Raw genomic sequence first — 144179 nt, 5'->3', positions numbered from 1 at the left:
TACAGCGTGCCAGGCTGGGCCATGTCTGTGTATAATATACAGCGTGCCAGGCTGGGCCATGTCTGTGTATAATATACAGCGTGCCTGGCTGGGCCATGTCTGTGTATAATATACAGCGTGCCAGGCTGGGCCATGTCTGTGTATAATATACAGCGTGCCAGGCTGGGCCATGTCTGTGTATAATATACAGCGTGCCAGGCTGGGCCATGTCTGTGTATAATATACAGCGTGCCAGGCAGTGCCATGTCTGTGTATAATATACAGCGTGCCAGGCTGGGCCATGTCTGTGTATAATATACAGCGTGCCAGGCAGTGCCATGTCTGTGTATAATATATAGCGTGCCAGGCAGGGCCATGTCTGTGTATAATATACAGCGTGCCAGGCAGTGCCATGTCTGTGTATAATATACAGCGTGCCAGGCAGTGCCATGTCTGTGTATAATGTACAGCGTGCCAGGCAGTGCCATGTCTGTGTATAATATACAGCGTGCCAGGCTGGGCCATGTCTGTGTATAATGTACAGAGTGCCAGGCAGTGCCATGTCTGTGTATAATATACAGCGTGCCAGGCAGTGCCATGTCTGTGTATAATATACAGCGTGCCAGGCTGGGCCATGTCTGTGTATAATATACAGCGTGCCAGGCAGTGCCATGTCTGTGTATAACATACAGCGTGCCAGGCAGTGCCATGTCTGTGTATAACATACAGCGTGCCAGGCTGGGCCATGTCTGTGTATAACATACAGCGTGCCAGGCAGTGCCATGTCTGTGTATAATATACAGCGTGCCAGGCAGTGCCATGTCTGTGTATAATATACAGCGTGCCAGGCTGGGCCATGTCTGTGTATAATATTCAGCGTGCCAGGCTGGGCCATGTCTGTGTATAATATACAGCGTGCCAGGCTGGGCCATGTCTGTGTATAATAAACAGCGTGCCAGGCTGGGCCATGTCTGTGTATAATATTCAGCGTGCCAGGCTGGGCCATGTCTGTGTATAATATACAGCGTGCCAGGCTGGGCCATGTCTGTGTATAATATACAGCGTGCCAGGCTGGGCCATGTCTGTGTATAATATACAGCGTGCCAGGCAGGGCCATGTCTGTGTATAATATACAGCGTGCCAGGCTGGGCCATGTCTGTGTATAATATACAGCGTGCCAGGCTGGGCCATGTCTGTGTATAATATACAGCGTGCCAGGCTGGGCCATGTCTGTGTATAATATACAGCGTGCCAGGCTGGGCCATGTCTGTGTATAATATACAGCGTGCCATGCTGGGCCATGTCTGTGTATAATATACAGCGTGCCAGGCAGTGCCATGTCTGTGTATAATATACTGCGTGCCAGGCTGGGCCATGTCTGTGTATAATATACAGCGTGCCAGGCTGGGTCATGTCTGTGTATAATATACAGCGTGCCAGGCAGTGCCATGTCTGTGTATAATATACAGCGTGCCAGGCAGTGCCATGTCTGTGTATAATATACAGCGTGCCAGGCTGGGCCATGTCTGTGTATAATATACAGCGTGCCAGGCAGTGCCATGTCTGTGTATAATATACAGCGTGCCAGGCAGGGCCATGTCTGTGTATAATATACAGCGTGCCAGGCAGTGCCATGTCTGTGTATAATATACAGCGTGCCAGGCTGGGCCATGTCTGTGTATAATATACAGCGTGCCAGGCAGTGCCATGTCTGTGTATAACATACAGCGTGCCAGGCAGTGCCATGTCTGTGTATAATATACAGCGTGCCAGGCTGGGCCATGTCTGTGTATAATATACAGCGTGCCAGGCAGTGCCATGTCTGTGTATAATATACAGCGTGCCAGGCTGGGCCATGTCTGTGTATAATATACAGCGTGCCAGGCTGGGCCATGTCTGTGTAAAATATACAGCGTGCCAGGCTGGGCCATGTCTGTGTATAATATACAGCGTGCCAGGCAGTGCCATGTCTGTGTATAATATACAGCGTGCCAGGCTGGGCCATGTCTGTGTATAATATACAGCGTGCCAGGCTGGGCCATGTCTGTGTATAATATACAGCGTGCCAGGCAGTGCCATGTCTGTGTATAATATACAGCGTGCCAGGCTGGGCCATGTCTGTGTATAATATACAGCGTGCCAGGCTGGGCCATGTCTGTGTATAATATACAGCGTGCCAGGCAGTGCCATGTCTGTGTATAATATACAGCGTGCCAGGCTGGGCCATGTCTGTGTATAATATACAGAGTGCCAGGCTGGTCCATGTCTGTGTATAATATACAGCGTGCCAGGCAGTGCCATGTCTGTGTATAATATACAGCGTGCCAGGCAGTGCCATGTCTGTGTATAATATACAGCGTGCCAGGCTGGGCCATGTCTGTGTATAATATACAGCGTGCCAGGCAGTGCCATGTCTGTGTATAATATACAGCGTGCCAGGCTGGGCCATGTCTGTGTATAATATACAGCGTGCCAGGCAGTGCCATGTCTGTGTATAATATACAGCGCGCCAGGCAGTGCCATGTCTGTGTATAACATACAGCGCGCCAGGCTGGGCCATGTCTGTGTATAACATACAGCGCGCCAGGCTGGGCCATGTCTGTGTATAACATACAGCGTGCCAGGCTGGGCCATGTCTGTGTATAACATACAGCGTGCCAGGCAGGGCCATGTCTGTGTATAATATACAGCGTGCCAGGCAGTGCCATGTCTGTGTATAATATACAGCGTGCCAGGCAGTGCCATGTCTGTGTATAATATAAAGCGTGCCAGGCAGTGCCATGTCTGTGTATAATATACAGCGTGCCAGGCAGTGCCATGTCTGTGTATAATATACAGCGTGCCAGGCTGGGCCATGCCTGTGTATAATATACAGCGTGCCAGGCTGGGCCATGCCTGTGTATAATATACAGCGTGCCAGGCAGTGCCATGTCTGTGTATAATATACAGCGTGCCAGGCAGTGCCATGTCTGTGTATAATATACAGCGTGCCAGGCTGGGCCATGTCTGTGTATAATATACAGCGTGCCAGGCAGTGCCATGTCTGTGTATAATATACAGCGTGCCAGGCTGGGCCATGTCTGTGTATAATATACAGCGTGCCAGGCTGGGCCATGTCTGTGTATAATATACAGCGTGCCAGGCTGGGCCATGTCTGTGTATAATATACAGCGTGCCAGGCTGGGTCATGTCTGTGTATAATATACAGCGTGCCAGGCTGGGCCATGTCTGCGTATAATATACAGCGTGCCAGGCTGGGCCATGTCTGCGTATAATATACAGCGTGCCAGGCTGGGCCATGTCTGCGTATAATATACAGCGTGCCAGGCAGTGCCATGTCTGCGTATAATATACAGCGTGCCAGGCTGGGCCATGTCTGTGTATAATATACAGCGTGCCAGGCTGGGCCATGTCTGTGTATAATATACAGCGTGCCAGGCAGTGCCATGTCTGTGTATAATATACAGCGTGCCAGGCTGGGCCATGTCTGTGTATAATATACAGCGTGCCAGGCTGGGCCATGTCTGTGTATAATATACAGCGTGCCAGGCAGTGCCATGTCTGTGTATAATATACAGCGTGCCAGGCTGGGCCATGTCTGTGTATAATATACAGCGTGCCAGGCAGTGCCATGTCTGTGTATAATATACAGCGTGCCAGGCAGGGCCATGTCTGTGTATAATATACAGCGTGCCAGGCAGTGCCATGTCTGTGTATAATATACAGCGTGCCAGGCAGTGCCATGTCTGTGTATAATATACAGCGTGCCAGGCAGTGCCATGTCTGTGTATAATATACAGCGTGCCAGGCTGGGCCATGTCTGTGTATAATGTACAGAGTGCCAGGCAGTGCCATGTCTGTGTATAATATACAGCGTGCCAGGCTGGGCCATGTCTGTGTATAATATACAGCGTGCCAGGCAGTGCCATGTCTGTGTATAATATACAGCGTGCCAGGCAGTGCCATGTCTGTGTATAACATACAGCGTGCCAGGCTGGGCCATGTCTGTGTATAACATACAGCGTGCCAGGCAGTGCCATGTCTGTGTATAATATACAGCGTGCCAGGCAGTGCCATGTCTGTGTATAATATACAGCGTGCCAGGCTGGGCCATGTCTGTGTATAATATTCAGCGTGCCAGGCTGGGCCATGTCTGTGTATAATATACAGCGTGCCAGGCTGGGCCATGTCTGTGTATAATATACAGCGTGCCAGGCTGGGCCATGTCTGTGTATAATATTCAGCGTGCCAGGCTGGGCCATGTCTGTGTATAATATACAGCGTGCCAGGCTGGGCCATGTCTGTGTATAATATACAGCGTGCCAGGCTGGGCCATGTCTGTGTATAATATACAGCGTGCCAGGCTGGGCCATGTCTGTGTATAATATACAGCGTGCCAGGCTGGGCCATGTCTGTGTATAATATACAGCGTGCCAGGCAGGGCCATGTCTGTGTATAATATACAGCGTGCCAGGCTGGGCCATGTCTGTGTATAATATACAGCGTGCCAGGCTGGGCCATGTCTGTGTATAATATACAGCGTGCCAGGCTGGGCCATGTCTGTGTATAATATACAGCGTGCCAGGCAGTGCCATGTCTGTGTATAATATACAGCGTGCCAGGCTGGGCCATGTCTGTGTATAATATACAGCGTGCCAGGCTGGGTCATGTCTGTGTATAATATACAGCGTGCCAGGCAGTGCCATGTCTGTGTATAATATACAGCGTGCCAGGCAGTGCCATGTCTGTGTATAATATACAGCGTGCCAGGCTGGGCCATGTCTGTGTATAATATACAGCGTGCCAGGCAGTGCCATGTCTGTGTATAATATACAGCGTGCCAGGCAGGGCCATGTCTGTGTATAATATACAGCGTGCCAGGCAGTACCATGTCTGTGTATAATATACAGCGTGCCAGGCTGGGCCATGTCTGTGTATAATATACAGCGTGCCAGGCAGTGCCATGTCTGTGTATAACATACAGCGTGCCAGGCAGTGCCATGTCTGTGTATAATATACAGCGTGCCAGGCAGTGCCATGTCTGTGTATAATATACAGCGTGCCAGGCAGTGCCATGTCTGTGTATAATATACAGCGTGCCAGGCTGGGCCATGTCTGTGTATAATATACAGCGTGCCAGGCTGGGCCATGTCTGTGTATAATATACAGCGTGCCAGGCAGTGCCATGTCTGTGTATAATATACAGCGTGCCAGGCTGGGCCATGTCTGTGTATAATATACAGCGTGCCAGGCAGTGCCATGTCTGTGTATAATATACAGCGTGCCAGGCTGGGCCATGTCTGTGTATAACATACAGCGTGCCAGGCAGTGCCATGTCTGTGTATAATATACAGCGTGCCAGGCAGTGCCATGTCTGTGTATAACATACAGCGTGCCAGGCAGTGCCATGTCTGTGTATAATATACAGCGTGCCAGGCAGTGCCATGTCTGTGTATAATATACAGCGTGCCAGGCAGGGCCATGTCTGTGTATAATATACAGCGTGCCAGGCAGTGCCATGTCTGTGTATAATATACAGCGTGCCAGGCAGTGCCATGTCTGTGTATAATGTACAGCGTGCCAGGCAGTGCCATGTCTGTGTATAATATACAGCGTGCCAGGCTGGGCCATGTCTGTGTATAATGTACAGAGTGCCAGGCAGTGCCATGTCTGTGTATAATATACAGCGTGCCAGGCTGGGCCATGTCTGTGTATAATATACAGCGTGCCAGGCAGTGCCATGTCTGTGTATAATATACAGCGTGCCAGGCAGTGCCATGTCTGTGTATAACATACAGCGTGCCAGGCTGGGCCATGTCTGTGTATAACATACAGCGTGCCAGGCAGTGCCATGTCTGTGTATAATATACAGCGTGCCAGGCAGTGCCATGTCTGTGTATAATATACAGCGTGCCAGGCTGGGCCATGTCTGTGTATAATATTCAGCGTGCCAGGCTGGGCCATGTCTGTGTATAATATACAGCGTGCCAGGCTGGGCCATGTCTGTGTATAATATACAGCGTGCCAGGCTGGGCCATGTCTGTGTATAATATTCAGCGTGCCAGGCTGGGCCATGTCTGTGTATAATATACAGCGTGCCAGGCTGGGCCATGTCTGTGTATAATATACAGCGTGCCAGGCTGGGCCATGTCTGTGTATAATATACAGCGTGCCAGGCAGGGCCATGTCTGTGTATAATATACAGCGTGCCAGGCTGGGCCATGTCTGTGTATAATATACAGCGTGCCAGGCTGGGCCATGTCTGTGTATAATATACAGCGTGCCAGGCTGGGCCATGTCTGTGTATAATATACAGCGTGCCAGGCTGGGCCATGTCTGTGTATAATATACAGCGTGCCATGCTGGGCCATGTCTGTGTATAATATACAGCGTGCCAGGCTGGGCCATGTCTGTGTATAATATACAGCGTGCCAGGCTGGGCCATGTCTGTGTATAATATACAGCGTGCCAGGCTGGGTCATGTCTGTGTATAATATACAGCGTGCCAGGCAGTGCCATGTCTGTGTATAATATACAGCGTGCCAGGCAGTGCCATGTCTGTGTATACTATACAGCGTGCCAGGCTGGGCCATGTCTGTGTATAATATACAGCGTGCCAGGCAGTGCCATGTCTGTGTATAATATACAGCGTGCCAGGAAAGCCATGTCTGTGTATAATATACAGCGTGCCAGGCAGTGCCATGTCTGTGTATAATATACAGCGTGCCAGGCTGGGCCATGTCTGTGTATAATATACAGCGTGCCAGGCAGTGCCATGTCTGTGTATAACATACAGCGTGCCAGGCAGTGCCATGTCTGTGTATAATATACAGCGTGCCAGGCTGGGCCATGTCTGTGTATAATATACAGCGTGCCAGGCAGTGCCATGTCTGTGTATAATATACAGCGTGCCAGGCTGGGCCATGTCTGTGTATAATATACAGCGTGCCAGGCAGTGCCATGTCTGTGTATAATATACAGCGTGCCAGGCTGGGCCATGTCTGTGTATAATATACAGCGTGCCAGGCAGTGCCATGTCTGTGTATAATATACAGCGTGCCAGGCTGGGCCATGTCTGTGTATAATATACAGCGTGCCAGGCTGGGCCATGTCTGTGTATAATATACAGCGTGCCAGGCAGTGCCATGTCTGTGTATAATATACAGCGTGCCAGGCTGGGCCATGTCTGTGTATAATATACAGCGTGCCAGGCTGGGCCATGTCTGTGTATAATATACAGCGTGCCAGGCAGTGCCATGTTTGTGTATAATATACAGCGTGCCAGGCTGGGCCATGTCTGTGTATAATATACAGAGTGCCAGGCTGGTCCATGTCTGTGTATAATATACAGCGTGCCAGGCAGTGCCATGTCTGTGTATAATATACAGCGTGCCAGGCAGTGCCATGTCTGTGTATAATATACAGCGTGCCAGGCTGGGCCATGTCTGTGTATAATATACAGCGTGCCAGGCAGTGCCATGTCTGTGTATAATATACAGCGTGCCAGGCTGGGCCATGTCTGTGTATAATATACAGCGTGCCAGGCAGTGCCATGTCTGTGTATAATATACAGCGCGCCAGGCAGTGCCATGTCTGTGTATAACATACAGCGTGCCAGGCTGGGCCATGTCTGTGTATAATATACAGCGCGCCAGGCTGGGCCATGTCTGTGTATAACATACAGCGTGCCAGGCTGGGCCATGTCTGTGTATAATATACAGCGTGCCAGGCAGGGCCATGTCTGTGTATAATATACAGCGTGCCAGGCAGTGCCATGTCTGTGTATAATATACAGCGTGCCAGGCAGTGCCATGTCTGTGTATAATATAAAGCGTGCCAGGCAGTGCCATGTCTGTGTATAATATACAGTGTGCCAGGCAGTGCCATGTCTGTGTATAATATACAGCGTGCCAGGCTGGGCCATGTCTGTGTATAATATACAGCGTGCCAGGCTGGGCCATGTCTGTGTATAATATACAGCGTGCCAGGCAGTGCCATGTCTGTGTATAATATACAGCGTGCCAGGCAGTGCCATGTCTGTGTATAATATACAGCGTGCCAGGCTGGGCCATGTCTGTGTATAATATACAGCGTGCCAGGCAGTGCCATGTCTGTGTATAATATACAGCGTGCCAGGCTGGGCCATGTCTGTGTATAATATACAGCGTGCCAGGCTGGGCCATGTCTGTATATAATATACAGCGTGCCAGGCTGGGCCATGTCTGTGTATAATATACAGCGTGCCAGGCTGGGCCATGTCTGTGTATAATATACAGCGTGCCAGGCTGGGCCATGTCTGCGTATAATATACAGCGTGCCAGGCTGGGCCATGTCTGTGTATAATATACAGCGTGCCAGGCTGGGCCATGTCTGCGTATAATATACAGCGTGCCAGGCAGTGCCATGTCTGTGTATAATATACAGCGTGCCAGGCTGGGCCATGTCTGTGTATAATATACAGCGTGCCAGGCTGGGCAATGTCTGTGTATAATATACAGCGTGCCAGGCAGTGCCATGTCTGTGTATAATATACAGCGTGCCAGGCAGTGCCATGTCTGTGTATAATATACAGCGTGCCAGGCTGGGCCATGTCTGTGTATAATATACAGCGTGCCAGGCAGTGCCATGTCTGTGTATAATATACAGCGTGCCAGGCTGGGCCATGTCTGTGTATAATATACAGCGTGCCAGGCTGGGCCATGTCTGTGTATAATATACAGCGTGCCAGGCTGGGCCATGTCTGTGTATAATATACAGCGTGCCAGGCTGGGCCATGTCTGTGTATAATATACAGCGTGCCAGGCTGGGCCATGTCTGCGTATAATATACAGCGTGCCAGGCAGTGCCATGTCTGCGTATAATATACAGCGTGCCAGGCAGTGCCATGTCTGCGTATAATATACAGCGTGCCAGGCAGTGCCATGTCTGCGTATAATATACAGCGTGCCAGGCAGTGCCATGTCTGCGTATAATATACAGCGTGCCAGGCAGTGCCATGTCTGCGTATAATATACAGCGTGCCAGGCAGTGCCATGACTGTGTATAATATACAGCGTGCCAGGCAGTGCCATGTCTGTGTATAATATACAGCGTGCCAGGCTGGGCCATGTCTGTGTATAATATACAGCGTGCCAGGCTGGGCCATGTCTGTGTATAATATACAGCGTGCCAGGCAGTGCCATGTCTGTGTATAATATACAGCGTGCCAGGCTGGGTCATGTCTGTGTATAATATACAGCGTGCCAGGCTGGGCCATGTCTGTGTATAATATACAGCGTGCCAGGCAGTGCCATGTCTGTGTATAATATACAGCGTGCCAGGCTGGGTCACGTCTGTGTATAATATACAGCGTGCCAGGCTGGGCCATGTCTGTGTATAATATACAGCGTGCCAGGCAGTGCCATGTCTGTGTATAATATACAGCGTGCCAGGCTGGGCCATGTCTGTGTATAATATACAGCGTGCCAGGCAGTGCCATGTCTGTGTATAATATACAGCGTGCCAGGCAGTGCCATGTCTGTGTATAATATACAGCGTGCCAGGCTGGGCCATGTCTGTGTATAATATACAGCGTGCCAGGCAGGGCCATGTCTGTGTATAATATACAGCGTGCCAGGCTGGGCCATGTCTGTGTATAATATACAGCGTGCCAGGCTGGGCCATGTCTGTGTATAATATACAGCGTGCCAGGCTGGGCCATGTCTGTGTATAATATACAGCGTGCCAGGCTGGGCCATGTCTGTGTATAATATACAGCGTGCCAGGCAGTGCCATGTCTGTGTATAATATACAGCGTGCCAGGCTGGGCCATGTCTGTGTATAATATACAGCGTGCCAGGCTGGGCCATGTCTGTGTATAATATACAGCGTGCCAGGCTGGGCCATGTCTGTGTATAATATACAGCGTGCCAGGCAGTGCCATGTCTGTGTATAATATACAGCGTGCCAGGCTGGGCCATGTCTGTGTATAATATACAGCGTGCCAGGCTGGGCCATGTCTGTGTATAATATACAGCGTGCCAGGCTGGGCCATGTCTGTGTATAATATACAGCGTGCCAGGCAGTGCCATGTCTGTGTATAATATACAGCGTGCCAGGCTGGGCCATGTCTGTGTATAATATACAGCGTGCCAGGCAGTGCCATGTCTGTGTATAATATACAGCGTGCCAGGCAGTGCCATGTCTGTGTATAATATACAGCGTGCCAGGCTGGACCATGTCTGTGTATAATATACAGCGTGCCAGGCTGGGCCATGTCTGTGTATAATATACAGCGTGCCAGGCAGTGCCATGTCTGTGTATAATATACAGCGTGCCAGGCTGGGCCATGTCTGTGTATAATATACAGCGTGCCAGGCAGTGCCATGTCTGTGTATAATATACAGCGTGCCAGGCTGGGCCATGTCTGTGTATAACATACAGCGTGCCAGGCTGTGCCATGTCTGTGTATAATATACAGCGTGCCAGGCAGTGCCATGTCTGTGTATAATATACAGCGTGCCAGGCAGTGCCATGTCTGTGTATAACATACAGCGTGCCAGGCTGTGCCATGTCTGTGTATAATATACAGCGTGCCAGGCAGTGCCATGTCTGCGTATAATATACAGCGTGCCAGGCAGTGCCATGTCTGCGTATAATATACAGCGTGCCAGGCAGTGCCATGTCTGCGTATAATATACAGCGTGCCAGGCAGTGCCATGTCTGCGTATAATATACAGCGTGCCAGGCAGTGCCATGACGGTGTATAATATACAGCGTGCCAGGCAGTGCCATGTCTGTGTATAATATACAGCGTGCCAGGCTGGGCCATGTCTGTGTATAATATACAGCGTGCCAGGCTGGGCCATGTCTGTGTATAATATACAGCGTGCCAGGCAGTGCCATGTCTGTGTATAATATACAGCGTGCCAGGCTGGGTCATGTCTGTGTATAATATACAGCGTGCCAGGCTGGGCCATGTCTGTGTATAATATACAGCGTGCCAGGCAGTGCCATGTCTGTGTATAATATACAGCGTGCCAGGCTGGGTCACGTCTGTGTATAATATACAGCGTGCCAGGCTGGGCCATGTCTGTGTATAATATACAGCGTGCCAGGCAGTGCCATGTCTGTGTATAATATACAGCGTGCCAGGCTGGGCCATGTCTGTGTATAATATACAGCGTGCCAGGCAGTGCCATGTCTGTGTATAATATACAGCGTGCCAGGCAGTGCCATGTCTGTGTATAATATACAGCGTGCCAGGCTGGGCCATGTCTGTGTATAATATACAGCGTGCCAGGCAGTGCCATGTCTGTGTATAATATACAGCGTGCCAGGCTGGGCCATGTCTGTGTATAATATACAGCGTGCCAGGCTGGGCCATGTCTGTGTATAATATACAGCGTGCCAGGCTGGGCCATGTCTGTGTATAATATACAGCGTGCCAGGCTGGGCCATGTCTGTGTATAATATACAGCGTGCCAGGCAGTGCCATGTCTGTGTATAATATACAGCGTGCCAGGCTGGGCCATGTCTGTGTATAATATACAGCGTGCCAGGCTGGGCCATGTCTGTGTATAATATACAGCGTGCCAGGCTGGGCCATGTCTGTGTATAATATACAGCGTGCCAGGCAGTGCCATGTCTGTGTATAATATACAGCGTGCCAGGCTGGGCCATGTCTGTGTATAATATACAGCGTGCCAGGCTGGGCCATGTCTGTGTATAATATACAGCGTGCCAGGCTGGGCCATGTCTGTGTATAATATACAGCGTGCCAGGCAGTGCCATGTCTGTGTATAATATACAGCGTGGCAGGCTGGGCCATGTCTGTGTATAATATACAGCGTGCCAGGCAGTGCCATGTCTGTGTATAATATACAGCGTGCCAGGCAGTGCCATGTCTGTGTATAATATACAGCGTGCCAGGCTGGACCATGTCTGTGTATAATATACAGCGTGCCAGGCTGGGCCATGTCTGTGTATAATATACAGCGTGCCAGGCAGTGCCATGTCTGTGTATAATATACAGCGTGCCAGGCTGGGCCATGTCTGTGTATAATATACAGCGTGCCAGGCAGTGCCATGTCTGTGTATAATATACAGCGTGCCAGGCTGGGCCATGTTTGTGTATAACATACAGCGTGCCAGGCTGTGCCATGTCTGTGTATAATATACAGCGTGCCAGGCAGTGCCATGTCTGTGTATAATATACAGCGTGCCAGGCAGTGCCATGTCTGTGTATAATATACAGCGTGCCAGGCAGTGCCATGTCTGTGTATAATATACAGCGTGCCAGGCAGTGCCATGTCTGTGTATAATATACAGCGTGCCAGGCTGGGCCATGTCTGTGTATAATATACAGCGTGCCAGGCTGGGCCATGTCTGTGTATAATATACAGCGTGCCAGGCTGGGTCATGTCTGTGTATAATATACAGCGTGCCAGGCTGGGCCATGTCTGTGTATAATATACAGCGTGCCAGGCAGTGCCATGTCTGTGTATAATATACAGCGTGCCAGGCTGGGCCATGTCTGTGTATAATATACAGCGTGCCAGGCTGGGCCATGTCTGTGTATAATATACAGCGTGCCAGGCAGTGCCATGTCTGTGTATAATATACAGCGTGCCAGGCAGTGCCATGTCTGTGTATAATATACAGCGTGCCAGGCAGTGCCATGTCTGTGTATAATATACAGCGTGCCAGGCAGTGCCATGTCTGTGTATAATATACAGCGTGCCAGGCTGGGCCATGTCTGTGTATAATATACAGCGTGCCAGGCAGTGCCATGTCTGTGTATAATATACAGCGTGCCAGGCTGGGCCATGTCTGTGTATAATATACAGCGTGCCAGGCTGGGCCATGTCTGTGTATAATATACAGCGTGCCAGGCTGGGCCATGTCTGTGTATAATATACAGCGTGCCAGGCTGGGCCATGTCTGTGTATAATATACAGCGTGCCAGGCTGGGCCATGTCTGCGTATAATATACAGCGTGCCAGGCTGGGCCATGTCTGTGTATAATATACAGCGTGCCAGGCTGGGCCATGTCTGTGTATAATATACAGCGTGCCAGGCAGTGCCATGTCTGTGTATAATATACAGCGTGCCAGGCTGGGCCATGTCTGTGTATAATATACAGCGTGCCAGGCTGGGCCATGTCTGTGTATAATATACAGCGTGCCAGGCAGTGCCATGTCTGTGTATAATATACAGCGTGCCAGGCAGTGCCATGTCTGTGTATAATTTACAGCGTGCCAGGCTGGGCCATGTCTGTGTATAATATACAGCGTGCCAGGCAGTGCCATGTCTGTGTATAATATACAGCGTGCCAGGCTGGGCCATGTCTGTGTATAATATACAGCGTGCCAGGCTGGGCCATGTCTGTGTATAATATACAGCGTGCCAGGCTGGGCCATGTCTGTGTATAATATACAGCGTGCCAGGCAGTGCCATGTCTGTGTATAATATACAGCGTGCCAGGCAGTGCCATGTCTGTGTATAATATACAGCGTGCCAGGCAGTGCCATGTCTGTGTATAATATACAGCGTGCCAGGCAGTGCCATGTCTGTGTATAATATACAGCGTGCCAGGCTGGGCCATGTCTGTGTATAATATACAGCGTGCCAGGCTGGGCCATGTCTGTGTATAATATACAGCGTGCCAGGCTGGGTCATGTCTGTGTATAATATACAGCGTGCCAGGCTGGGCCATGTCTGTGTATAATATACAGCGTGCCAGGCAGTGCCATGTCTATGTATAATATACAGCGTGCCAGGCTGGGCCATGTCTGTGTATAATATACAGCGTGCCAGGCTGGGCCATGTCTGTGTATAATATACAGCGTGCCAGGCAGTGCCATGTCTGTGTATAATATACAGCGTGCCAGGCAGTGCCATGTCTGTGTATAATATACAGCGTGCCAGGCAGTGCCATGTCTGTGTATAATATACAGCGTGCCAGGCAGTGCCATGTCTGTGTATAATATACAGCGTGCCAGGCTGGGCCATGTCTGTGTATAATATACAGCGTGCCAGGCAGTGCCATGTCTGTGTATAATATACAGCGTGCCAGGCTGGGCCATGTCTGTGTATAATATACAGCGTGCCAGGCTGGGCCATGTCTGTGTATAATATACAGCGTGCCAGGCTGGGCCATGTCTGTGTATAATATACAGCGTGCCAGGCTGGGCCATGTCTGTGTATAATATACAGCGTGCCAGGCTGGGCCATGTCTGCGTATAATATACAGCGTGCCAGGCTGGGCCATGTCTGTGTATAATATACAGCGTGCCAGGCTGGGCCATGTCTGTGTATAATATACAGCGTGCCAGGCAGTGCCATGTCTGCGTATAATATACAGCGTGCCAGGCTGGGCCATGTCTGTGTATAATATACAGCGTGCCAGGCTGGGCCATGTCTGTGTATAATATACAGCGTGCCAGGCAGTGCCATGTCTGTGTATAATATACAGCGTGCCAGGCAGTGCCATGTCTGTGTATAATTTACAGCGTGCCAGGCTGGGCCATGTCTGTGTATAATATACAGCGTGCCAGGCAGTGCCATGTCTGTGTATAATATACAGCGTGCCAGGCTGGGCCATGTCTGTGTATAATATACAGCGTGCCAGGCTGGGCCATGTCTGTGTATAATATACAGCGTGCCAGGCTGGGCCATGTCTGTGTATAATATACAGCGTGCCAGGCTGGGCCATGTCTGTGTATAATATACAGCGTGCCAGGCTGGGCCATGTCTGCGTATAATATACAGCGTGCCAGGCAGTGCCATGTCTGCGTATAATATACAGCGTGCCAGGCAGTGCCATGTCTGCGTATAATATACAGCGTGCCAGGCAGTGCCATGTCTGCGTATAATATACAGCGTGCCAGGCAGTGCCATGTCTGCGTATAATATACAGCGTGCCAGGCAGTGCCATGTCTGCGTATAATATACAGCGTGCCAGGCAGTGCCATGTCTGTGTATAATATACAGCGTGCCAGGCAGTGCCATGTCTGTGTATAATATACAGCGTGCCAGGCTGGGCCATGTCTGTGTATAATATACAGCGTGCCAGGCTGGGCCATGTCTGTGTATAATATACAGCGTGCCAGGCAGTGCCATGTCTGTGTATAATATACAGCGTGCCAGGCTGGGTCATGTCTGTGTATAATATACAGCGTGCCAGGCTGGGCCATGTCTGTGTATAATATACAGCGTGCCAGGCAGTGCCATGTCTGTGTATAATATACAGCGTGCCAGGCTGGGTCACGTCTGTGTATAATATACAGCGTGCCAGGCTGGGCCATGTCTGTGTATAATATACAGCGTGCCAGGCAGTGCCATGTCTGTGTATAATATACAGCGTGCCAGGCTGGGCCATGTCTGTGTATAATATACAGCGTGCCAGGCAGTGCCATGTCTGTGTATAATATACAGCGTGCCATGCTGGGCCATGTCTGTGTATAATATACAGCGTGCCAGGCTGGGCCATGTCTGTGTATAATATAGAGCGTGCTAGGCAGTGCCATGTCTGTGTATAATATACAGCGTGCCAGGCTGGGCCATGTCTGTGTATAATATACAGCGTGCCAGGCTGGGCCATGTCTGTCTATAATATACAGCGTGCCAGGCAGTGCCATGTCTGTGTATAATATACAGCGTGCCAGGCTGGGCCATGTCTGTGTATAATATACAGCGTGCCAGGCAGTGCCATGTCTGTGTATAATATACAGCGTGCCAGGCTGGGCCATGTCTGTGTATAACATACAGCGTGCCAGGCAGTGCCATGTCTGTGTATAATATACAGCGTGCCAGGCAGTGCCATGTCTGTGTATAACATACAGCGTGCCAGGCAGGGCCATGTCTGTGTATAATATACAGCGTGCCAGGCAGTGCCATGTCTGTGTATAATATACAGCGTGCCAGGCTGGGCCATGTCTGTGTATAATATACAGCGTGCCAGGCTGGGCCATGTCTGTGTATAATATACAGCGTGCCAGGCAGTGCCATGTCTGTGTATAATATACAGCGTGCCAGGCAGTGCCATGTCTGTGTATAATATACAGCGTGCCAGGCTGGGCCATGTCTGTGTATAATATACAGCGTGCCAGGCTGGGCCATGTCTGTGTATAATATACAGCGTGCCAGGCAGTGCCATGTCTGTGTATAATACACAGCGTGCCAGGCAGTGCCATGTCTGTGTATAATACACAGCGTGCCAGGCAGTGCCATGTCTGTGTATAATATACAGCGTGCCAGGCAGTGCCATGTCTGTGTATAATATACAGCGTGCCAGGCAGTGCCATGTCTGTGTATAATATACAGCGTGCCAGGCTGGGCCATGTCTGTGTATAATATACAGCGTGCCAGGCTGGGCCATGTCTGTGTATAATATACAGCGTGCCAGGCTGGGCCATGTCTGTGTATAATATACAGCGTGCCAGGCTGGGCCATGTCTGTGTATAATATACAGCGTGCCAGGCTGGGCCATGTCTGTGTATAATATACAGCGTGCCAGGCAGTGCCATGTCTGTGTATAATATACAGCGTGCCAGGCAGTGCCATGTCTGTGTATAATATACAGCGTGCCAGGCTGGGCCATGTCTGTGTATAATATACAGCGTGCCAGGCTGGGCCATGTCTGTGTATAATATACAGCGTGCCAGGCAGTGCCATGTCTGTGTATAATACACAGCGTGCCAGGCAGTGCCATGTCTGTGTATAATATACAGCGTGCCAGGCAGTGCCATGTCTGTGTATAATATACAGCGTGCCAGGCAGTGCCATGTCTGTGTATAATATACAGCGTGCCAGGCAGTGCCATGTCTGTGTATAATATACAGCGTGCCAGGCTGGGCCATGTCTGTGTATAATATACAGCGTGCCAGGCTGGGCCATGTCTGTGTATAATATACAGCGTGCCAGGCAGTGCCATGTCTGTGTATAATACACAGCGTGCCAGGCAGTGCCATGTCTGTGTATAATACACAGCGTGCCAGGCAGTGCCATGTCTGTGTATAATATACAGCGTGCCAGGCAGTGCCATGTCTGTGTATAATATACAGCGTGCCAGGCAGTGCCATGTCTGTGTATAATATACAGCGTGCCAGGCAGTGCCATGTCTGTGTATAATATACAGCGTGCCAGGCTGGGCCATGTCTGTGTATAATATACAGCGTGCCATGCTGGGCCATGTCTGTGTATAATATACAGCGTGCCAGGCTGGGCCATGTCTGCGTATAATATACAGCGTGCCAGGCTGGGCCATGTCTGCGTATAATATACAGCGTGCCAGGCAGTGCCATGTCTGTGTATAATATACAGCGTGCCAGGCAGTGCCATGTCTGCGTATAATATACAGCGTGCCAGGCTGGGCCATGTCTGCGTATAATATACAGCGTGCCAGGCAGTGCCATGTCTGCGTATAATATACAGCGTGCCAGGCAGTGCCATGTCTGTGTATAATATACAGCGTGCCAGGCAGTGCCATGTCTGTGTATAATATACAGCGTGCCAGGCAGTTCCATGTCTGCGTATAATATACAGCGTGCCAGGCAGTGCCATGTCTGCGTATAATATACAGCGTGCCAGGCTGGGCCATGTCTGTGTATAATATACAGCGTGCCAGGCAGTGCCATGTCTGCGTATAATATACAGCGTGCCAGGCAGTGCCATGTCTGCGTATAATATACAGCGTGCCAGGCAGTGCCATGTCTGTGTATAATATACAGCGTGCCTGGCTGGGCCATGTCTGTGTATAATATACAGCGTGCCAGGCTGGGCCATGTCTGTGTATAATATACAGCGTGCCAGGCAGTGCCATGTCTGTGTATAATATACAGCGTGCCAGGCTGGGCCATGTCTGTGTATAATATACAGCGTGCCATGCAGTGCCATGTCTGCGTATAATATACAGCGTGCCAGGCTGGGCCATGTCTGTGTATAATATACAGCGTGCCAGGCTGGGCCATGTCTGTGTATAATATACAGCGTGCCAGGCAGAGCCATGTCTGTGTATAATATACAGCGTGCCAGGCTGGGCCATGTCTGTGTATAATATACAGCGTGCCAGGCTGGGCCATGTCTGTGTATAATATACAGCGTGCCAGGCTGGGCCATGTCTGTGTATAATATACAGCGTGCCAGGCAGTGCCATGTCTGTGTATAATATACAGCGTGCCAGGCTGGGCCATGTCTGTGTATAATATACAGCGTGCCAGGCTGGGCCATGTCTGTGTATAATATACAGCGTGCCAGGCTGGGCCATGTCTGTGTATAATATACAGCGTGCCAGGCAGTGCCATGTCTGTGTATAATATACAGCGTGCCAGGCTGGGCCATGTCTGTGTATAATATACAGCGTGCCAGGCAGTGCCATGTCTGTGTATAATATACAGCGTGCCAGGCAGTGCCATGTCTGTGTATAATATACAGCGTGCCAGGCTGGGCCATGTCTGTGTATAATATACAGCGTGCCAGGCTGGGCCATGTCTGTGTATAATATACAGCGTGCCAGGCAGTGCCATGTCTGTGTATAATATACAGCGTGCCAGGCTGGGCCATGTCTGTGTATAATATACAGCGTGCCAGGCAGTGCCATGTCTGTGTATAATATACAGCGTGCCAGGCTGGGCCATGTCTGTGTATAACATACAGCGTGCCAGGCAGTGCCATGTCTGTGTATAATATACAGCGTGCCAGGCAGTGCCATGTCTGTGTATAATATACAGCGTGCCAGGCAGTGCCATGTCTGTGTATAATATACAGCGTGCCATGCTGGGCCATGTCTGTGTATAATATACAGCGTGCCAGGCTGGGCCATGTCTGTGTATAATATACAGCGTGCCAGGCAGTGCCATGTCTGTGTATAATATACAGCGTGCCAGGCTGGGCCATGTCTGTGTATAATATACAGCGTGCCAGGCAGAGCCATGTCTGTGTGTAATATACAGCGTGCCAGGCAGTGCCATGTCTGTGTATAATATACAGCGTGCCAGGCAGTGCCATGTCTGTGTGTAATATACAGCGTGCCAGGCTGGGCCATGTCTGTGTATAATATACAGCGTGCCAGGCTGGGCCATGTCTGTGTATAATATACAGCGTGCCAGGCAGTGCCATGTCTGTGTATAATATACAGCGTGCCAGGCTGGGCCATGTCTGTGTATAATATACAGCGTGCCAGGCAGTGCCATGTCTGTGTATAATATACAGCGTGCCAGGCTGGGCCATGTCTGTGTATAATATACAGCGTGCCAGGCAGTGCCATGTCTGTGTATAATATACAGCGTGCCAGGCAGTGCCATGTCTGTGTATAATATACAGCGTGCCAGGCTGGGCCATGTCTGTGTATAATATACAGCGTGCCAGGCTGGGCCATGTCTGTGTATAATATACAGCGTGCCAGGCAGTGCCATGTCTGTGTATAATATACAGCGTGCCAGGCTGGGCCATGTCTGTGTATAATATACAGCGTGCCAGGCAGTGCCATGTCTGTGTATAATATACAGCGTGCCAGGCTGGGCCATGTCTGTGTATAACATACAGCGTGCCAGGCAGTGCCATGTCTGTGTATAATATACAGCGTGCCAGGCAGTGCCATGTCTGTGTATAACATACAGCGTGCCAGGCAGTGCCATGTCTGTGTATAATATACAGCGTGCCAGGCAGTGCCATGTCTGTGTATAATATACAGCGTGCCAGGCTGGGCCATGTCTGTGTATAATATACAGCGTGCCAGGCTGGGCCATGTCTGTGTATAATATACAGCGTGCCAGGCAGTGCCATGTCTGTGTATAATATACAGCGTGCCAGGCAGTGCCATGTCTGTGTATAATATACAGCGTGCCAGGCTGGGCCATGTCTGTGTATAATATACAGCGTGCCAGGCTGGGCCATGTCTGTGTATAATATACAGCGTGCCAGGCAGTGCCATGTCTGTGTATAATACACAGCGTGCCAGGCAGTGCCATGTCTGTGTATAATATACAGCGTGCCAGGCAGTGCCATGTCTGTGTATAATACACAGCGTGCCAGTCAGTGCCATGTCTGTGTATAATATACAGCGTGCCAGGCAGTGCCATGTCTGTGTATAATATACAGCGTGCCAGGCTGGGCCATGTCTGTGTATAATATACAGCGTGCCAGGCTGGGCCATGTCTGTGTATAATATACAGCGTGCCAGGCTGGGCCATGTCTGTGTATAATATACAGCGTGCCAGGCTGGGCCATGTCTGTGTATAATATACAGCGTGCCAGGCTGGGCCATGTCTGTGTATAATATACAGCGTGCCAGGCAGTGCCATGTCTGTGTATAATATACAGCGTGCCAGGCTGGGCCATGTCTGTGTATAATATACAGCGTGCCAGGCTGGGCCATGTCTGTGTATAATATACAGCGTGCCAGGCAGTGCCATGTCTGCGTATAATATACAGCGTGCCAGGCAGTGCCATGTCTGCGTATAATATACAGCGTGCCAGGCAGTGCCATGTCTGCGTATATTATACAGCGTGCCAGGCAGTGCCATGTCTGTGTATAATATACAGCGTGCCAGGCAGTGCCATGTCTGTGTATAATATACAGCGTGCCAGGCAGTGCCATGTCTGTGTATAATATACAGCGTGCCAGGCAGTGCCATGTCTGTGTATAATATACAGCGTGCCAGGCTGGGCCATGTCTGTGTATAATATACAGCGTGCCAGGCTGGGCCATGTCTGTGTATAATATACAGCGTGCCAGGCAGTGCCATGTCTGTGTATAATATACAGCGTGCCAGGCTGGGTCATGTCTGTGTATAATATACAGCGTGCCAGGCTGGGCCATGTCTGTGTATAATATACAGCGTGCCAGGCAGTGCCATGTCTGTGTATAATATACAGCGTGCCAGGCTGGGTCACGTCTGTGTATAATATACAGCGTGCCAGGCTGGGCCATGTCTGTGTATAATATACAGCGTGCCAGGCAGTGCCATGTCTGTGTATAATATACAGCGTGCCAGGCTGGGCCATGTCTGTGTATAATATACAGCGTGCCAGGCAGTGCCATGTCTGTGTATAATATACAGCGTGCCATGCTGGGCCATGTCTGTGTATAATATACAGCGTGCCAGGCTGGGCCATGTCTGTGTATAATATACAGCGTGCCAGGCAGTGCCATGTCTGTGTATAATATACAGCGTGCCAGGCTGGGCCATGTCTGTGTATAATATACAGCGTGCCAGGCTGGGCCATGTCTGTGTATAATATACAGCGTGCCAGGCTGGGCCATGTCTGTGTATAATATACAGCGTGCCAGGCTGGGCCATGTCTGTGTATAATATACAGCGTGCCAGGCAGTGCCATGTCTGTGTATAATATACAGCGTGCCAGGCTGGGCCATGTCTGTGTATAATATACAGCGTGCCAGGCTGGGCCATGTCTGTGTATAATATACAGCGTGCCAGGCTGGGCCATGTCTGTGTATAATATACAGCGTGCCAGGCAGTGCCATGTCTGTGTATAATATACAGCGTGCCAGGCTGGGCCATGTCTGTGTATAATATACAGCGTGCCAGGCTGGGCCATGTCTGTGTATAATATACAGCGTGCCAGGCTGGGCCATGTCTGTGTATAATATACAGCGTGCCAGGCAGTGCCATGTCTGTGTATAATATACAGCGTGCCAGGCTGGGCCATGTCTGTGTATAATATACAGCGTGCCAGGCAGTGCCATGTCTGTGTATAATATACAGCGTGCCAGGCAGTGCCATGTCTGTGTATAATATACAGCGTGCCAGGCTGGGCCATGTCTGTGTATAATATACAGCGTGCCAGGCTGGGCCATGTCTGTGTATAATATACAGCGTGCCAGGCAGTGCCATGTCTGTGTATAATATACAGCGTGCCAGGCTGGGCCATGTCTGTGTATAATATACAGCGTGCCAGGCAGTGCCATGTCTGTGTATAATATACAGCGTGCCAGGCTGGGCCATGTCTGTGTATAACATACAGCGTGCCAGGCAGTGCCATGTCTGTGTATAATATACAGCGTGCCAGGCAGTGCCATGTCTGTGTATAATATACAGCGTGCCAGGCAGTGCCATGTCTGTGTATAATATACAGCGTGCCAGGCTGGGCCATGTCTGTGTATAATATACAGCGTGCCAGGCTGGGCCATGTCTGTGTATAATATACAGCGTGCCAGGCTGGGTCATGTCTGTGTATAATATACAGCGTGCCAGGCTGGGCCATGTCTGTGTATAATATACAGCGTGCCAGGCAGTGCCATGTCTGTGTGTAATATACAGCGTGCCAGGCTGGGCCATGTCTGTGTATAATATACAGCGTGCCAGGCAGAGCCATGTCTGTGTGTAATATACAGCGTGCCAGGCAGTGCCATGTCTGTGTATAATATACAGCGTGCCAGGCAGTGCCATGTCTGTGTGTAATATACAGCGTGCCAGGCTGGGCCATGTCTGTGTATAATATACAGCGTGCCAGGCAGTGCCATGTCTGTGTGTAATATACAGCGTGCCAGGCTGGGCCATGTCTGTGTATAATATACAGCGTGCCAGGCTGGGCCATGTCTGTGTATAATATACAGCGTGCCAGGCAGTGCCATGTCTGTGTATAATATACAGCGTGCCAGGCTGGGCCATGTCTGTGTATAATATACAGCGTGCCAGGCAGTGCCATGTCTGTGTATAATATACAGCGTGCCAGGCAGTGCCATGTCTGTGTATAATATACAGCGTGCCAGGCTGGGCCATGTCTGTGTATAATATACAGCGTGCCAGGCTGGGCCATGTCTGTCTATAATATACAGCGTGCCAGGCAGTGCCATGTCTGTGTATAATATACAGCGTGCCAGGCTGGGCCATGTCTGTGTATAATATACAGCGTGCCAGGCAGTGCCATGTCTGTGTATAATATACAGCGTGCCAGGCTGGGCCATGTCTGTGTATAACATACAGCGTGCCAGGCAGTGCCATGTCTGTGTATAATATACAGCGTGCCAGGCAGTGCCATGTCTGTGTATAATATACAGCGTGCCAGGCAGGGCCATGTCTGTGTATAATATACAGCGTGCCAGGCAGTGCCATGTCTGTGTATAATATACAGCGTGCCAGGCTGGGCCATGTCTGTGTATAATATACAGCGTGCCAGGCTGGGCCATGTCTGTGTATAATATACAGCGTGCCAGGCAGTGCCATGTCTGTGTATAATATACAGCGTGCCAGGCAGTGCCATGTCTGTGTATAATATACAGCGTGCCAGGCTGGGCCATGTCTGTGTATAATATACAGCGTGCCAGGCTGGGCCATGTCTGTGTATAATATACAGCGTGCCAGGCAGTGCCATGTCTGTGTATAATACACAGCGTGCCAGGCAGTGCCATGTCTGTGTATAATATACAGCGTGCCAGGCAGTGCCATGTCTGTGTATAATATACAGCGTGCCAGGCAGTGCCATGTCTGTGTATAATATACAGCGTGCCAGGCAGTGCCATGTCTGTGTATAATATACAGCGTGCCAGGCTGGGCCATGTCTGTGTATAATATACAGCGTGCCAGGCTGGGCCATGTCTGTGTATAATATACAGCGTGCCAGGCTGGGCCATGTCTGTGTATAATATACAGCGTGCCAGGCTGGGCCATGTCTGTGTATAATATACAGCGTGCCAGGCTGGGCCATGTCTGTGTATAATATACAGCGTGCCAGGCAGTGCCATGTCTGTGTATAATATACAGCGTGCCAGGCAGTGCCATGTCTGTGTATAATATACAGCGTGCCAGGCTGGGCCATGTCTGTGTATAATATACAGCGTGCCAGGCTGGGCCATGTCTGTGTATAATATACAGCGTGCCAGGCAGTGCCATGTCTGTGTATAATACACAGCGTGCCAGGCAGTGCCATGTCTGTGTATAATATACAGCGTGCCAGGCAGTGCCATGTCTGTGTATAATATACAGCGTGCCAGGCAGTGCCATGTCTGTGTATAATATACAGCGTGCCAGGCAGTGCCATGTCTGTGTATAATATACAGCGTGCCATGCTGGGCCATGTCTGTGTATAATATACAGCGTGCCAGGCTGGGCCATGTCTGTGTATAATATACAGCGTGCCAGGCAGTGCCATGTCTGTGTATAATACACAGCGTGCCAGGCAGTGCCATGTCTGTGTATAATACACAGCGTGCCAGGCAGTGCCATGTCTGTGTATAATATACAGCGTGCCAGGCAGTGCCATGTCTGTGTATAATATACAGCGTGCCAGGCAGTGCCATGTCTGTGTATAATATACAGCGTGCCAGGCAGTGCCATGTCTGTGTATAATATACAGCGTGCCAGGCTGGGCCATGTCTGTGTATAATATACAGCGTGCCATGCTGGGCCATGTCTGTGTATAATATACAGCGTGCCAGGCTGGGCCATGTCTGCGTATAATATACAGCGTGCCAGGCTGGGCCATGTCTGCGTATAATATACAGTGTGCCAGGCAGTGCCATGTCTGCGTATAATATACAGCGTGCCAGGCAGTGCCATGTCTGCGTATAATATACAGCGTGCCAGGCTGGGCCATGTCTGCGTATAATATACAGCGTGCCAGGCAGTGCCATGTCTGCGTATAATATACAGCGTGCCAGGCAGTGCCATGTCTGTGTATAATATACAGCGTGCCAGGCAGTGCCATGTCTGTGTATAATATACAGCGTGCCTGGCTGGGCCATGTCTGTGTATAATATACAGCGTGCCAGGCTGGGCCATGTCTGTGTATAATATACAGCGTGCCAGGCAGTGCCATGTCTGTGTATAATATACAGCGTGCCAGGCTGGGCCATGTCTGTGTATAATATACAGCGTGCCAGGCAGTGCCATGTCTGCGTATAATATACAGCGTGCCAGGCTGGGCCATGTCTGTGTATAATATACAGCGTGCCAGGTAGTGCCATGTCTGCGTATAATATACAGCGTGCCAGGCTGGGCCATGTCTGTGTATAATATACAGCGTGCCAGGCTGGGCCATGTCTGTGTATAATATACAGCGTGCCAGGCAGTGCCATGTCTGTGTATAATATACAGCGTGCCAGGCAGTGCCATGTCTGTGTATAATATACAGCGTGCCAGGCTGGGCCATGTCTGTGTATAATATACAGCGTGCCAGGCTGGGCCATGTCTGTGTATAATATACAGCGTGCCAGGCAGTGCCATGTCTGTGTATAATATACAGCGTGCCAGGCTGGGCCATGTCTGTGTATAATATACAGAGTGCCAGGCTGGGCCATGTCTGTGTATAATATACAGCGTGCCAGGCTGGGCCATGTCTGTGTATAATATACAGCGTGCCAGGCTGGGCCATGTCTGTGTATAATATACAGCGTGCCAGGCTGGGCCATGTCTGTGTATAATATACAGCGTGCCAGGCTGGGCCATGTCTGTGTATAATATACAGCGTGCCAGGCTGGGCCATGTCTGTGTATAATATACAGCGTGCCAGGCTGGGCCATGTCTGTGTATAATATACAGCGTGCCAGGCAGTGCCATGTCTGTGTATAATATACAGAGTGCCAGGCTGGGCCATGTCTGTGTATAATATACAGCGTGCCAGGCTGGGCCATGTCTGCGTATAATATACAGCGTGCCAGGCAGTGCCATGTCTGTGTATAATATACAGCGTGCCAGGCTGGGCTATGTCTGTGTATAATATACAGCGTGCCAGGCAGTGCCATGTCTGTGTATAATATACAGCGTGCCAGGCTGGGCCATGTCTGTGTATAATATACAGCGTGCCAGGCTGGGCCATGTCTGTGTATAATATACAGCGTGCCAGGCTGGGCCATGTCTGTGTATAATATACAGCGTGCCAGGCTGGGCCATGTCTGTGTATAATATACAGCGTGCCAGGCAGTGCCATGTCTGTGTATAATATACAGAGTGCCAGGCTGGGCCATGTCTGTGTATAATATACAGCGTGCCAGGCTGGGCCATGTCTGCGTATAATATACAGCGTGCCAGGCAGTGCCATGTCTGTGTATAATATACAGCGTGCCAGGCTGGGCCATGTCTGTGTATAATATACAGCGTGCCAGGCAGTGCCATGTCTGTGTATAATATACAGCGTGCCAGGCAGTGCCATGGAGTGGGGCAGGGGAAGGTGAGCTGTCACGCCACTGAATATGGAATATACCAAGGGATGGGACCCTGGGAATATATACACTGGTATATATATATATACCAGGAAGGCCTAAAGCGTCTGTCTGCAAAGGGTTAATCCCTCTGTGTATTCATCTGCCCCATACAAGGTTGAATTTGCCCCCCAGTCCCTGAGGTGGCGCCCCCCTGTTGGAGACCCAGGGCAGGCAGTGGGTAGCGCAGGGATGGGGGATGGAGCTGGCGGGACGGGGGACTCATTAACCCAGCAGTTAGATGGCGCTGCTAATTACATGCTGATGAGAGGGGTGAGATGGGAGATTACAGCTCCTGCCCCCGGGGAGGGCACGTTCTCCCGCGCCCCATACACGCAGGAATGTGCCCAGGATTAACCCTTCACCGCCAGAGGGGCCTGGGTGTTGTTATACTGAGCTGCGTGGCACAGGAGGCCCCTGCAGCAGCCAAGAGGTTAACCCATCCCGGTCACTGCTGGAGGCATTGCCCTTTCTACATTAACTCTTTCATTGCTGGGGACCTGCACTCCCCGCAACCCGCTCCCTGCTGCAGAGCTGCAGAAGGCGGCTCTGCTATCCCCTCATTGCAACTTGGTTGCCTGAGCTGCATAATGCTCTGCAGGTCACTCTGATGCGCTCTGCAATGTTCTGCAGGAAACTGATGCGCTCTGCAATGCTCTGCATATCGCCCTGATGGGCTCTGCAATGCTCTGCATATCGCCCTGATGGGCTCTGCAATTATATGCAGGTCATTCTGACAGGCACTGCAATGCTCTGCAGGTCACTCTGATGCGCTCAGCAATGTTCTGCAGGAAACTGATGCGCTCTGCAATGTTCTGCAGGTCACTCTGATGGGCTCTGCAATTTTCTGCAGGTCACTCTGATGGGCTCTGCAATGTTCTGCAGAAAACTGATGCGCTTTGCAATGCTCTGCAGGTCGCTCTGACAGTCTCTGCAATGCTTTGCAGGTCGCTCTGCCAGGCTCTGCAATGCTCCGCAGGTTGCTCAGACAGTCTCTGCAATGCTCCGCAGGTTGCTCTGCCAGGCTCTGCAATGCTCTGCAGGTCGCTCTGACAGTCTCTGCAATGCTCCGCAGGTTGCTCTGCCAGGCTCTGCAATGCTCCGCAGGTCGCTTTGACAGTCTCTGCAATGCTCCGCAGATTGCTCTGCCAGGCTCTGCAATGCTCCGCAGGTCGCTCTGACAGTCTCTGCAATGCTCCGCAGGTTGCTCTGCCAGGCTCTGCAATGCTCCGCAGGTCGCTCTGCCAGGCTCTGCAATGCTCCGCAGGTTGCTCTGCCAGGCTCTGCAATGCTCCGCAGGTTGCTCTGCCAGGCTCTGCAATGCTCCGCAGGTTGCTCTGCCAGGCTCTGCATTGCTCCGCAGGTTGCTCTGCCAGGCTCTGCATTGCTCTGCAGGTTGCTCTGCCAGGCTCTGCATTGCTCCGCAGGTTGCTCTGCCAGGCTCTGCATTGCTCCGCAGGTTGCTCTGCCAGGCTCTGCATTGCTCCGCAGGTTGCTCTGCCAGGCTCTGCATTGCTCCGCAGGTTGCTCTGCCAGGCTCTGCATTGCTCTGCAGGTTGCTCTGCCAGGCTCTGCAATGCTCCGCCGGTTGCTCTGCCAGGCTCTGCAATGCTCCGCAGGTTGCTCTGCCAGGCTCTGCATTGCTCCGCAGGTTGCTCTGCCATGCTCTGCATTGCTCTGCAGGTTGCTCTGCCAGGCTCTGCATTGCTCCGCAGGTTGCTCTGCCAGGCTCTGCAATGCTCCGCAGGTTGCTCTGCCAGGCTCTGCAGATTGAGCCCGTTATGCTGATTTTTCTGCCTCTTTAGGGCAGTTAATGTATTTCCCCACGGGGAACATTCCCAGGAGGGATTACATCCCCCAGAGCTGCCCTGCGGCCTCCTGCCATTAACTTTAGAAAGGCAGATTTTAATAAACTGAGGACTAATCTACAAGTACTACACTGGGATAATGTTTTTGCAAGGAAAATGTACAAGATAAATGGGCAGTCTTTAAAACATTGTTAGAAAAGCACACTTATCAGTGTATACCCCTGGGTAATAAGTATAACAGAAATAAGTCAAAACCAATGTGGCTAAATAAACAAATAGGGGAGGAAATGGACAAGAAGAGGAAGGCGTTCAGATTCTTTAAGTCAGAAGGGACGGAGACATTGGGCCTCATGCAGAGAGCAGCGTTATTTGAAATCTCGCCATTTTCCGTAGAAAATCGCGCTAAAAACAGCTGAAAATGGCGAGCTAGGGAAAACGCGCCATTTTTTTTTTGTATTTCAAAATCTCGCCGCGTGGCTGGCGAGAAACTACATCTCGCCAGTCTGAAAAATATCCGAATTCAGAAAGGCGCGCTCGCCATCTAGCGGCTGTTTTTGGCGCGATTTTCGTCAATTTTCTCTGCCAACTAAAGTTGGCAAGAAGCAGGAGCTCGCCGGCTATAGGGGGGAAAAAAAATGCGCGATTTTTTTTTTCCCCTTTCAGCTGCGCGCATCTCCTCATTTACAATTCTCCACATGCAGTAATGCTAAAAATAGCGGATTTCGCCCATTTCTGCATATGGAGAATAAAACTCTCCATTAAACCTCCTTTTTATTCCCCTCTCCAATTTTAAAAAACGCTGCTCTCTGCATAGGCCCCATTGTATCAGAATTATAAGGAATGTAATAAAACTTGCAAAAGTGCAATCAAATTAGCAAAAATGGATAATGAAAAAAGGATTGCAATAGAAAGTAAGGTCAACCCTAAAAAGTTCTTTAAGTTCCTTAATAACAAAAAATGAGAAAAGAAAATATAGGACCCTTTCAGTGCGAGATGGGTAGGCAGATAATTGGAGATAAGGAAAAAGCTGAGGTATTAAACAAATTCTTTGCCTCTGTGTTTACCAGGGAAGAATCAAGTTCAACAGTAGTGCCGCATGAGGAAGCCACAACCTCCATATTAATGAACAATTGGTTAACTGAGGAAGAAGTTCATAAGCGACTTGAAAAAAATTAAAGTAAATAAGGCACCTGGCCCTGATGGCATACATCCAAGAGTTCTCAATGAGTTAAGCTCAGTTATATCAAAACCATTATATTTAATATTCAAGGACTCCATTTCCGCAGGCTCAGTACCACAAGATTGGCGTAAAGCAAATGTGGTGCCTATATTTAAAAAGGGAGCTACATCACAACCGGGGAATTACAGACTTGTAAGCCTGACTTCAATAGTGGGAAAGCTTCTTGAAGGTTTAATACAGGATAATATTCAGGAATACCTAAAGGAAAACAAAATTATTAGTAATTGTCAGCATGGATTTATGATGGATACTGTAGGTCATGCCAAACTAACCTTATTTGTTTCTTTGAAGAGGTAAGTAGGAATTTAGACCAGGGTAATGCAGTTGATGTGATCTACTTAGATTTTGCAAAGGCTTTTGATCCGGTCCCACACAAGGTTGGTGTACAAAATAAAGCAAATTGGACTCAGTAATAATATATGCACTTGGATTTAAAACTGGTTGAAGGACAGACAACAGAGGGTTGTCATAAATGGAACTTTTTCAGGTTGGGCTAAAGTCGTGAGTGGGGTACCTCAGGGATCGGTACTGGGACCCCTGCTTTTTAACTTGTTTATTAATGACCTTGAGGTTGGCATCAAGAGCAAAGTCTCCATATTTGCTGCTGATACTAAATTGTATGATAACTATATACAAATATATTTGGGGACAGTACAAGGAGCTTTTAAAATAACTATTTATTTCACGGGCAGTACAAAGGACTCGGGGGCATCCCTTATGGTTGGAGGAAATGAGATTTCACCAGCAACAAAGGAAAGGGTTCTTTACAGTAAGGGCAGTCAAAAAGTGGAATTCATTACCCATCTTTTTAGAAAGGAAAGGTATACAGGGATGTAACAAATAAGTATACATGGGAAGGATGTTGAACCAGGGAGTAATCCGATCTTTTCCAATTCTTGGAGTCTTTATTTCCCCTTATGAGACATCATTGGATGGTATGTCACTGGGGTTTTTTGTTTGCCTTCCTCTGGATCAATAAGTAAGTATAGATATAGGATAAAGTATCTGTTGTCTAAATTTAGCATAGGTTGAACTTGATGGACGCATGTCTTTTTTCAACCTCATCTACTATGTAACTATGTAACTCCCTGAGTGTGGAAAGATTAAACACAAAGGGGCCTATGCAGAGAGCAGCGCAAACGTAAATATTGCCATTTTTTAGCAAAATTTGCCTATAGAAAAGCAGGTAATGGCGAGTTAAAAAAAAAGCGCCATTTTTTTTTTATTTGTAAATCTTGCCGCGCGGGTGGCGAGAACCTAAATCTCGCCAGTTTTAAAAAGGTCCGTATTCAGAAAGGCACGATCGCCATCTAGCGGCTGTTCGCGCCAATAAAATGGCGAGATATTCTACAATTATCTCCGCCAACAAAAGTTGGCAAGAAGCTGGAGCTCGGCGGCCATAGGGGAAAAAAAAAAAAACGCGATTTTTTTCTAACACATTTCAGCAGCGCGCATCTCTCCCTTTTAAACTCGCCACACGCATTCATGATATAAATTGCAGATTTCGCACCTTTCTGCATATAGAGAAAAAAACTCGCCATTTCAGGTACATTTTATTACCCTCGCCAATTATTTACAGCGCTGCTCTCTGCATAGGCCCCAAAGGGGCTTATGCAGAGAGGTCCGGTAAGGTATAATTAGGCAGGTTTGCGCCAAAACTGTCCGCTTTCAAACAGATAGTGGCGAGAACTTGGCGGGGCAATTTAAATTCGGCAAACGTGTGGCGAGAAGCGTGATCTCGCCACTGCGAAATAACGCAAGATTCCAGTAGCTCCGATGCGCATGAACGTGCCAATCGGAGCTACTAAATGGCGCGTTTAGTTGAAATTTTGCCCGCCAACAAAAGTTGGCTGTATTGTGGGCTAATACCGTGCGGCTCAGAATGGCGAGTTTCACGCCAAGTGAAACTCGCCTAATTAGCCATTTCCTGCACACCGCGCTACGGAGTTCCCTGCATACCACACCAATAAATTGCAATCCTGTGGCGAATTTAAGCAGTACCTCTCTGCATAAGCCCCAAAGACAACAAACTACACAAGATCTGATTTAACAAGAGCCGGATGCCAGATGTTCTGCAGCACAGCAGAGGTTGGGTTACCATGAGATAATCCCAATTTTAATCAAACTAAAGAGGAACATTGGGGTGATTTGAGTTCTCGGTGCTGCTCAGCGCATGTGAAAGCAGCAAACTGGGACTAAAAACCTATTTCCCCCAACGCTTTTGTTCCTGCTTTCTACGGTGATTCTATAGAGCAGTGGTGCCCAACCCCAGTCCTTAAGCCCCCCCAGCAGGTCAGGTTTTCAGGATACCCCAGCTTCAGCACAGGTGGCTGAACTAGTCCCTGCTTCAGTGCAGGTGACTCAATCAGTCCTTGCTTCAGCGCAGGTGGCTCTTTGACTGAGCCTCTGATTAGCCACCTGTGCTGAAGCTGGGATATCCTGAAAACCTGACCTGTGGGGCTGGGTGGGGGGGGGGACGGGGGCATGAAGACTGGGGTTGAGCCCGCCTGCTATAGAGAATAATCATTTGAAGGTTTTGATATTGAATCTGATTCCCCAGAAACTCATTATAGAGTATTCCCAGATTACACACATTCAGGTGAAGGAGAGGTAAGGCGTGCCAACGCGTAGCACCGTTTAGTGGACCTGGGCCATATAAATGGACATCCTTTATAAAACATGTCTCCGCACTTCTGAAATGAACCACACGAGGGCGCTGCTAGCTGGGAGACGGCAGAGTGGGGACCGGAGGGGAACATGTGACAATGACGTGAAGCTGCCCATATCTATTGTTCTTGTTTATACTTTAAAATCTCCAACTTATTACTGGTGATAAATGGGGTGAAAAATGTGTAAAAAAAAAAAAATATATATATACAATTACATTTTTATTTATATATAAATATTACTTGTGAACACATTCACATGTCTTAGACAGGTCTGCAACCCTGCTTTTCGCCATTATCACCTAGCATACAGTGCTTCCGTTGCAGCAAGGGATTCTGGGAAATGACATGCAAATGAGCACACTGTGCCACCTGTTGTCTCAAGACCACATTACATGGAAAACCCTTAAGCCAATGCATGCTGCTTTAAACACAGCTTTTAAACATAGCCTGGGATGAGATGCAAAGCCAATAAACCCACTCACAGACAGACTGTTTCGATAAAACATCTGTTGTCTAAATTTAGCATAGGTTGAACTTGATGGACACATGTCTTTTTTCAACCTCATCTACTATGTAACTCCCTGAGTGTGGAAAGATTAAACACAAAGACAACAAACTACACAAGATCTGATTTACCAAGAGCCGGAAGCCAGATGTCCTGCAGCACAGCAGGGGTTGGGTTACCATGAGATAATCCCAATTTTAATCAAACTAAAGAGGAACATTGGGGTGATTTGAGTTCTCGGTGCTGCTCAGCGCATGTGAAAGCAGCAAACTGGGACTAAAAACCTATTTCCCCCAACGCTTTTGTTCCTGCTTTCTACGGTGATTCTATAGAGGAGGGGTGCCCAACCCCAGTCCTTAAGCCCCCCCAGCAGGTCAGGTTTTCAGGATACCCCAGCTTCAGCACAGGTGGCTGAACTAGTCCCTGCTTCAGTGCAGGTGACTCAATCAGTCCTTGCTTCAGCGCAGGTGGCTCTTTGACTGAGCCTCTGATTAGCCACCTGTGCTGAAGCTGGGATATCCTGAAAACCTGACCTGTGGGGCTGGGTGGGGGGGGGGAACGGGGGCATGAAGACTGGGGTTGAGCCCGCCTGCTATAGAGAATAATCATTTGAAGGTTTTGATATTGAATCTGATTCCCCAGAAACTCATTATAGAGTATTCCCAGATTACACACATTCAGGTGAAGGAGAGGTAAGGCGTGCCAACGCGTAGCACCGTTTAGTGGACCTGGGCCATATGAACGGACATCCTTTATAAAACATGTCTCCGCACTTCTGAAATGAACCACACGAGGACGCTGCTAGCTGGGAGACGGCAGAGTGGGGACCGGAGGGGAACATGTGACAATGACGTGAAGCTGCCCATATCTATTGTTCTTGTTTATACTTTAAAATCTCCAACTTATTACTGGTGATAAATGGGGTGAAAAATGTGTAAAAAAAAAAAAATATATATATACAATTACATTTTTATTTATATATAAATATTACTTGTGAGCACATTCACATGTCTTAGACAGGTCTGCAACCCTGCTTTTCGCCATTATCACCTAGCATACAGTGCTTCCGCTGCAGCAAGGGATTCTGGGAAATGACATGCAAATGAGCACACTGTGCCACCTTTTGTCTCAAGACCACATTACATGGAAAACCCTTAAGCCAATGCATGCTGCTTTAAACACGCTTTTAAACATAGCCTGGGATGAGATGCAAAGCCAATAAACCCACTCACAGACAGGCTGTTTCGATAAAACATCTGTTGTCTAAATTTAGCATAGGTTGAACTTGATGGACACATGTCTTTTTTCAACCTCATCTACTATGTAACTCCCTGAGTGTGGAAAGATTAAACACAAAGACAACAAACTACACAAGATCTGATTTACAAAGAGCCGGAAGCCAGATGTCCTGCAGCACAGCAGGGGTTGGGTTACCATGAGATAATCCCAATTTTAATCAAACTAAAGAGGAACATTGGGGTGATTTGAGTTCTCGGTGCTGCTCAGCGCATGTGAAAGCAGCAAACTGGGACTAAAAACCTATTTCCCCCAACGCTTTTGTTCCTGCTTTCTACGGTGATTCTATAGAGCAGGGGTGCCCAACCCCAGTCCTTAAGCCCCCCCAGCAGGTCAGGTTTTCAGGATACCCCAGCTTCAGCACAGGTGGCTGAACTAGTCCCTGCTTCAGTGCAGGTGACTCAATCAGTCCTTGCTTCAGCGCAGGTGGCTCTTTGACTGAGCCTCTGATTAGCCACCTGTGCTGAAGCTGGGATATCCTGAAAACCTGACCTGTGGGGCTGGGTGGGGGGGGAACGTGGGCATGAAGACTGGGGTTGAGCCCGCCTGCTATAGAGAATAATCATTTGAAGGTTTTGATATTGAATCTGATTCCCCAGAAACTCATTATAGAGTATTCCCAGATTACACACATTCAGGTGAAGGAGAGGTAAGGCGTGCCAACGCGTAGCACCGTTTAGTGGACCTGGGCCATATGAACGGACATCCTTTATAAAACATGTCTCCGCACTTCTGAAATGAACCACACGAGGACGCTGCTAGCTGGGAGACGGCAGAGTGGGGACCGGAGGGGAACATGTGACAATGACGTGAAGCTGCCCATATCTATTGTTCTTGTTTATACTTTAAAATCTCCAACTTATTACTGGTGATAAATGGGGTGAAAATGTGTAAAAAAAATAAATAAATATATACAATTACATTTTTATTTATATATAAATATTACTTGTGAACACATTCACATGTCTTAGGCAGGTCTGCAACCCTGCTTTTCGCCATTATCACCTAGCATACAGTGCTTCTGCTGCAGCAAGGGATTCTGGGAAATGACATGCAAATGAGCACACTGTGCCACCTGTTGTCTCAAGACCACATTACATGGAAAACCCTTAAGCCAATGCATGCTGCTTTAAACACAGCTTTTAAACATAGCCTGGGATGAGATGCAAAGCCAATAAACCCACTCACAGACAGACTGTGGCTCTTCGACTGAGCCACTGATTGAGCCACCTGTGCTGAAGCAGGGATATCCTGAAAACCTGACCTGTTGGGGTCCCTTAAGGACTAAAGTTGCCCACCATTGCTCTAAATAAACAGCAAATAAGTGCTATAACGCTCGGGATTCATCTGGCGCCGAGCAATGTCAGGAATACGACAGGAAAAGGTGGAAGTCGATGGACTTTTGCATTTTTCAACCTTATCTTCTATGTCCCTGTGACTGTCAGCTCTGCAGCCCACAGCAGCTTTGCTCAGAAGATCCACCCCCCCCAGATTCGAACCTACGTGTCACTTCCTGATAATGTGATTTTTCTAAATGCGATTATATTAATTAAAAGAAGCAGCTGCCACCGTGTGTCTCGGAGGGGGGGGGGGGGGGGTTTCGTTATGCTGAAGCTGCTTTGAATAACCAGGTGGGGGGCCCGGTATAGATTCTCGCCGTCTCTTTTCATAGTGAGAACGGTTTTGGTTCCCCTTCCTGCGCTTGTTTGCGCGGAAACATCGCAGCTTCTCATTAGCTCTCGGGGAGAGGGGGCGATAATTTTAGCAGGGAGGGGGTTCCCAGTGCGGTCACAGCTGCACGGGGATGGGGGTTGAACGCCTCCACCTGCGGAGCATTGGTGCATGTGGAACATGTCTCATCACGCAGCACTAATTCCCTAATCACGTGCCAGTAAACGTAGTCAGTGCCATGGTAGCAAATGGTATGGAGTACCAGTACTTCACTCACCAGTCCACAGTATCGCTGCTTTTTACTGATAGATGTTCCCCCTGTTAACGTGCGTTAACACCCAGAATAACACGTTCATTAGCACGTCTGTAATCTCCTTACCCTAGGGGGGGCTCAAACTCCAGTCCTGAAGGACCCCCCCTCCAACAGGACAGGTTATCAAGATATCCCTGCTTCAGCACAGGTGGCTCAATCAGTGGCTCCATCGACTGAGCCACAGGTGCTGAGCAGGCTCTTCGACCGAGCCACTGATTGAGACAACTGTGCTGAAGCAGGGATATCCTGAAAACCTGACCTGTTGGGGGTGAGGGGGTGAGGTTGAGGACTGGAGTTGAGCCCCCCCTGTCTTCACCGCTGTGACAATGTCAGAATAATTAACCCCCGAGGGAGCAGAGACGGGGCGGTAGGTGCTTTATTTAATCAATATATCACATTGAGAATAATCTTATTATCATTATCAGGGAGTGACGCGCACACAGTCCCGCGCTACTGTTAAAAAAATAGTCCCTTGCTCCAATGTTACTAGATGTGTCAGCCTTTTGTAAAAATAAAAAATAAACATTTAGGGAGATATTGACTAAGTGCTGCTATGTCGTACGTCACTTGTGCTTTGAGGTGCCATATGGGATAGCAGCACTTAGTAAACATGGACCCTCCCCCGTCTCCGTGAGGTGCCTGAGCGTTCTGCACTTCACTGAAGGGATTAATGAACGGTGCAAGGTTCCATATACAAATATAAACACCATAATACAGAGAACTCCAATATAAAAGTGTCAAATATATTGTTTGATTATGAATGAGAGTCAATTCTGAAAGTATTTGACTTCTATGTAAGTGAAGTGTGTCCTGTATATAGCTGCACACACATCTGTGTGTATGTGTGTGTGTGTGTGTGTGTGTGTGTGTGTGTGTGTGTGTGTGTGTGTGTGTGTGTGTGTGTGTGTGTGTGTGTGTGTGTGTGTGTGTGTGTGTGTGTGTGTGTGTGTGTGTGTGTGTGTATATATATGTATGTATATACAGTTAGGTCCGGAAATAATTGGACACCGATATAAGTTTTGTTCTTTTGGCTGTGTACCAAAATAAATTCAAGTTACAGTTAAATAATTAATATGGGATTAAAGTGCAGTCTATTAGCTTTAATTTGAGGGTATTCGCATCCAAATTGGAGGAATGGTTTAGGAATTACATCTCTTTAATATGTAGCCCCCTCTTTTTCAAGGGACCAAAAGTAATTGGACAATTGACTCAAAAGCTGTTTCATGGACAGGTGTGGGCTATTCCTTCGTTATTTCATCATCAATTAAGCAGGTAAAAGGTCTGGAGTTGATTCCAGGTGTGGCATTTCGCATTTAGAAGCAGTTGCTGTGAACCCACAACATGCGGTCAAAGAAGCTCTCAATGCAAGTGAAACATGGCATCCTTAGGCTGCAGGAAAAAAAAGAAAATCTATCAGAGAGATAGCAGGAACATTAGGAGCGGCCAAATCAACAGTTTGGTACATTCTGAGAAAAAAAGAATGCGCTGGTGAACACAAAAAGGCTTGGACGTCCATGGAAGATAACCGTGGTGGATGATCGTAGGATCCTTTCCATGGTAAAGAAAAGAAATAGTAGGGGAACCCCTGCTGCAGCCTCTTGCGGTGAAAAAATTATATGAACGGTGCTTGGGTGTAAACTGTAGAATATGAAGGAGAGAAGGAACCCAATATAGCACTCAGGTTCACACTCTGGTGGTGAGTGAATGATTTAAAAACATAATCTTTATTAAACAACAAATATAAAATATTGGTCGAACGACGTACTAAGGGTGGGTTGATCCTAAATAAAGAACACCATATTGGCTCTGGATCAAAATAATTAGTGTGTGCCAGATGATTTTAATAAACCACTGGTACTGAGTTCACACAGTATTCCTGATGCGGACCTGTGTGGTAGGTGATTATTCCAGGTGTGTCCGGGTAAGTACTGAGATTGCAGGTCACAGAGGTATAATATATAAGGTACTTAATGGTATGCGTGACCTAACTGATAGACATAAAAAACAAATACACTATGTATATCAGTGGTAGTATAGTGCAATCAGCTAAGCTCCTCAATGGAGAAGTGTGTGTGCCCCTATCGGTGTCAGAATGACCTAAGGTTAACCCTCTGCGTGCTATACTTCAGGGGTGTGTGGACCTATATATACCAGCGTGGTAGGAGTCAGAGGTAAGTATCCTGACTAAGGTCATAAGGGTCAGTATCCCAATCTGGGAGACGCTGATGATGGGGGGCAGGCTGGTGACTCACAATAAACAGAGTGATTTTTATTGAAGCTGAAGGAACCTCACGGATGGTATGCAGCACCCCAACACTGCAGGGCAGCTGCAGTATGCTGAGGGTACGTTCCCTCAGTACTGTTATGCCGGAACACTATCCCTATAAACACCTTCAGGAGGCTAAGAGTGACCGTCGGGGCACTTTTGTCCTGTATTAAAACGCACTCGCAGACTACCGCATTAACTCGCGGTCTCTGAGAATCATGAGGAGGCAGTCCTGATCTGCGCGTGCACGTGTATACTGAGTGCCGGCGCGCGCGTTTCGCGAAGGGCTTTTTCAAGGCAAGTAGTTAGTATCATGTATCATGAATGATACTAACTACTCGCCTTGAAAAAGCCCTTCGCGAAACGCGCGCGCCGGCACTCAGTATACACGTGCACGCGCAGATCAGGACTGCCTCCTCATGATTCTCAGAGACCGCGAGTTAATGCGGTAGTCTGCGAGTGCGTTTTAATACAGGACAAAAGTGCCCCGACGGTCACTCTTAGCCTCCTGAAGGTGTTTATAGGGATAGTGTTCCGGCATAACAGTACTGAGGGAACGTACCCTCAGCATACTGCAGCTGCCCTGCAGTGTTGGGGTGCTGCATACCATCCGTGAGGTTCCTTCAGCTTCAATAAAAATCACTCTGTTTATTGTGAGTCACCAGCCTGCCCCCCATCATCAGCGTCTCCCAGATTGGGATACTGACCCTTATGACCTTAGTCAGGATACTTACCTCTGACTCCTACCACGCTGGTATATATAGGTCCACACACCCCTGAAGTATAGCACGCAGAGGGTTAACCTTAGGTCATTCTGACACTGATAGGGGCACACACACTTCTCCATTGAGGAGCTTAGCTGATTGCACTATACTACCACTGATATACATAGTGTATTTGTTTTTTATGTCTATCAGTTAGGTCACGCTTACCATTAAGTACCTTATACATTATATCTCTGTGACCTGCAATCTCAGTACTTACCCGGACACACCTGGAATAATCACCTACCACACAGGTCCGCATCAGGAATACTGTGTGAACTCAGTACCAGTGGTTTATTAAAATCATCTGGCACACACTAATTATTTTGATCCAGAGCCAATATGGTGTTCTTTATTTAGGATCAACCCACCCTTAGTACGTCGTTCGACCAATATTTTATATTTGTTGTTTAATAAAGATTATGTTTTTAAATCATTCACTCACCACCAGAGTGTGAACCTGAGTGCTATATTGGGTTCCTTCTCTCCTTCATATTCTACATGGTAAAGAAAAACCATTTCACAACATCCAGCCAAGTGAAGAACACTCTCCAGGAGGTTGGCATATCATTATCCAAGTCTACCATAAAGAGAAGACTTCACGAGAGCAAATACAGAGGGTTCACCACAAGGTGCAAACCATTCATAAGGCTCAAGAATAGAAAGGCCAGATTAGACTTTGCCAAACAATATCTAAAAATGCCAGCCCAGTTCTGGAACAGCATTCTTTGGACAGATGAAACTAAGATCAACCTGTACCAGAATGATGGGAAGAAAAAAGTATGGAGAAGGTTGGGAACGGCTCATGATCCGAAGCATACCACATCATCTGTAAAACACGGAGGAGGCAGTGTGATGGCATGGGCATGCATGGCTTACAATGGCACTGGGTCACTAGTGTTTATTGATGATGTGACAGAAGACAGAAGTAGCCGGATGAATTCTGAAGTGTATAGGGATATTTTGTCTGCTCAGATTAAGCCAAATTCAGCAAAGTTGATTGGACGGCGCTTCACTTTACAGATGGACAATGACCCAAAACATACTGTGATAGCAACCCAGGAGTTTTTTAAGGCAAAGAAGTGGAATATTCTGCAATGGCCGAGTCAATCACCTGATCTCAACCCGATCGAGCATGCATTTCACTTGCTGAAGACAAAACTTAAGGCAGAAAGACCCACGAACAAACAACAACCGAAGACAGCTGCAGTAAAGGCCTGGCAAAGCATCACAAAGGAGGAAACCCAGCGTTTGGTGATGTCTATGCATTCCAGACTTCAAGCAGTCATTGCCTGCAAAGGATTCTCGACAAAGTATTAAAAATGAACATTTTAGTTATGATTGTGTTCATTTGTCCAATTACATTTGAGCCCCTGAAATAAGGGGACTGTGTATGAAAATGGTTGCAATTCCTAAACGTTTCATACGATATTTTTGTTCAACCCCTTGAATTAAAGCTGAAAGTCTTCACTTCTATTGCATCTCGGTTGTTTCATTTCAAATCCATTATGGTGGCGTACAGAGCCAAAATTATGAAAATTGTGTCAGTGTCCAATTATTTCCGGACCTAACTATATATATATATATATATATATAAATAAAAACAAAAGTTCTTACCCTTCTTGCGTCAGGCAAAAAAAGAGACAGCACTCACTTCAAGGTATGAAAAGTGTATTAGGCATGTGAAGACAGACAACCAGTCCCGATGTTTTGGCTCCGGAATGGAACCTTTCTCAAGGGGGGTGCAACATACAAATGACAGACAAGACATATATATACAAAAACCATCCACCACAATCACCTGTGTCAAATTACCTAATTGAGGTTTGCCCACGAACTTTAAAATTACCTGCTGTCAAAACGTAACCGCCATCTTGGAGGAGGCAGCATACTGCGCATGTGTACATGACTAATGGCCGATCGAGGGTGCCATCTTGAATGTGGCACTTCAATTGCGCATGCGCAATTCCCACATGCGCCGTTAGGCCTGGATGGCGGTTCCGTTTTGACACACATCAACTGCATTACCCTGGTCTAAATTCTTACATACCTCCTCAAATAAACAAATAAGGTTCGTTTGGCATGATCTATCCTTCATAAATCCCTGCTGACTATAACTAATAATTTTGTTTTCCATTAGAATAGAATAGAATATTATCCCGTATTAAACCTTCAAGTAGTTTCCCCACTATTGAAGTCGGACTTACAGGTCTGTAATTCCCTGGTTGTGATCTAGCTCCCTTTTTAAATACAGGCACCACATTTGCTTTACGCCAATCTTGTGGTACTGAGCCTGTGGAAATGGAGTCCCTGAATATTAAATGTAATGGTTTGGCTATTACTGAGCTTAACTCCTTGAGAACTCTTGGATGTATGCCATCGGGCCCAGGTGCCTTATTTAGTTACATTTTTTCATGCAGCCTATGAACTTCTTCCTCAGTTAACCAATTTTTCATTAATATGGAGGTTGTGGCTTCTTCCTGCGGCATTACTATTGAAATTGATTCTTCCCTGGTAAACACAGAGGCAAAGAATTTGTTTAATACCTCAGCTTTTTCCTTATCTCCAATTATCTGCCTACCCATCTCACACTGAAAGGGTCCTATATTTTCTTTTCTCGTTTTTTGTTATTAAGGTACTTAAAGAACTTTTTAGGGTTGATCTTACTTTCTATTGCAATCCTTTTTTCATTATCCATTTTTGCTAATTTGATTGTCCTTTTGCAAATTTTGTTACATTCCTTATAATTCTGATACGATGTCTCCGTCGCTTCGGATTTAAAGAATCTAAACGCCTTCCTCTTCTTGTCCATTTCCTCCCCTACCTTTTTATTTAGCCACATTGGTTTTGACTTATTTATTTTATACTTATTTGCCAAGGGTATACACTGATAAGTGTGCTTTTCTAACAATGTTTTAAAGACTGCCCATTTATCTTCTACATTTTTCCTGCAATAACATAATCCCAATGTATCACTTGTAGATTAGTCCTCAGTTTATTAAAATGGGATTTTCTAAAGTTTGAAGTCTTTGTTGAACCCAAGTAATCTGTTTTTTGATCATTTATTTCAAATGAGACCATGTTATGATCACTGTTACCCAAATGTTCCAGGACTTGAATATTTGTTATTACTTCTACATTATTTGATATTACCAAATACTGTATTGCCCCTCTCCTTGTTGGTTCCTCAATAATTTGGGTCATATAATTGTCTTTAAGCACCCCCAAAAACCTGTTTCCTTTTGTTGTAATGCTAATCCCATTGCCCCAGTCTATGTCTGGATAATTAAAATCTCCCATTATGCAAACATGACCCAGTTTTGATGCCTTCTCCATTTGCAAAAGTATTTTAGCTTCCTCAATGTCACAGATATTTGGTAGTTTATAGCATTTTCCCACAAACATTTTCTTTATACTTTTACTTCCACTGCTAATTTCTATCCACAAGGTCTCTACATTTTCATCATTCCCTTCATAAACATCTTTCCTTATATTAGGTTTTAGATCCGGTTTAACATATAAACATACTCCACCTCCTCTTCTATTTGTTCGATCCTTCCGAAAAAGGGAATAACCCTCTAAATTAACTGTCCAGGCATGAGTTTCATCCCACCATGTTTCAGTAATGCCTATGATATCATACTGCTCCCTTGCAGCTATTAGTTCAAGCTCCCCCATTTCATCTGTCAGGCTTCTTGCATTAGCAAGCATGCATTTCAGTTTTTTTTCAGCCTGTACTATTATCTTATCTGCTCCTTCCTTTCTGCTCCCACTTGGTTTAGTCTTTAGAAGTTTTCTAGTATTATCTGTATTTACTATGGGTATCTCACTGCTTGTCAAACTCGGACTATAAGATGTCACGTTGTACCCCTCCCCAACTTTATTCTGTAACCCTTCACCCGCCTCTCCTTTTCTGTACCCCCATAAAATGCATTTTGATGGGGCAGGTAATTGGGGTCAGTTGTTGCAAGGCTCTTAACCCCTTCATAGTCAGTGGGGACTAGAACGAATTGCAAGGCAATGCCTTGCAGGCCACACTGGCTTTGAAGGGGTTAAACCAAGGGTCTCAAAATCAGTACTCAAAGGCCACCAACAGGTCAGGTTTTATGGATATCCCTGCTTCAGCACAGGTGGCTCAATGGAACTGATTGAGCCACCAGTGCTGTAGCAGGGATATCCATAAAACCTGGCCTGTTTGGAGGCCTTTGAGGACTGAGTTTGAGACCCCTGAGTTAAACCCTAGAATTAGCTTCACAAAGTGGAATGTGTGAGCAGCGGGAAGCGGTGCCGGGATAGTCCTAGAAGCCACGTCTGCGATTCTCTGTGCTTGATCAGTAGGACACGGGGGAGAGGGGAGGGGGGAGGAGGGAGAGGAGGGGGGAGACCGGGGGAGGAGGGAGGGGGGGGGGGTAATGGTATCTGTAACTGAACAAACGGTTTGTACTTTCCAAAGAGAGCTGAACCGAGAGACGAGAGAGAGAAGGAAACGCCCAGAGATAAGTGACAGCCACGTCAAGGGAACGACATTCAATATGCACCTGGGACGTGGGTTAGCCACAGCTGCGGCCCCAGCAGCAGCATCACCCACAGGTCCCGGGGGGGCGCCCACAGCATCCCCCCTCACAGACCTATCTAACCCCTTCACTCAGTGCCAGAGGAGACGGCAACGTATTGTGGGACATATAGTGAATATACTGTATACCCGTCCCCCAGTTACAGATACATTGCTTCATTTGTTCGAGATATATATTGTCTTGAGTTGCAGGTCCCCCGGCAGTGAAGGGGTTAAGTAATAACACACCTGTTTGCAAGAATTATGTGCTAGGTGAGGGTATATCCAGCTGGCCTGTGGGCTGCGGTTCTGTGCTGTGCTAAGTGAGGGTATATCCAGCTGACCCGTGGGCTGCGGTTCTGTTCTGTGCTAGGTGAGGGCATATCCAGCTGACCCGTGGGCTGCGGTTCTGTTCTGTGCTAGGTGAGGGCATATCCAGCTGACCCGTGGGCTGCAGTTCTGTTCTGTGCCAGGTGAGGGTATATTTCATTACAGCTTCGGATAAAGAAGTGTAGAGCCAGTAATCCTATTCACAGACAGCTATTTCCACCGTTTAGATCTCATTATTGCGAGGCTGGTTATAATGTATGCATAAAATGCCAACACACTGCAGAGTAGCACAATGTGATCTGGAGAACATTGTAGCAGATCATTTAGATTTGTTGCAGGTTGTGATACTATTTAGTGGACCAACGTTAGAGTTCTTCATAGAGAATATGTATAGTGTGCAGAGCTTTCCAAACCTCACAGGCTTCCTCTTCTAGTTATACCATACACGTGCAGAAGAAACCTAGGAGATATGGAAACTTGAAGTCTGCACCAGTCTTTACCATCATCAATATTGTATTTACAAGAAGGTGTGTGTGTGTGTGTGTGTGTGTGTATGTACACACTCAAGGAACTATTGATCTACAGTATCTATCATTCTCTCTCTCTCTGTACATTTTTTCATTGATCTGTCTCGTACATTACATCCTGTGGACATGAGTACAATAGTTACAGTTTGTGACATCCGAATGTACACTTAAAGAAGAGACCTATGAGGTTTTGAAAGATCTGTACACAACAGTCGTACCTATCTGTACAATGTCTGTGTCTGTCTGTGCATCTTCTCATATCGATGGCAGAGGGCAACGTTCTAATTGTTCCAAGTCCCTGCATGGCAGTGACCCACCTGAGGTCTTGAGGAGAGACACCGCTATACGACACCTGGCAAAAACCACCTCAACTACAGTAGGTGGGCAGGACCAGAGGAGGGACACATGTCCTGGGGAATAGGGGACATCTCCCTACCCATGGAACCAGCCCAATTCACCAAGGGAAATGTATGTTTTGGGCTCTCTGAGGAAGGGTATTTAGAACCATAGAAACACAGACCTGGGCCGCAGATAAGGACCATTTCTCTCGTCCCACTCCGTGTTCCCATTGGTGGCCTATGTATAAAGGACATTTTGTCCAACATTGTAATTGGAGGAGTTACAAGACACCAACAGTAATGGGATGTATCAAACGTTGCAGCATATTACACCCTTTATTCTGCATCATCGCCTCTGTGGCCGATGATGTCTCCAACGTTGAGTTTGATGCACCTGTGTGACAGGAAACTTCTCCTAACCTTGTAACCAGTCTCTAATTTCCCACATTCATAACACGTGGGACCCTCGGCTTAATTACTTATAATTGAGACAACACTTGTGGCTGACGTATATATATGTAACCCCTCTTATTTACCTCAGACTAACACCTACTGCTGAGGCGGGGGCCTAAGTCCTCCTTCTATATACCTTACCCCCACACGGAGCTGCAGGTCAGACAAAGGGAGGCAGGCAGTAATGTTTATAACACAAGGGTATTTATAAGGTAATTATCGCTAGGCACCAATATAACAATATGAGCCCCAAACGTGAGGATCAGTCAGTGCATACACAATGTCATTAGATATAAACACTTCACATAAGACGCTGTGCAGGTGTGTACCCGTGTCTCTCACCATGACCATCCGACCCTGCGTGTAGGGGCCTGGGTAAAGGTGCCGAAACACCGTTGGAGCTTTCAGATTGTGTATGAACGTAGCAGGCCTGTACTTAGCAAATGCTTTAGTACTCTGCTACTTGACTAGCTTTGAGGATCTCCCCTGTCGCTAAGCGTGCCTCCTGCTGATGTCAGATGGATGCTGCGCTGGGCTCTACTCCCTTTATGGATTGTAGGTAAGGTTTGAGCAATGCAGAACAGTTGGGCTGGAGGCGGGTAAAAAAATAATTATTTAATAGGCATAGAGCCAAACCGCAAACATACAGGTAATAGTCCTCCGACGCGTTTCCTGCCTCGACGGCACTTTATCAAAGAGTAACTACATGGTCAGAAGCAGGTCCTTAAATAGGTGCCACCCTGCTTCTACAGCAACACCCATGCCGCCCCAGATCAGAACCAATCATCTGAAACCAGGTGTAAATCATAGGAGCTGTCTTTAGCCAGCGCCTGCCAACTCAGGTGGATCGCTGGCTGGGTACCTGGTGAACCCCAAGTTCTCTCAGGGTTCTGCAGCTTTTCAACTATGGGCTCTGCCAGGGACTCCTCGCTAACACTTGTACGTTGATAAATTATCCTAATAGGAATAGTTACAGTGGAACTGGATCAGATGTTAAAGCAAAAGGACATAAGCAGGTTCAGGACCCAGTGTTGAGGTTCAGTCAAGTATATATCAGAACATTTGCTAACCTGGGGCCACCTAGGACATTGCTCGGACTGATAGGTTCTAGGGGTGCTGGAGCAGAGGACCTCTGAGACATTCCGTGTGTTCTTTGTCTGTTCTTATTTTACATGGATGAGCAGCAATGTTTTTATTAAACAATATTTGGGTTCATTACACAAGACTTCCCTGAAATCCCTCTCTTGGTTAGTGTTTAAATGCAGGGACACATTCTAAATAATTACAATGAGGTTATTACCTATTTATATAAAAGTTCTAGTCTCTGTGTTGCCCTGGGGAAGTGTAGATGTACCATAGGATTTGTGATAACTTGTAATATGGATCAAGGACATATAGGTTATTAATAGAGTATACAAAGATTTGGGGAAATCCCCGGCCTATTCTTAATGTGCAACAATGAAGAAGAGACTTGTGAGGTTTAAAACACTCTGTACACACAGCTCAACACTGGATCTGACCCGGGATACAGGCCCTGGATGGTAATTACACTGAGATAATTAAGGGTTGTTGGGGTCCCATCACTACATCTCTCTTGGAAATAATTTTGCCCACTTAGCACAATGAACATCCTCATCAGACCGGACACTGGACACACCTGGCTAATACCCCTGGCTTTTACCTTCATACCTTGGGGTGGCCCTGACCTCTGACCTCTCACATGTCCCGCGCCCGCAGCCTCCACTGCTGCTAGTACTTCAGCTCTGATGCCAGCAGCCAACATCATGGTCCATCTCCAGACTCCTAGAGCATCTCTCAGCTACAAGCCGATTGTCACTAGTATTAATCACAGCGCGTGTAACGTGAAGGCTCAGAGCACAATTAACCCATTCTCTGCCAGAGGGGCCTGCAATGCATTGCCTTCTAAAGAGTTTCTGGCAGCAAAATGGTTAATGTGTCCAACTGTTTGTTGGTGTCAGTGACTTCATGTTACCATGACGTGTGTGCTGTTTGTTACATGTGACATGTCCCATGCTACGTCCCCTCATTCCATGTCTTGGGGGTCAGTGATTGTCACAGATCTCCCCCTCCTTACTGTCAGTATAATGTCCCAGCGCAGTGTCCATGCGTACGTGAGGCCGCACGCAGCGTCTGTCCCTACACCGACCTGTCACTGGTCACTTCCCCCACTATACATCTCTGTCATAACAAGGACATTTCTCAGCTCGGGTCCCAGACCCCGGGGGCGGCAGGTTGGGGCTGATTTGGGATTTCATATGTTACAGAACGTAACCACTGCCAGAAAGGGCAACACACGTGTGTATGTAACATACATGTATGTCCCACAGCACCGATGGGTTTATATTGTTATATAGTGCAGTTTATACCAAGTATTACCGTGGGACTGCGTATAAAGACTGCTTTATTTGGTGAGTGAGTAGCCATGGATCCCATGTGATTATATAAGTAATATAGCATTGGGCGGAGTGTGGGTTAGGAGTTACTGTGGGAGGTTCTGTATCTGCAGCACGTGAAGCAGAGAACTGCAGGTCCATTTGGGCCATGAAATGATAAGAAAAGATTCTTATCCATAAGCTGGATTCTGATTGGCTGGTTACATTTTGTATTATTTGTTCCTGTTTATATGTTGGTCCGCACATATTCGTGGCCCAGAGGAGTGACAGGGTTAATAAGGCATCTTGCTGTGCGCTCTCTTCCCATGTGACACTTTATATCATTACAGGACTGGGGATAAGAAATGACAGAGACCGATAAAGATACAATTGTTTTATTGAATGATTCAGGCAGACAAAGTGACACAAGGAACAGGAGGTGACCTCCACATAGTGACATCACAAAGCCGTGTAACCTCTTAGGTGCTGGAAACCCCTCACGTCAGGCTAGTTCAGCACTGCAGGGGTTAAGACCACAGATGGAGAGGACAGTAAGAAGACGGGGGATATATTAGAAGGAGCAATAGGTAATACTAGGTCATTAACCCCTTATATAGAGGATAATGTGTAACTGCAAAGCACAGAATCCCTGAATACAGGAACTAGGTGTAGAACAAGCATTAACCCCATCACTGCCTCAGGAGCCTGAAACACATTGTCCCACAATGCACTGCAAGCCCCTGTGGCAGTGAAGGGGTTATAGCTTCAGCGTTGACCAGTCAGGCACTAGAGGAATAGACAGGGGAGCGGGGTGAAAGGGTTAAACACACTCGGATCTCTTCAGCGTCTGGACGATGTCCTTGCCCTGATGTGTCACTTTGCAGGCGAAGCTGTCGTGCTTGAGCCAGTCGGAGACGGGCATGGTGTAGAAACTGTTCTGCATGTACGCGTTGTCACTCTGTTTACTGACTACCGAGGTCTGCACCCCGTCACTCTGATCCTTCCCGTCCACCGTCCACTTCACCGACGCAGACTTGGGCGTGAAGTCGGTCAGCGAGCAGACCAGGGTGGCCTTATTGGTGGCTATCTCCTCCGCAGAGGGAGGGAAGAGGGACACTGAGGGAGCCTTCACGTCACCGGCTGTTGGGGACAGGAGAGGGACACAGTGAGAAACAAGGCAGTGACCACAGATAAGTCATTTATTAGAGAGGACATGCAGTGAGAAAAGTCCTGTATTAGGGTTAGTGTCACCGTCCTCCTGCCATAAGGGCGTCTCATGATACATGAGGTCCCCTCTCAAATTATCACATAAACCTAACTCCCCCCATGAATTGGGTATGAATAGAACGTTCCAAAGACCTGGTTATACAGATTGGAGCAAATAGGTTGACTGTATCTATGACAACAGTCTGAGCCAATCACAAATCTCCATGTGTGAAAGTTCCATTGTTAGGGAACAATAATAATGACAAATCATCCAAGATCTTTAGAAAGTTCCATTGATAAAACCAACCTGGGGGGGGGGGGGGGGGGGGGAGGGGCTGACACACAGTAATTTCCCCCAAACTTATTTTAACTATACATATTTGTTATAAGATGTGACACCTTTTATTGGTACCACAAGATAATAATGTATATACATAACAGTGTGTATAAAGCTTTCCATACCTCACAGGCCATCTCTTTACATTACACATAAAGAAGGGAGCTGTGAGATTTGGAAAGTTCTGCACATATTATTATATCTATGAATAATTATCTTATACAAATCTAACACTTTCATTCAGAACCAATACAGCTAGAACTTTCCATAACAGTTAACCTCAGTAACATATTACCCCTCCCTGTAACAAACAGTGAGCATCAAATGAGAGAACAATACAATGAAACACACAATCACACACATATTGTTTCTATATTTAGGATATTTCGCCAGGAAACGCACATTGAGAAAATGATTTTAATTTATATGAATGTCCTGGGAAGACACGAGAGATAAAGGTAATTTGCCCCAGATCAGACATAATGTAAGCGGCATCGATCCCATTCATTAAAATATGGATCAGCAGAAACACGAAACAGACAAAGTTTTCATTCAGTCCCAAACTTTGCAGAACATTTTGCAGAGAATTGTAGTTATCGGCGGTAACACCGGGCTGGCGATGTTCCTTCTGTTTGTAATGAGACACTTTGGGAATTATTTACTAAAGTCTCTCGGCTGCAAAACAAGTGGAAAAAACAGCACCAGATTTATTAGGGGAAAGTCTCCAATTACTTACAATAAATTCCTTTTCTTTGATAAATCTGCTGCTGTTTGTGCTCCAATTTTGCAGCCGAGAAACTTTAGTGAATAGATTGTCTGTCTTTGTACCAAAAATAAGTTTACTTGGACGAGGAAAAAGAATAAACACATGAATATTGGTTGAAGAGGAAAATGTTACAGAGATGAAATATTTTAGCCTCTGGGAGAATCCTGCATCTTTATAACTAATTCCCTGGGACATTTATTCTTTAGGTAAAATAGATCAAGTGTTTTGTAGATTTAAAGTCTTTGTACAAATCTATTGTTTCAAATGGGGAAAACACAGACACAAAGCGTCTTCTCGTGGGAAGGAGAGAAACTGTGTGAGAGATAACAGTGACAGCAAGGAGAGACACAGCTATGTCACAGGTATAGAGGAGCAGGGTGACACATAGCTGTTTGCACCTACAGAGAAAGTTATAGAATAAGAAAAGACATCTAGTTACAGATTCAATCGTTTAGGACAATTTACACATTTTTATAAAGTAAACATAAACTTACCTTATGTGCTGTGGGATCAGATGGAGAAAGAAAGCGAGCAGATGAAAAATAAAACACGTATAAGACCCTATAATGAATGATGAGGGTACTTACTGAGGACGTCGACTTGGGTTCCACCACCGAAAAGCCACCACAGTGCTTCAGAGCTGTACAAAAACCCTACAAGGTTTGCTAACCTGGGGCCACCTAGGACATTGCTCGGACTGATAGGATCTAGGGGTGCTGGAGCTCAGGACCTCTGAGACATTCCGTGTGTTCTTTGTCTGTTCTTATTTCACGTGGATGAGCAGCAATGTTTTTATTAAACAATATTTGGGTTCATTACACAAGACTTCCCTGAAATCCCTCTCTTGGTTAGTGTCTAAATGCAGGGACACATTCTAAATAATTACAATGAGGTTATTACCTATTTATATAAAAGTTCTAGTCTCTGTGTTGCCCTGGGGAAGTGCAGATTTACCATAGGATTTGTGATAACTTGTAATCTGGATAAAGGATATATAGTTTAATTACAGAGTGTACAAAGCTGTGGGAAAATCCCCGGCCTATTCTTAATGTGTAACAATGAAGAAGAGACTTGTGAGGTTTAAAACGCTCTGCACACACAGCTCAACACTGGATCTGACCCGGGAGACAGGCCCTGGATGGTAATTACACTGAGATAATTCAGGGTTGTTGGTGTCCCATCACTACATCTCTCTTGGAAATAATTTTGCCCACTTAGCACAATGAACATCCTCATCAGACCGGACACTGGACACACCTGGCTATTATCCCTGGCTTTTACCTTCATATCTTGGGGTGGCCCTGACCTCTGACCTCTCACACGTCCCGCGCCCGCAGCCTCCACTGCTGCTAGTACTTCAGCTCTGATGCCAGCAGCCCACATCATGGTCCATCTCCAGACTCCTAGAGCATCTCTCAGCTACAAGCCGATTGTCACTAGTATTTATCACAGCCCGTGTAACGTGAAGGCTCAGAGCACAATTAACCCATTCTCTGCCAGAGGGGCCTGCAATGCATTGCCTTCTAAAGAGTTTCTGGCAGCAAAACGGTTAATGTGTCCCCCTGTTTGTTGGTGTCAGTGACTTCATGTTACCATGACGTGTGTGCTGTTTGTTACATGTGACATGTCCCATGCTACGTCCCCTCATTCCATGTCTTGGGGGTCAGTGTTTGTCACAGATCTCCCCCTCCTTACTGTCAGTATAATGTCCCAGTGCAGGGTCCATGCGTACGTGAGGCCGCACGCAGCGTCTGTCCCTACACCGACCTGTCACTGGTCACTTCCCCCACTATACATCTCTGTCATAACAAGGACATTTCTCAGCTCGGGTCCCAGACCCTGGGGGCGGCAGGTTGGGGCTGATTTGGGATTTCATATGTTACAGAACGTAACCACTGTCAGAAAGGGCAACACACGTGTGTATGTAACATACATGTAAGTCTCACAGCACCGATGGGTTTATATTGTTATATGGTGCAATTTATACCAAGTATTACCGTGGGACTGCGTATAAAGACTGCTTTATTTGGTGAGTGAGTAGCCATGGATCCCATGTGATTATATAAGTAATATAGCATTGGGCGGAGTGTGGGTTAGGAGTTACTGTGGGAGGTTCTGTATCTGCAGCACGTGAAGCAGAGAACTGCAGGTCCATTTGGGCCATGAAATGATAAGAAAAGATTCTTATCCATAAGCTGGATTCTGATTGGCTGGTTACATTTTGTATTGTTTGTTCCTGTTTATATGTTGGTCCGCACATATTCGTGGCGCTGAGGAGTGACAGGGTTAATAAGGCATCTTGCTGTGCGCTCTCTTCCCATGTGACACTTTATATCAATCCAGGACTGGGGATAAGAACCGACAGAGACCCGATAAAGATACAATTGTTTTATTGAATGATTCAGGCAGACAAAGTGACACAAGGAACAGGAGGTGACCTCCACATAGTGACATCACAAAGCCGTGTAACCTCTTAGGTGCTGGAAACCTCTCACGTCAGGCTAGTTCAGCACTGCAGGGGTTAAGACCACAGATGGAGAGGACAGTAAGAAGACGGGGGATATATTAGAAGGAGCAATAGGTAATACTAGGTCATTAACCCCTTATATAGAGGATAATGTGTAACTGCAAAGCACAGAATCCCTGAATACAGGATCTAGGTGTAGAACAAGCATTAACCCCATCATTGCCCAGGAGCCTGAAACACATTGTCCCACAATGCATTGCAAGCCCCTGTGGCAGTGAAGGGGTTATAGCTTCGGCGTTGACCAGTCAGGCACTAGAGGAATAGACAGGGGAGGGCGGTGAAAGGGTTAAACACACTCGGATCTCTTCAGCGTCTGGACGATGTCCTTGCCCTGATGTGTCACTTTGCAGGCGAAGCTGTCGTGCTTGAGCCAGTCGGAGACGGGCATGGTGTAGAAACTGTTCTGCATGTACGTGTTGTCACTCTGTTTACTGACTAGCGAGGTCTGCACCCCGTCACTCTGATCCTTCCCGTCCACCGTCCACTTCACCGACGCAGACTTGGGCGTGAAGTCGGTCAGCGAGCAGACCAGGGTGGCCTTATTGGTGGCTATCTCCTCCGCAGAGGGAGGGAAGAGGGACACTGAGGGAGCCTTCACGTCACCGGCTGTTGGGACAGGAGAGGGACACAGTGAGAAACAAGGCAGTGACCACAGATAAGTCATTTATTAGAGAGGACATGCAGTGAGAAAAGTCCTGTATTAGGGTCAGTGTCACCGTCCTCCTGCCATAAGGGCATCTCATGCACAGGAATCCTACGTGAGATCACCTCCCCCATGTCACATAAACCCAACTCCCCCATGAATTGGTTATGAATAGAACATTCCAAAGACCTGGTTATACAGATTGGAGCCAATAAGTTGACTGTATCTATGACAACAGTCTGAGCCAATCACAAAGCTCCATGTGTGACAGTTATATTGTTAGGGCCTTAGTGATAATGACAAGTCATCCAAGATCTTTAGAATGTTCCATTGACAAAACCAACCTGGGGGGTGAGGGGCTGGGTTATACACAGTCATTTCCCCCAAACTTATTTTAACTACAAAGATTTATTATAAGATGTGACACCTTTTATTGGTACCACAAGATAATTATTTATATACATAACAGTGTGTACAGAGCTTTCCATACCTCACAAGTCTACTCTTTTCATTACACATAAAGAAGGGAGCTGTGAGATTTGGAAAGTTCTGCACATATTATTATATCTATGAATAATTATCTTATACAAATCTAACACTTTCAGTCAGACCCAATACAGCTAGAACTTTCCATAACAGTTAACCTCAGTAACATATTACCCATCTCTGTAACAAACAGTGAGCATCAAATGAGAGAACAATACAATGAAACACACAATCACACACATATTGTTTCTATATTTAGGATATTTCGCCAGGAAACGCACATTGAGATAATGATCTTAATTTATATGAATGTGCTGGGAAGACACCGAGAGATAAAGGTAATTTGCCCCAGATCAGACATAATGTAAGCGGCAACGATCCCATTCATTAAAATACGGATCAGCAGAAACACGAAACAGACAAAGTTTTCATTCAGTCCCAAACTTTGCGAAACATTTGCAGAGAATTGCAGTTATCAGCGGTAACACCGGGCTGGTGATGGTCCTTCTGTTTGTAATGAGAGATTTTGGGAAATATTTACTAAAGTCTCTCGGCTGCAAAACCAGTGAAAAAACAGCACCAGATTTATTAGGGGAAAGTCTCCAATTACTTACAATAAATTAGTTTTCTTTGCTAAATCTGGTGCTGTTTGTGCTCCGATTTTGCAGCCAAGAGACTTTAGTGAATAGATTGTCTGTCTTTGTACCAAAAAAACGTTTACTTGGACGAGGAAAAAGAATAAACAAGTGAATATTGGTTGAAGAGGAAAATGTTACAGAGATGAAATATTTTAGCCTCTGGGAGAATCCTGCATCTTTATAACTAATTCCCTGGGACATTTATTCTTTAGGTAAAATAGATCAAGTGTTTTTTTATCTAGATTTAAAGTCCTTGTACAAATCTATTGTTTTAAATGTGGAAAACACAGACACAAAGCGTCTTCTCGTGGGAAGGAGAGAAACTGTGTGAGAGATAACAGTGACAGCAAGGAGAGACACAGCTATGTCACAGGTATAGAGGAGCAGGGTGACACATAGCTGTTTGCACCTACAGAGAGAGTTATAGAATAAGAAAAGACATCTAGTTACAGATTCAATCGTTTAGGACAATTTACACATTTTTATAAAGTAAACATAAACTTACCTTATGTGCTGTGGGATCAGATGGAGAAAGAAAGCGGGCAGATGAAGAATAAAACACGTATAAGACCCTATACTGAATGATGAGGGTACTTACTGGGGACGTCGACTTGGGTTCCACCACCGAAAATCCACCACAGTGCTTCAGAGCTGTACAAAAACCCTACAAGGTTTGCTAACCTGGGGCCACCTAGGACATTGCTCGGACTGATAGGTTCTAGGGGTGCTGGAGCTCAGGACCTCTGAGACATTCCGTGTGTTCTTTGTCTGTTCTTATTTCACATGGATGAGCAGCAATGTTTTTATTAAACAATATTTGGGTTCATTACACAAGACTTCCCTGAAATCCCTCTCCTGGTTAGTGTCTAAAGGCAGGGACACATTCTAAATAATTACAATGAGGTTATTACCTATTTATATAAAAGTTCTAGTCTCTGTGTTGCCCTGGGGAAGTGTAGATTTACCATAGGATTTGTGATAACTTGCAATCTGGATAAAGGATATATAGTTTAATTACAGAGTGTACAAAGCTGTGGGAAAATCCCCGGCCTATTCTTAATGTGTAACAATGAAGAAGAGACTTGTGAGGTTTAAAACGCTCTGCACACACAGCTCAACACTGGATCTGACCCGGGAGACAGGCCCTGGATGGTAATTACACTGAGATAATTCAGGGTTGTTGGGGTCCCATCACTACATCTCTCTTGGAAATAACTTTCCCAACTTAGTACAATTAAAATCCTCATCAGACCGGACACTGGACACACCTGGCTATTATCCCTGGCTATTACCTTCATATCTTGGGGTGGCCCTGACCTCTGACCTCTCACACGTCCCGCGCCCGCAGCCTCCACTGCTGCTAGTACTTCAGCTCTGATGCCAGCAGCCCACATCATGGTCCATCTCCAGACTCCTAGGGCATCTCTCAGCTACAAGCCGATTGTCACTAGTATTTATCACAGCGCGTGTAACGTGAAGGCTCAGAGCACAATTAACCCATTCTCTGCCAGAGGGGCCTGCAATGCATTGCCTTCTAAAGAGTTTCTGGCAGCAAAACAGTTAATGTGTCCCCCTGTTTGTTGGTGTCAGTGACTTCATGTTACCATGACGTGTGTGCTGTTTGTTACATGTGACATGTCCCATGCTACGTCCCCTCATTCCATGTCTTGGGGGTCAGTGTTTGTCACAGATCTCCCCCTCCTTACTGTCAGTATAATGTCCCAGCGCAGGGTCCATGCGTACGTGAGGTCGCACGCAGCGTCTGTCCCTACACCGACCTGTCACTGGTCACTTCCCCCACTATACATCTCTGTCATAACAAGGACATTTCTCAGCTCGGGTCCCAGACCCTGGGGGCGGCAGGCTGGGGCTGATTTGGGATTTCATATGTTACAGAATGTAACCACTGCCAGAAAGGGCAACACACGTGTGTATGTAACATACATGTAAGTCCCACAGCACCGATGGGTTTATATTGTTATATAGTGCAGTTTATACCAAGTATTACCGTGGGACTGCGTATAAAGACTGTTTTATTTGGTGAGTGAGTAGCCATGGATCCCATGTGATTATATAAGTAATATAGCATTGGGCGGAGTGTGGGTTAGGAGTTACTGTGGGAGGTTCTGTATCTGCAGCACGTGAAGCAGAGAACTGCAGGTCCATTTGGGCCATGAAATGATAAGAAAAGATTCTTATCCATAAGCGAGATTCTGATTGGCTGGTTACATTTTGTATTATTTGTTCCTGTTTATATGTTGGTCCGCACATATTCGTGGCCCTGAGGAGTGACAGGGTTAATAAGGCATCTTGCTGTGCGCTCTCTTCCCATGTGACACTTTATATCAATCCAGGACTGGGGATAAGAACCGACAGAGACCGATAAAGATACAATTGTTTTATTGAATGATTCAGGCAGACAAAGTGACACAAGGAACAGGAGGTGACCTCCACATAGTGACATCACAAAGCCGTGTAACCTCTTAGGTGCTGGAAACCCCTCACGTCAGGCTAGTTCAGCACTGCAGGGGTTAAGACCACAGATGGAGAGGAAAGTAAGAAGACGGGGGATATATTAGAAGGAGCAATAGGTAATACTAGGTCATTAACCCCTTATATAGAGGATAATGTGTAACTGCAAAGCACAGAATCCCTGAATACATTAACTAGGTGTAGAACAAGCATTAACCCCATCACTGCCTCAGGAGCCTGAAACACATTGTCCCACAATGCACTGCAAGTCCCTGTGGCAGTGAAGGCGTTATAGCTTCGGCGTTGACCAGTCAGGCACTAGAGGAATAGACAGGGGAGGGCGGTGAAAGGGTTAAACACACTCGGATCTCTTCAGCGTCTGGACGATGTCCTTGCCCTGATGTGTCACTTTGCAGGCGAAGCTGTCGTGCTTGAGCCAGTCGGAGACGGGCATGGTGTAGAAACTGTTCTGCATGTACGTGTTGTCACTCTGTTTACTGACTACCGAGGTCTGCACCCCGTCACTCTGATCATTCCCGTCCACCGTCCATTTCACCGACGCAGACTTGGGCGTGAAGTCGGTCAGCGAGCAGACCAGGGTGGCCTTATTGGTGGCTATCTCCTCCGCAGAGGGAGGGAAGAGGGACACGGAGGGAGCCTTCACGTCACCGGCTGTTGGGGACAGGAGAGGGACACAGTGAGAAACAAGGCAGTGACCACAGATAAGTCATTTATTAGAGAGGACATGCAGTGAGAAAAGTCCTGTATTAGGGTTAGTGTCACCGTCCTCCTGCCATAAGGGCATCTCATGCACAGGAATCCTACGTGAGGTCCCCTCCCCCATGTCACATAAAAGGGACACCCCCATGAATTGGGTATGAATAGAACATTCCAAAGACCTGGTTATACAGATTGGAGCCAATAGGTTGACTGTATCTATGACAACAGTCTGAGCCAATCACAAAGCTCCATGTGTGACAGTTATATTGTTAGGGCCTTAGTGATAATGACAAGTCATTCAAGATCTTTAGAATGTTCCATTGACAAAACCAACCTGGGGGGTGAGGGGCTGGGTTACACACAGTCATTTCCCCCAAACTTATTTTAACTACAAAGATTTATTATAAAATGTGACACCTTTTATTGGTACCACAAGATAATTATTTATATACATAACAGTGTGTATAAATATTTCCATACCTCACAGGCCATCTAATTACATTACACATAAAGAAGGGAGCTGTGAGATTTGGAAAGTTCTGCACATATTATATCTATGAAGAATTATCTTATACAAATCGAACACTTTCATTCAGAACCAATACAGCTAGAACTTTCCATAACAGTTAAACTCAGTAACATATTAACCCTCCCTGTAACAAACAGTGAGCATCAAATGAAAGAACAATACAATGAAACACACAATCACACATATATTGTTTCTATATTTAGGATATTTCACCAGGAAACACACATTAAGAAAATGATCTTAATTTATATGGATGTCCTGGGAAGACACCGAGAGATAAAGTTAATTTGCCCCAGATCAGACACAATGTAAGCGGCATCGAACCCATTCATTAAAATATGGATCAGCAGAAACACGAAACAAAGTTTTCATTCAGTCCCAAACTTTGCGGAACATTTGCAGAGAATTGCAGTTATCGGCGGTAACACTGGGCTGGCGATGTTCCTTCTGTTTGTAATGAGACATTTTGGGAAATATTTTCTAAAGTCTCTCGGCTACAAAACCGGTGAAAAAACAGCACCAGATTTATTGGGGGTAAGTCTCCAAATACTTACAATAAATTCCTTTTCTTTGATAAATCTGGTGCTGTTTGTGCTCCAATTTCGCAGCCGAGAGACTTTAGTGAATAGATTGTCTGTCTTTGTACCAAAAATACGTTTACTTGGACGAGGAAAAAGAATAAACAAGTGAATATTGGTTGAAGAGGAAAATGTTACAGAGATGAAATATTTTAGCCTCTGGGAGAATCCTGCATCTTTATAACTAATTCCCTGGGACATTTATTCTTTAGGTAAAATAGATCAAGTGTTTTTTTATCTAGATTTAAAGTCCTTGTACAAATCTATTGTTTTAAATGTGGAAAACACAGGCACAAAGCGTCTTCTCGTGGGAAGGAGAGAAACTGTGTGAGAGATAACAGTGACAGCAAGGAGAGACACAGCTATGTCACAGGTATAGAGGAGCAGGGTGACACAGCTGTTTGCACCTACAGAGAGAGTTATAGAATAAGAAAAGACATCTAGTTACAGATTCAATCGTTTAGGACAATTTACACATTTTTATAAAGTAGACATGAACTTACCTTATGTGCTGTGGAATCAGATGGAGAAAGAAAGCGGGCAGATGAAGAATAAAACACGTATAAAACCCTATAATGAATGATGAGGGTACTTACTGGGGACGTCGAGTTGGGTTCCACCACCGAAAATCCACCACAGTGCTTCAGAGCTGTACAAAAACCCTACAAGGTTTGCTAACCTGGGGCCACCTAGGACATTGCTCGGACTGATAGGTTCTAGGGGTGCTGGAGCTCAGGACCTCTGAGACATTCCGTGTGTTCTTTGTCTGTTCTTATTTCACATGGATGAGCAGCAATGTTTTTATTAAACAATATTTGGGTTCATTACACAAGACTGCCCTGAAATCCCTCTCTTGGTTAGTGTCTAAATGCAGGGACACATTCTAAATAATTACAATGAGGTTATTACCTATTTATATAAAAGTTCTAGTCTCTGTGTTGCACTGGGGAAGTGCAGATTTACCATAGGATTTGTGATAACTTGTAATCTGGATAAAAGATATATAGTTTAATTACAGAGTGTACAAAGCTGTGGGAAAATCCCCGGCCTATTCTTAATGTGCAACAATGAAGAAGAGACTTGTGAGGTTTAAAACGCTCTGCACACACAGCTCAACACTGGATCTGACCCGGGAGACAGGCCCTGGATGGTAATTACACTGAGATAATTCAGGGTTGTTGGGGTCCCATCACTACATCTCTCTTGGAAATAATTTTGCCCACTTAGCAAAATGAACATCCTCATCAGACCGGACACTGGACACACCTGGCTATTATCCCTGGCTTTTACCTTCATATCTTGGGGTGGCCCTGACCTCTGACCTCTCACACGTCCCGCGCCCGCAGCCTCCACTGCTGCTAGTACTTCAGCTCTGATGCCAGCAGCCCACATCATGGTCCATCTCCAGACTCCTAGAGCATCTCTCAGCTACAAGCCGATTGTCACTAGTATTTATCACAGCGCGTGTAACGTGAAGGCTCAGAGCACAACTAACCCATTCTCTGCCAGAGGGGCCTGCAATGCATTGCCTTCTAAAGAGTTTCTGGCAGCAAAACGGTTAATGTGTCCCCCTGTTTGTTGGTGTCAGTGACTTCATGTTACCATGACGTGTGTGCTGTTTGTTACATGTGACATGTCCCATGCTACGTCCCCTCATTCCATGTCTTGGGGGTCAGTGATTGTCACAGATCTCCCCCTCCTTACTGTCAGTATAATGTCCCAGCGCAGTGTCCATGCGTACGTGAGGCCGCACACAGCATCTGTCCCTACACCGACCTGTCACTGGTCACTTCCCCCACTATACATCTCTGTCATAACAAGGACATTTCTCAGCTCGGGTCCCAGACCCTGGGGGCGGCAGGTTGGGGCTGATTTGGGATTTCATATGTTACAGAACGTAACCACTGTCAGAAAGGGCAACACACGTGTGTATGTAACATACATGTATGTCCCACAGCACCGATGGGTTTATATTGTTATATAGTGCAGTTTATACCAAGTATTACCGTGGGACTGCGTATAAAGACTGCTTTATTTGGTGAGTGAGTAGCTATGGATCCCATGTGATTATATAAGTAATATAGCATTGGGCGGAGTGTGGGTTAGGAGTTACTGTGGGAGGTTCTGTATCTGCAGCATGTGAAGCAGAGAACTGCAGGTCCATTTGGGCCATGAAATTATAAGAAAAGATTCTTATCCATAAGCGAGATTCTGATTGACTGGTTACATTTTGTATTATTTCTCCTATTTATATGTTGGTCCGCACATATTCGTGGCCCTGAGGAGTGACAGGGTTAATAAGGCATCTTGCTGTGCGCTCTCTTCCCATGTGACACTTTATATCAATCCAGGATTGGGGATAAGAAACAACAGAGACCCGATAAAGATACAATTGTTTTATTGAATGATTCAGGCAGACAAAGTGACACAAGGAACAGGAGGTGACCTCCACATAGTGACATCACAAAGCCGTGTAACCTCTTAGGTGCTGGAAAACCCTCACGTCAGGCTAGCTCAGCACTGCAGGGGTTAAGACCACAGATGGAGAGGACAGTAAGAAGACGGGGAATATATTAGAAGGAGCAATAGGTAATACTAGGTCATTAACCCCTTATATAGAGGATAATGTGTAACTGCAAAGCACAGAATCCCTGAATACAGGAACTAGGTGTAGAACAAGCATTAACCCCATCATTGCCCAGGAGCCTGAAACACATTGTCCCACAATGCACTGCAAGCCCCTGTGGCAGTGAAGGGGTTATAGCTTCGGCGTTGACCAGTCAGGCACTAGAGGAATAGACAGGGGAGCGGGGTGAGAGGGTTAAACACACTCGGATCTCTTCAGCGTCTGGACGATGTCCTTGCCCTGATGTGTCACTTTGCAGGCGAAGCTGTCGTGCTTGAGCCAGTCGGAGACGGGCATGGTGTAGAAACTGTTCTGCATGTACGTGTGGTCACTCTGCTTACTGACTACCGAGGTCTGCACCCCGTCACTCTGATCCTTCCCGTCCACCGTCCACTTCACCGACGCAGACTTGGGCGTGAAGTCGGTCAGCGAGCAGACCAGGGTGGCCTTATTGGTGGCTATCTCCTCCGCAGAGGGAGGGAAGAGGGACACTGAGGGAGCCTTCACGTCACCGGCTGTTGGGGACAGGAGAGGGACACAGTGAGAAACAAGGCAGTGACCACAGATAAGTCATTTATTAGAGAGGACATGCAGTGAGAAAAGTCCTGTATTAGGGTTAGTGTCACCGTCCTCCTGCCATAAGGGCGTCTCATGATACATGAGGTCCCCTCTCAAATTATCACATAAACCTAACTCCCCCCATGAATTGGGTATGAATAGAACGTTCCAAAGACCTGGTTATACAGATTGGAGCAAATAGGTTGACTGTATCTATGACAACAGTCTGATCCAATCACAAAGCTCCATGTGTGAAAGTTCCATTGTTAGGGCACAATAATAATGACAAGTCATCCAAGATCTTTAGAAAGTTCCATTGATAAAACCAACCTGGGGGGGGGGGAGGGGCTGACACACAGTAATTTCCCCCAAACTTATTTTAACTATACAGATTTGTTATAAGATGTGACACCTTTTATTGGTACCACAAGATAATAATGTATATACATAACAGTGTGTATAAAGCTTTCCATACCTCACAGGCCATCTCTTTACATTACACATAAAGAAGGGAGCTGTGAGATTTGGAAAGTTCTGCACATATTATTATATCTATGAATAATTATCTTATACAAATCTAACACTTTCATTCAGAACCAATAGAGCTAGAACTTCCCATAACAGTTAACCTCAGTAACATATTACCCCTCCCTGTAACAAACAGTGAGCATCAAATGAGAGAACAATACAATGAAACACACAATCACACACATATTGTTTCTATATTTAGGATATTTCGCCAGGAAACGCACATTGAGAAAATGATTTTAATTTATATGAATGTCCTGGGAAGACACGAGAGATAAAGGTAATTTGCCCCAGATCAGACATAATGTAAGCGGCATCGATCCCATTCATTAAAATATGGATCAGCAGAAACACGAAACAGACAAAGTTTTCATTCAGTCCCAAACTTTGCGGAACATTTGCAGAGAATTGTAGTTATCGGCTGTAACAGCGGGCTGGCGATGTTCCTTCTGTTTGTAATGAGACACTTTGGGAATTATTTACTGAAGTCTCTCGGCTGCAAAACAAGTGGAAAAAACAGCACCAGATTTATTAGGGGAAAGTCTCCAATTACTTACAATAAATTCCTTTTCTTTGATAAATCTGCTGCTGTTTGTGCTCCAATTTTGCAGCCGAGAAACTTTAGTGAATAGATTGTCTGTCTTTGTACCAAAAATAAGTTTACTTGGACGAGGAAAAAGAATAAACACATGAATATTGGTTGAAGAGGAAAATGTTACAGAGATGAAATATTTTAGCCTCTGGGAGAATCCTGCATCTTTATAACTAATTCCCTGGGACATTTATTCTTTAGGTAAAATAGATCAAGTGTTTTGTAGATTTAAAGTCTTTGTACAAATCTATTGTTTCAAATGGGGAAAACACAGACACAAAGCGTCTTCTCGTGGGAAGGAGAGAAACTGTGTGAGAGATAACAGTGACAGCAAGGAGAGACACAGCTATGTCACAGGTATAGAGGAGCAGGGTGACACATAGCTGTTTGCACCTACAGAGAGAGTTATAGAATAAGAAAAGACATCTAGTTACAGATTCAATCGTTTAGGACAATTTACACATTTTTATAAAGTAAACATAAACTTACCTTATGTGCTGTGAGATCAGATGGAGAAAGAAAGCGGGCAGATGAAAAATAAAACACGTATAAGACCCTATAATGAATGATGAGGGTACTTACTGAGGACGTCGACTTGGGTTCCACCACCGAAAATCCACCACAGTGCTTCAGAGCTGTACAAAAACCCTACAAGGTTTGCTAACCTGGGGCCACCTAGGACATTGCTCGGACTGATAGGATCTAGGGGTGCTGGAGCTCAGGACCTCTGAGACATTCCGTGTGTTCTTTGTCTGTTCTTATTTCACATGGATGAGCAGCAATGTTTTTATTAAACAATATTTGGGTTCATTACACAAGACTTCCCTGAAATCCCTCTCTTGGTTAGTGTCTAAATGCAGGGACACATTCTAAATAATTACAATGAGGTTATTACCTATTTATATAAAAGTTCTAGTCTCTGTGTTGCCCTGGGGAAGTGCAGATTTACCATAGGATTTGTGATAACTTGTAATCTGGATAAAGGATATATAGTTTAATTACAGAGTGTACAAAGCTGTGGGAAAATCCCCGGCCTATTCTTAATGTGTAACAATGAAGAAGAGACTTGTGAGGTTTAAAACGCTCTGCACACACAGCTCAACACTGGATCTGACCCGGGAGACAGGCCCTGGATGGTAATTACACTGAGATAATTAAGGGTTGTTGGGGTCCCATCACTACATCTCTCTTGGAAATAATTTTGCCCACTTAGCACAATGAACATCCTCATCAGACCGGACACTGGACACACCTGGCTATTATCCCTGGCTTTTACCTTCATATCTTGGGGTGGCCCTGACCTCTGACCTCTCACACGTCCCGCGCCCGCAGCCTCCACTGCTGCTAGTACTTCAGCTCTGATGCCAGCAGCCCACATCATGGTCCATCTCCAGACTCCTAGAGCATCTCTCAGCTACAAGCCGATTGTCACTAGTATTTATCACAGCCCGTGTAACGTGAAGGCTCAGAGCACAATTAACCCATTCTCTGCCAGCGGGCCTGCAATGCATTGCCTTCTAAAGAGTTTCTGGAAGCAAAACGGTTAATGTGTCCCCCTGTTTGTTGGTGTCAGTGACTTCATGTTACCATGACGTGTGTGCTGTTTGTTACATGTGACATGTCCCATGCTACGTCCCCTCATTCCATGTCTTGGGGGTCAGTGTTTGTCACAGATCTCCCCCTCCTTACTGTCAGTATAATGTCCCAGCGCAGTGTCCATGCGTACGTGAGGCCGCACGCAGCGTCTGTCCCTACACCGACCTGTCACTGGTCACTTCCCCCACTATACATCTCTGTCATAACAAGGACATTTCTCAGCTCGGGTCCCAGACCGTGGGGGCGGCAGGCTGGGGCTGATTTGGGATTTCATATGTTACAGAACGTAACCACTGTCAGAAAGGGCAACACACGTGTGTATGTAACATACATGTATGTCCCACAGCACCGATGGGTTTATATTGTTATATAGTGCAGTTTATACCAAGTATTAACGTGGGACTGCGTATAAAGACTGCTTTATTTGGTGAGTGAGTAGCCATGGATCCCATGTGATTATATAAGTAATATAGCATTGGGCGGAGTGTGGGTTAGGAGTTACTGTGGGAGGTTCTGTATCTGCAGCACGTGAAGCAGAGAACTGCAGGTCCATTTGGGCCATGAAATTATAAGAAAAGATTCTTATACATAAGCTGGATTCTGATTGGCTGGTTACATTTTGTATTATTTGTTCCTGTTTATATGTTGGTCCGCACATATTCGTGGCCCTGAGGAGTGACAGGGTTAATAAGGCATCTTGCTGTGCGCTCTCTTCCCATGTGACACTTTATATCAATCAGGACTGGGGATAAGAAATGACAGAGACCGATAAAGATACAATTGTTTTATTGAATGATTCAGGCAGACAAAGTGACACAAGGAACAGGAGGTGACCTCCACATAGTGACATCACAAAGCCGTGTAACCTCTTAGGTGCTGGAAAACCCTCACGTCAGGCTAGCTCAGCACTGCAGGGGTTAAGACCACAGATGGAGAGGACAGTAAGAAGACGGGGAATATATTAGAAGGAGCAATAGGTAATACTAGGTCATTAACCCCTTATATAGAGGATAATGTGTAACTGCAAAGCACAGAATCCCTGAATACAGGAACTAGGTGTAGAACAAGCATTAACCCCATCACTGCCTCAGGAGCCTGAAACACATTGTCCCACAATGCACTGCAAGTCCCTGTGGCAGTGAAGGGGTTATAGCTTCAGCGTTGACCAGTCAGGCACTAGAGGAATAGACAGGGGAGCGGGGTGAAAGGGTTAAACACACTCGGATCTCTTCAGCGTCTGGACGATGTCCTTGCCCTGATGTGTCACTTTGCAGGCGAAGCTGTCGTGCTTGAGCCAGTCGGAGACGGGCATGGTGTAGAAACTGTTCTGCATGTACGCGTTGTCACTCTGTTTACTGACTACCGAGGTCTGCACCCCGTCACTCTGATCCTTCCCGTCCACCGTCCACTTCACCGACGCAGACTTGGGCGTGAAGTCGGTCAGCGAGCAGACCAGGGTGGCCTTATTGGTGGCTATCTCCTCCGCAGAGGGAGGGAAGAGGGACACTGAGGGAGCCTTCACGTCACCGGCTGTTGGGGACAGGAGAGGGACACAGTGAGAAACAAGGCAGTGACCACAGATAAGTCATTTATTAGAGAGGACATGCAGTGAGAAAAGTCCTGTATTAGGGTTAGTGTCACCGTCCTCCTGCCATAAGGGCGTCTCATGATACATGAGGTCCCCTCTCAAATTATCACATAAACCTAACTCCCCCCATGAATTGGGTATCAATATAACGTTCCAAAGACCTGGTTATACAGATTGGAGCAAATAGGTTGACTGTATCTATGACAACAGTCTGAGCCAATCACAAAGCTCCATGTGTGAAAGTTCCATTGTTAGGGCACAATAATAATGACAAGTCATCCAAGATCTTTAGAAAGTTCCATTGATAAAACCAACCTGGGGGGGGGGGGGAGGGGCTGACACACAGTAATTTCCCCCAAACTTATTTTAACTATACAGATTTGTTATAAGATGTGACACCTTTTATTGGTACCACAAGATAATAATGTATATACATAACAGTGTGTATAAAGCTTTCCATACCTCACAGGCCATCTCTTTACATTACACATAAAGAAGGGAGCTGTGAGATTTGGAAAGTTCTGCACATATTATTATATCTATGAATAATTATCTTATACAAATCTAACACTTTCATTCAGAACCAATACAGATAGAACTTTCCATAACAGTTAACCTCAGTAACATATTACCCCTCCCTGTAACAAACAGTGAGCATCAAATGAGAGAACAATACAATGAAACACACAATCACACACATATTGTTTCTATATTTAGGATATTTCGCCAGGAAACGCACATTGAGAAAATGATTTTAATTTATATGAATGTCCTGGGAAGACACGAGAGATAAAGGTAATTTGCCCCAGATCAGACAAAATGTAAGCGGCATCGATCCCATTCATTAAAATACGGATCAGCAGAAACACGAAACAGACAAAGTTTTCATTCAGTCCCAAACTTTGCAGAACATTTGCAGAGAATTGTAGTTATCGGCGGTAACACCGGGCTGGCGATGTTCCTTCTGTTTGTAATGTGACACTTTGGGAATTATTTACTAAAGTCTCTCGGCTGCAAAACAAGTGGAAAAAACAGCACCAGATTTATTAGGGGAAAGTCTCCAATTACTTACAATAAATTCCTTTTCTTTGATAAATCTGCTGCTGTTTGTGCTCCAATTTTGCAGCCGAGAAACTTTAGTGAATAGATTGTCTGTCTTTGTACCAAAAATAAGTTTACTTGGACGAGGAAAAAGAATAAACACATGAATATTGGTTGAAGAGGAAAATGTTACAGAGATGAAATATTTTAGCCTCTGGGAGAATCCTGCATCTTTATAACTAATTCCCTGGGACATTTATTCTTTAGGTAAAATAGATCAAGTGTTTTGCAGATTTAAAGTCTTTGTACAAATCTATTGTTTCAAATGGGGAAAACACAGACACAAAGCGTCTTCTCGTGGGAAGGAGAGAAACTGTGTGAGAGATAACAGTGACAGCAAGGAGAGACACAGCTATGTCACAGGTATAGAGGAGCAGGGTGACACATAGCTGTTTGCACCTACAGAGAAAGTTATAGAATAAGAAAAGACATCTAGTTACAGATTCAATCGTTTAGGACAATTTACACATTTTTATAAAGTAAACATAAACTTACCTTATGTGCTGTGGGATCAGATGGAGAAAGAAAGCGAGCAGATGAAAAATAAAACACGTATAAGACCCTATAATGAATGATGAGGGTACTTACTGAGGACGTCGACTTGGGTTCCACCACCGAAAAGCCACCACAGTGCTTCAGAGCTGTACAAAAACCCTACAAGGTTTGCTAACCTGGGGCCACCTAGGACATTGCTCGGACTGATAGGATCTAGGGGTGCTGGAGCTCAGGACCTCTGAGACATTCCGTGTGTTCTTTGTCTGTTCTTATTTCACGTGGATGAGCAGCAATGTTTTTATTAAACAATATTTGGGTTCATTACACAAGACTTCCCTGAAATCCCTCTCTTGGTTAGTGTTTAAATGCAGGGACACATTCTAAATAATTACAATGAGGTTATTACCTATTTATATAAAAGTTCTAGTCTCTGTGTTGCCCTGGGGAAGTGCAGATTTACCATAGGATTTGTGATAACTTGTAATCTGGATAAAGGATATATAGTTTAATTACAGAGTGTACAAAGCTGTGGGAAAATCCCCGGCCTATTCTTAATGTGTAACAATGAAGAAGAGACTTGTGAGGTTTAAAACGCTCTGCACACACAGCTCAACACTGGATCTGACCCGGGAGACAGGCCCTGGATGGTAATTACACTGAGATAATTCAGGGTTGTTGAGGTCCCATCACTACATCTCTCTTGGAAATAACTTTCCCAACTTAGTACAATTAAAATCCTCATCAGACCGGACACTGGACACACCTGGCTATTATCCCTGGCTTTTACCTTCATATCTTGGGGTGGCCCTGACCTCTGACCTCTCACACGTCCCGCGCCCGCAGCCTCCACTGCTGCTAGTACTTCAGCTCTGATGCCAGCAGCCCACATCATGGTCCATCTCCAGACTCCTAGAGCATCTCTCAGCTACAAGCCGATTGTCACTAGTATTTATCACAGCGCGTGTAACGTGAAGGCTCAGAGCACAATTAACCCATTCTCTGCCAGAGGGGCCTGCAATGCATTGCCTTCTAAAGAGTTTCTGGCAGCAAAACGGTTAATGTGTCCCCCTGTTTGTTGGTGTCAGTGACTTCATGTTACCATGACGTGTGTGCTGTTTGTTACATGTGACATGTCCCATGCTACGTCCCCTCATTCCATGTCTTGGGGGTCAGTGATTGTCACAGATCTCCCCCTCCTTACTGTCAGTATAATGTCCCAGCGCAGGGTCCATGCGCACGTGAGGCCGCACGCAGCGTCTGTCCCTACACCGACCTGTCACTGGTCACTTCCCCCACTATACATCTCTGTCATAACAAGGACATTTCTCAGCTCGGGTCCCAGACCCTGGGGGCGGCAGGTTGGGGCTGATTTGGGATTTCATATGTTACAGAATGTAACCACTGCCAGAAAGGGCAACACACGTGTGTATGTAACATACATGTAAGTCCCACAGCACCGATGGGTTTATATTGTTACATAGTGCAGTTTATACCAAGTATTACCGTGGGACTGCGTATAAAGACTGTTTTATTTGGTGAGTGAGTAGCCATGGATCCCATGTGATTATATAAGAAATATAGCATTGGGCGGAGTGTGGGTTAGGAGTTACTGTGGGAGGTTCTGTATCTGCAGCACGTGAAGCAGAGAACTGCAGGTCCATTTGGGCCATGAAATGATAAGAAAAGATTCTTATCCATAAGCTGGATTCTGATTGGCTGGTTACATTTTGTATTATTTGTTCCTGTTTATATGTTGGTCCGCACATATTCGTGGCCCTGAGGAGTGACAGGGTTAATAAGGCATCTTGCTGTGCGCTCTCTTCCCATGTGACACTTTATATCATTACAGGACTGGGGATAAGAAATGACAGAGACCGATAAAGATACAATTGTTTTATTGAATGATTCAGGCAGACAAAGTGACACAAGGAACAGGAGGTGACCTCCACATAGTGACATCACAAAGCCGTGTAACCTCTTAGGTGCTGGAAACCCCTCACGTCAGGCTAGTTCAGCACTGCAGGGGTTAAGACCACAGGTGGAGAGGACAGTAAGAAGACGGGGGATATATTAGAAGGAGCAATAGGTAATACTAGGTCATTAACCCCTTATATAGAGGATAATGTGTAACTGCAAAGCACAGAATCCCTGAATACAGGAACTAGGTGTAGAACAAGCATTAACCCCATCACTGCCTCAGGAGCCTGAAACACATTGTCCCACAATGCACTGCAAGCCCCTGTGGCAGTGAAGGGGTTGTAGCTTCGGCGTTGACCAGTCAGGCACTAGAGGAATAGGCAGGGGAGGGCGGTGAAAGGGTTAAACACACTCGGATCTCTTCAGCGTCTGGACGATGTCCTTGCCCTGATGTGTCACTTTGCAGGCGAAGCTGTCGTGCTTGAGCCAGTCGGAGACGGGCATGGTGTAGAAACTGTTCTGCATGTACGCGTTGTCACTCTGTTTACTGACTACCGAGGTCTGCACCCCGTCACTCTGATCCTTCCCGTCCACCATCCACTTCACCGACGCAGACTTGGGCGTGAAGTCGGTCAGCGAGCAGACCAGGGTGGCCTTATTGGTGGCTATCTCCTCCGCAGAGGGAGGGAAGAGGGACACTGAGGGAGCCTTCACGTCACCGGCTGTTGGGGACAGGAGAGGGACACAGTGAGAAACAAGGCAGTGACCACAGATAAGTCATTTATTAGAGAGGACATGCAGTGAGAAAAGTCCTGTATTAGGGTTAGTGTCACCGTCCTCCTGCCATAAGGGCGTCTCATGATACATGAGGTCCCCTCTCAAATTATCACATAAACCTAACTCCCCCCATGAATTGGGTATCAATATAACGTTCCAAAGACCTGGTTATACAGATTGGAGCAAATAGGTTGACTGTATCTATGACAACAGTCTGAGCCAATCACAAAGCTCCATGTGTGAAAGTTCCATTGTTAGGGCACAATAATAATGACAAGTCATCCAAGATCTTTAGAAAGTTCCATTGATAAAACCAACCTGGGGGGGGGGGGGGAGGGGCTGACACACAGTAATTTCCCCCAAACTTATTTTAACTATACAGATTTGTTATAAGATGTGACACCTTTTATTGGTACCACAAGATAATAATGTATATACATAACAGTGTGTATAAAGCTTTCCATACCTCACAGGCCATCTCTTTACATTACACATAAAGAAGGGAGCTGTGAGATTTGGAAAGTTCTGCACATATTATTATATCTATGAATAATTATCTTATACAAATCTAACACTTTCATTCAGAACCAATACAGATAGAACTTTCCATAACAGTTAACCTCAGTAACATATTACCCCTCCCTGTAACAAACAGTGAGCATCAAATGAGAGAACAATACAATGAAACACACAATCACACACATATTGTTTCTATATTTAGGATATTTCGCCAGGAAACGCACATTGAGAAAATGATTTTAATTTATATGAATGTCCTGGGAAGACACGAGAGATAAAGGTAATTTGCCCCAGATCAGACAAAATGTAAGCGGCATCGATCCCATTCATTAAAATACGGATCAGCAGAAACACGAAACAGACAAAGTTTTCATTCAGTCCCAAACTTTGCAGAACATTTGCAGAGAATTGTAGTTATCGGCGGTAACACCGGGCTGGCGATGTTCCTTCTGTTTGTAATGTGACACTTTGGGAATTATTTACTAAAGTCTCTCGGCTGCAAAACAAGTGGAAAAAACAGCACCAGATTTATTAGGGGAAAGTCTCCAATTACTTACAATAAATTCCTTTTCTTTGATAAATCTGCTGCTGTTTGTGCTCCAATTTTGCAGCCGAGAAACTTTAGTGAATAGATTGTCTGTCTTTGTACCAAAAATAAGTTTACTTGGACGAGGAAAAAGAATAAACACATGAATATTGGTTGAAGAGGAAAATGTTACAGAGATGAAATATTTTAGCCTCTGGGAGAATCCTGCATCTTTATAACTAATTCCCTGGGACATTTATTCTTTAGGTAAAATAGATCAAGTGTTTTGTAGATTTAAAGTCTTTGTACAAATCTATTGTTTCAAATGGGGAAAACACAGACACAAAGCGTCTTCTCGTGGGAAGGAGAGAAACTGTGTGAGAGATAACAGTGACAGCAAGGAGAGACACAGCTATGTCACAGGTATAGAGGAGCAGGGTGACACATAGCTGTTTGCACCTACAGAGAAAGTTATAGAATAAGAAAAGACATCTAGTTACAGATTCAATCGTTTAGGACAATTTACACATTTTTATAAAGTAAACATAAACTTACCTTATGTGCTGTGGGATCAGATGGAGAAAGAAAGCGAGCAGATGAAAAATAAAACACGTATAAGACCCTATAATGAATGATGAGGGTACTTACTGAGGACGTCGACTTGGGTTCCACCACCGAAAAGCCACCACAGTGCTTCAGAGCTGTACAAAAACCCTACAAGGTTTGCTAACCTGGGGCCACCTAGGACATTGCTCGGACTGATAGGATCTAGGGGTGCTGGAGCTCAGGACCTCTGAGACATTCCGTGTGTTCTTTGTCTGTTCTTATTTCACGTGGATGAGCAGCAATGTTTTTATTAAACAATATTTGGGTTCATTACACAAGACTTCCCTGAAATCCCTCTCTTGGTTAGTGTTTAAATGCAGGGACACATTCTAAATAATTACAATGAGGTTATTACCTATTTATATAAAAGTTCTAGTCTCTGTGTTGCCCTGGGGAAGTGCAGATTTACCATAGGATTTGTGATAACTTGTAATCTGGATAAAGGATATATAGTTTAATTACAGAGTGTACAAAGCTGTGGGAAAATCCCCGGCCTATTCTTAATGTGTAACAATGAAGAAGAGACTTGTGAGGTTTAAAACGCTCTGCACACACAGCTCAACACTGGATCTGACCCGGGAGACAGGCCCTGGATGGTAATTACACTGAGATAATTCAGGGTTGTTGAGGTCCCATCACTACATCTCTCTTGGAAATAACTTTCCCAACTTAGTACAATTAAAATCCTCATCAGACCGGACACTGGACACACCTGGCTATTATCCCTGGCTTTTACCTTCATATCTTGGGGTGGCCCTGACCTCTGACCTCTCACACGTCCCGCGCCCGCAGCCTCCACTGCTGCTAGTACTTCAGCTCTGATGCCAGCAGCCCACATCATGGTCCATCTCCAGACTCCTAGAGCATCTCTCAGCTACAAGCCGATTGTCACTAGTATTTATCACAGCGCGTGTAACGTGAAGGCTCAGAGCACAATTAACCCATTCTCTGCCAGAGGGGCCTGCAATGCATTGCCTTCTAAAGAGTTTCTGGCAGCAAAACGGTTAATGTGTCCCCCTGTTTGTTGGTGTCAGTGACTTCATGTTACCATGACGTGTGTGCTGTTTGTTACATGTGACATGTCCCATGCTACGTCCCCTCATTCCATGTCTTGGGGGTCAGTGATTGTCACAGATCTCCCCCTCCTTACTGTCAGTATAATGTCCCAGCGCAGGGTCCATGCGTACGTGAGGCCGCACGCAGCGTCTGTCCCTACACCGACCTGTCACTGGTCACTTCCCCCACTATACATCTCTGTCATAACAAGGACATTTCTCAGCTCGGGTCCCAGACCCTGGGGGCGGCAGGCTGGGGCTGATTTGGGATTTCATATGTTACAGAACGTAACCACTGCCAGAAAGGGCAACACACGTGTGTATGTAACATACATGTATGTCCCACAGCACCGATGGGTTTATATTGTTATATAGTGCAATTTATACCAAGTATTACCGTGGGACTGCGTATAAAGACTGCTTTATTTGGTGAGTGAGTAGCCATGGATCCCATGTGATTATATAAGTAATATAGCATTGGGCGGAGTGTGGGTTAGGAGTTACTGTGGGAGGTTCTGTATCTGCAGCACGTGAAGCAGAGAACTGCAGGTCCATTTGGGCCATGAAATTATAAGAAAAGATTCTTATCCATAAGCTGGATTCTGATTGGCTGGTTACATTTTGTATTGTTTGTTCCTGTTTATATGTTGGTCCGCACATATTCGTGGCCCTGAGGAGTGACAGGGTTAATAAGGCATCTTGCTGTGCGCTCTCTTCCCATGTGACACTTTATATCAATCCAGGACTGGGGATAAGAACCGACAGAGACCCGATAAAGATACAATTGTTTTATTGAATGATTCAGGCAGACAAAGTGACACAAGGAACAGGAGGTGACCTCCACATAGTGACATCACAAAGCCGTGTAACCTCTTAGGTGCTGGAAACCCCTCACGTCAGGCTAGTTCAGCACTGCAGGGGTTAAGACCACAGATGGAGAGGAAAGTAAGAAGACGGGGGATATATTAGAAGGAGCAATAGGTAATACTAGGTCATTAACCCCTTATATAGAAGATAATGTGTAACTGCAAAGCACAGAATCCCTGAATACAGGAACTAGGTGTAGAACAAGCATTAACCCCATCACTGCCTCAGGAGCCTGAAACACATTGTCCCACAATGCACTGCAAGCCCCTGTGGCAGTGAAGGGGTTATAGCTTCGGCGTTGACCAGTCAGGCACTAGAGGAACAGACAGGGGAGGGGGTGAGAGGGTTAAACACACTCGGATCTCTTCAGCGTCTGGACGATGTCCTTGCCCTGATGTGTCACTTTGCAGGCGAAGCTGTCGTGCTTGAGCCAGTCGGAGACGGGCATGGTGTAGAAACTGTTCTGCATGTACGCGTTGTCACTCTGTTTACTGACTACCGAGGTCTGCACCCCGTCACTCTGATCCTTCCCGTCCACCGTCCACTTCACCGACGCAGACTTGGGCGTGAAGTCGGTCAGCGAGCAGACCAGGGTGGCCTTATTGGTGGATATCTCCTCCGCAGAGGGAGGGAAGAGGGACACTGAGGGAGCCTTCACGTCACCGGCTGTTGGGGACAGGAGAGGGACACAGTGAGAAACAAGGCAGTGACCACAGATAAGTCATTTATTAGAGAGGACATGCAGTGAGAAAAGTCCTGTATTAGGGTTAGTGTCACCGTCCTCCTGCCATAAGGGCGTCTCATGATACATGAGGTCCCCTCTCAAATTATCACATAAACCTAACTCCCCCCATGAATTGGGTATCAATATAACGTTCCAAAGACCTGGTTATACAGATTGGAGCAAATAGGTTGACTGTATCTATGACAACAGTCTGAGCCAATCACAAAGCTCCATGTGTGAAAGTTCCATTGTTAGGGCACAATAATAATGACAAGTCATCCAAGATCTTTAGAAAGTTCCATTGATAAAACCAACCTGGGGGGGGGGGAGGGGCTGACACACAGTAATTTCCCCCAAACTTATTTTAACTATACAGATTTGTTATAAGATGTGACACCTTTTATTGGTACCACAAGATAATAATGTATATACATAACAGTGTGTATAAAGCTTTCCATACCTCACAGGCCATCTCTTTACATTACACATAAAGAAGGGAGCTGTGAGATTTGGAAAGTTCTGCACATATTATTATATCTATGAATAATTATCTTATACAAATCTAACACTTTCATTCAGAACCAATACAGCTAGAACTTTCCATAACAGTTAACCTCAGTAACATATTACCCCTCCCTGTAACAAACAGTGAGCATCAAATGAGAGAACAATACAATGAAACACACAATCACACACATATTGTTTCTATATTTAGGATATTTCGCCAGGAAACGCACATTGAGAAAATGATTTTAATTTATATGAATGTCCTGGGAAGACACGAGAGATAAAGGTAATTTGCCCCAGATCAGACAAAATGTAAGCGGCATCGATCCCATTCATTAAAATACGGATCAGCAGAAACACGAAACAGACAAAGTTTTCATTCAGTCCCAAACTTTGCGGAACATTTGCAGAGAATTGTAGTTATCGGCTGTAACACCGGGCTGGCGATGTTCCTTCTGTTTGTAATGAGACACTTTGGGAATTATTTACTAAAGTCTCTCGGCTGCAAAACAAGTGGAAAAAACAGCACCAGATTTATTAGGGGAAAGTCTCCAATTACTTACAATAAATTCCTTTTCTTTGATAAATCTGGTGCTGTTTGTGCTCCAATTTTGCAGCCGAGAAACTTTAGTGAATAGATTGTCTGTCTTTGTACCAAAAATAAGTTTACTTGGACGAGGAAAAAGAATAAACACATGAATATTGGTTGAAGAGGAAAATGTTACAGAGATGAAATATTTTAGCCTCTGGGAGAATCCTGCATCTTTATAACTAATTCCCTGGGACATTTATTCTTTAGGTAAAATAGATCAAGTGTTTTGTAGATTTAAAGTCTTTGTACAAATCTATTGTTTCAAATGGGGAAAACACAGACACAAAGCGTCTTCTCGTGGGAAGGAGAGAAACTGTGTGAGAGATAACAGTGACAGCAAGGAGAGACACAGCTATGTCACAGGTATAGAGGAGCAGGGAGACACATAGCTGTTTGCACCTACAGAGAGAGTTATAGAATAAGAAAAGACATCTAGTTACAGATTCAATCGTTTAGGACAATTTACACATTTTTATAAAGTAAACATAAACTTACCTTATGTGCTGTGGGATCAGATGGAGAAAGAAAGCGGGCAGATGAAAAATAAAACACGTATAAGACCCTATAATGAATGATGAGGGTACTTACTGAGGACGTCGACTTGGGTTCCACCACCGAAAATCCACCACAGTGCTTCAGAGCTGTACAAAAACCCTACAAGGTTTGCTAACCTGGGGCCACCTAGGACATTGCTCGGACTGATAGGTTCTAGGGGTGCTGGAGCTCAGGACCTCTGAGACATTCCGTGTGTTCTTTGTCTGTTCTTATTTCACATGGATGAGCAGCAATGTTTTTATTAAACAATATTTGGGTTCATTACACAAGACTTCCCTGAAATCCCTCTCCTGGTTAGTGTTTAAATGCAGGGACACATTCTAAATAATTACAATGAGGTTATTACCTATTTATATAAAAGTTCTAGTCTCTGTGTTGCCCTGGGGAAGTGTAGATTTACCATAGGATTTGTGATAACTTGTAATATGGATCAAGGACATATAGATTATTTATAGAGTGTACAAAGATTTGGGATAATCCCAGGCTTATTCTTAATGTGTAACAATGAAGAAGAGACTTGTGAGGTTTAAAACGCTCTGTACACACGGCAAACACTGGATCTTGCCCGGGAGACAGGCCCTGGATGGTAATTACACTGAGATAATTAAGGGTTGCTGGGGTCCCATCACCACTCTTGGAAATAACTTTGCCCACTTAGTACAATTAAAATCCTCATCAGACCGGACACTGGACACACCTGGCTATTATCCCTGGCTTTTACCTTCATATCTTGGGGTGGCCCTGACCTCTGACCTCTCACACGTCCCGCACCCCCAGCCTCCACTGCTGCTAGTACTTCAGCTCTGATGCCAGCAGCCCACATCATGTTCCATCTCCAGACTCCTAGAGCATCTCTCAGCTACAAGCCGATTGTCACTAGTATTTATCACAGCGCGTGTAACGTGAAGGCTCAGAGCACAATTAACCCATTCTCTGCCAGAGGGGCCTGCAATGCATTGCCTTCTAAAGAGTTTCTGGCAGCAAAACGGTTAATGTGTCCCCCTGTTTGTTGGTGTCAGTGACTTCATGTTACCATGACGTGTGTGCTGTTTGTTACATGTGACATGTCCCATGCTACGTCCCCTCATTCCATGTCTTGGGGGTCAGTGTTTGTCACAGATCTCCCCCTCCTTACTGTCAGTATAATGTCCCAGCGCAGTGTCCATGCGTACGTGAGGCCGCACGCAGCGTCTGTCCCTACACCGACCTGTCACTGGTCACTTCCCCCACTATACATCTCTGTCATAACAAGGACATTTCTCAGCTCGGGTCCCAGACCCTGGGGGCGGCAGGCTGGGGCTGATTTGGGATTTCATATGTTACAGAACGTAACCACTGCCAGAAAGGGCAACACACGTGTGTATGTAACATACATGTATGTCCCACAGCACCGATGGGTTTATATTGTTATATAGTGCAGTTTATACCAAGTATTACCGTGGGACTGCGTATAAAGACTGTTTTATTTGGTGAGTGAGTAGCCATGGATCCCATGTGATTATATAAGTAATATAGCATTGGGCGGAGTGTGGGTTAGGAGTTACTGTGGGAGGTTCTGTATCTGCAGCACGTGAAGCAGAGAACTGCAGGTCCATTTGGGCCATGAAATGATAAGAAAAGATTCTTATCCATAAGCTGGATTCTGATTGGCTGGTTACATTTTGTATTATTTGTTCCTGTTTATATGTTGGTCCGCACATATTCGTGGCCCTGAGGAGTGACAGGGTTAATAAGGCATCTTGCTGTGCGCTCTCTTCCCATGTGACACTTTATATCAATCCAGGATTGGGGATAAGAAATGACAGAGACCGATAAAGATACAATTGTTTTATTGAATGATTCAGGCAGACAAAGTGACACAAGGAACAGGAGGTGACCTCCACATAGTGACATCACAAAGCCGTGTAACCTCTTAGGTGCTGGAAAACCCTCACGTCAGGCTAGCTCAGCACTGCAGGGGTTAAGACCACAGATGGAGAGGACAGTAAGAAGACGGGGGATATATTAGAAGGAGCAATAGGTAATACTAGGTCATTAACCCCTTATATAGAGGATAATGTGTAACTGCAAAGCACAGAATCCCTGAATACAGGAACTAGGTGTAGAACAAGCATTAACCCCATCACTGCCTCAGGAGCCTGAAACACATTGTCCCACAATGCACTGCAAGCCCCTGTGGCAGTGAAGGGGTTATAGCTTCAGCGTTGACCAGTCAGTCACTAGAGGAATAGACAGGGGAGGGCGGTGAAAGGGTTAAACACACTCGGATCTCTTCAGCGTCTGGACGATGTCCTTGCCCTGATGTGTCACTTTGCAGGCGAAGCTGTCGTGCTTGAGCCAGTCGGAGACGGGCATGGTGTAGAAACTGTTCTGCATGTACGTGTTGTCACTCTGCTTACTGACTACCGAGGTCTGCACCCCGTCACTCTGATCCTTCCCGTCCACCGTCCACTTCACCGACGCAGACTTGGGCGTGAAGTCGGTCAGCGAGCAGACCAGGGTGGCCTTATTGGTGGCTATCTCCTCCGCAGAGGGAGGGAAGAGGGACACTGAGGGAGCCTTCACGTCACCGGCTATTGGGGACAGCAGAGGGACACAGTGAGAAACAAGGCAGTGACCACAGATAAGTCATTTATTACAGAGGACATGCAGTGAGAAAAGTCCTGTATTAGGGTTAGTGTCACCGTCCTCCTGCCATAAGGGCGTCTCATGCACAGGAACCCTACGTGAGATCACCTCCCCCATGTCACATAAACCCAACTCCCCCATGAATTGGTTATGAATAGAACATTCCAAAGACCTGGTTATACAGATTGGAGCCAATAAGTTGACTGTATCTATGACAACAGTCTGAGCCAATCACAAAGCTCCATGTGTGACAGTTATATTGTTAGGGCCTTAGTGATAATGACAAGTCATCCAAGATCTTTAGAATGTTCCATTGACAAAACCAACCTGGGGGGCGAGGGGCTGGGTTACACACAGCCATTTCCCCCAAACTTATTTTAACTACAAAGATTTATTATAAGATGTGACACCTTTTATTGGTACCACAACATAATTATTTATATACATAACAGTGTGTACAGAGCTTTCCATACATCACAGGCCATCTCTTTACATTACACATAAAGAAGGGAGCTGTGAGATTTGGAAAGTTCTGCACATATTATTATATCTATGAATAATTATCTTATACAAATCTAACACTTTCAGTCAGACCCAATACAGCTAGAACTTTCCATAACAGTTAACCTCAGTAACATATTACCCATCTCTGTAACAAACAGTGAGCATCAAATGAGAGAACAATACAATGAAACACACAATCACACACATATTGTTTCTATATTTAGGATATTTTGCCAGGAAACGCACATTGAGATAATGATCTTAATTTATATGAATGTCCTGGGAAGACACCGAGAGATAAAGGTAATTTGCCCCAGATCAGACATAATGTAAGCGGCATCGATCCCATTCATTAAAATACGGATCAGCAGAAACACGAAACAGACAAAGTTTTCATTCAGTCCCAAACTTTGCGAAACATTTGCAGAGAATTGCAGTTATCAGCGGTAACACCGGGCTGGCGATGTTCCTTCTGTTTGTAATGAGAGATTTTGGGAAATATTTACTAAAGTCTCTCGGCTGCAAAACCAGTGAAAAAACAGCACCAGATTTATTAGGGGAAAGTCTCCAATTACTTACAATAAATTCGTTTTCTTTGCTAAATCTGGTGCTGTTTGTGCTCCGATTTTGCAGCCAAGAGACTTTAGTGAATAGATTGTCTGTCTTTGTACCAAAAATAAGTTTACTTGGACGAGGAAAAAGAATAAACAAGTGAATATTGGTTGAAGAGGAAAATGTTACAGAGATGAAATATTTTAGCCTCTGGGAGAATCCTGCATCTTTATATCTAATTCCCTGGGACATTTATTCTTTAGGTAAAATATATCAATTGTTTTGTAGATTTGAAGTCTTTGTACAAATCTATTGTTTTAAATGTGAAAAACACAGACACAAAGCGTCTTCTCGTGGGAAGGAGAGAAACTGTGTGAGAGATATCAGTGACAGCAAGGAGAGACACAGCTATGTCACAGGTACTGTATAGAGGAGCAGGGTGACACATAGCTGTTTGCACCTACAGAGAGAGTTATAGAATAAGAAAAGACGTCTAGTTACAGATTCAATGGTTTAGGACAATTTACACATTTTTATAAAGTAAACATGATCTATCAGGGATTATTTTAATTTGAGAAAAGCAGAAACTGATTTCTTTATAGAATTAATTGATCTATTCTACACATTGATACTTCTACATAAAATCACATACAAGCTGAACATATGATTCCTAAAGGGCACATACAGAAAACAGGATGTTTTCATATTAATCAGATTTTTACAACAAATGTTCTACTGATTACATTTCCTAAAACCCCTCTGAGAAAAAAAACTTCTCTTTACATTGACACAAACACATATTAGCACTTGTATGAGATACAGTAAAACGTGTTAGATAAGAAAGCACAACAGTTGTATGGCAGAATTAATTTATAACACCTTCCAAGTAAAGATGAGATGTGGAGGTAAGAGGAACAGGTTTTGCAATAATACTAATAAAACTTGACATTAATAGACAGAACATTTTACCAGACACCAACCTACAACCATAGAGAGAAAGGTAATGAGTAAAAATATCAACATACGTCAAACAAGCTAAGGAGAGACATATAGTGACACTTACTTAGGACGTCCAGCTGGGTTCCACCCCCGAACATATACCCACAGTGGCACAACGCCGTGCAAAAACCATGTCAAGGTCTACAAGACATGCTAATGAAACACACGTGAACATGGCTTGCAGGTGTCTTCATAAAGAAGCTAATTGGATCACTATAGCAGAATCATTGTAACAAACATGGAAGCATCACCATTGTCAACGGGAAACAATGTGACAAGGGAAACTGCGAGAGGCACCAAGTATCACCGAGACTGTGCAGTGTTTCTCCATGATCTTACATAGTTACATAGTAGATGAGGTTGAAAAAAGACGTACGTCCATCAAGTTCAAGCTATTGATCTTGCATGGTTTGGGGCAAATTGTGCAAGTGGTAGCTGGATTTGATGTACAAGGGACATGCAATCTGCATCCTTGCACTGGAGACCAAAGTACCCAGGAGGACAGCGGTCGGGAGGATAGATGGTACAAAATGAAAGATCTGGAGGACATCGAGGACAAATAATAATTCTCCCTATAGTAGTGAGGTGGTACACAGATTAAACTTGCATGGAAGCCAATAAATTGTTAGATGTGTGCTACCCCACTCTATGGAATAAGTGCTAGAAGGAGGACAGAAGAAGAAGGGAGACAGGGGCCATTCTATTTCTTAGAAGTGGGACAGAACCAGTTTATAGAAGCACAGTTGTCAGAATTACCACCTCCCTCACCCCATCTCCTCACAATATTCTTCTTCTTTATGACCACAAATCAGAATAAATCACTGATCCATAACTTTCTCATAAACTTCATGAGATAATGACCAGCTCACTAATACATGAGTATCTATTATTTTTATAACACCAACAACGCAGGCAGCATTTTAGTGAACACACATTACAACACTGGGATTATATTATGATCAGTGCATCAAACATACGAGTATGTGATAGGAAGCGCAATCATTTCCCTGCAGACTTGAGGCCAGACTCCACGTGTGACCTTGTATGTCCTCTGTAACCACAATGACCACACATAGACAACTGCCCCACCCCTCCTGAAACATCATTAGCGCTTGTTATCTTTGTGGCGAGTCCCTGACAGATATTGTGCATCACTAACACAAGTAAGAACATGTCCTGTACCTCACTAAACATACAAGACGTGAGGGTAACATGAAGGCGCATGTGAAACATTTCTGTCCAGTGCGGACCAATAAAAGGTAATACAGTTCCACACCGAAGCTTACCTGGATCCAATGCTCCGTCACTGTGTTCTGTACGGAGTGGGGGCGATCTAGGAGCAAACCCAGTGTCCCCCAGTTTGTATTTAGCACTGCCTATGCATGGTTTTCTATGACTTGTGTGTTGAGTAAAATTGTTATCGGAAGGTCGGTGATGGGAGCATCCTCACTGGACCAGTAGAAACTTTTTGTAGTTGAGGTCCATGTAACAGCTATTGTGACCAATAAACCAACAGCACAAGAGCCCCAATCAGAATCACAGCCAAGTGAAAAAAAACTAATGGAATCTCAGTCACCAAGTGTTAAGGGCAACAAAATGTCCTTCTGTGTCACCACCCCTAGGTCAGTGACAGCTGCTCTGTGTTTGAGGGTCTCACTCCCTTTCTATTCTGTCACTTCTCAGCTCAGCTAGTGACGTTCACAAACCTAAAGATTCCGAGCTGAGAGATGTCAACAAGTCACTGACACATAGTCACGCACTATTAGCAGAGCGGTCACAGAGGGTGGGGGACCTGTCTTACGTACTATAATAACCTTGACTTGCTGGTGATATGGTGAGAAGGTCATTCTTACCATGCCCAGTCTCCTCGGCTGTTCCTCCTTGTGCCTCACTGAAAGAAAAGGGAAATGTGGTCTTCCAGCAACTCCATCACCAGTAAGACAAGTAACAGTGTATATTGTAACTGAGAATGGTGTGTAGTGCTTTATAAAATGAGTGTTTTACTTGTCATTTCAATAAGGGGAAAGTGTTTACCCCCTTTCTGCTGCTTGCTTATCTCAGCATGAGGTCTAACCTGGGTAGCCAAAAATGATTTGTAATACAACAGTACAAGTGGTGTGATATTTTGATATTTGTATAATGCGTCTGATAAATTGCGTTGGTTGCATATGATGAAATCCAAGGCTGCTGCCTTCCTGTGTTGGAGTCTGTCATGGACACTTTATATGGAGATAAGATAGGATTATCTAATTGAGGCCTAGACTAATATTAAGATTGGCTCCTACCTGTGTTTCCTGTCCATTTCCGGGGGTGCTGCTGTTCTATCACTTCCTCTGTACAACAATTCAGCAGACAGGAAGTGACACGTTAAGCGTACAGGAAATTAAAAGCGAGCAGGTCTTATAAATGTGCTGGAAAGGCCTGTCATGCTCTCACTGATGGTGCAAGGTGTCGTGAGAAAGTAATGACGCAATGTATAAAGAAGAAGTGCGGTGTAGTGTTTAAAGGGTTGGACACACTCTTGTGGGTTCAGTTCAAGCTTCAGATATTTCTACTCTGTGCAACAAGTCGCCTTTGCTGGGAGCGGTACATTGCCACTTATCCTCAGGCAAACCCCGTAACCACTCCGGGAAACTTGGATGGATGTTCACCCATGGAACTCCCCCTCCTGCCCCCCCTGAAGAAAACCCCTGGAATTTACCCATTTTATTCGAATTTTACTGCAGTTTTACACAATTAGCAGAAAGGTCAAATCATTGTAGATTTGTAGAAGGTTTAACACAGTTTATGAGAACTTTTGTGGATAAGCATATAAGTTATTTATAGATGTAGTTTGAACTCATAAGCCTCATAAGTCTCTCCTTCGGGTGTTCTCTGGAATGAAATAATAAATTGTGTAGTTCCACATTAGAGAGAAAATATCATCTGCAGAGCTGAGGATCCTTCAAACATTATATCCAAAAGGGCCCCCACATATTTATACTGTCAGGGATACAGGGGAGCAGGATGATGGGGACGATTTGTCAGTCTCTCTCTCACACATGATTTATTAATTAATGCATATATGGATCTGACAGATTATCTTTATAAACAGCCATCCTGCAACATGGCAGCTTCTGAATGGAGGAGGTCCACCAGGAGGGTTTTGGTTGAAAAGGTCGGTTCTGGTGGGGCAGTGGAGACCTGCCCTCTGTGTGACGGTGCAGTTAGGGGAGGAGTTATAGGGAGCGGGTATAGGAGCAGTTAGGGGAGGAGTTATAGGGAGCGGGTATAGGAGCAGTTAGGGGAGGAGTTATAGGGAGCGGGTATAGGAGCAGTTAGGGGAGGAGTTATAGGGAGCGGGTATAGGAGCAGTTAGGGGAGGAGTTATAGGGAGCGGGTATAGGAGCAGTTAGGGGAGGAGTTATAGGGAGCGGGTATAGGAGCAGTTAGGGAAGAGTTATAGGGAACGGGTATAGGGGCAGTTAGGGGAGGAGTTATAGGAGTGGGTATAGAAGCAGTTAGGGAAGAGTTATAGGGCGCGGGTATAGGAGCAGTTAGGGGAGGAGTTATAGGGAGCGGGGTATAGGAGCAGTTAGGGGAGGAGTTATAGGGAGCGGGTATAGGAGCAGTTAGGGGAGGAGTTATAGGGAGCGGGTATAGGAGCAGTTAGGGGAGGAGTTATAGGGAGCGGGTATAGGAGCAGTTAGGGGAGGAGTTATAGGGAGCGGGTATAGGAGCAGTTAGGGGAGGAGTTATAGGGAGCGGGGTATAGGAGCCGTTAGGGGAGGAGTTATAGGGAGCGGGTATAGGAGCAGTTAGGGGAGGAGTTATAGGGAGCGGGTATAGGAGCAGTTAGGGGAGGAGTTATAGGGAGCGGGTATAGGAGCAGTTAGGGGAGGAGTTATAGGGAGCGGGTATAGGAGCAGTTAGGGGAGGAGTTATAGGGAGCGGGTATAGGAGCAGTTAGGGAAGAGTTATAGGGAGCGGGTATAGGAGCAGTTAGGGGAGGAGTTATAGGGAGCGGGTATAGGAGCAGTTAGGGGAGGAGTTATAGGGAGCGGGGTATAGGAGCAGTTAGGGGAGGAGTTATAGGGAGCGGGTATAGGAGCAGTTAGGGGAGGAGTTATAGGGAGCGGGTATAGGAGCAGTTAGGGGAGGAGTTATAGGGAGCGGGTATAGGAGCAGTTAGGGGAGGAGTTATAGGGAGCGGGTATAGGAGCAGTTATGGGAGGAGTTATAGGGAGTGGGTATAGGAGCAGTTAGGGGAGGAGTTATAGGGCGCGGGTATAGGAGCAGTTAGGGGAGGAGTTATAGGGCGCGGGTATAGGAGCAGTTAGGGGAGGAGTTATAGGGCGCGGGTAAGGGAAAAGTTAGGGGAGGAGTTATAGGGCGCGGGTATAGGAGCAGTTAGGGGAGGAGTTATAGGGCGCGGGTATAGGAGCAGTTAGGGGAGGAGTTATAGGGCGCGGGTATAGGAGCAGTTAGGGGAGGAGTTATAGGGCATGGGAATGCAGGTTCTGTGATATTAATGTAGAGGTTTGTTATTATCAGGGCACAGTAACACTATTATAGTGTCTCACATCGCAGTGATAATGCATTCGCAGAGACCCCTGGCATGGAAAGGGTTAAAGTGACATTCTAGTTCGTGGTCACAGTGACCTGATAGGAGTAAGGTGATCCAGTCCCATGTGTTGTGACCCTGTAAGACTGTACAATTTACTGGGGGGCTGTTAAGGTGTGACCAAAAAAAGCTAGAACGCAAAAACACACAAAATCAACACACATCCAAATTCACAAAATCCCAACAAAGTCTCACTGTTAACCTTGTCTTTCTTCCTTATGTCATGCTGCATAAAAGCCTGCACATATTAAACCATTTCTAATATTTAATTTAAGTAATAAGAATAGATTAATAATGATGAAATGTTGGGCTTTAGTAAATTTTAAAATGTGTTTGACTTTTTCTATGAAACGTGTATCCCCCCTAATTAATGTCACCTCTTATTCTTTGCCCACATTAATGTCACAGGGCCCTTTATATATTCTCTGCGTTATTCCCCTAATCTCATGCACACTGTGAGGGGAGGTTTATTATTTCCTGTGTCTCTCACATCACTGTGTCACTGTCACAGTCAGGTTTCTGTGTGACTTCCCTCCCTGCCTGTGTCACTGTGCAGCAGTGTTACTATCCCACACCTGACAGTAATAATTAGCCTCGTCCTCTGCCCGGGAACCAGTGACAGTTAAAGTGGCCGTGTTACCAGAGTTAGTGCCAGAGAACCGATCTGGGATCCCCGCGGGTCTGTTACTATCCCTATAAATAATAAGCCGGGGGGCGCCGCCCGATGTCTGCTGGTACCAGTGCACACTCTTGCTACCAATATTGTTCCCAGTACAGGTGAGGCTCACAGTCTCTCCTGGTCTCACAGACACTGAGGGCGGCTGAGTCAGCACATACTGCCCAACACAACCTAGGAAAGGAAGAGAAGGGAGATGTTAAAGTCACAGAGAGGAGCTGGGGGGGGGGGGGGACAGAGTAACTGAGAGAGAGTAATAATCCCCCTTACATGTGCAGAGAGAGGTCACAGTGAGGAGGAGGGCAGCCCAGGACATGGTGCAGGACAGGACAGGACAGCTCTGCTCTATGAGACAACCCGATCTCTGGTTGGGATCCTCCAGATCCACCTTAAATAAAATGCAGATTTTTTTTTAACATTGTGCCCTATATGCAAATCAGTGCACATCTAATTGGCTGCTTCTGGCTCCTCCCAACTTTCTGATTGGGCGGGCACTGGGGATCCTGCCTATATGACTGATGGGTAATGGTTTGGCAACAGTTTCTCTGGTGATTTCTGCTTGTGACTGTCAGATAGAATAAGATTATTGATCAGGTTTCTTATATGTTTAAAAAAAAAAAAAAAAAGAGATGGGAGGTGGAGCGCAGAGAAAGAAAAAACCAGGGTGAGATAGGTTCAATTTATTACAACAACAGAAGCACAGAATTACTTACAATTAGTAAAACAGCAGCATGTAGATACTCCCACAGGAATATGATCTGCAACTATTTGGTTACCCCCTATATCTCCTATTCCCTATGCCCCATGGGATTTTAGGCTAATCGTGGTGTTTTTGGAGAGCGATAAGAACTTTCTTGTGTTGTGTTCTTATATGTTCTGCAGAATATCAGCCAGGCTCACACAGAAAAGAAGTAAATATGAAGGGCAGAGATGCAGAATTTGCTGGGTACGTCCCATAACAATATGTACATCATATAACCCCCTATAAGACTCTCCCCAAATCACAAGCTGATGCACACAGGGTAAAACAGGAGCAAAAGCTGGACAGGGAGAGGCTTCATTAGTAATGTTTCCTATCTGAGGCACATTTAATCACTTTGGGATCAGAAGGGAACTTTACAGAGTATTTCTCCTCCGTAGTTTTACATTTCATGTTTTATCCTCTCCTGGACCAAGTGAGTTTGCTCAGTGTGTGCAGTGTTACTGCTTATAGCTGTGATTACATGGAACACACTACCTGCTGCATGGTAATACAGCCAGTGATTGTGTGACACTATGTGCTGAGACACAGTCTGGCACCCAGGCTGGGTGGGGGGAAGCAGCTCTGGCTGTGTGTGTCTCTGCTCCCTAACACTGCAGCACCTTATACCTATCCTCCCATCACTGATATAAACCTCAGCAGACCTGGGAGTGAGCCCGTGGGGTTTGAGAGCTGGGAGTGGATAGAAGGGTAATAGAGAGTGTCTAATAAACAGACTTCTCTCAATATCCAGGGATCAGATCACAGTCATTGAAGGGTTCCAGCAGGGAGCTGGCCGCGGTGCTGATCCTGCTCCTGACCGGGTCATTGGATGGGAGGCAGAGGGCAGTGACAAAGGCTTCTGTGTATTGAGAATCTGTTGTGCCAGGGCCAGATAGAAGAACCACAGTAAGTCCCACAGTGGGCAGGTTTTACCCCCAGTCCCAGTACTGAAGGTCACAGGGACGTGTTGTAGCACTGAAACCTTCACAAGATAACAACCTTACTGTATGATGGGACGTTTAGCTCTGGACTCTCCCCTCTGTAGCACCGAGGGATCTGCACCTCTGGGACCCTAGAGTCATATTATAGTCTCACTTCCCTATCTGTCTGTATCACTGTGCTGCATTATTATTGCTCCAAATCTTACAGTAATAATCTGCATCGTCCTCGGGCTGCACCCCGGAGATCACTAATTCCCAGAGGTTTCTGGAGGTGTCGGGGGACACAGAGAATCTCTCAGGGATCCCGGAGCCTCTGCCCTGGCTGCTGCTGGTGTAATAGTGATACACAAACCGGGGGGCACTGCCAGGTTTCTGCTGGTAGAAGTACCCTCTGTTGCTGCCAATGCTGTGACCAGAGGACAGGGTACAGGACAGTCTTGCTGTCCCTCCCGGTGACACTGACACTGAGGGCGGCTGAGTCAGCTGCTGAGCGCTGGAACCTGGAACACAGAACACAGGACATTAAATGCTGGACACAGATCTTTCTGCAACAAGGACACTTTTATGTCACACAGACTCAGGTCCCCGCACAGAGACAGGTGACAGTGAGGAGGAGGGCAGCCCAGGACATGGTGCAGGACAGGACAGCTCTGATCTATGAGACAAACTGATCTCTGATATGGATCCCCAGATGATCCACTTTAAATTCTTTGAGACATGCACCAGGTATGCAAATCCGCAGCTTTGGTATTGGCTGCAGGAAGCTCCTCCTCCTGCCTCTCTGTATATTTGGCAATGTATATATTCATTACAGGGGTAATTCTCCTCACTTAGGGTCTGACCCACAGGGCTGTTATCTCAGGGCTTATAATGCCATGTTACCTAAATCTGTGACAGACATTATTATCCCAGAGATTTACACATATTAACAAAGCTAATTATATGTAAAAGTAAGTCGTACATCCCAGTAACACAGGCTTAATGTCACATTATTAGCACAACACCACATCAGCTTCTAATATTGTGACATTAATGTCCTCCCTAAAGCTGGTATTACTCCCTCCAGACTCTGGCAGTATGGTGAGACGAGCGCTCCCCAAACTCTCCTATATACAATACGCAGAGATACCTGTGAAGAAAATCTGCACACAGCTGAGATACCTGGGAAATATGCTAATTTCCAGCAGTTGAATATTCTTTGAATATATAAATTAGCATATGTCCCAGGTATCTCAGGTGTGCAAATTTTCTTCACAGGTATCTCTCCACGTATTATATAAAGATGTGTTTGGGAGAGTATATATGTCACTGAGTGCCCTTCTGCTCCCCTATATATCAGGGTGTGTATGGGAATAATGTCACCTTTATAACTGATCTAAGGTCATATTAAATCCCTGCAATAACTGTAATGGACCTTTGGGGTTTAGGTTCTGTTAGAGAGAGGAAACGCCTCTTTTGGATACTGTTAGTACTAACAACCATTAACGCAAAGCTCTCATACTGGCCTCAAACAGGACTTAATGTTACATTATTGGACTTTGCAGATACACATAAAGGGATAACGTGGCGTTAACATATGTCACGTGACTGGGCTCAGTGGATCTGTGGATTCTAAGGCCGAGATTCTAGTGATGGCGAATGTGCGCGCAACCAAAACAAATATCTTAAGTCCATCGCGGGTGTCCATAGCACGCGGGATCGCGCTTAAGAATGACGAGGAGAGATAATTTTTGAGGCTACAAAAGATTTTGTTTGATCAGCAATTGTCGCGTGATGTCAGAGGCACGTGAAGGGGTTCATCAAATGAGGGAGAACGGTCACGTGACGTCACGGCTGCGCCTTTGCTACGCCTCCCGATGCATCCTGCCTGGAGTGCAGGTTTTGGGCAAGCAACGGAAGCGCGTGATGTCACGCGCACCGTCGCACAGTACCATCGCTGCCATTATAATCTCGGCCTGAGGGCTTGTCCAGTGTGGGACTGAGCGCGCTCGAGCGCCGTGCTGTGAGAGCTGGGGAGATTATTGTCCAGTATAGTTGCATGTGAAGGGGGAGTGTGCCCGTGGCGTCACAAGAGCAGTTTGCCCTCATTGGCTGAACCGCACACGTGACCGGGGCAAGCGCGACAAATTCAAAAGAATTTGTCTCGCCAAGCAGCTGAGCGCTCATGGGCATGCTGCTCAAACATGCTCTTATGCACGCTCGCTCTTACGCACGCTCGCTCTCTGCCTGGATGAGCCCTAAGATTTGGCGCCATTGAGTGGTAGAAAGAGGGTATTGCGATTTTATTCCATGGGGTGTGGAGATACAACTGACCCGGGACACTTCTTCACATACAAACCGTCACCTCTCCCACAGACTGTCACATGCAAGTGTCTCTTCTATCCCTAGTTACACAAAGACCCTCAGGGCACAGACATGAGCTGGGGACACACAGTCACTGACATAACGGGTCATTACTTGTTCTAATAGGAAATAAATAATGTATCACTTTTACCCCCTCCCCCTGCCCCCTTAACCTCCCTATTTTATTTCTGCACATTCATTTTCAAGCGTCCTGTACATGGAATTCTGCTTTGGTCGCTGAGAGCTGCTTATTTCTGAGACTGTATTCTGTACCAGGCCTACTGTAGCATGTGAGTAGGTTCATGTAGCTTAAACTCGTCCCCTTTAAAAGCACACAAAGTCATTCTATTTTCTTCAACTTTATTGGGTGGGGGAAACTAAAATATGAAAGCACTTGCATGTAGTTTTGTGGTAGGAAGTGTCTCTTGTGAGGGGAAGGTAAAAAGGAATCCCCTTCTAAGGGAGCAGTGGAAGATGCATCTACTCACTGTATCTGCTGATGCCTAGAGAAAGCACACTTTCCTTTGCAGACAGGAACAAGCCAATGGGGCATACTGATAAACAGAGAAGGGCAGGGGGAGAGGGCTAAACTAAATCAAGCTTTGAGCAGTGAGAGGTTGCCAAGGCAACTGGCTGGTGGCTTGTGGACAGGCTACATTGTAGCAACAATGTTGCAACTACACAGCAGCACTGGCTAATTCAGAACAGGGAAACATGCAACTTTCACTGGAGAGAGCTGGCAGCCTGAGTGCAGAAAAAGTACACAGTAAATATACAATCCTGTTCCAGGACAGACTGTGCGGCCATCTTTAAATATTTTCTGTTTTTCTTTGAGAAGCCCGTCCCATCTATACCCCCCCAAAAAACATAACCCTTTCACTGCCTGATGTGGTTTCCAATGTCTTATACTCTGATGAGGCAGGTAACCGAGGTATCGAAGCGAGACTGGAACACTTTGGATGGATTGGCCTCAGAACTGCAGCTGTCCTCACACAGGACGAATGTCACACAGTAGGAGACAGGTCTCTTAGTGCAGTAGGTTTGTGTCTCAGTTCCTCCTAGCCTCGCAGCACTGTGTCCAACGTGCTACCAAACCATTCAGCACAGTAATACTGAGCATCGTCCTCAGCCTGCACCCCGGAAATCACTAATTCCCAGAGGTTTCTGGGGGTGTCGGGGGACACAGAGAATCTCTCAGGGATCCCGGAGCCTCTGCCCTGGCTGCTGCTGGTGTAATAGTGATACACAAACCGGGGGGCACTGCAGGTTTCTGCTGGTAGAAGCTCCCTCTGTAGCTGCCAATTCTATGAGCAGAGGACAGGGTACAGGACAGTCTTGCTGTCCCTCCCGGTGACACTGACCCTGAGGGCGGCTGAGTCAGCTGCTGAGCGCTGGAACCTGGAACACAGAACACAGGACATTAAATGCTGAACACAGATCTTTCTGCAACAAGGACACTTTTATGTCACACTGATCTATGTCCCCTTACATGCACACAGAGAGGTGACAGTGAGGAGGAGGGCAGCCCAGGACATGGTGCAGGACAGGACAGCTCTTATCTATGAGACAAGGAGATCTCTGGTTGGGATCCTCCAGACCCACCTTAAATGCCCTCAGAGCTGGTACACACCCCCTGCATGCAAATCAGCTGCCTTCTCATTGGCTCCTGTAACTCATTACACATCACCTCCAGCAGCCAATCAGAGTTCTGAATTCCACAAGATTCCACGCATCATATTCCCAGCACAGGTGTAATTGTGCACAATGTGTAACACTGCCGCTCAGACACAGACCCTGTGTAACAGCTGCTCAGGGACCGGTCTTATTAATATAATGTGTTACTGTTACTAATACAGATCAGTCCTGTTACCCGATTACTGCCTGAGATAACACCTCTTTAATGCGTAGCAGGCCTCTCTAGTAAAAAAAGGGGACTTCTATATTCAGATCTTGGTTTGAGGGACTTTATATTATATGTCAATAGGGGAGAGACAGATTTCTTTAGCTTTGAAGCTCATTTATATGTGGGCCAATGATTAAGCTCCATAGTTAAATCTCTTGTTTTTATTCCCGGGGAAGCCAGTATGAGCCTGAAACGTTGGTTACACACTATACTCCCTGCACAGCTCACACGTGCACAGAGAGGATTCTGGGATGTCACATACATGTGTTCTGTATCATGAGCCATTGAGAACAAGAGGATTAAACATTAGTGATTGTGTAATTGGGCAGATAGAAGGTGACAGGTAGTTACTGTGTGAGGAGCAACTGTCACAATGTAACCATGGGTGTGACACCTCATACAGCACCCATTGACAGAGCAGGGGCGCAATCTGTCCCTTTATTACACGTATGACAAGTTTGCACAAGTTTCCGCTGTAAAATTTTGTATTGTATTGTATGTCTTTATTTTGCAGTTCTTAAAATGGCACGGATTAAATTTGCAGTTCTTAAAATGGCACGTTTCCCCCAAAAAAGGTTCCTTGTTTTTTTTTAAATTGTGAAACGTATGAAATTTCTACTTTTTCAGAGAAATCAATGAAAAAATGAGCGAACCCAGAAACTGAAACCTCTGCCCTTCTCCCCACGTTATCTCCTGTATTCATCCTCAGCTATCTTCTCATAGCCTCTCTCTGCTGCCCCCTGAGGAAAGCAAAGGAATTTACTATTTTACTAGAAATTTACTGCAGTTTTGCAGAATTAGAAGAAAGCAAGTTTACCTAAGAATTGTGGGGTTTAAGCAGGTTGTGGCATATTAGGAAATCTCTGATTGATCGACCATTTCTTCATAGATATACAGATATTTGAATATGATAGTTTGAATACAGATAGTTTGAATATGATCTTTGGAGACCTCTTGTTCAGGTGTACTCTGGATTTAATCAATACATCATGCTGTAATTTGTACCTTAGGGAGATTCCTTCAAGCACACCCACGTTAACCCCCTCAGTGAAACAAAGACTTGAAGATACAGAGCAGGTCCCTGGAGAGAGATTGGGAGAAGGAAGTGTGATGGGTGGGCATGGTGAGGGAACAGTGTCAGGGGGGAGAGGGCTATACAGACATAAAATCCATTCTCACTGTCCCCAGACTTCTCCCACAGAGCAGTAATACATGAGCACATTGGCTCTGCTTTCTTATTACTCCCAGCTGAAGCCAGGTTTTTATCTCACTTCTCTATATGACCCTGTCACTGTGCGCCAGACAGCTTTATTACTCGCGACTTAACAGTAATAAGCAGCCTCGTCCTCTAAATGAGTCCCAGAGATAGTTAACGTGGCCACATCATTTGCATTTGCTCCACTGAACCGATCTGGGGTCCCTGCAGTTCTGTTAGTATCTCCGTAAATAAGTTGGCGTGGGGCGCTGCCCGGGTCTGCTGGAACCAGTACACATAATGTTTGCTAGTAAGATCCTCCCCAGTACAGGTGAGGCTCACAGTCTCTCCTGGTCTCACAGACACTGAGGGCGGCTGAGTCAGCACATACTGCCCAACACAACCTAGGAAAGGAAGAGAAGGGAGATGTTAAAGTCACAGAGAGGAGCTGGGGGGACACAGAGTAACTGACAGAGGGTAATAATCCCCCTTACATGTGCAGAGAGAGGTGACAGTGAGGAGGAGGGCAGCTCAGGACATGGTGCAGGACAGAACAGCTCTGATCCAGGAGACAAACTGATCTCTGGCTGACTGCCCGTTCTGTTCTGTTCTGACTGACAGATTAAATCTGTCAGTGGTGATATTGGATACCGAGGCTTGAGCCTCATTACTCCAAGTTCTCTTGTTGAGTGTATTGTCGCACACTTTTAGAAAGCTTCTTGATCTGTGTTACTTGCCACAGTTGAGTTGGTTTCACAGGGTCAGCGCTGTGATGGGTAGATATGGGTAGATCTCTGGCTGAGATCGTCCAGCTCCAATTTATATCCCCACAGGGCTGTGACACACCCCTTTATGCAAATCAGATCACATTTCATTGGCTGTCAAACATGTTTCCCTCACACACAATTTCTAGCACCCAATCAGAGCTCTGGTACATAAAGGATTACAAGCATCTTTTTCACATCTTCAGATGTTACTGCAACTCACTCCCAACCTGAACACATAGGGGGTTAAGCTTTTACACTCTGATAGTGCAGATCGGGGCACTATTGCATGGAAACTCCAATTGACTTCAGTGACAGTTTCTTAATAAATAATCCCCTATATTCTGTCGTCTGATAGAAATATATTAATGAAATGTATAATATGTTAACAGGTTCAGATTTCTATCCCACTAGAATTAGAGATTAATATTATTATTGTTATTATTGTCATGGGTGTACATAGGCAACGATTGGTAGACATGTAGAATGTGTAGGGCGAAGGGTAAGAGCACCATATTGAGAGAAGAGAGAGAGAGGGAGCGAGAGGTCTATTTTGATCTGGCTTTGCCGGCCAATCAGTTGAACTGCAATTGTACTTGGGAACCAAGTAGAACAAAGAAAAAACAGCCAAACAAATATAAAATTGAACCACCAATAAGTGCACTGTAAATAAAATAAAGTGCACTAAAAAGGAAGGGTTAGTACAAAATAATCCAGAGTGGGGGATACCGAGCAGAGCACCCCACCTGACGCCCACTGGGAGGCAAACTCTGAAACCGTCCCAGTGGACTCGGCGTACGTGTACTCTGCCCGGATACGGGAGTGCACCAGCGCCCGGAACACTGCCACGATGTTCGTTGGGACCTCCCTCTCCAAACACTGCTTCCTGGTCTTATAAATGGCTAGCTTAGCCAATGCCAGGAGCAGGTTGATGAGGAGATCCCTAGGCTTATTGTCCCGGGACACTGGGCACCCAAAAATAAAAAGGTGAGGGGAAAAGTGCAGCCAGAAGTACAGGAGAAGGCCCCTCAAGGTGGAGGGGGAGTAGAGAGAGAGAGGAGGGTTGGGTGGTGGATTCTGATTTCACGGCTAGCAAGGAGCCTGGGAAATGCTGATATTTCAAGGCAAGGCTCAGCTGGTAATTAAGCAGGGCCGGCTGAGAGTCTGGGGGGGAAATAATACTCCCTCACGCGACAATCACAGGTATTTTGCCTTCCAATTATACACAGTAGCACCAGCCTGGCACACAGAGCTTTGCAGTACAAACATACAGAAAATACAGAGATTACATAGTCAGGAAAACAAGAGCTTTGAATAGGAAAAAGAACATAAGGAAAAGGGAATTCCTGCCCCAAAGAGCTTACATTCTAATGATTTAATGCAAGTGTCACGTACGGCGCACCTGTGAGCACGGGACCTGCATACAGGACCAGGGTTTACAGACAGCCCTCAAGCGGTCCCACTTTTCACCTTCGCAAAGGTCTTCAAATTAACAATATCTCCCTTCAATCCATCCACATATACCATTTGTCACGCACAGCACACAAGTGGGCACATAACTTAGATATGCAACCAGGGTTAATGCACTATTATACGCTGCCATATGTTATACGCTGCCACCACCCGAGAAATTATACAAATAAAAGATCTAAAATTAATATATCTGCCAGCGTCTCAGGTCCCTGTTTTTATAGAAAAAACTATGCACTTAACACACAAAAATCTGTTGTAGCAAAATGTGGCCGAAAATGTAAAACTCCCTCTAGAGCGTGCAAAAGTTCTCTCAGAGCCCCAAAGGGCCACTTATTAAATGTTTTAATATATATATAAAAATACAGTGCTTAGATTACAGAAAAAGGATTACAAGAACATACAATTACAGTAAATGCAGGACAGTTTCTTAAAATAACAGGATAAAACATAAAACAGAAATCCCTATACATTACGTTACCATATGTCAGGATTTTCTCCCAGAGAGGTCACTGGCGCAGAAATTAAAAATCACGTGTGTGGTCCAAAACACACCTCTGTGGAAATCTGATCTTCATAATAACTAGCTAAGTCTTATGTACTGTTTTATTCCCCATTGAAACAACATAACCCCACCTTTGTCGTAAATCAGCTGCGAGATTGAAAGTTTTATAATAGAGTAAAAAAACTTCTACCAAACGACATTTACATTTTGCCTCAATATATAACCGCACTTCCCTTCTCCAATACTCAGACACAGGTGAGTCACATCAATAGATTCAGGCGGTCATGATGGACCTAACAAGACTAAGTATAACTGCCTTGTCCTTTAAATTTGAGTGACAATTGGATATCTATCCCCCATTACAAGCTAGACCTCACCTCGTTCGCCTCCACGTCACAACCACAGATATCAAAATGTTATACTTCAGCATCGCTGTCAAGTCCATGATTCTATATTTCATAGCTTTTGGATGGGGTGCGAGTGTCACACCCCCAGGCACTCTGTAAAATCCCTTCCAGGAATGCTTTGAAATACCTTTAGACAGTGTCCGGTTTATGTTAGTGTCGGGAGAACCATCATTTATTCCCATCTCTGGCAAAACATATGTTCTTATCTGTAGATTCTATCAGTCCTACACCTAGGCCTGGCTAAGGGTTTAACCATCCGTAAAACATTTATTTGTATTTGTAAAATCAAACTCTAACTACGTTAACCCCTGAAGCACCAGATTGATTACAATACATAATATCTCATATATTATCATGACAGCAACGTTGGGAAGTACTCAGCATGAACTCTTAACTCCTTCAGCTCTGGACACACTGCAATGCCGTGGTTACTTCCCTTATTGCAGATCAATAATAACAGTAATAATAATAGTTTGTTCTTACATAACTCTGCATTGTACACAAACGTTGTGCAGGTATGACAAAGCAATGCCCCAAAGGCTTACAATCTAACTCTAGATCTTGAGACTGAGGAAGATAACTTTACTTGTCCAATGTAACAAGGACCTGACACTGGGGTTTCAGCTGGGTTTACACACTCTGAGGGTTGTAACTGTCTCACTATATTCCTATTACACGCCCAAACCAGCGATATCTGTTATTGACTTTATTGGCTGGTATCATTGATTCGATCGCGATTTAATGAATCCCGGCCAATATACCTTACACTCTTCTACACACTCACTAACACCCACAGGGACCCAGCGATCTTGTCCGGAACAGCCTGATACCAGAGGCAACTTAAATCTAAGTCTCTCTCGTGCAGTCAGTGTCAGGCTGGGGTGGGAGGGTGTGTACAAGTGACAGGTTTTTGTTTCAGTTCCTGTTGAGATCCTCTCACTGTGATAGTCACTTCCAGGCCAAGAGCCACAGTAATACTGAGCATCGTCCTCAGCCTGCACCCCGGAGATCACCAATTCCCAGAGGTTTCTGGAGGTGTCGGGGGACACAGAGAATCTCTCAGGGATCCCGGAGCCTCTGCCCTGGCTGCTGCTGCTGTGATAGTGATACACAAACCGGGGGGCACTGCCAGGTTTCTGCTGGTAGAAGTACCCTCTGTTGCTGCCAATGCTGTGACCAGAGGACAGGGTACAGGACAGTCTTGCTGTCCCTCCCGGTGACACTGACACTGAGGGCGGCTGAGTCAGCTGCTGAGCGCTGGAACCTGGAACACAGAACACAGGACATTAAATGCTGGACACAGATCTTTCTGCAACAAGGACATTTTTATGTCACACAGACTCAGGCCCCCTTACATGCACAGAGACAGGTGACAGTGAGGAGGAGGGCAGCCCAGGACATGGTGCAGGACAGGACAACTCTGATCTATGAGACAAAGAGATCTCTGATATGGATCCCCAGATGCTCCACCTTAAATCCTTTGAGACATGCACCAGGTATGCAAATCCGCAGCTTTGGTATTGGCTGCAGGAAGCTCCTCCTCCTGCCTCTCTGTATATTAGGCAATGTATATATTCATTACAGGGGTAATCCTCCTCACTTAGGGTCTGACCCACAGGGCTGTTATCTCAGGGTTTATAATGCCATGAAATCAGTGACAGACATTATTATCCCAGAGATTTACTCTTATTAACAAAGCTAATTATATGTAAAAACAAGTTGTACATCCCAGTAACACAGGCTTAATGTCACATTGTTAGCACAGCACCACATCAGCTTCTAATATTGTGACATTAACTATGTCTCCCCTAAAGCTGGTATTACTCCCTCCATACTCTGGCAGTATGGTGAGACAAGAGCTCCCCAAACTCTCCTATACACAATACGCAGAGAGATACCTGTGAAGAAAATCTGCACACCTGAAATCCCTGGGAAATATGCTAATTTGTATAGGCAAAGAATATTAAACTGCTTGAAATTAGCATATTTCCCCGGGGATCTCAGGTGTGTGCAGATTTTCTTCACAGGTATCTATCTCTCTGTGTGTTGTATAGAGATGGGTTTGGGGGAGTATAATATTGTGACATTACATATAGCGCAACACGCTGCCTTGGGGTCACACATGACTCCTCTCTCACAGTCAAAATGTATCTAAAACCTGTCACTTTTTCCTCTGCAATATCACAAAGATACGCCCTTTCCTCTGTTGCTCGACTGCTCAAACTCTTACTCAGGCCCTCATTCTCTCCCGTCTCGATTACTGTAACCTCCTGCTGTCCGGCCTTCCTGCCTCTCACCTGTCTCCCCAACAATCTATCCTAAATGCTGCTGCCAGAATCACTCTACTCTTTCCTAGATCTGTCTCAGCGTCTCCCCTGCTCAAATCCCTCTCCTGGCTTCCTATCAAATCCCGTATCTCACACTCAATTCTCCTCCTCACTTTTACAGCTGTACACTCTTCTGCCCCTCCTTACATCTCAGCCCTAATTTCTCGCTATGCGCCATCCCGACTCTTGCACTCTGCTCAAGGATGTTTTCTCTCTACCCCCTTTGTATCTAAAGCCCTCTCCCGCCTTAAACCTCTCTCACTCACTGCCCTACACCTCTGGAATGCCCTTCCCCTCAATTCCCGACTAGCACCCTTTCTATCCACCTTTAAGACCCATCTTAAAACACACCTGCTTAACGAAGCATACGAGTAGCTCCGTGGCTGATACTTTACACATGATACATAATCCTTGGCCCCCTGCAGACGCACTTACCAGAACGCCCTCCAATCTCTGTACGTCCTTCCTACCAACCAATTAGATTGTAAGCTCTTTGGAGCCGGGACTCCTTTTCCTAAATGTTACTTTTAGGTCTGAAGCTATCCTGAAGCTAGGGTCACGTGTTGAGGTATGAATAGCTTCAGTTAGCTTTAACTCATGTCTTCCCTCTTCCAAAGCATGACAAGTCCTTAATGTCTTTCTTAACTTTATTGCAGGAGTAGAAAACACAGGAACTTGTAGGTGTAGTGTGGGCAGAGAGTGCTTCTCTATGTGGAATGCTTCTATGAGGTTAGACTATGGTAAGAGAGAAAGGCCTTACCAGGGGTGGATGCAGACAGGTCTGTACTCACTGTGATCTTGAACAAACAGGAGGGGGGGCAGACTAGCCCATTCTGGTGAGGATCTCAGAGGCTGCAGTAGCAGCTCACTGATTTCATGCCCAGAGGCAAGAAATGCAACATTGTTGCATGTCACGCAGGCACAGTATGTGTGTGCAAACTCCATGCAGCTGAGAATAAGATCTGACAGGCAGAAGCTGCAAAGGAGAGAGGGGGGTGAATCAGAAATGTAGTTCTTGTTCCATGACACTCCCCGTCTGGTATCTGGAGATACCACTATTTAACTTGAATATGTGGAACATATGTGCAATGCATAACAAAATAACATCACATTCTCAAACAATGCAAGAGTCCATGTCCACATAGCGATGTGACACCGGCCGGTATCACTGGTATCAAGGTCCCTTGGCCAAGGTTCTTTGGCAAAGGAGGCAGGGTGGATGCACAGCTCCAGGTTTGCTGGTTGCACCACAATGTCTTTTTGTAAAAGTCTCTGGTACTGTTTCCTTTTAGCCTTGTGAGAGAACAGTCTTTTTGTCTCCGTAGTTTTACCCACAGAGTGCATCCCCTTGTAGGTATGCCAGTCGTGGTAGCCTGTCGCTCTATCACCTGGCGTTTGGCAGAAGGAGATGGCTTTTAGCTCCTTGTGGAAGCGGAACAACACTCCTGGAAGACTGGTTGTCGAGCCTAGCCCAGTAAAGAGGGCGTCGTTCAGGGAGACTCCCTGGAGCTGAGCGCTAGGGCTGAACACTACCCGGATTTGATCGGGTTCCTGAGGGTGGTAGGCCCCAGATGATTGGAGGTACCGGCATTCTTCACCTTCCTTCATTAGAGGTGCTGGCTTTGCGTGGCCGGTAAGGAGTCTCTTCTGGATGAAGGCCACAAAGTTGCTTTTGGTCTCCGGCTCCCTTTGTGGGTTGCGGCAGAGCGAAGTGAGCCTAGAGATGGCAGGTTCTCTATTATTCGGGAGGCGTCCTTTTGGTGAATGGAATGGTAGCGGAGTCACCCAACTGCCTAGTCCGTCTTTAGAGAGCTCCTTGACTGTTAACCTCGGGAATCCTCTATCTTCCCTCAATGGTGTTTGTTTGTCGTTGTCCCTTGTTGTCTGGAACGCTGTGCACCGTAGGTCATCGGTGCATTTCTCTTGCACGAGAACATCTCCACGTAGTTTGGTGAAACGCTTTTGTGTCTCTTTGTTAACTGCCATCGGGAGGTTATTTTCTCCCTTTACGTAACGAAGAACAGTCTCTTTTGCCCTAGTAAGTCCCTTTATGAAATATCTCTGTGGCTGTCTCTTTTTAGACGTGTGAGAGGACAGTCTTTTTGACACTGTGGCTTCACCTGTAGGGCAAAATCTTTTGTGGCTATGCCAGCCGTGGCAGCTGGCTGCTTTGTCGCTTGATACTCTGTGGAGAAGAACAACTGTACGTCTTAGTCGTGCCATTGCTCGCGAGAGGACCGTTTGATTGTTTATTGCCTTTTGGACGATCCCTTTGTCAGTCACCTTTGGGAGGTTACTTCCTTCCCTCGGTGGAATCGACTCATCATCCTTAGCTGTCTGGACTGCTGAGCATCCTAGGCCATTGTCACATCCCCCCGACGTGAGGATGGTTTTGTTGATCTCAGGGGTATGACCTTGTCTTTTCTCTTCACTTGGCCCTTCGGTCACTTGGAGATGGCCAAGACATGGTTCAGAGAGAGATGTGTGTCCACATTCTGTTACCACCGTTCTGCGGGCGTCAACATAGTCTTGTCCGTGCTCTTTGTCAGTGCATGCGTTGCCCACTATCACCCATCCTAGGTCAAGTCTTTGGGCGTATGGCGCGTTGTGGGGTCCGTTATGCTGTTTACGGACTTTATGTACCCTCATGATGTCCCTGCCGAGCAGCAGCAAGATCTTGGCACCTTGTTCTACTGGCAGGATGTAGTTGGCTACTCCTCTGAGGTGCGGGTAATGGCGTGCCACGTCTGGTGTGGGAATCTCGTCCCTGTTTGTGGCCATGTGGTTGCACTCGATGAGTGTGGGGAGAGCTATCTTCACTCTGTTATCCACTGAACATATGACGTAACCGCTTGCTCTTCTCCCTGTTGACTCGGTTGACCCTGCACAGGTTCTGAGGGTGTAGGGTGAGGCATTGTCTTGTAAGTTGAACAAGTTGAAGAACTCCGTCTTCGCCAATGATCGGTTGCTTTGGTCGTCGAGGATTGCATACATCCGAATAGCCTTCTCAGGTTGTCCCTGGGGGTGCACTGCGACAAGGCATATTTTGGAGCAGGACATTTTGTCGCTTTCTTTTCCGCAAACCTCAGTGCGCTGAGATGTGATGGATGTTGGCTCTCCTTCTCCTTCCTCCCCGCCATGCTCCGCTACGGAGGATGGGTTGTTGAGTTGATGGAATGTCAGCGCCTCTGGGTGTAATGATGTCACGTGCTTGTCACTTTCGCACACTGTACATTTGATTTCTTCTTTACAGTCTTTGAATAAATGAGTTGTGGAAGCACAACATTTGAAACAAGCTCCCCATTCCCTGAGTAAGTTCTTTCGCTCCTCTATGGGTTTCATTCTGAATCCGATACACTCGTTAAGCGGATGCGGCCTTTTGTGTATAGGGCATTCTTTGTTAAGGTCCCTTGGTTCCTTGTCTCTGGCGACCGACTGATCGGGAGTAGTTTGGGTCGTTGGAGGCACGTTCGTCCTGTGGACCGAGATGGGTGTTTGGGTGTTACCATATCTCGTCACTGGTCTCTCGTTCCTCAGGCTGCTTGCACTGTATGTGGTTTGCGCACCTAGGATAAAACTGGGATCGTTCCTGGTCTTTGCCGCTTCGCGGATGAAGCTCAAGAAGACTGAGAATGGGGGGTAGACGACTTGCTTCTCCCTTTTGTATTTGGAGCCTTGTGAGATCCATTTTTCTTGGAGGTTGAAGGGTAGCTTCTCCAGGATGGGTCTCACTCCACGAGCTGAGTCTAGGGCATTGAGACCTATTAAGGAATGGTCTTTTCTCGCGAACTCCAGTTCTTGCAGCAGGTCCCCGAGCTCTCGTAACTTCGAGTAGTCTTTAGTTGTGATCTTGGGGAAGCTGTCGATTCTTTTGAAGAGCGAATCCTCGACCGCTTCGGGGCTGCCGTAGGACTCTTCTAGCCTTTCCCACACTAGGTCAAGACCTACTTGGGGTTGGTGCGCGTTTGCCGCCCGAAGTCTCTTCGCGTGCTCCCTGGATTCGTTCCTCAGGAACTTGAATAGCAGGTTGAGCTCTTCCCTTGCTGAGAAGTCCAAGCTGTGGATTGCATCTTTGAACGTGAACTTCCACGTCCGGTAGTTCTCAGGGCGGTCGTCGAAGCTGATGAGCCCTGCTTGCACCAGGTCACGCCGGATCATGTACTTGGCTATGTCTGTCAGGCCTGAGGCATCGGCGTGTTTGTCCCATTCTGGGGTAGTTGCTGGGAGGGTCCGTGCGGTCGCCTCTTCCTTGGCGAGGACGCGTGATGACTGCTGGTTGGTGTGAGGGACTGTTCTCTCCCGTGTGGGTGTACCTGGATTGCGAGCCTGTTGTGGTGCATCCGTGTGTGTGCTGGCGTGTGGATCACTGTTGCGGCTGTGGCTATCCCAGGCAGCGTGTACCATTGAAGGAACAGCGTCGTCTCCTCGTGGACCTAGCAAGTCTTCGGTGTCTGTGGAGTCACTCCATCCGTGTTGAGATTGTGCGCTGGTGTTTACACTGAAGAGGCTCCTTACGTAGTCTTCAGTGCGTTGGGCTGGATCCTCTGAGGCTATCCGTCTGTACGGTTGCTCCCCGCTGTCCTGTCTCGCGGCTGCTTCTAGGACTTTAGCTTGGGCTATGGCGGCGGCGGCTTCCTTCTCTTGGTTTAGGGCCTCTAGATTAACGTCCACCTGTCTTTTTCCGTGCAGCGGTGGCAGTGGCTGCAGCAGCGGTGGCAGCAGCTGTCTGCTCCTCCTCTTCTATGCGGGCCCTTTCTAGTTTCATGGCTGCCTCTTTCTGAGCGCATGCGGCCCTGGCACGTGCGGCCTCTGCGGTGGCTCGCGCCCTGGTGGCGTTTGCGCTTGCGCTAGACGCGTGAGATTGCGCTGATCTTGCTGACCTTGATGAGTGTCTGGATGTGCTTGAGCGCTGCGATGCGGTTTCCAGCAAAAGGTCTTTCCTCTTACTCTCGGCTTCCGTGATAGAGGTTCGCACGCGGCTGTCACGTGTCAAGTCAAGGTTATGTTGTAAGTCCCTTTCATGCAGGCTCTCGCCGGTATTAGCCCTGGCCAGGTAGGTGACGTATGCCTCTGACAGCCCTTGGTAGCATAAGTGGTCTATCTTTAATTGAGTTATTGCCTGCTCGAGCTGTTGTACAGAATTGCCAGCGGTGGCGACATTGCGTATCCCAAGTGTGGTAGTGTTCCAGGCCAACTCTAATTTAGCGCGGTGCGCTTCAATGTCAGTCTCGTATTTTTCGCGGGCCTTTTGTGTCAGTGTGACTGTCCATTTGGGCCTTGGGTCTGCCTGCGCCTGTTGCAGTTGCGCAGCAGTCTCTGTGTCTGAGTGATCGCTCTCCTGCGTGATGTCTGGTGAGGCTCTGAGTTCTGCCATGCTGTAGGTGTGTGTAGGCCTTTAACCAGTGCTTGTGGCGTGCGGTCTTTTACCTGTGTCAGCGATGGGCGTCTGCCTCAGATGATGCCGAGCGGTGTCCTGCAGCGTGCAGCGTAGGGGTGGCTGTACTCACAGGTGTCCGGTGTCTCTGACCCGTGTCCTGGCGAGTGTCCGGTAGCGTGGCCCTTGATGGCGCTAGCCGTGGGGACGTGCGCAGGGGTAGGTGAGATGGTGGCTCCTCACTATGGGGCTGTGCAGAGGGTGAACTCAGACAGAGAAAGGCAATTAGGTTTGTGTACGAAGCACTGTCAGTCTGCAAAGCTGCTACCTTGTGTGCAGGGTTGATGCTGGCTGAAGCTTGCTGCCCTGTCTGAAAGGCTGCTTGTGCAGTGTAAGCTGCTTGCTTATCTGTAAGGCTGCAGGCTGTGTGCAGTTTGCTGTATAAAGCTTGCTGCCCTGTCTGGCAGAGACTATTCTGTATAGCATAAAGTCTTTGAGTAGTAGCTGCTGTGTGATTCCCTAACACAGGTCTTTGTTTTACTGTGCTGTTTAAACTGCTGCTTGTTTGCAGAAAGCTGTAGCTGTTTGCTGTATAGCTGTGTAGAGCTGCACTTTTGTAGCATGAAGGCTGTGAGTGATAGCTTCTGCGTAGACCTCTGATACACGGTCTCTCTCTTACTATCCTGAAGCTAGGGTCACGTGTTGAGGTATGAATAGCTTCAGTTAGCTTTAACTCATGTCTTCCCTCTTCCAAAGCATGACAAGTCCTTAATGTCTTTCTTAACTTTATTGCAGGAGTAGAAAACACAGGAACTTGTAGGTGTAGTGTGGGCAGAGAGTGCTTCTCTATGTGGGATGCTTCTATGAGGTTAGACTATGGTAAGAGAGAAAGGCCTTACATGGGGTGGATGCTGACAGGTCTGTACTCACTGTGATCTAGGGTGGAAAAGGAAGTGAGGAGCAATGTGGGTAAAGGGAATAGCCTTGGGACAGACTATCTTGAACAAACAGGAGGGGGGGCAGACTAGCCCATTCTGGTGAGGATCTCAGAGGCTGCAGTAGCAGCTCACTGATTCCATGCCCAGAGGCAAGAAATGCAACATTGTTGCGAGTTACACAGGCACAGTATGTGTGTGCAAGCTCCATGCAGCTGGGAATAAGATCTGACAGGCAGAAACTGCAAAGGAGAGAGGGGGGTGAATCAGAAACGTAGTTCTTGTTCCATGACAGAAGCACTTATTCCCATTATGTGTTATTTGTTATTTATATGATTGTCACGTGTATTACTGCTGTGAAGCGCTATGTACAGTAATGGCGCTATATAAATAAAGACATACATACATCTTACCTAAAGACGGTATTACTCCCTCCAGACTCTGGGGATATGGTGAGACAGATGAGAGCTCCCAAACTCTCCCATATACAATACGCGGAGAGATACCAGTGAAGAAAATCTGCACACACCTGAGAAATATGATCATTTCCAGCAGTTTAATATTCTTTGCATATACAAATTTGCATGTTACCCACGTGTCTCAGGTGTGTGCAGATTTTCGTTACGGTATCTCCGTGTATTGTATAAAGATGTGTTTGGGGGAGTATATATGTCACTGGGCTCACACTCCCTATAGAAATGTATTCTCCCCTATATATCAGGGTGTGTATGGGAATAACATGGGACTGATTAAAGATCATATTAAATCCCTGCATTAACTGTAATGGATCTTTGGGGTTTAGGTTCTGTTAGAGGAAACGCCTCTTTTGGATACTGTTAATATTAACAACCATTAACGCAAAGGTCTCATTCTGGCCTCAAACGGGACTTAATGTTACATTATTGGGCTTTGCGGATACACACAAAGGGATAACGGGGCGTTAACTTAATTCACGTGCTGGGCTCTGTGGATCTGTGGATTCTAAGGTTTGGCGCCATTGAGTGGTAGAAAGAGGGTACTGCGGTTTTATTCCTTGGGGTGTGGTGATACAACAGACCCCGTCACCTCTCCCACTGACTGTCACATGCAAGTGTCTCTTCTCTTCCAAGTTACAGAGAGACCCTCAGGGCAGAGACATGAGCTGGGGACACACGGTCACTGACATAAAGGGTCATTACTTGTTTTATTTCCACACATTTATTTTCACGTGTCCTGCACATGGAATTCTGCTTTGTTCGCTGAGAGCTGCTTATATCTGTGACTGTTTGCAGCCATCTTTAAATATCCCCCTTCAGGAGTTTTTGTTTTTCTTTGAGTAGCCCCTCCCACCTATACTCCCAAAATAAAATAACCCTTTCACTGCCTGATGGACGAATGTCACGCAGTAGGGGACAGGTCTCTTAGTGCAGTAGGTTTGTGTCTCAGTTCCTCCTAGCCTCACAGCACTGTGCTCAATGTGTTACTAATCCACGCAGCACAGTAATACTGAGCATCGTCCTCAGGCTGCACCCCGGAGATCACCAATTCCCAGAGGTTTCTGGAGGTGTCGGGGGACACAGAGAATCTCTCAGGGATCCCGGGGCCTCTGCCCTGGCTGCTGCTGGTGTAATAGTGATACACAAGCCGGGGGGCACTGCCAGGTTTCTGCTGGTAGAAGCTCCCTCTGTAGCTGCCAATGCTATGACCAGAGGACAGGGTACAGGACAGTCTTGCTGTCCCTCCCGGTGACACTGACACTGAGGGCGGCTGAGTCAGCTGCTGAGCGCTGGAACCTGGAACACAGAACACAGGACATTAAATGCTGGACACAGATCTTTCTGCAACAAGGACACTTTTATGTCACACAGACTCAGGCCCCCTTACATGCACACAGAGAGGTGACAGTGAGGAGGAGGGCAGCCCAGGACATGGTGCAGGACAGGACAGCTCTGATCTATGAGACAAAGAGATCTCTGATATGGATCCCCAGATGCTCCACCTTAAATCCTTTGAGACATGCACCAGGTATGCAAATCCGCAGCTTTGGTATTGGCTGCAGGAAGCTCCTCCTCCTGCCTCTCTGTATATTAGGCAATGTATATATTCATTACAGGGGTAATTCTCCTCACTTAGGGTCTGACCCACAGGGCTGTTATCTCAGGGTTTATAATGCCATGAAATCTGTGACAGACATTATTATCCCAGAGATTTACTCTTATTAACAAAGCTAATTATATGTAAAAACAAGTTGTACATCCCAGTAACACAGGCGTAATGTCACATTGTTAGCACAGCACCACATCAGCTTCTAATATTGTGACATTACATATAGCGCAACACGCTGCCTAGGGGTCACACACGACTCCTCTCTCATAGTCAAAATGTATCTAAAACTTGTCACTTTTTCCTCCGCAATATCACATATACGCCCTTTCCTCTGTTGCTCGACTGCTCAAACTCTGACTCAGGCCCTCATTCTCTCCCGTCTCGATTACTGTAACCTCCTGCTGTCCGGCCTTCCTGCCTCTCATCTGTCTCCCCTACAAACTATCCTAAATGCTGCTGCCAGAATCACTCTGCTCTTTCCTAAATCGGTCTCAGCCTCTCCCCTGCTCAAATCCCTCTCCTGGCTTCCTATCAAATCCCGCATCTCACACTCAATTCTCCTCCTCACTTTTACAGCTTTACACTCCTCTGCCCCTCCTTAAATCTCAGCCCTAATGTCTCGCTATGCACCATCCTGACTCTGGCGTTCTGCTCAAGGATGTCTTCTCTCTACCCCCTTTGTATCTAAAGCCCTCTTCCGCCTTAAACCTTTCTCACTGACTGCCCCACACTTCTGGAATGCCCTTCCCCTCAATACCCGACTAGTACCCTCTCTATCCACCTTTAAGATCCATCTTAATACACACCTGCTTAACGAAGCATACGAGTAGCTCCGTGGCTGATACTTTACACATGATACATAATCCTTGGCCCCCTGCAGACTCACTTACCAGAACGCCCTCCAATCTCTGTACGTCCTTCCTACCAACCAATTAGAGTGTAAGCTCTTTGGAGCCGGGACTCCTTTTCCTAAATGTTACTATTAGGTCTGAAGCACTTATTCCCATTATGTGTTATTTGTTATTTATATGATTGTCACGTGTATTACTGCTGTGAAGCGCTATGTACATTAATGGCGCTATATAAATAAAGACATACATACATCTTACCTAAAGATGGTACAGTATTACTCCCTCCAGACTCTGGGGATATGGTGAGACAGACGAGAGCTCCCAAATTATCCCATATACAATACGCGGAGAGATACCAGTGAAGAAAATCTGCACACACCTGAGAAATATGATAATTTCCAGCAGTTTAATATTCTTTGCATATTACCCAGGTATCTCAGGTATGTGCAGATTTTCGTCACAGGTATCTCTCCTTGTATTGTATAAAGATGTGTTTGGGGGAGTATATATGTCACCGGGCTCCCACTCCCTATAGAAATGTATTCTCCCCTATATATCAGGGTGTGTATGGGAATAACATCACTTTTGATGAGGCAGAGGCCCCAGCATGGGGTCGTAGGCTCCTTAAGGGCTGCGACGTCCTGATTGGCGAGAGCTGGGGGGTCAGATAACCCCCCTTCCCCCACGGAGTGGGAAGACTGCTTGTCCCCTCCCATCTAGGGGGAGGGGGGTGAGAGGGTATAAAGAGAGGGTCCTTGGGGGGAAGAGTCAGAGCTAACGGATTTTTTCCCTTACCTTACAGGATTTTTGCTGCGGATCTGCACATCTTTCCAGATATGATGAGAGGCCTCGTGGATTACAGCAGCTCCCCGCTGTATGAAGACCCCTCGAGCCCTGCCAACCTCACCCACCCGGATCCTGAATCCGATGCTGCGGCTGCAACAGGGGATCAGGTAAGTGTCCCTGCCCCGCGCAGATCCCAGCGCAGAGGTGCGGGCAGAAACCCACGTGCCCATTCCCCCAGCACGGCCAGGTCCCCCGCCAAGCGCAGACGCCCCCCGCCAGCGTCCGCTCCTTCCCCTGTCCCCTCCACTGCCCCCCAGGCTCTCCCCCAAGCGCCCCTCTTCCCGCTGCCGCCTCCTGGTTCGGTCCCCCGCAAAGCCCCGCCGCACGCGCTCACCTCCCCCTGCCCAAGCGCGGTCTCGCCGGGCCCCACACCGCCAGCCTTCGCGCCGGGAGGACCAGATCTCTGGGGAGAGCCGCACCGCCCTCAATAGTGTGCGGCCTCTCCTCCGCCAGCCCCCGCGTCGCCAGCCCGGTCACCCCCCTGCCGGTGGCGGCAACGCGCTGCCCGATGGCCAGACCCCTTACTACCAGCCCTCCCAACCCGACCGCGGGAACCATCTGGCGCCGCGTGCGCCGACCGGGGCGAGTGCTGGTCGGGCCCCGCTCCCCTGGCTCAATCACCCCCCCGGCCACATCCAGCTCCACCAACCTCCTCACCCTGATCGCGGGGAATATCAGGCGCCGCCCGGTCCCCACCTCCCTTCCTTCTTTCTCGACCCGATCGGGGGGACTCCTAGGACCCGCTCCCCCTGCTCACTTACCCTTCCGGCCGGGGTCCAAGTGCTCCTCGGCGCCATTACTCGCCTCCCTCCCATGTGCAGCAGCAGGGGAGGGAGGAGCGCCCTTCCCCCGCGCGGGCTGCAGCCTGGCCCCTCCCCCTGCAGCCTGGCCCCTCCCCCTGCAGCCTGGCCCCTCCCCCTGCAGCCTGGCCCCTCCCCCTGCTTCCCTCTCACTCCACAGGCTTCTATGAGCAGGGGGAGGGGGGGTTTCCTTGCCCGAGTTCCTTAAGGGGACAGGAGGTCACAGGCAGGTCTGCAGAGGCAGGCTTTTGCCTTGGCTCTTCAATGCAGCAGCGCCACCATGAGACCCCTAGCGGTACTGCAGGGCGACCTCAATTTCACCCCTCAGAGCGACCTCAACCTTACCCCTCACAGTACAGGACAGAGTGTGAGCGGGGTTACTCCCTTACCCCTCACAGTACAGGACAGAGTGTGAGCGGGGTTACTACCGTGAAACACCAACTTATTACATACCGCCACAGGTTATACCCAACCACCCCACCTACTTACCTCCAGCTGGCAGGGGCGCGGGCGGTCCAGGGTATAACCGCCCCAGCCACCGTGGGGCCCCTGCCCCTCCCACCCAGGGGTCACGTCGGGTCAGAGGATTTAATGTGACCCAGCCCCTGGTTCCCGCATGGGAACCGCAGGCTGGGTCTTCTCAGTTTCAGCAGGAAGCGGCGGCCAATGAGTGGTCATCTCACGCCTGGGAGTCAGACCAGGACCTCTACCTACCTTCAGCGGCGCACGGCGAAGAGGACAATCGACGCCGCACCCAGTCGACATGCTCCACTTCTGGGTCAGCGCAGGATGCTGAACCGACCGACGGGATTCAGGGTAAGGAAATGAATCCTATGTCTAGTACTGAGACTAGCGATTCGGATAGTGACAGCGACAGCGACATTTTAGAGTCAGAGAGTGCAACGCGACTACACAAGACCCCGATGTATATATTGCTAAAGAAACAGCTAGTGGGAATTAACCGGGCACTTAAGGCTAGGCCAAGCGGGGCAACGCAGGAGGCAGCGGAGGAGAGCAAGGCCCCAAAAACAAAGGACGGTAGCGTCAGCGCCAGCGCAGCGATGAAGGGGAAGGACATATACGCCTGCGCTATGACCTCTCTCTCCAGTCGGGTTACACCCAAGGTGAGAAAAGCAATTATAAAAGGGAAATTCACAGACGTATACGACCTTTCTACTGAGGGGTTGCAGGCCAAGAAAAAAGCAAAGGCTGCGGGCGATGAGGGCGGTAACAAGCATAAAACCATTGACAACTGGCTAAGGGGTTACCTAGTGTTAGCCAGCTGCCTGCTGGAGAAGCACCCAGAGGAGGGCCTGAATGTCCTTAAATACATTGAACTGATACACGACACACACAAAACGTATGGGGGCGCAGCATGGCCCGAATACGATGAGGAGTTTAGGCACAAGATGCACGGTAACCCCGTTCTGAATTTTGGCACTAAGGGCCTGGACTTATGGATCCGCCGGTTTACACCGGAAAAATTGGCTCCCTTTGCCAGGGGGCCGGGTGGGCGGCCAGCTAATCAACCACCGGGTAAACCCAAGAGATCGGAGTGCTGGGACTTCAATAAAAACTCTTGCTCAAAGGGAGGGGAGTGTAGGTTCCTACACGTTTGTTCAATCTGCAGCGGCGGCCACCAAGCGCAGAAATGTTTTAGAAAAGCCAAGACCACCGGCAAACAGGCTGATAGTGGCCCCGGCAAGGGCGGAAACGCCAATTAAATTAGAATGTATGCTGCCATGGCTCCAGGCCTACCCTTGTCAGGCGACAGCGGATTTTCTCGAGAGTGGTTTTAGGGAGGGTTTTGTCATTCCAGTTGGGTCCAATTTGGTAACCACCCGCGCAAGTCGCAACCTTAAATCCGCCTCGATTTACCCGCACATTGTGCGGGGAAAAATTAACAAGGAGGTAAGCCTGGGACGCATGGCAGGGCCATTTCACTCACTGCCCATACACAATTTAATCAAATCCCCCTTAGGGGTAGTTCCAAAGAAAGTACCCGGCAAATTCAGGCTCATTCAGCACCTGTCTTACCCCAAGGGCAGATCTGTCAATGACGCGATCGATCAGCAGGCGTGCCGTGTCCAATACCAATCGTTCGATAGGGCCATCACCATAGTCAGGACTTATGGGTGGGGGGCCCTTATTGGCAAGCTGGACATAGAGTCAGCATTTCGCCTATTACCATTACACCCCGATAGTTTCAGGCTCATGGGTTGCAAGTTCGAGGGGGCTTACTATGTGGACATGGGCTGCACCCTTTCCTGCGCCTTCTTTGAGGCATTTAGCACGTTTATACACTGGTGCATAATGGAACGTACGGGGTGTGACACTATAGCACATTACTTGGATGATTTCCTCGTGGGCCCCCTGAGTCCACACTTTGCAAGAGGCTCTTAGAGAGCAGCTCTGCGCTAATGCGTAACATGGGGATACCCATAGCTGAGGACAAAACAGAGGGCCCGGTCAGCACCTTATCATTCCTAGGGATCGAGATCGATTCAGTGGCCGGGGAATCTAGGTTACCCAGGGATAAAGTTATCAAACTGAGGGGTCTTATTCAGGAATGCAAGGGTGCTAGGAAAGTTTCACTAAGGCAGATGCAGGCACTGCTCGGGCTCCTAAATTTCACATGTAGAGTCATACCCATGGGCAGGATTTTCAGCAGGAGATTAGAGAGGTCGACCGCAGGGGTATCCCGACCACTGCACCGCATCAGGGTCACTAAAGAGCTTAGATCAGACCTGGGTGTCTGGGAAGCTTTTCTCCAGGACTTTAATAGCAAAAAGCTATGGATAGAAGGGGGCCGTAGTAACCAGAGCTAGAGTTGTTCACAGACGCGGCGGAGTCGCTAGGCTTCGGGGCTTACCTAAAAGGGGAATGGTGCGCAGAGCCATGGCCCCAGGCATGGATAGACTCGGGTTTAACAAAGAACATTGCCTTCCTGGAGCTTTTTCCCATCATAGTGGCGGTAGAGCTTTGGGCTAAGGAGCTCAGTAACAAACACATCATATTCTGGTCCGACAACCCGGGGTTGGTGGGAGCAGTGAACAGCCTCCCTGCAACATCAAGCCCGGTGATCCGGCTGCTGCGGAGGCTGGTGCTGCTCTGCATGCGCAGCAACATCAACTTTAAAGCCAAGCATGTCCCGGGGAGATTAAACGTGATAGCAGACGCCTTATCGCGGTTCAATTGGACTGCGTTTAGGCAAGCAGTGCCAGAAGCAAATGCCATAGGTCTAACGTGCCCTCGTCACCTTTGGCAGATAGGGATATCGGACTAATGGACCTGGTCCAGAAGTCGCTAGCCCCACGCACCTGGAAAACCTACCTCCGGGCTTGGCACACATGGCTAGCATTCAAGCAAAAGGACAGCGTTGAGGGTAAGCGAGGTAGCAGCGCACGGACGCAAGAATATTAACATGTTTTTCCCTCTTAGTAGGTAGCCGTGCAAGAACCCTGGAAGTTTGGATCATGGGTCATTCCTTCATCCATGGGGCACCGAAGAGATGGTGTTCATCTATCGCCAAAGGGTTTGGAGGTGTTCCTACATAGCATCAAGGGGAGTTTGCGGGAGGAATTGAGGTCAGAGGTCGCAGCTTTGGGTGGGCTTGTCGGCCCCAGGGAAGCCGGTGCCCGGCAGAGGGGCCTCCGGATGGCGGAGCTGCCGCGCCAGCCAATCTCAGGAGACGGAGAACGGGCGAGGACTTTAGGGTCCGTCCCTCAGCTGGAGCCCCTAGAACAGCTCGGCAGGCTGGAGGCGCCGGCTGTAGGGCCGGGCCGGCCTTTGCCCAATCAACGCTGGTAAAAGGCTGGGCGCCAGCTTTAGGGCTGGGCCTAAGCTGAACCTAGGGGCGGGAGGGGGAGGGAAGCAGCCCAACATCGGCTGAATGAGGATCTCCCCCTCCCATTTTACAGTGCTTTTGGGCGGGGGGAGGGAGCGGGCCAATTGCTGGCTGTCTGGGCAAGGATCTCCCCCCCCATGCACATGCTATGGGCGGGGGGAGGGAGCGGGCTAATTGCTGGCTGTCTGGGCAAGGATCTCCCCCCCCCCCCCCCCCCCATTTCGCATGGATCCTGCTTGGCTGGCGGGGAGGCTGGTTGATTTTAACAGCGGGTGTTAAAATAAAGCTGTGACCTTTTCTTCCAACCTGGTGTGGTGTGACGTTATTTGGTTTAGCGTTACAAAGGAGGGGCGGCGCTTAAAGCCTTTATATGACTGATTTAAGATCATATTAAATCCCTGCATTAACTGTAATGGATCTTTGGGGTTTAGGTTCTGTTAGAGAGAGGAAACGCCTCTTTTGGATATTGTTAATATTAACAACCATTAACGCAAAGCTCTCATTCTGGCCTCAAACAGGACTTAATGTTACATTATTGGGCTTTGCGGATTCACACAAAGTGATAACGCGGTGTTAACTTAATTCACGTGATGGGCTCTGTGGATCTCTGGATTCTAAGGTTTGGCGCCATTGAGTGGTAGAAAGAGGGTACTGCGGTTTTATTCCTTGGGGTGTGGTGATACAACAGACCCCGTCACCTCTCCCACTGACTGTCACATGCAAGTGTCTCTTCTCTTCCAAGTTACAGAGAGACCCTCAGGGCAGAGACATGAGCTGGGGACACACGGTCACTGACATAAAGGCTCATTACTTGTTTTATTTCCACACATTTATTTTCACGTGTCCTGCACATGGAATTCTGCTTTGATCGCTGAGAGCTGCTTATATCTGTGACTGTGTGCAGCCATCTTTAAATATCCCCCTTCAGGAGTTTTTGTTTTTCTTTGAGTAGCCCCTCCCACCTATACCCCCAAAATAAAATAACCCTTTCACTGCCTGATGGACGAATGTCACGCAGTAGGGGACAGGTCTCTTAGTGCAGTAGGTTTGTGTCTCAGTTCCTCCTAGCCTCGCAGCACTGTGCTCAATGTGTTACTAATCCACGCAGCACAGTAATACTGAGCATCGTCCTCAGCCTGCACCCCGGAGATCACCAATTCCCAGAGGTTTCTGGAGGTGTCGGGGGACACAGAGAATCTCTCAGGGATCCCGGAGCCTCTGCCCTGGCTGCTGCTGGTGTAATAGTGATACACAAGCCGGGGGGCACTGCCAGGTTTCTGCTGGTAGAAGCTCCCTCTGTAGCTGCCAATGCTATGACCAGAGGACAGGGTACAGGACAGTCTTGCTGTCCCTCCCGGTGACACTGACACTGAGGGCGGCTGAGTCAGCTGCTGAGCGCTGGAACCTGGAACACAGAACACAGGACATTAAATGCTGGACACAGATCTTTCTGCAACAAGGACACTTTTATGTCACACAGACTCAGGCCCCCTTACATGCACAGAGAGAGGTGACAGCGAGGAGGAGGGCAGCCCAGGACATGGTGCAGGACAGGACAGCTCTGATCTATGAGACAAAGAGATCTCTGATATGGATCCCCAGATGCTCCACCTTAAATCCTTTGAGACATGCACCAGGTATGCAAATCCGCAGCTCTGGTATTGGCTGCAGGAAGCTCCTCCTCCTGCCTCTCTGTATATTTGGCAATGTATATATTCATTACAGGGGTAATTCTCCTCACTTAGGGTCTGACCCACAGGGCTGTTATCTCAGGGTTTATAATGCCATGTTACCTAAATCTGTGACAGACATTATTATCCCAGAGATTTACTCATATTAACAAAGCTAATTATATGTAAAAGTAAGTCGTACATCCCAGTAACACAGGCTTAATGTCACATTGTTAGCACAGCACCACATCAGCTTCTAATATTGTGACATTAACTATGTCTCCCCTAAAGCTGGTATTACTCCCTCCAGACTCTGGCAGTATGGTGAGACAAGAGCTCCCCAAACTCTCCTATACACAATACGCAGAGAGATACCTGTGAAGAAAATCTGCACACCTGAAAGCCCTGGGAAATATGCTAATTTGTATAGGCAAAGAATATTAAACTGCTTGAAATTAGCATATTTCCCCGGGGATCTCAGGTGTGTGCAGATTTTCTTCACAGGTATCTATCTCTCTGTGTGTTGTATAGAGATGGGTTTGGGGGAGTCTATATGTCACTGAGCTCCCCTCTGCTCCCCCATATATCAGGGTGTGTATGGGAATAATGTCACCTTTATGCCTGATCTAACGTCATATTAAATCCCTGCATTAACTGGAGTGGACCTTTGGGGTTTAGGTTCTGTTAGAGAGAGGAAACGCCTCTTTTGGATATGGTTAATATTAACAACCATTAACGTAAAGCTCTCATTCTGGCCTCAAACAGGACTTAATGTTACATTATTGGGCTTTGCGGATACACACAAAGGGATAATGGGGCGTTAACTTAAGTCACGTGACTGGGCTCAGTGGATCTGTGGATATCAAGGTTTGGCGCCACTGAGTGGTGGAAAGAGGGTACTGCGGTTTTGTTCCATGGGGTGTGGATATAACAGCAAAAAATACAAAATATGACACCAGCACTCCTAGTGAAAGCTGCAGTTCAGTCTTTTTTTTATTTTTTATTTTTATTTATTTTTTTACTTCAATAGTTTCATGTGTGCAATCTCTAATGATCTAAAGAGCTGTATAGCTGCAGGTCAATTCGTTCTCCATGTATTGATAGGCAAAATTTGGTGACATAATTAGTGAAGGGATCTGTTTATATTCTGCTTCACTCCCTCAGCGGAAGCTCATGAATATTCATGAGCATTTCTGCACTGAGTGCTAGAGGGAGGGCAGGGCTGACAAAGGGGTGTGCCAGGGCTTGTGACAGGACATGAAGGGGCAGTGCCTTAGCAAATGGCTGTTAAAATAGAATACAAGAAAATTGGTCTTTCAAAGTTTTTTTTTTTAAAACAGAAAATGCTAAAAGTATTTTTTCTTACTACAGAACTGATTTATTTAAAAAAAACCACATGCAGGATATTGACTGAACTGCAGCTTGAAGCGACAATGAATAGGGTGAGCGGTGCAGTAGAGGGGGACAAAGTGTAAACACACTTGGGAAAGCAACTGACCAAAGAGGGGACAATGGACCAGTAAGGTCCTCTACAAGACAGCACTCAATCACACTTTATAGTTAGATGATAACAGTTTGCTCTTGTATAGCACTACTAGTTTTACATAGCACTTTACAGAGACATTTTGCAGGCACAGGTCCCTGCCCCGTGGAGCTTACAATCTATGTTTTTGGTGCCTGAGGCACAGGGAGATAAAGTGACTTGCCCAAGGTCGCAAGGAGCCGACACCGGGAATTGAACCAGGTTCCCCTGCTTCACACTCAGTGTCATTACTCACTGAGCCGCCCCTTCTCCCTCTTGTATTACCAAACATGAAAAGGCAGAGCTCCGAGCACCCAATAATAGTGATGATATGATGTATGTGATATAAGAACACTTTTATTGATAATATAAAGTTAAAATAAAGGGTGTTAAAAAAAACTCCCCAGAGCAAAAAATGGGCTTCAAAAATGGAAGCTCCAGTACAGTACGTATGTAACTGGAACCCAGTGGGGTAATATCAAGGCTGGATAGCCTGAGAAAAATAGACAGGTGAGCGAGCTTACTAAGAGGAAGGGAGCTCCTAAGCAAGCCCCCCCCCCTCTCCCCCTCCACTTCCCCTTCCCCCTCCCATCCACTCTACAATTGATACTATATTACAGAAATCTCCATACTTGAAATAAATATGCAGCAAGTGTAGCATCCATAGGTGACTGCAGATGAGTTATCTTATACTATATTAGTGAAAGCACTGTATGCCTGTCTGGATGTCCGGTGTCCCTAGGGGAAATCTCATTGGTCCCTTGGGCCGCCCCCGCACCTCTCATTGGCCTGAGGCAGAGTGACGGGCCAAAACACACACACACACACACACACCTCTCCTCTGTCCCCCCCCATCACGTGCGCGGCCCCTCCTGTCCACTGTCCCGTCCCCTCCTGTCCACTGTCCCGTCCCCCTCCTGTCCACTGTCCCGTCCCCCTCCTGTCCACTGTCCCGTCCCCCTCCTGTCCACTGTCCCGTCCCCCTCCTGTCCACTGTCCCATCCCGTCCACTGTCCCCGTCCCCTCCTGTCCACTGTCCCCGTCCCCTCCTGTCCACTGTCACTGACACTGAGGGCGGCTGAGTCAGCTGCTGAGCGCTGGAACCTGGAACACAGAACACAGGACATTAAATGCCGGACACAGATCTTTCTGCAACAAGGACACTTTTATGTCACACAGACTCAGGTCCCCTTACATGCACACAGAGAGGTGACAGTGAGGAGGAGGGCAGCCCAGGACATGGTGCAGGACAGGACAGCTCTGCTCTATGAGACAAACTGATCTCTGGTTGGGATCCTCCAGATCCACCTTAAATTCCATGAGAGCTGGGACACACCCCCTGCATGCAAATCAGCTGCCTTCTCATTGGCTCCTGTAACTCATTACACATCACCTCCAGCAGCCAATCAGAGTTCTGAATTCCACAAGATTCCAAGCATCATATTCCCAGCACAGGTGTAATTGTGCACAATGTGTAACACTGCCGCTCAGACACAGACCATGTGTAACAGCTGCTCAGGGACCGGCCTTATTAATATAATGTGTTACTGTTACTAATACAGATCAGTCCTGTTACCCGATCACTGACTGAGATAACACCTCTTTAATGCGTTGCAGGCCTCTAGAGTAACAAAGGGGACTTCTATATTCAGATCTTGGTTTGTGGGGGCTTTATATTATACTAGCTGAGAGACCCGGCGTTGCCCGGGATGTAAATCCGTAATAGGTAGTATTATTTATAAATCGTGGAACAATAGGTGAGTATTTGTTGTAAAGGTTGGATAATAATGTTGAAAAGAAAGATGGAAGAAAATGTAATACGATGTTGTATAAAAATGGTTTATTGTAACCACACCACAGTACAATGTATATTTTGGTGACATAAGTGATGTGAAAATGTGAGGCGTGTGTCCTGCTAGGGTGTGAGCGTGTGTGAGGCGGCGGGTGGGTGTTCAGTACGGGTGGCGCATGGGTAGTGAGTGCTGGCTCTGGGTCGGGGTCCTGCTGGGGTGTGAGGCGGCGGGTGTGTGGCGAGTGCGGGTGACAGCTGGTCAGTGATATTGTTGCATAGGGGCAGGATGCGGCAGGTGTGTGTCGAGTGTGTGGGGTGGGTGAGAGGCGGCGGGTGTGTGTCGAGTGTGGCGGGTGTCTGATGAGTGCGTGCGGCGGCTGTGTGGCGCAGGGGTGTGAGCGGTGGGCGGGTGAAAGGCAGAAGTGCGGGTGGGCGAATGGCAGAGGCGGGAGGGCGGACGAAAGGCGTAGAAGGAGGGGAGGTGAGGTCAGAGGGGTGGTGAGGGGGGGCGGTGGGGAGTGGTGAGGGGAGGTGAAGGGGGGGCAGAGGGGAGGTGAAGGGGGTGCGGAGGGGAGGTGAAGGGGGGGCGGAGGGGAGGTGAGGAGGATGGGTGGTGAGGGGGGGTGGTGGGGGATGGTGAGGGGAGGTGAAGGTGGGGCGGAGGGGAGGTGAAGGGGGGGCGGAGGGGAGGTGAAGGGGGGCGGAGGGGAGGTGAAGGCGGGGTGGAGGAGAGGTGAAGGGGGGTGGAGGGGAGGTGAAGGGGGGACCGAGAGGGGGGGCGGAGGGGGTAGGTGGGAAGGGTGGAGGTGGGGGGCTGGGGGGGAGGGGGGAGGTGAAGGGGGGTGAGGGTAGGTGAAGGGGGTGGAGGGGGGGTGGAGGGGAGGTGAAGGGGGGGTGTAGGGGAGGTGAAGGGGGGTGAGGGGTGTTGAGGAGAGGTGAAGGGGGGGTGAAGGAGGGGTGAGGGGAGGTGAAGGGGGAGAGGTGAAGGGGGGGTGACGGGAGGTGGAGGGGGTTGCCGGGAGGTGAAGGGGGGGGTGACAGGAGGTGAAGGGGGGGGTGACAGGAGGTGAAGGGGGGGGTGACAGGAGGTGAAGGGGGGGTGAAGGGAGGAAGGGAAGGGGGAGGTGGAGGAGGGGAAGGGGGAGGTGGAGGAGGGGAAGGGGGGAGGGGGTGGGGGAGGTGGGGAAGGGGAGAGGTGGGGGAGGAGGGGAAGGGGGGAGGAGCAGGGGGGAGGGGGGAAGGAGGGAGGGGGGAGGTGGTGGGAAGGGGGGAGGAGGGGGGAGGTGGTGGGAAGGGGGAGGAGGGGGGAGGTGGTGGGAAGGTGGGAGGGGGGGAGGTGGTGGGAAGGTGGGAGGGGGGGGAGGTGGTGGGAAGGTGGGAGGGGGGGAGGTGGTGGGAAGGTGGGAGGGGGGGAGGTGGTGGGAAGGTGGGAGGGTGGGAAGGTGGGAGGGGGGGAGGTGGTGGGAAGGTGGGAGGTGGTGGGAAGGTGGGAGGGGGGGGAAGGGGGGAGGTGGGGGGAAGGGGGGAGGTGGGGGGAAGGGGAGGAGGTGGGGGGAAGGGGGGGAGGTGGGGGGAAGGGGGGGAAGGGGGGGAGGTGGTGGGAAGGGGGCAAGGGGGAAGAGGTGGTGGGAAGGGGGGAAGGGGGGGAGGTGGTGGGAAGGAGGGAAGGGGGGGGAGGTGGTGGGCAGGGGGGAAGGGGGGGGAGGTGGTGGGCAGGGGGGAAGGGGGGGAGGTGGTGGGAATGGGGGGAGGTGGTGGGAAGGGGGGGAGGTGGTGGGAAGGGGGGGGGGGTGGGAAGGGGGGGGGTGGGAAGGGGGGGGTGGTGGGAAGGGGGGGAGGTGGTGGGAAGGGGGTGGAGGTGGTGGGAAGGGGGGGGGTGGTGGGAAGGTGGGAGGTGGTGGGAAGGTGGGAGGTGGTGGGAAGGTGGGAGGGGGGGAGGTGGTGGGAAGGGGGAGGAGGGGGGAAGGGGGAGGTGGGGGGAAGGGGGTGGGAAGGGGAAGGGGATGGGAAGGGGGAGGTGGTGGGAAGGGGGAGGTGGTGGGAAGGGGGAGGAGGGGAAGGGGGTGGGAAGGGGGAGGGGGTGGGAAGGGGGAGGTGGTGGGAAGGGGGAGGTGGTGGGAAGGGGGAGGTGGTGGGAAGGGAGAGGAAGTGGTGGGAAGGGGGAGGAGGGGTGAGGTGGTGGGAAGGGAGAGGAAGTGGTGGGAAGGGGGAGGAGGGGTGAGGTGGTGGGAAGGGAGAGGAAGTGGTGGGAAGGGGGAGGGGGGAGGAGGTAGTGGGAAGGGGGAGGAGGGGGGAAGGGGGAGGTGGTGGGAAGGGGAAGGGGGTGGGACGGGGGTGGGACGGGGGTGGGAAGGGGGAGGTGGGGGGAAGGGGGAGGTGGTGGGAAGGGAGAGGAAGTGGTGGGAAGGGGGAGGAGGGGTGAGGTGGTGGGAAGGGAGAGGAAGTGGTGGGAAGGGGGAGGAGGGGTGAGGTGGTGGGAAGGGAGAGCAAGTGGTGGGAAGGGGGAGGGGGGAGGAGGTAGTGGGAAGGGGGAGGAGGGGGGAAGGGGGAGGTGGTGGGAAGGGGAAGGGGGTGGGACGGGGGTGGGACGGGGGTGGGAAGGGGGAGGTGGGGGGAAGGGGGGGAGGTGGGGGGAAGGCAGGGAAGGGGGGAGGTGGGGGGAAGGGGGGGAGGTGGGGGGAAGGGGGGGAGGTGGGGGGAAGGGGGGGAAGGGGGGGAGGTGGGGGGAAGGGGGGGAAGGGGGGGAGGTGGGGGGAAGGGGGGGAGGTGGGGGGAAGGGGGGGAAGGGGGGGAGGTGGTGGGAAGGGGGGAAGGGGGAAGAGGTGGTGGGAAGGGGGGAAGGGGGGGAGGTGGTGGGAAGGGGGGGAGGTGGTGGGCAGGGGGGAAGGGGGGGAGGTGGTGGGAATGGGGGGAGGTGGTGGGAAGGGGGGGAGGTGGTGGGAAGGGGGGGAGGTGGTGGGAAGGGGGGTGGTGGGAAGGGGGGGGGTGGTGGGAATGGGGGGGTGGTGGGAAGGGGGGGAGGTGGTGGGAAGGGGGTGGAGGTGGTGGGAAGGGGGGGGTGGTGGGAAGGGGGGGGAGGTGGTGGGAAGGTGGGAAGGGGGGGGAGGTGGTGGGAAGGGGGGGAGGTGGGAGGTTGTAAGGGGGGATTGGAGGGGGGGTGGGGGTGAATGTGGGGGTGGAGGGGGGGTGAAGGTGGGGGTGGGGGTGGAGGGGGGGTGGAGGGGAGGTGAAGGGGGGGGTGGAGGGGAGGTGAAGGGGGGGGTGGAGGGGAGGTGAAGGGGGGGTGGAGGGGAGGGGGGGTGGAGGGGAGGTGAAGGGGGGTGAGGGGAGGTGAAGGGGTGAGGGGAGGTGAGGGGGGGTAAAGGGGGGTGAGAGGAGGTGAAGGCCGCTCACTCACCCGGCCGGCCGCTCACTCACCCGTCCGGCCGCTCACTCATCCTGTGGCCGCTCCCCCGCTGACTGTAGAGGCGCCGGGGGGGTGGTGGAGGGGAAGTTGAGTGAGGGGAGGTGAAGGCCACTCACTCACTCGGTGAGGGGGGGGGTGAAAGCGCGGGAAACAGGGAGAGGCGGAGGAAGAGGCGGAGCCTCCGGGACCGGCGGGTAAGAGAGCAGGAGATGTGCTGCTAACACTGTGAGCCCCGCTAATGTATGTAACACCCCCCCTAGTTAGTGTGTGTGTGTGTGTGTGTGTGTGTGTGTGTGTGTGTGTGTGTGTGTGTGTGTGTGTGTGTGTGTGTGTGTGTGTGTGTGTGTGTGTCCCCTTTGGCCCGTCACTCCGCCTCAGGCCAATGAGAGGTGTGCGGGGGCGGGCGGGCCCAGGGAGGTAAAGAGAGTGAGTGAGATAAAGAGAGTTGGAGCGAGATAAAGAGAGTGGGAGCGAGATAAAGAGAGAGCTAGCGAGATAAAGAGAGAGCTAGCGAGATTAAGAGAAAGCTAGCTAAAGAGAGAGGGAGCAAGAGAGAGAGTTAAAGAGAGAAGGAGCGAGATAAAGAGAGAGAGAGAGCTGTTGAGTAAACAAAGAAAGAAAATAGAAATGATGAGAGGGAGAGAGATAAAAAGGAGAGACTGAGAATGAGGAGAAGGAGAGAAAGCAAGAGAGAAAGGAATGACAAGTCAGAGTGTAACTGCATCATTCATAAAGTGCGGACTCCTTACAGGTAGTAACACTTTCAACGAAACAAATGTAGTTTTTATACAGACCTAAGACCTTGTACAACTCCTCTATGAAATAACTCCATGTTTACTAAACAGTGCATTCATGTGCATGTGCCATTGGTTGTTTTTTTGGCCCTGCTTAGTAGATATGGGCATAATATAAGGCTTCCCAGCAATACAACATTCAAAGTGACAGGAGAGAGAAGTTGAGGGTTAATGTCTCAGTTCTGCATTAGCGTGTAACACTGTGCATGCACTGCCTGCCCAAAGCGCGCAGTAATAATCTCCCTCATCCCCAGCCTGCACCCTGCTGATGGACAGAACGGCCGATCCCCCTGATATAGAGCCAGAGAATCGGTCAGGGACCCCTGAGGGTCTCACATTCTGATTGCCTGTACCAGAGCTTTGCATTATCAGCTTAGGGACACCCCCAGGCTTCTGGTGGTACCAGGATGGGTAGTTATCTCTAGTCACTGCCCCTCCACTCCGACTGCAGGAGAGACGGACGTCCCCACCAGGGGACACTGACACTGAGGCATCCTGAGTCACCACAAACTGTGCGACAGAACCTGAAACAAGATGACAATGTTACAAAAGAACCCCAGAGGGCCCCTGATCTGAGCTGGCAGTGCAGGTGTCATATCTTACATGAGCAATAAGAGGTGAGAGCGAGGAGGAGGCACATAATGTGACACATACACAGACACAGACACATGTGACACAGACACATAATGTGTTTACCGAAAAATGACTCATCTGGAAGATGTCCCGTTGATGCCATACAGACATACAGATATAATAGAACAGGAACCGGTGTGGTCGGTAACAGAGATGCACGAGTAAGCCAAGATTTACTTTGCCGCTGTTTCCATTGAATTGCCTAAAAAGTTTGGAAAATCCACCAAAGTTTTGGAGCCAAAAGTTCTATTGAACCGCCCATGTTCAACATTCACTATTTTCAGACATGCAATACTCCTTGATTTTTTAAGGCTAAGTGAGCTTGTGCTTTGATCCCAAACTTCGCAACAGCTATTGGCCGAACCGAAAAGGGCGAAATTCGCAAAGTTCCTAACACTTTCAAAATCTTCTCACATCTCTAGTCGGCAAACAGAACAGGCTTTGGAGTTTGAAAATAAAATGCCAGGATGTGTGCAATCAGTTCCCGCTGTCCAGCTACTGTAGATTAATCGGTTTGTGATTCATTTTCACGAACCAAAAAGAGAGGTCTAGATGTTGGAGATATTAGTATGTACAGATCTTCCCAAGCCTCAAAGGTCTCTTCTTCACATGTACAGATCTTCCCAAACCTCACAGGTCTCTTATTCACATGTACAGATCAGTATGTGTGCACCGCCCCGCCTTCTCTCCCCCTCCCGTCCCCCCAACGTGTTTAGATCAATAAATAAAAGCAAATCCAAATAATGAATGTGGTGAAAATCATAATTGTGTGTGAAGTGCAAATTCAGATTATTGTCATTTAAGTGATTAATAAATAATAAAAGTGAATGCACTCCCCCTTTCCAAATAAATAATATCATCAATGTAACGTTTGTAAAATAAAATGTGATGTCTGAAAGGGTTTCTATCTCCAAACACGTGGAACGACTCCCACCAGCCTAAGAAAAGATTTGCGTAAGATGGGACAAAACTGGTGCCCATGGCCGTTCCACGCATCTGGAGATAGTATGTGCCATCGAACAAAAATAATTGTGAGTGAGTAAATAATGTATACAATCTAGAATAAAAGTGCTCTGTGCGTGTGAGAGTTCAGACGTATCTAGAAAGAATTTGACAGCTGCCACCCCTTGTTCATGTTGTATCACTGTATATAAAGACGTGACGTCTAGTGTTACCCACAGGAGATTGTTTTCCCATGTGACAGATTCCGATTTTTGAAGAAGGCCATCACTGTCCCTTATGTATATGTATTGTAAGTACAGGCATACCCCGCATTAACGTACGCAATGGGACCGGAGCATGTATGTAAAGCGAAAATGTACTTAAAGTGAAGCACTACCTTTTCCCACTTATCGATGCATGTACTGTACTGCAATCGTCATATACGTGCATAACTGATGTAAATAACGCATTTGTAACAGGCTCTATAGTCTCCCTGCTTGCGCACAGCTTCGGTACAGGTAGGGAGCCGGTATTGCTGTTCAGGACGTAATAACAGGCGCATGCGTGAGCTGCCGTTTGCCTATTGGGCGATATGTACTTACTCGCGAGTGTACTTAAAGTGAGTGTACTTAAAGCGGGGTATGCCTGTATATATCAACATATCTTGAAACACCATCTCTCGAAGATCCAATGCTAGAGACTATTGGCCTCCCAGGTGGGGAGACCAATGTCTTATGGATCTTTGGGAGATGGTGAAAGATAGGGATGATAGGATGTTCTATATACAGAAAATTTAATTTCTTTTTGATCCAAGATACCGAGAATTTTGCCTAATTCTAGAAGTGATCTAAGTTCCTTTGAAAAAGTGACAGTGGGGTCATCTCTCAAGACCATATAAGAAACAGGATCCTCCAATTGTCTAATTGCTTCGATTTTATATTGAAGGCTATCTAAGAGGACGATAACTCTTCCCTTATCTGCCCCTTTTATAAGTATGTTTTTGTTACTCCTTTATGTCAATAGAGCAGATTTTTCATCTCTACTGAGATTATTTATAGGCTGGTTTAAGGGAGAAATACGGAAGGTATAGCCTCTTGACAACTTTCTATAAGTTTTTCAAATGTAATTAAACTATTGCCTTTGCAGTGAGCAGGATAAATACAAGACATGTTTTTTTAGGCCCGATGGCCTCCTTCCTAAAAATGTGGTATGGGTCTATACTGTTTACTTCCTGTTCATCAAGTAACTCGTTAAGATCCTGCAAACTGCAAAGGTCTTCGAATTACAGCGGACAAAGCTCAGGAGACAAGAAATCAGCATGTTCCTCATCAGAGGGAGACAGGGTTAGACTTTGATAAATAGTTGTTGCAAAAGGGCGATCTATACCCTCATTGAAATTTTTTTTTTTAAAGTTAACTTTTGTACATAATGATGCATATCAACAACAGTCTCAAACAAGTTGAAATTTGTGTTCGGGGCATATTTAAGTCAAGAACTGACAATTCTGCCATTGTGAGAGTCATTTTGGAAAGATTGATGATCTGACGTCACGGCGTCATATGACGTTGCGTTGCCATGGCGTTACACATTACCATTTGACCCTGCAACGTTATTTGACTCCGCATTGCCAGGAGTCGCCGGAGAAAAGGTAAGGGGTATACAGGCATTTAATTAAAATGTTGTGGGGAAGAGCGCAGGGCCTCTGTAAGCACCCCCCACCCCCAGAAAATGTTGCGCCCCCCTGACTTAGAAGAGCAGTAGGACCACAAGTCCCAGAATCCTTTGACTATAGGCCCCTAAGAGGTGGGCACATGGACGGCAGGCAGCCAATCAGTGCAGACGCTGGTTGTTATCATGTGACCTCCCCCCTACATGGAGGTAGGACCTGCAGTTATGCCCTCCTTTCTTGCAGACCCTTTATATCTCCTGCACCTCTCTCCATCTCCTGCACCTACTGCCCCTATCCCCGTTTCTCCCTCCTGAACCCACTGTCCTCATCTTCCCCCTCTGCATCTCTCCTGAACCCACTGCCCTGTGTCTCTGCCCCCTCCAGCAATCACTGCCCTGTCTCTGCCAACTGCCCTCCTCTTTGCCTTCTGCACTACTAGTCCCTCGAACTCTCTCCCTCCTGCACCCTCCCTCACTCTTTGCTTCCTGCACCCACTGCCCCTCACTTCTTCCATCACCCAGTGCCTTTCTCTCTACACCCAGTGCCCCACTCCCTTTCTGTCTGCCCACTTACCTCTCTATGCCTCCTGCGCCCACTGCCCCCTCTGTCTCTGACTCCTGGACCCACTTACCCCTCTCTGCCTCCTGGACACACTGCTCCTCTCTCTGCCATACACACACCTTTTTCTGATTTAATTCCTAGATATATAATTACAAAAATAAATATATAAAATCGTTTTTTTTGGAGGGTTAGTGTGTATATATTTATTTTACCCCTTGTCTTGCATGAAGTTGATGGCACAAGGTAGGCTTGTGTGCGCGGAAAGACACTGTTATACAATGTTACTGCTGGAAAGGGTTAATGAAACAGATATATTGCTGAGTGTATTTGGTGCCACTAGGAGGATGTGTGAGGTTTGTGACTGGTGTCTCTGTGTTCCTGTATCACCGTGAGCTGTGGTCACACTGTTAAACCACATAAGGCAGTAATAATTCGCATCGTCCTCTGCCTGCACTGCGGAGATAGTCAGATAGGCCGAGCTCCCGGACTTAGAACCAGAGAAACGCTCTGGAACCCCCGACGGGCGCGCGTTGGTATTGTATATCAGCACCCGAGGAACCTGCCCCAGCCTCTTCTGGACCCAGTACGGGTAGTTTGAGTCCACAATAGTTCCCGTGTTTAAATGACAGGACAACGTGACACTCCCACTTGGGGACACGGTGACCAAGGGCTCCTGAGTCAGCACGTATTGAGCATGACAACCTAGAACAGGAGATCGAAGGGTTAAAAAATGCTGCTATGGAACTGGAATTATTCACACCACCCTCCCTCCATATGTTAACCCCTTCACACTTTGCACACACTGGCATTAATAGGGTTAACTCCTGAGAGGCTATCTGTGCTCAATCAGTACACATAGGTGCCAATATAATAAGTGTGGCAGAGAAGACGCCTGTGTTACACTAATCACACTTTTTAAATATTCACCCACTCACCCCCCCAATGGATTGGCACTGCTGCCTTAAATGACCCTCTAATTCCTCCCCAATGTTCCTTACATGCACAGAGAGAGGTGAGAGCGAGGAGGACAGCCCAGGACATGGTGCAGGAAAGAACTGCTCTGCTCTACGAGACACACAGATTGTTGTAGGGAGCCCCCAGATCCGCCTTAAATCCTCTGCATATCTGGGGGGGGGGGGACCTTATATGCAAATCAGCTCACAGCTCATTGGCTAGTTAAGATCCTGCCCTCCTTGGCGAACTCATTACAAGTCACATAGATAAGGATCCAACATGTGGCAGACTAATAGTGATCTGTGGTTGTCTGGAGAAGTTTGGACAGTGTCACAGTGCTATTGCTTGAGGCCTGGATACACCCCTATAACCTCCCACACCCAACATAGGGACTGTTTATGTCCTGGTCACATGTATTTCCTCCAATTCCCAACACATGGGACTGCAGAGTGGATATCTCTCTTTATGATTCCACTCCAAGAGAGATTTCAGTGTGTATAAAATGTGCTATTTAAAGATGCAGTTCAAGCTGCCGTTTAAAAAAAAATATATATGTTTTTTTCCCATTCAATTTATGCATCAAAACAATCTGCACACTGACAAGTGATTAGCTAAGCTGCAGATCGATCCGTCATCTTGTAATCAATCGCTTGCTCATGGTTATTTAATTCAGTTCTTGCACAGCATTGTGGGCAATGTAGTTCCTAGAATATGATTGACTGGGCAGTTACTAGATACAATTGGTGCACTGCTAGAGAGAGGGCGGGGCTAAAGAGCCAGAGCCTATCAGAAGGGGAAGGGGCCGTCACTTTGGAAATGCTTCCTACATTAGAAACATTAAAAATGTCTTGAAAACATTCTTTTTTTTTTTGTTTGTTTTTTAAATGCTACAAGTATTTTCTCATAGTACAGAACTGATTTATTAAAAAAACACAAAAAAACCCCACATATTGCTTGAACTGCAGCTTTAACATACAGTGCAGCAGCTGTGTGATCAGGTCAGATGGACGTACATGCAGAGTTCCCCTTATTATATAAGGATTGGCCGCCTACTGGTGGCATAGCCAGGGAACACAACTCGGATACAACAAGAAAGCTACATGTTGTGCAGCCTGTGTTACATATTGTGTGTGTGATCTGCATCCCCTTAACAGCCTCCCAATACAGAGCTGAATGACTGCTCTCTATGGAGGTTGAGAGAAGCTGTACCAGTAGGGTGACCAGATGTCCCGGTGTAGCCGGGACAGTCCCGTTTTTTTAAGGTCTGTCCTGGCTGCCCGACATTCTTTAAAATGTCCTGTTTTTTCTGGCTGTCCCAGTTTTGACCAGCAGAGCAGAGGAGGCAGCAGAGAGCAGAGAATGCTGGGAGGAGGGTGGAGGCCGGGTCTGTAGCTGCACAGGGTGGGGGCGAGGTTAGCTGCAGAGGGCAGGGGCGAGGTTAGCTGTACAGGGTGGGGGCGGGGTTAGCTGCAGAGGGCGGGATTAGCTGCAGAGGGCGGGGTTAGCTGCAGAGGGCAGGGGCGGGGTTAGCTGCAGTGGGTGGGGCCGGGGTTAGCTTCAGCAGAGCCCCAGCAGTGAGACCCCGGAAGTGAGTCAGTGAGAGCTTCCGGTGTCTGCTGCCAGGGCTTAAGATGGCTTCACCCCCACCTATGCTCCACAGTGACAGTGAGGGTCCAGAATGGGGAGAGAGACACAGAGATACAGAATGGGGGGAGAGGGAGAGAGGGAGACAGAGGGAGGGAGAGGCAGGGAGGGAGGGAGAGGGAAAGACACAGAATGGGGGGAAGGGAAAGACACAGAATGGGGAGGGAGCGTGAGACAGAATGGGGGGGGGAGAGGAAGAGAGAAACACAGCATGGGGAGAGAGTCACAGAATGGAGAGACAAAGACACAGAATGGATAGACAGATAGACACAGAATGGGGAGAGAGACACACACAGAGAATGGGGGGGGGGAGGGACACACAGAGAATAGGGAGAGAGCCAGAATGGGAAGGGTGGAATAAGAATGGAGGGATGGGGAGGGGAGAGAGAGAATGGAGGGATGTAGGACACAAGGGATGATCTGGGAAGCTCTGAGGCATTGTGGGTAATATATCTGTTAGAGGGTAGCAGGGCCTTTCCGCTCCTACGCGTATTTGTATACAACGTGTGCACGTTTCTAGAAGGCCAAACAGGAGCAGGTCTGCGCGAGCGCGCGCCATATATGCGATAGAGGAGCTGCCAAAATGACATTTGTGATCATTTAGTTTAAAGGAAACAGTGTGTGTGATTTGGGGAAACGTGTACACTGCCGGCAGCTATTTGTGACCCGCTTGCGCTTTTCTACAGACCTGTGCACACCGGCACTGTCCTGGGTAAAGCAGGGTGTATACTGTTAGTGTGTTATTAGCCAATAACAACATCACGTGCGAGCACATTCATATCTCAGACAAGTCTGCAACATGCACTTCCCCATTATCTCTCAGCATACAGTGCTTCCACTGCAGCCAGGGATTCTGGGTAATGACATGCAAATGAGCACACAGTGTCACCTTTTGCTCCTTATCCATTTTAACATGGAACCCTATAAGCTTATGTCTGCTGTATCGCACAGCTGTTCAGCACAGCCTGGGTTACAGAAGTGTGTTATTAATAATACACGTAGGGGATACTGAGGGCGCCCGCCTGATAAAAAAAAATCACGCATGTAGGATATTGCTTGAACTGCAGCTTTAACATAAAGTGCAGCCGCCGTGTGATCTGGTCAGATGGACGTGCATGCAGAGAGTTCCCCTTCTTATATAAGGATTGGCCGCCTCCTGGTGGCACAGCCTGGTGAGAAACAGCCCAGAGGCTGACGCCGTCGGCTCTTACTGTGTAGTTTTAGTCTTACTTCCCATTCGCTCCGCAGCACTGTGAGCTGGGTTATCCCACACAGCACAGTAATAATCTGCATCGTCCTCAGGCTGCACCCCGGAGATCACCAATTCCCAGAGGTTTCTGGAGGTGTCGGGGGACACAGAGAATCTCTCAGGGATCCCGGGGCCTCTGCCCTGGTCACTGCTGCTGTAATAGTGATAGACCAACCGGGGGGCACTGCCAGGTCTCAGCTGGATCCATCTCATTGCCGTTTTTGCACTGATGTACTCAGATGAAAAGACACAGGACAGTCTTGCTGTCCCTCCCGGTGACACTGTCACTGAGGGCGGCTGAGTCAGCGGCAGCTGAGCGCTGGAACCTGGAACACAGAACATAGGAGATTGATTTCCAAGTATTATCCCAGGAAACATACACTGAGACACAATAATACAGCAATGTAACCATGTATTTTTTATAAGTCTGTGCCCAGGACATACTTGGAAACGAGAGGTAACTCTCAATGTATTACTTCATGATGAAACATTTTTATAAATAAAATACAGATCTAGGTCCCCTTACGTGCGCAGAGAGAGGTGACAGTGAGGAGGGCAGCCCAGGACATGGTGCAGGACAGGACAGCTCTGCTCTAGGAGACAAACAGATCTCTAGTTGGGATCCTCCAAGTCCACCTTAAATCCCACCAAAGCTGGGACACGCCCCCCCCCCCCCCCGCATGCAAAGCAGCTCCCATCTCATTGGCCGCTGTAACATTACCTCCAGCAGCCAATCAGAGCTCTGAATACCACAAGATTCCAAGCCCCGTGTTCCCAGTACAGATGTAATTGTGCACAATGTGTAACTCTGCCGCTCAGACACAGACGGAATCTGTCACTTTGTTATTTACTGAATACTCCCTCACTATTCTGTTCATAAACTCTCTCTCCTGCCCCCTGAAGCAAACCCAGGAATTTACCCGGCTTATTACAATTTTACGGCAGTTTTACACAATTAGCAGAAAAGTCAAATCACTGTAGATTTGAATAAGAAGGTTTATCACAGATTATGAGACCTTTTGTGGATCAGCATGGACCACACTTTCATAGATGTGTTTTGAACACAAGCTTTGGAGACCTCATAAGTCTCTCCTGTGACGCGTCAGCCGCCAGGGGATGCAAGAGAATTGAGATCCCGAGCGGTGACGCGTCACGTGGTGTGGCTGTGAGCCAATCAGAGCCGGGTCTGGAGCTGTCAGCTTCGTGGGGGGCGGGGAAGTGTGTGTGTGTGTGTATGGATGTATATATATATATATATTGTGTTGTGTGTTTACAGCCCCTCTCCACGTCTCTCATTTATTTTAACTTTTTGCTGCCCGGGTCTCCCCTTCCCCCGGTCCCTGAGGCGGCTGCCCGCTCGGGCAGGGAAGTGGGAGCAGGGTCAGTAAGTTGTTTGGGCTCCCCCCCCCCTCTGCCTCCGATCCTTTTGGCTGCTGCCCAGGCCGGAGGTAAGCGGGGGATGGGGGGTAGATTAGCGGGAGCGTGGCTGGCCCCATTCTTGCCCGCTCTGGGCAGATTGAGCATGGGGGGGATGTGGGGGGGAAGCTGGGGAGAGGCTGGCATTGGTGGTTCAGTGGGTGGCGCGGGGAGGTGTCCCCCAGCCCCCGATCTCCCCGGGGGAGCTGTGAAGGGGCCAGCTTGTGGGCACGAGGGCTCCCGCATGGCGCCGCCTGCCCCCGGTTCCTCGTTGGTTGAAGGAGAGGGGTGGGAGGGTTTGCCAACACGTTTCCTCCCCCCAACCCCACGTCATAGCCGCGCCCGCTCCCGACCCGCTTTGGCCACGCCCCCGCGCCAAGAAAAGTCAGCTGCAGACCGCAGATCGCGGTGCAGTGACTTTCACCCGCCGCCTGTTTGCAGTGCGGCCGCACTGTCTGAGGCAGCGGGGCCGTAGCCTTAGGCTGCGTCCCCGCTAGCGCTGAGCGGCGCTTGGCGAGGTGACTTGCATATATATGCAAGTCCCTGCCCACACAATGCACGGGTATGCGCGTGCACACAACACGCTCACCGGTGCTCAGGTAAATAAAATTGTTATACTTACCAGCGCGCACAGCTTCCCCTGCAGCGCGCTCAGCGCCAGCGGGAACAAAGCCTAACGCATTTCACGCCTGTCTAGGCGCTTCGGCAGAGAGTCCGAGTTAGGAAAGTCTGACAGGAAATCTGTGCAGGGGAAAGGTCCTCAGAGAAGGAGAATGTTTGGTCTGGTTCTATAGGAACAAACTGCTGCCCCTAGTGTCCAGTCTGGGAGCTGCAGGTTAGGTTTGTGTCTCCGTTCCTTATCTGTTTGTGTCACTGTGTATATGCCAGTACCGCTGACATGGAGAAGACAGTAATAATTTCCCTCATCCTCAGCCTGCACCCTGCTGATGGACAGAACGGCCGATCCCCCTGATATAGAGCCAGAGAATCGGTCTGGGACCCCTGATGGTCTCACATTCTGATTGCCTGTACCAGAGCTGTGCATTATCAGCTTAGGGGCACCCCCAGACATCTGGTGGTACCAGGATGGGTAGTTATCTCCAGTCACTGCCCCTCCACTCCGACTGCAGGAGAGACGGCCGTCCCCACCAGGGGACACTGACACTGAGGCATCCTGAGTCACCACAAACTGTGCGACAGAACCTGAAACAAGATGACAATGTTACAAAAGGAGAACCCCAGAGGGCCCCTGAGCTGAGCTGGCAGTGCAGGTGTCATATCTTACATGAGCAATAAGAGATGAGAGCGAGGAGGAGGACAGCCCAGGACATGGTGCAGGACAGGATAGCTCTGCTCTGGGAGACAAACAGATCTCTGGTTGGGATCTTCTAGTTCCACCTTAAACTCCTGCAGAAATGGGGCGTGTCCTCTACATGCAAATCATCTGAGATCTCATTGGTTGCTGATGCAACTCCTCCCCTCACACATATAAGGGGCTTTATATTGACCTATAGTACAGGTGTATTGAACTGGAAGTCAGTGTTACTCATTGGAAGGCGGCAGTGTCACTTATTAGGATTGTCTCACTCATTTGAAACCGAAGGCTGCGTCCAGGGTGAATGGAGCAGGGCAGAGGCTGAGGCGCGCCGTCAGGGGGCGTGTCGGGGGGGGCCAGTAACATCACGGAGCTGGTTCGCCCTCATTGGGCAAACCGCTCACGTGACCGGCCCTGCGCTCCCTTGAGTGCTTGAATTTAAAATTTTGCTAAGAACCCCTGCTAAAGCCGCTCTCATTGCGTCTGCAGGGGCTCACTGCCGAGCAGCAGCGCGGGTCAGCACGGGTCAGCGCATAAGCGCTGACCATGCCCGAGACCTAATCAGTATCACTGAGTCTCACTCACTCCCAGTATAAGCGGCTCCATACACTTCAGGTGAATCTCAGCCATTAAAATCATAGCGATCACAATTCAATGTCACTTTAATTGTCCGGAATATCTAAATGTCACTTTTTGAATACGCTGCAGGGTCCTCCAGCAGGAAAATGTTTAGGAACCTCTCAGGACATATATGGGACCGGGTCGCTGTCTTGAAGTATTCAAGGTCATCTTCTTTACCCTTTCACTGCCACTGGGGCTGTAACACAATGCTGTGACACTGAAGACGTTAATCTCCATAGCTTTTTGAAGTGAAATTTAAATAACGGCGTGAATGTGTTGATTGAGATGGAAGTCATTGGTGACGGAAGTGACATCACTCCTGGCAGAAGAGGCCGTGCGTTGCCAGCTTCCAGCAGGAGTCACCGCTGACACACACACACACGTTACCGCGCCCTGTCGCCTCTCACGGCTCTTGCTCCGGTAATGGGGGGGAGTTGAGCACGCAGCAGTGCCAGGGTGGGAGTAGGAAGAGCATTGAGTGCGCGCGCGTTACCATGCCCTATCGCCCTATCGCCTCCTGCTACAGTCTGGTAATGGGGGCTCAGTCAACACATTCACGCAGCTATTTCAGTTTCAGAACTCTCAGACCTGTAACTGACAGAGGAACAGGCTGGAATTCTCTCAGGCATAGAACTAGCAGGGCCTCCCTCCCTTCTCTCAGACATAGAACTAGCAGGGCCTCCCTCCCTTCTCTCAGACATAGAACTAGCAGGGCCTCCCTGCCTTCTCTCAGGCATAGAACTAGCAGGGCCTCCCTGCCTTCTCTCAGGCATAGAACTAGCAGGGCCTCCCTGCCTTCTCTCAGGCATAGAACTAGCAGGGCCTCCCTCCCTTCTCTCAGGCATAGAACTAGCAGGGCCTCCCTCCCTTCTCTCAGGCATAGAACTAGCAGGGCCTCCCTCCCTTCTCTCAGGCATAGAACTAGCAGGGCCTCCCTCCCAGGCATAGAACTAGCAGGGCCTCCCTCCCTTCTCTCAGGCATAGAACTAGCAGGGCCTCCCTCCCTTCTCTCAGGCATAGAACTAGCAGGGCCTCCCTCCCTTCTCTCAGGCATAGAACTAGCAGGGCCTCCCTGCCTTCTCTCAGGCATAGAACTAGCAGGGCCTCCCTGCCTTCTCTCAGGCATAGAACTAGCAGGGCCTCCCTCCCTTCTCTCAGGCATAGAACTAGCAGGGCCTCCCTGCCTTCTCTCAGGCATAGAACTAGCAGGGCCTCCCTCCCTTCTCTCAGGCATAGAACTAGCAGGGCCTCCCTCCCTTCTCTCAGGCATAGAACTAGCAGGGCCTCCCTGCCTTCTCTCAGGCATAGAACTAGCAGGGCCTCCCTCCCTTCTCTCAGGCATAGAACTAGCAGGGCCTCCCTCCCAGGCATAGAACTAGCAGGACCTCCCTGCCTTCTCTCAGGCATAGAACTAGCAGGGCCTCCCTCCCTTCTCTCAGGCATAGAACTAGCAGGGCCTCCCTCCCTTCTCTCAGGCATAGAACTAGCAGGGCCTCCCTCCCAGGCATAGAACTAGCAGGGCCTCCGGGCCTCCCTCCCTTCTCTCAGGCATAGAACTAGCAGGGCCTCCCTCCCTTCTCTCAGGCATAGAACTAGCAGGGCCTCCCTGCCACCTTTATACCGCATGCTACAGCATGGAAACATTAATGGAGGGATAAGGCAGGGGCCTTCAATATGACCCAGCCCCTGATTGGTGGGTTTAACAGGCAACATTGAAAGAGAAACATGGAAAGGTCACATGAAACTTTGCAACATTTCTCCTGGGTACAGAGTTAACCCCTGGTCCCTGCAGTGCTGGAACCAAGCTTTAGGCCTCATTCAGGGTGCAGGCTTCGGAAGGAGGGCGTGCTGACGTGCGAGCTGCCGTGGGACACAAAGTATTCAAATTGAATACTGGTTGTCAGGGTGGCAGCTGCCCTGTCTCCGAAGTACGGAGTTGACGCTGGCTGCAGTTTCACTAAACAAGCCAAGTTGTTTTTTTAAGCTGCAGCAGCGTCACTGGGACCTCGGCAGCCAATGAAATCATTTTTGAGAATGATTTCAAGACTGCAACTTGGATCCCTAAGCTGCCGTCTGTAGCCCCGCCCCCTCCCCGCCTCAACTCCTGAAAAAGTCTGCTGGGAGGATGAACACACATCGCCCAGCAGACTGCCGCCCGCCCTCGCGAACGCCCGCCCTCCAACTCCTGCCTCTGACACCCTGAACGAGGCCTTACAATACATACTGTATATATGCACCCAATACAAATGTATTACTGACGGGTAGGGGTAATAGCGGGCTTGACCTTTATTAAAAAAAGTCACATTTACCCCTCCCGTCACACAGATCTCCCAGGATTATTCCTAGCCTGTGTCTGGCAGTGAAGTAGTTAATGGAGATAGGTTAGGAGCAGGTCTGTAGGAGGCCTCAGATGATATGAGAGTGCCAGTAGATGACAGTGCAGAGATGGGACAGGGGGGTGGGGTTGGGGTTCCCTGTGATTCCCTTCTGCCAGTGTAAGAGGCGCCTGCGTCACAGCACGGTGATACTTCTTGTCTCACTTCCCCATAACATTGTATCACTATGCAACGAGCTTGATGGATTATGCCATATTTTACCGTAATAATCAGCATCATCTTCTAATAAGACGCCTTTAATGGTTAAATAGCCAACGTTATTGGGGCTGTCTTTGGACCCAGAGAACCGATCCGGGACCCTGGCACCCTTGTGTTTGCTGGAGTCATCTCCATAATACAGCAGGTAACCCTGCTTTCTGCTGGTACCAGCGCACATAGCGATCACTGATACTGTATCCACTGAGGGTGCAGGAGAGTCACTGTATTTCCTGGGGAGACTGATTCCGAGGATGGTTCAGTCAGAGTGACATGGGCAGCAGAATCTGAAATGGAAACAAAGAGATGTGTCACAAGAGCCCAACAGAACCAGCAGGAGAATATTATCATTAGGAGAACCCAACAGAACCACCAGGAGAATATTATCATTAGGAGAACCCCAAAGAACCACCAGGCGAACTTGATTAATGACCCCTAACATTATCCCAATTCCCTGCTAGTAATGATCTGGATCTCAGTGCTAAGCTATGACCTTCATGTCTCTCTATCAGTAATCACATTTCTAATGTCCCTGACACAACCCTCTCTCCCCCTTACATACACAGAGAGAGGTGACAGTGACGAGGAGGGCAGCCCAGAACATGGTGCAGGACAGCTCTGAGACAAACAGATCTCTGTCTGGGATCCTCCAGATCCATCTTTAAATCCCTGCAGATCTAAAACGCCCTCACATGTAAATAAGCTCCAACCTAATAGGCTGGTGCATGCCCCTCCTCCTCTCCACCTGAAGGCCAAAGCAGATTGGGTTATTGAGGGTGGGGAGCCTGGCACCGCTGCAGCCTGCACTCCACCTGTCCAATGATAACCACTGCAGGGCATTGCAGAGGATTGGAGGCTGGCACTGGTGCCGTGTATATAAAGCACGTGGCAGGACATTGTGTGTGTTTGTGTGACAGGAGGAGCTGCCACTGATAGGGGGACACTAATACTTTGGGCCAGGTCACCTATATGGGCCCATAGAGGCATTCCGGGTATACTGTGACACAAGGTGATGTGCCCAAGGTCACACAGAGAATCAGTGGCAGAGCTGGGGGCATTGAGCTGTCCCGCTGTTTCTCAGATCCCTTTCTGTCCCATTCACTCATTTCTATGATCTCTGTTCCACAGACATAGGGGTGTCACTCCATGACCCCTCCATCCATGTGAGACCTCACTCATCCCCATGATAATGATTGGTTGAAGAGTTATAAAGATGTATTTGGGTTTGCATTGTCCCGTGCGCAGTATTACTATGTACAGATAAACACTAACCTTTAACTAAGCTGCAGGTAGGTGGCCCAGAAACTGGTCCTAAATGTGGCCATATAATTCACAGCTCTGTCCCCCAGAACTTATTGGGGTACGGAGATAAGACCTGTACATACTGCAAGAGCTGAGAGAGCAGCCACATATACCCATCTTGTACACCTCCATATCTAAAAGATTCAGTGTTCAGGATCTTCCTCTGTATTCCCTGCGTACATGAGGAGTCTCACAGTGTATACGGCCACGTATAGTATGCAGAGTATCTCACGTGGCCGAGTAGGTGTCTCTGCTGCTGTAACTCTCGCTGCCTGCTAAGTGTGTGGGGGGGATGGGAAGCGGTGAGCTGTGGGTGCCACGCACAAGGACACGGGCTGCTGCCTCCCGGTGGCTATATTCTTGTGCCACCTGCTTCCTGCTGACATGTCTCAGCAACCAGTGACATCCGTGGTCACACAGCACACGTGGCACCGTCAGATTATGTTGTATATTGGGCTCATTATTCCCCTTACAGGAGATAACACAGACCCGCCGCCCTGCTGCCCTAACTGTACAGTGATTTCCAGCGTCTAACATCTGAATGATATATACGGGGGATCCCCATGTGCGGGAATAAATTACATAGCAGTAACCCTTTCCCTGCCAGAGGGGCCGGCAATGCATTGCTAAAGGGTTAAAAGAGCGCTGGGAAGATCCCGGTCACTCAGCCTCTAACCCTCGTACCGAGCAGAAAGGGAGCAGAAAGCGGATTAAAAGATGGTCGGGTTCTAACGTGGCGGTGACATGTTACCATTAATGTGGGGTGTGTTTTTGTGGAACCCATTATGATACTTATGTATGCACCTTGAGAAAGAGCGGAAGCTCGAAACGCGTTGGTGGGGGCCCTAGGGTTCGTTTTTGTTATCATGCTCTGATCCAAATAAACCTTTTTATTGGGAACACACTCTCTAGCAATTTTTCCTGTAGTGCTCCATCTCTCCCTGCTGAACCATTATGATACTTAACCCTCTCACTCCCAGAGGGGCCAGTGCAGATATTGCCCCGCAGTGCGTTGCTGGCGGCCCCTTGGTGGTAAAAGAGAAACGTTTCCCTAAGCTCTGCTGCCCCTCGTGGACGGTCTGTGACACGTCACCTCTCTGTCTCAGTCCCATGTGTGTCACTGTGTAATCTGTCACTAAAACAAGGAGACAGTTCTGATCCTCCCTGCACCGCGCTGACGCACAGAACGCCGGATCCCCCTGATAAGGAGCCAGAGAATTAATCAGGGGTCCGTGAGGGTCTCAAACTGGTGCGATAAATTATCTGCATAGGGACACGCCCAGGCTTCTGGGGGCACCAGGGTGGGTAGGTAACCCCCACTGACCCTCCACCCTGCAGGAGAGACGGACGCCACCACCAGGGGACACTGACACTGAGAGACTGAGATAAGATCAGAGAGAGGAGACGGGTCTGAGTTAGGAAAGTGTGACAGGAAATCTGTGCAGGGGAAACGTCAGAGAGGAGAATGTTTGGTCTGGTTCTATAGGAACAAACTGCTGCCCCTAGTGTCCAGTCTGGGAGCTGCAGGTTAGGTTTGTGTCTCAGTTCCTTATCTGTTTGTGTCACTGTGTGTATGCCACCACCAGCATAGAGAAGACAGTAATAATCTCCATCATCCTCAGCCTGCACCCTGCTGATGGACAGAACAGCTGATCCCCCTGTTATGGAGCCAGAGAATCGGTCAGGGACCCCTGACGGTCTCACATTCTGATTGCCTGTACTAGCACTGTACATTATAAGCTTAGGGACACTCCCAAGCTGCTGATAGTACCAGGATGGGTAGTTATCTCCAGTCACTGACCCTCCACTCCGACTGCAGGAGAGACGGACGTCCCCACCAGGGGACACTGACACTGAGGCATCCTGAGTCACCACAAACTGTGCGACAGAACCTGAAACAAGATGACAATGTTACAAAAGGAGAACCCCAGAGGGCCCCTGAGCTGAGCTGGCAGTGCAGGTGTCATATCTTACATGAGCAATAAGAGGTGAGAGCGAGGAGGAGGACAGCCCAGGACATGGTGCAGGACAGGACAGCTCTGCTCTAGGAGACAAACAGATCTCTGGTTGGGATCTTCTAGTTCCACCTTAAACTCCTGCAGAAATGGGCGTATTCCATATATGCAAATCATCTGAGATCCTATTGGTTGCTGATGGAACTCCTCCCTTCAGACAAGAGGGCCCTTATATTGACCTCTGCCAGATCCCAGAAAAACAGCTGATCCACTCACATACACAAATACACCCCAAAAAATGACTAGTGGAAGAAGTCCTGTTGGTGCCATACAGATCAGCAACCAGAACAGGCTTTGGAGTTTTGATAATAAAATGCCAAGCTGTGTGCAAACATTACACACAGTCCATATAGATTCATCATAGTTTGTGATACATTTTCAGCAGCCAGCAAGAGTTCTACACACCCATAGCAGTTTGCCCAGGACCAATACCCCCACTAGAACCTGCACTACACCCTGATCCCGCCCCAGTGAGAAATGGAATGGAAATAACCTTATTTATTTATAAAATGTGTTACCAGGAATAATACATTGAGAGTTAACCTCTCGTTTTCAAGCATGTCCTGGGCACAGAGTTATAATGACAAATACATGGCTACAAATACATAGTTACGAGTGAAAAGGGGTATACAGTATATACAAGACACTGCATGCACAGTTAAAGATAATATATATTATAGGCGTATGTCACAGTTACAGACCAGATTCAAATGTGAAAAGGAACAAAAACTAGGGCGCCAACTCAAACCAGTGACACCATAAACGGGGAGAAGGAGTGAGGAACAAAATAAAACAATATAAGATACAATCGTAATGAATTAAAGTAAATATCTCCAAGGAGGAGTCCTAGTAGCTCAACCCCACTCAGATCTGTCCAGGATCCTTAGTACATGTGGAAAAAAGAAAAAATAGGGGAGCAAAGGACAAGTGGACAGGCGAGACTGGAAGGCAAACAATAAAGACCAATCACAAATAAATGGATAAAATACACAGTTCTGCAGCCAATGAGGGGCAGAGGTGAAGGGATAGGGGTAATAATCAATAAGCACACTACTTACACGGCCATGTGTAAGCACAGATGAATAGAAAGATATCTCTGGGACGTCCGTCACAGTCCGCAGGGATGTGTGTAGGGTCTCTCAGTGGAGCAGGTTGTTTCAGATGATGTGATCTCAGCTGCACCTCACTCCCACGTCGTTCCCCCACAATGCAAGGAAAGGCATGGAGCGTATTTCAGATAAAAATTCAGCATTTATTAGTAGAAAAAACACAAGTACACTCACATATACAGAATGTCCGTGTCAGCATAGGTAGGACCTGTGTACACTCGCGCAGTGATGCTTCTCTGCCACCGCGTCCGGTAACCAGAGCTGCGCCAAGCTGGAACTGCAAATATTTGAAACTAGTAACGGGCTAGGATATTATTAGAGTGGATACTGATCTGTCGCTCCTTCATTGGAAGCTTTAGAAATGTAGCCTTGGTCCCAAATACCACTGTTAGTCTTGTCAGTGTTTAGAAACAGTTTGTTTTGGGAAATCCAATGTTCAAGTCTCAAAAAGTCAGATTGACGTACGTGTCCAAGGTCGGAGAGGCTAGGGCTGTGTGCATACGATTGTACACTGGCGACACACTTTATTCGAGCTTGGCTAGTCCCACGAATTCGGGTATACCCGGGTGTATTGAGGTTTGTGACTGTTTTCTGCCCGAGTACATTGAGTTATTTTCCAAGCAGGGATTGAAGCATTTTATTCCCGCTGGCTGCAATACTGCACAGTACTGTATATATATATATACTGCATTACAATTCATGAATTTATGCCATCTGGTAGACACGCGAAGCATTGCAGCCTATTAAATCCTAATCATTATCATTTAACAGATCAGCCGCCCATCAGCCAGGCATGAACCCAGGCTGGGAAGGCAAATGCAACGGGGCTTGTCAGAGGTTAGGAGTGGCGCATTCCAGGTATCTGCCAGGTACATACCGGGTATTTGCTCGAATAAAGTGTGTCGGTGCAGTATCATCCGCATACATGTGTATTGAAGCTCCCTTACATGCTGTAGGAAGATCATTAATGAACATTGAGAAGAGTAGAAGCCCCAGAACAGAGCCTTGATTACAAACAGTGCAGGGACTCCCATGGATACCCATTCCTCCCTGTTTCTGTTGCTCTCTATCTCTGCAGTGAGGATATCTGTATCTGCTAAAGTGTCAGTGCTGCAGGAGCGCACAGTGTGTTAATGTGCGGGACATTGCAGGCTGCTGCTGCAGCTCTCAGGGGACTGAATCCCCCTTTTGAGAACTCAGAATCTCAGGATGTAACAGATGCACCAACTCCATGAGGAATGTCAGTAATTTACTGCTCTGTCCTTCAGCACATACATGGGATGGGAGACACTTATTTACACTTTGATAGATTTGATGCCAGTTTCTGAAGCAGATGAGGTTAGTTCCAGCTCAGAACAGTTCCCATTGATGCAGAAAAGGTGGAGATAATTGTTACAATACACACTACGGTTGATACTTCCCATCCTAACATCAGGCATTAAATTAAACTCCTTCCCACGTCCTCCTGTGTCTCCCTGTAGCCTCTTCCTATTGAGGCAAGTGTTTCACTAAGATATCTACATTTACTGACTATTTCCCATCATCTCTCAGATGTCATATTAAGGTCATTCCTGTTAGACTGACACATAACCCTCTGAGCTGCTGTTCTCCATCACAGAGATGTATCACTGCGACTCAGGGGGATTTCTTTGTAACCAGCGACTGCTACAGGCAGAGAGTGGAAATAACACAGACAATGGGAGGAAGAGAGAGATAAAGAGGCTTATAGACAGTATCTCCCCCGTTACATTATACTGAGACGCTGGGTAACACACAGTTAGCGGTGCAGCAGCTTCCAGTCACTTGGGTTAGTACATATTAATCTCTGCTTCTCACTGAGAGAATAGGGCTCACAGTGAGAAAGGAGAGCGAGAGGTGGAGAGAAGGGGCGAGAGATGGAGAGAGGGAGCGAGAGGTGGAGAGAGCGAGCGAGATAAAGAGAGCGAGAGATGGAGTGAGATAGAGAGGGTTAACTATGTGGGTTCATGCAGAGTAACCCCCCTTCCCTATCACATGGTACTGGGTGATTCAGCAGAAGTTAAGACCCGCCCCCAGTGGCGGATTTCCCGATAGGCCCAGGCCTAAGGCAGCAAGATTTGGGGGGGGGGCGGCAAAAATGTCCACCCCCTTATATAGAATTGCCGCGCTCTCTGGCCTATCGGGCCTGATGGGAAGGCACTTATATGTGGTGGCCTCCTTGCTGCCGCTTTCCTCCTTCCGAATCGCAGCGTCAAATGACGGCGCGGACGTCACCAACGTGACACGGCGTCTCGCGACATCAAGTTACGTCACGTTACCATGGCAACGTGACGCCATGGGACGTCCACGGTGTCATTTGACGCTGCGATTCGGGAGGAGGGCGGCAGCAAGGACGCGGCCGCCACATGTGAGCGCCCAGGGCTGGCGGATCTTCAAACCCGCTGCTCTCCGCCCCTTCTGCCTGGAGACAGTGACATCATGCTAGGCTATATATAGAGGGGGCGGGGCCTGTGTAAGGGAGTTCCCAGGAGGAGTTGAGGAGAAGGGATCTCACTGTGAATAGCGATGTGATTCCCTATGTATAGGACAGGTTCAGCATCCCCCTTTATTATTTTCAGCCGGGGAAAGTACGTTGGATAGACAGATTCCCACTACAAAGGTCTGGCATTACTCCCCAAAATTACAGACACCGGCTATGTCCAGAGGGAGCTTCCCAAGCAGCAGTCCCTACGCAGTTGTACCCACCCCACCGGCGGGTCCCTCACTGGCTCTCGGGTGACAGGCCGCCCTAGAATGAGGAGGCTGGGAGTAATACTAGTCCTGCCAGGGGCCCCATGTTTATGGAGCAGAAGGGGGTGACTGGTTAGTGTAACGTCTCAGCACCTTCCTGGCGGGCGGAGATGGGGGCAGCTAGGGACGCCGCACACACAGCAGAGGCCACAGACACTGTATTGGAAATACAAGGTGACCTCTGTATATTACATGCGAGTCTGTGTCAGCAAGATAATAAGTCTGCTGCGTGAATGAATAAAGTTCCTGGCGCCCATCAATGTGTACCAGCGCCCCCGGCCAGCAGGTGGCCTGCACCCTGAACAAGGTAATGCACCCCGAGTATCCCAACACCGATACTCATGCAATCTCCCTGGGAGCCGGGCAGGGAGGGTTACAGGAGAAACAAAGATAAGAGGAGACACTGAGAAATAGGAGAAGGAAAATCTAAGAGAGAGAGAGAGAGAAAGGAATGAGAAAGTCAGAGTGTAACTGTGTCATTCATGAAGTGCCGACTCCTTGTGATATAGGTCCATGTTTACTAAGCAGTGTACTCCAGTGCATGGACCATAAGGTTTCTTCTGGCACCACTTAGCAGATATGGGCCATGATATCAGCCTTCTCAGCAATGCAACATGCAAAGTGACAGGAGAGGAAGTTGAGGGTTAATGTCTCAGCTCTGCGTTAGCGTGTAACACTGTGTGCGCACTGCCTGTCCAAAGCGCGCAGTAATAATCTCCTTCATCCCCAGCCTGCACCCTGCTGATGGACAGAACGGCCGATCCCCCTGATATGGAGCCAGAGAATCGGTCAGGGACCCCTGAGGGTCTCACATTGTGATTGCTGCTCCCGTCACTTCCAACTACACCCTTAGGGACACTGCCAAGCTTCTGGTAAATCCAGTTAGGCCAGTTACCCCCAGCAACTGCCCCTCCACTCCGACTGCAGGACAGACGGACGTCCCCACCAGGGGACACTGACACTGAGGCATCCTGAGTCACCACAAACTGTGCGACAGAACCTGAAACAAGATGACAATGTTACAAGAGGAGAA

General features: G+C 47.9%; 2 protein-coding genes, 3 long non-coding RNA genes and 1 gene segment (V, D, J or C); all 6 read right to left on the bottom strand.

The window, feature by feature from the left end:
• Nucleotides 1-47623: 47623 nt before the first annotated feature.
• Nucleotides 47624-50826, bottom strand: LOC142464875 (uncharacterized). Its single transcript, XR_012787747.1, has 2 exons — nucleotides 50141-50826; nucleotides 47624-48384 (listed from the first exon to the last, which is right to left on the bottom strand). It is a non-coding gene; the product is annotated as an uncharacterized LOC142464875 (long non-coding RNA).
• A 1100-nt stretch (nucleotides 50827-51926) lies between these two features.
• Nucleotides 51927-54723, bottom strand: LOC142464874 (uncharacterized). The gene is made up of 2 exons (XR_012787746.1): nucleotides 54446-54723; nucleotides 51927-52686 (listed from the first exon to the last, which is right to left on the bottom strand). It is a non-coding gene; the product is annotated as an uncharacterized LOC142464874 (long non-coding RNA).
• A 5804-nt stretch (nucleotides 54724-60527) lies between these two features.
• LOC142465230 (immunoglobulin lambda constant 1-like) lies at nucleotides 60528-63831 on the bottom strand. The segment is given in 3 exon segments: nucleotides 60528-61287; nucleotides 63033-63152; nucleotides 63660-63831. Coding segments are annotated over 3 exon segments (612 nt in total).
• Nucleotides 63832-64815: 984 nt separating this feature from the next.
• LOC142464873 (uncharacterized) lies at nucleotides 64816-68011 on the bottom strand. The gene is made up of 2 exons (XR_012787745.1): nucleotides 67324-68011; nucleotides 64816-65576 (listed from the first exon to the last, which is right to left on the bottom strand). It is a non-coding gene; the product is annotated as an uncharacterized LOC142464873 (long non-coding RNA).
• A 1097-nt stretch (nucleotides 68012-69108) lies between these two features.
• Nucleotides 69109-122996, bottom strand: LOC142465229 (immunoglobulin lambda-1 light chain-like). The gene is made up of 4 exons (XM_075569228.1): nucleotides 122960-122996; nucleotides 122565-122880; nucleotides 71618-71655; nucleotides 69109-69869 (listed from the first exon to the last, which is right to left on the bottom strand). Exons 1-4 carry the CDS (start codon nucleotides 122994-122996, stop codon nucleotides 69550-69552), a joined length of 711 nt encoding a protein of 236 aa, XP_075425343.1. The 3' UTR covers nucleotides 69109-69549.
• On the bottom strand, nucleotides 73404-86211 carry LOC142465202 (immunoglobulin lambda-1 light chain-like). The gene is made up of 6 exons (XM_075569204.1): nucleotides 86108-86211; nucleotides 85714-86011; nucleotides 80623-80657; nucleotides 78131-78448; nucleotides 75909-76001; nucleotides 73404-74163 (listed from the first exon to the last, which is right to left on the bottom strand). The coding sequence occupies exons 1-6, from the start codon at nucleotides 86151-86153 to the stop codon at nucleotides 73844-73846; spliced, it is 1110 nt and encodes a 369-aa protein (XP_075425319.1). The 5' UTR covers nucleotides 86154-86211; the 3' UTR covers nucleotides 73404-73843.
• Nucleotides 122997-144179: the final 21183 nt, after the last annotated feature.

This window comes from Ascaphus truei, chromosome 13 (genome assembly GCF_040206685.1).
Source record: "Ascaphus truei isolate aAscTru1 chromosome 13, aAscTru1.hap1, whole genome shotgun sequence".
In the NCBI taxonomy this organism is placed as follows: Eukaryota; Metazoa; Chordata; class Amphibia; order Anura; family Ascaphidae; genus Ascaphus; species Ascaphus truei.
The sequence above is the reverse complement of the archived record's forward strand: the minus strand, read 5'-3'. Positions and strand labels throughout refer to the sequence as shown.

Bases quoted from the DNA above. Each gene is read 5' to 3' on its own strand.
- LOC142465202 (XM_075569204.1), bottom strand. From the start codon at position 86,153: ATGTCCTGGGCTGCCCTCCTCCTCACTGTGACCTCTCTCTGCACAT. The intron at 86,012-86,107 runs GTAAGGGGGATT...TTCCTTTCCTAG, and splicing joins TGTGACCTCTCTCTGCACAT to GTTGTGTTGGGCAGTATGTG. The intron at 76,002-78,130 runs AACCCTTTCACC...GCAATGTCCTAG, and splicing joins GAAGAGATCCGAGTGTGTTT to GTGGCCCCAGGTTAGCAAAC.
- LOC142465229 (XM_075569228.1), bottom strand. From the start codon at position 122,996: ATGTGCCTCCTCCTCGCTCTCACCTCTTATTGCTCAT. The intron at 71,656-122,564 runs ATGCACAGTGTT...TGAAGCACTGTG, and splicing joins GCGCTTTGGGCAGGCAGTGC to GTGGCTTTTCGGTGGTGGAA. The intron at 69,870-71,617 runs GTAAGTACCCTC...TGTCCCCAACAG, and splicing joins AACCCAAGTCGACGTCCTCA to CCGGTGACGTGAAGGCTCCC.